This window comes from Hordeum vulgare, chromosome 6H (assembly GCF_904849725.1).
Source record: "Hordeum vulgare subsp. vulgare chromosome 6H, MorexV3_pseudomolecules_assembly, whole genome shotgun sequence".
Taxonomy (NCBI): Eukaryota; Viridiplantae; Streptophyta; class Magnoliopsida; order Poales; family Poaceae; genus Hordeum; species Hordeum vulgare.
This window is the reverse complement of record NC_058523.1, coordinates 249,101,751-249,245,929: the sequence shown is the minus strand read 5'-3', so window position 1 is coordinate 249,245,929 and position 144,179 is coordinate 249,101,751.

Here is a 144,179-nt window from a genome sequence, read left to right as displayed (position 1 = left end):
GGCTTTCTCATGAAGATCGTACCATGCTTGACACTTCTTGTACCGGTTCTTTTATGAAGAAGGATATTGACCACAAGTGGAATTTATTGGAGAGATTCAAACGTAGCTCTGAAGATTGGGAGCTGGAGGAAGGTAAGGAGTCTGGTATGAATTTCCAGTTTGATTGCGTTAAATCTTTTGTTGAGACAAACACTTCTAGAGATTTTAGTGCTAAGTATGGACTTGACTCTGAGATAGTAGCTTGTCTATGTGAATCTTTTGCTGCTCATGTTGATCTTCCCAAAGATAAGTGGTTTAAGTACCATCCTCCTGTAGAAAGCAACATAGTCAAAACCAATCTAGTTGAGGAGAAAGTCATTGCTTTTAGTGATCCTGTTGTTCCTTGTGCTTACACTGAGAAACCACCATACCCTACTAGGATAAAGGATTATTCTAAAGCTCCAACTGTGACACGTACGGGTTAGATTAGACCATTTGCACCCCCTGAGGAGATTAGAGTTGAACCTAGTGTTGCTATTAGCAAAGATCTCTTAACCGAAGACATAGACGGGCTTGTTATCAAATTCTGTGAGGACTCCGCAAGAATTGCTAAACCTCACGCGAAGGACAAATACAGACCTGTAGTTGGCCTGACCGTTGTTTCTGTCAAGATAGGAGATCACTGTTACCATGGTTTATGTGATATGCGAGCTAGTGTTAGTGGAATACCCCATTCTCTATATGATGAAATCAAATATGAGATTGCACCTGCTGAGTTAGAACCCATTGATGTCACTATTACGCTAGCTAATAGAGACACTATCTGCCCTATGGGAATAGTGAGAGACGTATAAATCCTGTGTGGTAAGACGAAGTAACCTACTGATTTCTTCGTCCTTGGTACTGCACAAGATAACTTTTGTCCCATCATATTTGGTAGATCCTTTCTCAACACTGTCAAAGCTCACATTGATTGCATTAAGCAGACTGTCACAGTTAGTTTCGAGGGTGGTCTCATGAATTTAACTTCTCCAAGTTTGGAAGACAACCCCATGAAAAAGAGTCGTCTAGTATGGATGAAATCATTTCTCTTGCCTCTATTGCCGTACCTCCTACGGATACTTTAGATCAATATCTTCTTGAGCATGAAAATGATATGCATATGGAGGAGAGAGATGAGATAGATAAAATTGTGTTAGAACAATATCCTACTCTCAAGAATAATCTACCTGTTGAACTACTTGGGGATCCTCCCCCATCAAAGGGTGATCCTGTGTTCAAGCTTAAACAATTAACTGATACTCTTAAGTATGCCTATCTTGATGAGAAGGAGATATATCATGTTATTATTAGTGCTCTCCTCTTAGAGCACGAAGAGAAGAAGTTACTAAAAACTCTGAGGAAGCACCGTGCTGCTATTGGATATACTCTTGATGATCTTAAGGGTATTAGTCCCACTCTATGTCAGCACAAGATTAAAACTGATCCTGACTTCAAATCAGTTGCTGATCATCAAAGGAGATTGAATCCTATGATGAAAGAGGTCATTAGAAAAGAAATATTAAAGCTTCTGGAAGAGGGAATCATTTATCCTGTTGCTCATTGTGATTGGGTAAGTCCAGTACATTGCGTACCTAAGAAGGGAGGTATCATTGTCGTTCCTAATGATAAGGATGAACTAATCCCACAAAGGATTATTACTGGCTATAGGATGGTGATAGACATCCGGAAACTGAACAAGGCAACCAGGAAAGTCCATTATCCTTTATCGTTTATCGACCAAATGCTAGAAATGTTATCAACACACACACACTTCTGCTTTCTAGACGGTTATTCAGGTTTCTCGCAAATACCTGTTGCACAATATGATCAGGAGAAAACCACTTTCACCTGCCCCTTCGTTACCTTTTCTTATAGACCTATGACTTTTGGCTTATGCAATGCACCTATCACCTTTCAAAGATGTATGATGGCTATATTCTCTGACTTTTGTGAAACGATTGTCGAGGTTTTCATGGATGACTTCTCCGTTTACGGGTCTTCCTTTGATGATTGCCTCAGCAACCTTGATCGAGTCTTACAGAGATGCGAAGATACCAACCTCGTCTTGAATTGGGAGAACTGCCACTTTATGGTTAATGAAGGTATCGTCTTAGGACACAAAATTTCTGAAAGAGGAATTGAAGTTGATAAGGCTAAGGTTGATGCAATTGAGAACATGCCTTGCCCCACAAATATCAGAGGTATACGAAGTTTCCTAGGTCATGCTGGTTTCTATAGAAGGTTCATTAAAGACTTCTCTAAGATTTCTAGGCCTCTTACCAACCTCTTGCAGAAGGATGTTCCTTTTGTTTTTGATGAGAATTGTGAGGAAGCTTTCGAAATACTTAAGAAGGCTTTGATAACCGCACCTATTGTTCAACCACCTGACTAGAACTTGCCCTTTCAAATCATGTGCGACGGTAGTGATTATGCTATTGGTGGCGTTCTAGGACAAAGAGTTGACAAGAAGTTGAATGTTATTCACTATGCTAGTAAAACTCTAGACAGTGCTCAAAGAAACTATGCTACTATGGAAAAGAAGTTTTTAGCAGTCGTGTTTGCATGTGAAAAGTTCAGATCTTATATAGTTGACATAAAGTCACTATTCACTCTGATCATGCTGCTATTAAGTACATTATGGAGAAGCAGGACGCTAAGCCTAGGCTAATCAGATGGGTTCTCCTACTACAGGAATTTGATTTGCACGTCGTTGACCGAAAGGGTGCTGATAACCATGTAGCAGATAACTTGTCTAGGCTAGAGAATGTCCTTCATGACTCACTACCTATTGATGACAGCTTTCCTGATGAGCAATTAAATGTCATCCGCACTTCACATTGTGCACCGTGGTATGACGATTATGCAAATTATATCGTAGCCAAATACATACCACCCAGTTTCACCTATCAGCAAAAGAAGAAATTCTTCTTTGATTTGAGACACTACTTTTGGGATGATCCTCACCTTTATAAGGAAGGAGTAGATGGTTTTATTAGACGTTGTGTGCCTGAACATGAGCAGGGCCAGATCTTGCAGAAGTGTCATTCCGAAGCCTACGGACGACACCACGCTAAAGATAGAACTGCCCATAAGGTATTGCAATCAGGTTTCTATTGGCCCACTCTCTTCAAGGATGCCCGTAATTTTGTCTTGTCTTGTGACGAATGCCAAAGAATAGGGAATATCAGTAAGCGTCAGGAAATGCCTATGAACTATTCACTTGTCATTGAACCATTCGATGTCTAGGGCTTTGATTATATGGGACCCTTCCCGAGTTCCAATGGGTACACTCACATCTTAGTTGCTGTGGATTACGTCACCAAGTGGGTAGAGGCTATTCCCACTAAAAATGTTGATCACCACACCTCTATTAAGATGCTTAAAGAAGTCATTTTCCCAAGATTTGTAGTCTCTAGATATTTCATGGCTGATGGCGGTTCACACTTCATTCATGGTGTTTTCCGCAAGATGCTTGCTGAGTATGATGTCAACCATAGAGTTGTATCTCCTTATCATCCTCAGTCTAGTGGTCAAGTGGAGTTGAGTAATAGGGAGATCAAATTGATCTTACAAAAGACCGTCAATAGATCTCGAAAGAATTGGTCTAGCAAACTTGACGATGCGTTATGGGCTTATAGGACTGGTTATTAGAATCCCATGGGCATGTCACCGTATAAGATGGTTTACGGTAAGGTCTGTCATTCACCTCTTGAGCTAGAACACAAAGATTATTGCGCAATCAAAGAGCTCAACTTTGATTTCAAACTTGCCGGTGAGAAGCGGTTGTTTGATATCAGCTCGTTAGATGAATGGAGAGCCCAGGCATATGAGAATGCCAAGTTGTTCAAGGAAAAGGTTGAGAGATGGAACGATAAAAGAATACAAAAACGAGAGTTTAATGTAGGTGACTATGTCCTACTGTTTAATTCTCGGTTGAGATTCTTCGCAGGCAAGCTTCTCTCTAAATGGGAAGGTCCTTATGTTATCGAGTAAGTATATGGTTCCGGTGCCATCAAAATCAATAACACGGAAGGAAATTTTCCTAGAGTGGTAAATGGGCAAAGAATCAAGCATTACATCTCTGGTACTCCCATAATTGTTGAGACGAATATCATCATATGACACGTAAGGGATGTTTATCAGCCTGTTTCAGACCCTGAAAACGAAGAGGTGTCTGTTTCGGTAAGAAATTGGACTCCGATGCTTTTCCAATAGGAAATTTCCTCTATTTGGAATTTTTGGAAAATTAGAAAAATAAAAAGCAGTCCGGAGAGCGCACGAGGCGGCCACAAGCTTGGAAGCCGCCACCTACCCCCCTGGTGGCGGATGGAGGGCTTGTGGGCACCTCGTGTGCCTCCCGGACTCCGTTTTCTTCTAGAGCACCCCCTGGTCCAGAAAAAATCAATATATATTCGGCCAAAGGTTTTGATCTCCATATCGCGCAGTTTTCCTCTGTTTTCGTTTTGAGCTTGTTGTGTGCCGCATATTTAGGTCAAGATGTCTTATCAAGATTCAGAGGAAGAGATCTATGTGGCCGATGATCGTGCTAACTCTAGGATTAATGGGGATCTGGAACCATATGGCTGGACCACTGACGAGGAAGAGGACTATGAGCCCAAGGGGAAGGAACAAACGAGTTCCGATGAAGAGGAAGCTCCTCTACCTCAGCCTGGACGCACTCATGTGGAGTTCAATAAGTCAACCCTCCGTGACCATACGAAGAAGCCTAAGACCTTTTTTATCCCTTCTCGTTTCTTACAGGAGAATAAGCAGGAACTTTGCCATAGAGTGTTGAAACTTGAGGAGGAAAATGACGATCTAAGGGAGCAGAACTTTTTGCTCAAGTGGAAATGAGACAAGCTCAAGACTGCTTCAACAACTCCACCACCATCACCACCAAAGGAAGACAACTAAGCATTGGTATGGCCAATCCCCTTGGCTTCTGCCAAGCTTGGGGGAGTTACCCTGGTACCGTATCACCTTTATATCTTTTGCTTTTACCTTTGTTTTAGTTCTTTCCTTTTTAGTTTTTATTTCTTCTCTTAGAGGAATAAGTCTTTAGTGTTTAGTTTGAGTCTTTTGCTTTTGTCTCTCCCCCGATGTATTGGAGCTTGCGAGCTATGTATAATAAAGAGTATCTTAGTCAAGGGCTTTGCTTTGTGCCATGATCAAAAGTATGAAAAGAACGATAGCATGAAAGATGATGAGACGATCTTATGGAATGTGATAGCTTCACATATGACACGTATGATGATTGAAACTTGTTGAGAATAAATCAACATAGACCTCAGTCATTGTTGCAATTAATAAGAAGTAATAAGGAAAGAGAGGTTCACATATAAATATATCATCTTAGACACTTTTTACAATTGTGAGCACTCACCAAACTATTACATGCTTAGGAGTAGATGTTGGACAAGGAAGACAACATAATGAATTGTGTTTGCTTGGTTCCAAACAATGTTATATGATTAGAGATCCCTTAGCATGTGACGATTGCTTCCACCTCATATTAGCCAAAACTCCCGCACCAAGTAGATATACTACTTGTGCATCCATAAACCTTCAACCCAGTTTTGCCATGAGAGTCCACCATACCTACCTATGGATTTAATAAGATCCTTCAAGTAAGTTGTCAACGGTGCAAGCAATTAAAATTGCTCTCTAATATGTATGATCTATTAGTGTGTGGAAAATAAGCTTTGTACGAACCTGTGATGAGGAAGACATAAAAGTGACAGACTGCATAATAAAGTTCTTTATCACATGAGGCAATATAAAGTGACGTTCCTTCGCACTAAGAGGACACGCATTCAAACCTCAAAAGCGCATGACAACCTCTGCTTACCTCTCTGAAGGGCCTATCTTGTACCTTTACTTTTTGCCCTTGTAAGAGTCATGGTGATCTTGACCAATTCTCTATTTTTGCCTTTGTCTTTGCTACCGTCACAAGCTTGGGAAATATCTATATTCATATATCAACTTGGAGTTGAGTATTTATGCTTTGTTATTGTTGACTTTATCCTTGAGGTAAATACGTGGGAGGCAAAACTATAAGCCCCTATCTTCCTCTGTGTCCAGCTGAAACTTTGACACCATGAGTACCACGTGAGTTGTAACAATTGTGGAAAACAATAAGAGATGATTGAGTATGCGGATTTGCCTTACAAGCTCTTACTTGAGTCTTTCTGATGTTGTGATAAATTGCAATTGCCTCAATGACTTTGGACTGTTGTTGGTTACTTCTCGGTAAGGTTTTTGCTTCATTCTTTGATTTGTGAAGGAATTGTTACTTTCCCATAAGAATCTTTATGATGTATTGCTGTCCTATGTGTGATCATGATGCCCTCATGTCCGTATTATGTTTTATCGACACCTTTGTCCCTCAACATGTGGACATGTTTATGGAACTTGGTTTTTGCTTGAGTACAAGCGAGGTCTAAGCTTGGGGGAGTTGATACGTCCATTTTGCATCATGCTTTCATGTTGATATTTATTGCTTTATGGGCTGTTATATTACTTTGTGGTACCATATTTATGCCTTTTCTCTCTTATTTTGTAAGGTTTATTTGAAGAGGGAGAAATCAGGCAGCTGGAATTCTGGACTGGAAAAAGGAGCAAATCTTAGTCCACTATTCTGCACATCTCCAAATGCCTTGAAAATTTACGTGGAATTTTTTGGGATTATATGAAAAATACTGGGCTGAAGAAGTAACAGAGGGGGGCTACCAGGGCGCCACAAGCCCTGCCACCACCACCCCCTGGTGGCGGATGGCAAGCTTGTGGGCTCCCTGACGGCCCACTGCCCCCCCTCTTTTGCTATATGAAGGGTTTCATTCCAGAAAAAAATCATTGGGGAGGTTTTTCGTGGTTTCGCCGCCGCCACGAGGCGGAACTGGAGCAGATCCAATCTAGAGCTCCGGCAGGACGGTCCTGCCGGGGAAACTTCCCTCCCGGAGGGTGAAATTGTCGCCATCGTCATCACCAACACTCCTCTCGTCGGAGGGCAGGCATCTTCATCAACATATTCATCAGCACCATCTCCTCTCCAATCCCTAGTTCATCTCTTGTAACCAATCTCCATCTCACCACTCCGATTCGTACATGTAAGGTTACTAGTAGTGTTGATTACTCTTTGTAGTTGATGCTAGTTGGATTACTTGGTGGAAGAGTTTATGTTCAGATCCTTGATGCTATTCATTACACCTCTGATCATGATTATGATTATGCTTTGTGAGTAGTTACTTTTGTTCCTGAGGACATGGGATAAGTCATGCTGATAATAGTCATGTGAATTTGATATTCGTTCGGTATTTTGATATGATGTATGTTGTTTTTCCTCTAGTAGTGTTATGTGAACGTAGACTACATAACACTTCACCATACTTGGGCCTAGAGGAAGGCATTGGGGAGTAGTAAGTAGATGATGGGTTGCTGGAGTGACAGAAGCTTAAACACCAGTATATGCGTTGCTTCGTGAGGGGTTGATTTGGATCTGCTAGTTTAATGCTATGGTTAGATGTTGTCTTAATTCTTCTTTCGTAGTTGCGGATGCTTGCGAGAGGGGTTAATCATAAGTGGGATGCTTGTACAAGTAAGGGCAGTACCCAAGCGCCGGTCCACCCACATATCAAACTATCAAAGTAACGAACGCGAATCATATGAACATGATGAAACTAGCATGACAGAAATTCCCGTGTGTGCTCGGGAGCGTTTTTCCGCCTATAGGACTTTGTTGAGGCTTGTCCCTTGCTACAAAAGGGATTGTCCCACTTGCTGCACCATTGCTACTACTTGTTACTTGTTACTTTTCAATTGCTACGTTTCACCTCACTACACCATCACTTGTTACCGCTACTTTCAGTGCTTGCAGTTATTACCTTGCTGAAAACCGTTTATTAGAGCCTTCTGTTCCTCATTGGGTTCGACACTCTTACTTATCGAAAGGACTATGATTGATCCCCTATACTTGTGGGTCATCACCTAGCAGGTGTTCTATTGTCCCCGGTAACCTTTTTTGTGGCCACTCACTAGTGTAGAAAAGCCTAGCTATGGCACGACAAAACGGCCTTGCTGGCGTAGGCACCCAACTCCACCAATATCACGCCACTCTTAAAATAGTGCTGGAATTGGACACGATGCTAGCAGTATTTGACATGTTTATGGCGTGCTGAGGAGCCAATGCCAGCACTATTATATATCAGTACTGGCATTGCATGTTAGTGCGACGCGCGCATTTTAATTTTCAGATTTGGAAAAAAATTGTACAACAGCGCGACCAAGCCAAAATGACAGCATAATCAAACTTTAGAACAATAATTAAATGGTACAATTCAAATACGAGAATCTAAGTTCAATAGTACCCATTTATTTGACATTACTCAGAAACATATATAAAGTAGGAAAATAACATAAGTACATAAGTTCAACAAAACAGGAGGTGGCAAATGTAAGCCTACTAGCTAGCTAACTCCACATTACGGCGGGCGGAGTCAGAATCATAGTCTGGAGTAAGTGGACCATCATCATCGGTGCAAGTAGGCCTATAGTAAACCATCATATCCTCACGACAGTAGTCAAGGTAGAACGTGGCTCTCTCCCTAGCTTCCATATCGTAAGAATTTGCAAGAGTTGTCCAACTAGGGCAACCAAAATAGGTGTGAGTTGGCTCATTGGTGACAAGACAATTGAATTGTTGGGCCGTCAGCATCTTCATAAGAGTGCACTGGAATATGATGGTTGCAGCAAGCGGAACTCAAAACTTCTCTAAGAAGTCATGCCTTGCCCCGCAAGGGCTGACATGAGTAAAATTCAAAAAATAACTAGTTAGACAATTTCGACCACAATCGTACCATACGAAAGTCAAACAAAAATGTTGAGCTAAATTATATATATACCGTATTAGTGATGAAGTCTTTCAGAAGGTCAATGAAGAACTTCCTATCCTTCTGGCACCTCGAAGCACCGAAGTGCTTACACGGGGCATCCATTAACTGTTGTCAATATTGTTGATGAGAGTAAGCATAGATCATTAAACTAAATAACTAACACATCAAAATAGAACATATACTAGTAATTAAATAATTCTACAAATGGTACATGGTTCCAACAGATAATAACATGAATAAAGTTAAAAACTCAATTCATAGACAAAAGAGGTACCTATATAGTGCTATTGTCATCGTCTAGAAAGCTACTGGCCATAGGGGCGGCCTCGTGGTCGTCCCTATGATGACACTATAGCGACCACACCTCCTCCTCCTCCACCTGCTCCTCCTTTGACCCAAGGTTATCCCAATCTATGGGATTCTCCTCTATGCTCTTCCTCGTGGCATACTGAAGGAGCATCATCTTGTTGGTCTCTAAGAGTTTCTCATCTCTCGCAAGCTCCTTCACCAATGGGTCGAACAACTGTTGCTTGGCATGGAGGTTCTCCTTCCCCTCAGCGCTAGTGCATATCCTTATGTTCTCCAGCACGAGGAACTGTGCGTACCCACGGCAATCAGGAAAGTTGAGAATCGCTTTTTCCTTATGATACTCAACTGCCTTTGTATCATAGGCGCGCGCCGTTCACTCTGGGGTATCCCAGTGTCCAAGCTAGAGGACGGCATTGTGCTTCGTGATGGTTGCATAGTACTTTGTCCCCTTCCGTCGCTCACCAAAATACTCTGGCCATCTGACTGTACCTGCAATGCCTATATATAGACAATGTAGACAATGTAACTACAATTACCTTAAAAACTACACTACACAACTATAATAAAATATGATACTACCATTACCCTAACAAACTATACTATACTACGACACTAAAATATGATACTACAATAACCCTAAAAAACTACACTACACAATTACACTAAATCTGAAACTACAATTACCCTAAAAAATTACACAACGTACACTAGAATCTGCACTGCGCAACTATACACTAAAATAAGAAACTACAAAACTACATTAAAATCTGCGCTATAAAACTACCTTAAAAATTTACACTACGTTCTTACACTACATACACACTTATACTAAATTCGACACAAGAATTACTCACTGGTGATGGAGATGACGGGGATAGCGGGTCCTTGATGGCGATGCTGGAGAAGATGGCGACGGAGACCATGGTGAGGGCACGGCAATGGAGACCATGGTAAGGGGACGACGATGGAGGTGACGATGGTGGTGGAGGCGAGGGGCTGATGGGTCCTGGACGCAGCGGCAGTGTTGGTGGAGACGGAGATGACGGAGAAGATAGCGGTGGAGGAGGAGACCAAGATAGTGGCGGTGTAGAGTCGGAGATGGTGATGGGGGCCGGGGCCTTGGTCATTGCCGACGACGATGGAGTTACGTGATGGGGATTGATTTGGGGGTGGTTGTGTGGGGAATAGATCGGGTGTGTATACGGGCAGTTGGATTTAACAGGCAGTGGTGTGTTTGGTAGCATTAGCCCACATGGTCTACTCCATTTGCTATGTTTTTCGTGAATATATATATATATATTTATTTATTTATATTTATATGCACTATTAAAAAAAATTACAAGTACTACTACTTGAATCAGCTTCTTTGCCATCAGTCCATTCTTTGTTGTCTGCTTGATGACGGCAAAGAAGTTGTTTGTCGCGTGCTTCCACAAAACAAACAACAAAGAATGGACTGATCGCAAAGAAGCTATTTTCCATGAGTACATTCTTTGATGTCTGCCAGCAGACAAGAAACAACCTTAAGGAAGACGACAAAGAGGATGACCTAGAATGGCTAGAAGTTGGGCTCTTTCCCGCCTCCCTTTAGGCTCTTTGTCATCTTGTGGCAAAAAACAAAGAGGATGACCTATAATGGTCATCCCTCCCACCCCCTCTCTCTCTCTTCCTACCTTCTTCCATGCCCGACCACCGCAGGCACAACCACCGCACCCACCCACCCTGCCACACCGGGCCCCCGTTGCCCTGTCGCCTCGACCCCGTGCCGCCCCGTCGCCCTGACCCCTCCTCCGCTATTTTTTTATGTGTTTTATTTGTTTTCTCTATTAATTAGGTTATTAGGTTAGTTTGATGAGTTAGGTTATAAAAAAGGAAAAAGGAAAAGAAGAAAACACGAAGGAAAATAAGAAGAAAAGAAGAAGGAAAAAAGGAAAAAGGAAAACAAGAAAAGAAGAAGAATAAGAAGAAGAAGAAGAGGAGATGAGGAGAAGAGGAGAAGAAGAAGAGGAAGAAGGAAAATAAGGAAGAAGAAGAAGAAGAAGAAGATGATGATGAAGATGAGGATAAGAAGAAAAAGAAGAAGAAAAACAAGAAGAATAAAAAGAGGAGAAGAAGAAGAGGAAAAATGAAAATAAGGAAGAAGAAGAAGACCAAGAGGAGGAGAAGAAAAGAAGAAGAAGAACAAGAAGAAGAAGAAGAAGAAGAAGAAGAATAAGAAGAAGAAGAAGAAGAAGAAGAAGAATAAAAGTAGAAGAAGAAATGAACAAGAAGAAGAAAAAGAGGAGAAGAAGAGAAGAAGAAGAAGTGAAAAAAGAAGAGGGGAAGAAGAAGAGGAGAAAAAGAGGAGAAGAAGAAGAAGAGAAGAAGAAGAAGAGAAGAAGAAGAAGAAGAAGAAGAAGAAGAAAAGGAGAAGAAGAAAAGAAGAAGAAGAAGAAGAAGAGGAGGAGAAGATGAAGTGGAGAAGAAAAGAAGAAGAAGAACAAGAAGAAGAAGAAGAAGAAGAATAAGAAGAAGAACAAGAAGAGAAGAAGAAGAAGAAGAAGAAGAAGAAGAAGAAGAAATAGAGGAGAAAAAGAATAAAATAGAAGTGGAAAAGTATTGAGACTGAATAATATTGATAAAAAATATTGAATAATATTGAATAAGATATAAGTGGAAAAGGATTGAGAAAAAGATTAATATAGTGATTTTTCTATCTGGATTGAATATTCATGTTGATCATGTGGATTTAAATGTGCAGTTGTTTCGTCATTGTGAGGGTCTGGTGTTCGATGATATCCACGCGTTCGATGAGCTCCCTCCGTTCGTGGGTGAGCACAAATGACATCTACTCCTCCCCCCCCCCTTAATTTCCTCTCTTCCGGTCTTCATTCCAATAATACTTGCTAAATATAGGTATAGTCAATCATCAGTATACTTGACAAGTATGCGTCTCCTGTTCGAAAGAGCGGTATCTATAAATATGCATGTCTTTGCATATTTCTAACCGCCATCCTTTGGAGTTGTCCATGTTATCCATGGACAGCCCGAGTATGTGTAGATTGGGTTTGTTTTCCCATGCTCTACTCTTGATACGATGCAGAATTTCTTTAGTGCCTCCCTGTTGTTCTCTGGGTACACATCCTCATTGTTTAATGTCGAGACGTGTATCAACAGAACCGCGGGGAGGTGCTGCCAAAATTCTGTGTTGGATCTGGAGCAGGGAATGGGAAACTGATCCTGATCTACACATACTCGGGTGGATTAGGACCTATCTTTACCTATTAGCGTGTAGGTTGCATGGATGTTGTCGTAGTAACAATTCCTACAATAGAAAGGGGTAGGATAAAGTAGCATGATCTATCGGTATGCAAATGGGTAACACAACGATTTTAGCGAGTTCGGGCCTCTCGCAGCGGAGACAATAGCCCTACGTCTCGTGCTCCCGAGAGGCTTTGCTTATCTGTCATGAACACGGGATTGCATTGTATACTTGAGAGAAAGAGGGTAGAACGGATCTCCATTCCTGAGCTAAGTCATGAGAGTAATGGCGAGAGAGCAACGGGAGAAAAAAAGAGCCAGTCGTGAGATGTATGGAGGGGGTGCCTTATATTGAGTGTGCCACACCCTCACCTCTTATGTTACAAGATGGGGCATTGATGCCATAATGTCAGCCCACTATGGAACCTTCTCTATGCCTTGACTGCCTTGCCAACTATTGGTCCTCGCATATCCGAGTGAGGCAAACGACCGAGTAGTTGACCGTCATTCGAGTGGATGGAATGTACTTGTCCGGGTGGTTAGTATGCCTCACTCAGATATGCAAGGCCCAATAGTCGGCAAGGCAGTCAAGGCATACAGAAGGTTCCGTAATGGGCTGACATTATGGAATCAATGCACCATCTTGTAACATAAGTGGTGAGGGGGTGGCACACTCTATATAAGCCACCCCCTCCACATAGCTGAGGGTTGGCTCTTTTCTTATCCCTTGGCTCTCTCACCATTAGTCTCAGAACTTAGCTCATGCATAGAGATCCGTTCTCCCCTCTATCTCTTAAATATAATGTAACCCCGTGTTCATGACAGATAAGAAAAGCCTCTCCGGAGCATGAGACGTAGGGCTATTATCTGCATCGCGAGAGGCTCGAACTCGCTAAAATTATTATGTCAGCCATTTGCATCTCGATACATCATGCTACTTTAGCCAATCCATTTCTATTGTTGGAAGCGTTACCACGACACTTGGCACCCACCTTGGGGCTGCGCGTCTAGCAAATCCGGCACAGAAGGAGTTTTTTTACCTTTCCCATCAACATGATGACACTCGGCGTAGAGATCATCTTTGGGTCCTTCAGCTTCATCACCGACAACTCAGCGTGGCTGCAGGATGCACCACTGGACACTGACGCCCTCCCTGCTTGAGGTACATCGCATTTTAGCGCAGTTGCACACGGAATCCTGATCTGGTAGCCATCGGCGTCGTACCACTCGGTGCCCCCACACCTCGCTGCAGTTCTTTGCAAGCGCTCTGGGCGTTCGCGGTTGTAGTGGTGGATCAAGCACGCCATGCCTCACGAGGCCGTCTTGGGGCACGTGGGTATGCTCATTTCCGGTGGGCCCACCGACAGCCTTTTTTCGTTATCGAGCAAAGAATCACTCGGTGACTCCGACAGTGAAAGAAGTGGAGACACCGATGAGGTCTTGATGGCCGGCATGACCACAGGAGGCAGCACCGATTTCGGCACAGAGAATTCACATGCGTGTGATGGTGGAGATTGTGGACACGGCGATGGCAGCCTCCATGTACCGCAGCTGCTCACAGAGCAGCAGTGGGAGGAACTTCGGCGAAGGGGCGAACATGCTCTCCGCACTCCAATCACCGGGAACACCCCGCAAGAGATCGCGCTGGAGAAAGCATGTCTGTCCAATCTGGTCGAGCGCGAGTGTTGCGAGCGAATCCAACAATCACTAGACGCTCAGGCCGCGAGGGACCAGCGAAGTTCCACCCGCAACCGTCGGCAGTTGTTTCCGAACGATCGCCCGCGGCACATCGAGGTGATGCAGACGCCTTTGTTGAACCTGGCCGCTGCAACTTGGATCGCTGATTATATTCAACCGAGTGACTCTATGACCGTGGAAGGCATTCGGTAGATCGAAGCTTTGTTGAAGACTACGATGTAGTAGAATTCCACGGTGTCGCAATCACGGCATCGCATCGAAAGCAGTTCCGTCCAGGTGGGCACACTGCAGACATCTGATAGCACGCACGTGTTGGGAAGACGAAAAAGTCTCCTCCTCTACCGAGAGGCCCGCACAGGGACCGGAGGCTGCATCATCAGGTCCGAAGCAAAACACCTCCTTCGAGGAGTGGTTAACTCGGTCGCCGACCCCATGACCGCAGGCCAAGCCCCAATCGGCATTGGGGTAATGGGGACGATAGATATCGGGCCCCTTAGTTCAGCGCAAGGTCTATAATCACGCAAAACATTGTTGACCGGTTGTGAGCTGGCCAGAGGGGTATCTGGCCTCGAATGCTTCGGCCGACACATCCGGGAGGCAGAGATCCCCTCCAATTACCGATTGGCCACGGGGACTGGCAAGTTTGATGGTGAAACCAAACTGGGGACCTGGCTGAAGGACTATCGAGTGGCCGTCCAGATAGGCGGCGGCAATGACTACATCGCAATAAAGCATCTGCCCCTTATGTTAGAGGGGTCAGTGAGGGCATGGTTCAATCAGCTTCCCTCCAGTAGCATCCATAGCTGGGGTGACCTTGCCTAGTGTTTGTCAAGACCTTCGAGGGCACTTACAAGCATCCGAGCGGCTTGATAATGCTACAACACTATGTCCAGAAGAGGAACGAGAATCTCACGGAGTACATCCAGCGGTGGACCACACTGCATAACATGGTGGAGAATGCTACCGAGCATCAGGTCGTGTGCGCTTTCAAAGCAGGCACTCGGTATCATGAGATCATCCTCAAGTTTGGTCGATCGGGGGATCTGTCCCTCAGTCGGGCCATGGAAATCCCCAAACGGTATGCGAATGGCGAAGAAGAAGAACACCTCCATAGTGGTAAAGGACGAGCCAGCGAAGCCCCCAGTCAGGCAACGCCGGGATAAAACAAAAATTAAAGGGCGACCCATCGGGCAAAGCCGAAGTAGTTGTTGTCCCAGAGCAGAGCCAAAACAAGCCCAAGAAGAACAAAAAAGCTTGGGTAGGCAAGAAGAAGGCCGAGTCCAAGAGCAACCTTTTGGACCAGTCGTGTCTGATTCACGCTAGGAAGGACGACGACGGGGAGACCATCCCCGCCAAGTACACGACTTGAGACTGTCGCTTGCTCGAGAAGGAGATGGGCGGAGAACCCTTCGGGGAGAAAGAAGATGAGGATGACCGAGAGGATGCCTCCGGGTACCCTGAACATCGAGAAGGCCCTCATGATTTTTGATGATGTCGAGGGCAAGAGCCAATTGGAAGTTATCAATCGAGATGTGAATATGGTGGCCCCGACTGTCAGGAAATATCTCAACTGGGCGAAGACGCCTGTCACATTCCACCAATCGGATCACCTGGCCAGCATTGCCACCCCTGGGAGGCAGGCATTCATGGTCGATCCAACGGTCAATGGGTTCCGACCGCAGAAAGTCCTCATGGACGGTGGCAGTGGCCTTAACATCATATACGTCGACACTATAAGCTATGGACATTCTGTTGTCTTGGTTGAGCAAGGGTAACATGCAGTTTCATGGGGTCATCCCCAGAAAGAAGGCTGAATCACTCGGCCAGATTACCCCTGAATGTCGTATTCGGTGGCGAGTAAAATTACAGGAAGGAGAGGTTGACCTACGAAGTGGTCAACTTTTGAAGCGCCTAGCACGCCATCCTGGGTAGGCCCGCCTACACACGTTTCATGGCCCGTCCATGTTACGTGTATCTTAAGCTTAAGATGTTGGGGCTGAACGGCATGATCACAGTGGCTGGCAACCGAGAGGTCGCTGAGGAGTGCCTCCAACAAGGTTCTAGCATCGCCAACAAGCAGGTCCTCGCAGCCGAGCTGGACGGGTATAAGAAGGCGGTGGATTCTGCTGACCTGCTTGGTAACCCACAAGTATAGGGGATCAATTGTAGCCTTCTCGATAAGTAAGAGTGTCGAACCCAACGAGGAGCTAAAGGTAGAACCAATATTCCCTCAAGTTCCATCGACCACCGATACAACTCTACGCACGCTTAAAGTTCGCTTTACCTAGAACAAGTATCAAACTAGATGTTCTTTGTAGGCGTGATAGAATAGGTTTGCAAGAAAATAAAGAACATGTAAATAAAAACTAGGGGCTGCTAAGGTAAACAAACAACTAAGTTGGTCTTAGTAGAGATCGTTTTGTCACACTAAGGTTATTTGTCCCTAGGCAATCGACAACTAGACCGGTAATCATTATTGCAATTTTATATGAGGGAGAGGCATAAGGTAACATACTTTATCTACTTGCATCATATGCACTTATGATTGAACTCTAGCAAGCATCCGCAACTACTTAAGATCATTAAGGTAAAACCCAACCATAGCATTATAAGGTATCAAGTCCTCTTTACTCCCATATGCAATAACCCACCTACTCGGGTTTATGCTTCTACCACTCAAGCAACCCATCATAGGCAAATCATGAACGCATTGAACACCCTGTAGTGGGGATCCCTCATCCTTGCGCGCTACGGAGAGTGCCATAGGACAGTACCAATAATAAAACATGCAACTCAAACCAATCATGATCATCAATCAATCCATAGGACAAAACGGATCTACTCAAACATCATAGGATAGCCATACATCATTGGGAAATAATATATAGTGTTGAGCACCATGTTTAAGTAGAGATTACAGCGGGGAGAAGGGGTGTTACACCGCCGCATAGAGGGGGAGAGTTGGTGATGACGACGGCGAAGTTGTTGGTGTAGATCGTCGTTACGATAATGCCATCGAGAGAGAGGGGGAGAGAGCCCCTCCGTGATTCGATCTATCTCTTTGTTTCTTTTTGTTTCCGCATTTTTCTACGTTCTAGATTCTGGTCTTTCACCGTTTCTTATATTCGCGGAGACCCGTAACTTCTATTGGGCTGAAATCTTATCATGATTTTTACCCGGATATTAGCTTTCATGCAGCAAAAGAAGGGAACTAATCGCCTTATGGGGTGGCCACAAGCCAGCCAGGCACGTGCTACTTCTCAAACAACAGCGCCAGAAATTGACACGTTGACACAGACTTGCTTGCATTGGTTTTTTCCCTTGAAGAGGAAAGGGTGATGCAGCACAGGAGCAGTAAGTATTTTCCTCAGTTTGAGAACCAAGGTATCAATCCAGTAGGACAATCTCGTCAAGTCTAGAGTACTTGCACAAACACAAAAGAGCTTGGACCCAACACTATGAAGGGGATATCAATCCCTTCAAGATTGATTGCAAAGTGAGATCTGAAGGCGGAAAGTGCAACGAAGTAAAAAGAGTAAGGCTGAAAATATGGTGTGAAGTAGACCCCGGGGCCATAGTGTTCACTAGAGGCTTCTCTTCAAATAGCAAATATTACGGTGGGTGAACAAATTACCATCGAGCAATTGATAGAACCTCGCAAAGTCATGACGATATCTAAGGCAATGATCATACATATAAGCATCACGTCCGAGACAAGTAGACCGATACTTTCTGTATCTAGTACTATTACTCCACACATCGACCGCTATCCAGCATGCATCTAGTGTATTGTGTTCATGACGAACAGAGTAACGCCTTAAGCAAGATGACATGATGTAGAGGGATAAACTCAAACCAATGATGAAAACCCCATCTTTTTACCCTTGATGGCAACAACATGATGCGTGCCTCGCTACCCCTTCTGTCACTGGGTGAGGTCACCGCACGGTATGAACCCAAAACCAAGCACTTCTCCCATTGCAAGAATCATAGATCAAGTTGGCCAAACAAAACCCACAACTCGAAGAGAATTACAAGGATATGAAATCATGCATAAGAGAGATTAGAATAAACTCAAATAAGATTCATAGATAATCTGATGATAAATCCACAATTCATCGGATCTCGACAAACACATCGCAAAGAATATTACATCGGATAGATCTCCATGAAGATCATGGAGAACTTTGTATTGAAGATCCAAGAGTGAGAAGAAGCCATTTAGCTACTAGCTATGGACCCGTAGGTCTATGGTGAACTAGTCACGCATCATTGGAGAGGTCATGGTGTTAATGAAGAAGCCCTCCGTATCCGAATCCACCCTCCGGCAGCGCACTAGAACATACCCCAGATGGGATCTTGCGTAGATAGAAGCTTGCGGCGGCGGAAAAGTATTTTCGTGGATCTCCTGATTTTTTCTGGGATTTTAGGGAATTTATAGGCGAAGGAGCTAGGGTAGGGGAGGCCCAGGGAGCCCACAAGCCTAGGTGGCGCCCCCCTGGCCGCGCCTAGGGGGCTTGTGGGGTCCCCTGATGGCCACTTCCTTGGTTCGCAAGCTTGACGCGTATCTTTTGTTCCGGAAAAAACATTTTTGGAAGTTTTATTCCGTTTGGACACCGTTTAAAATCCTCCTCTGAAAAGGGTCAAAAACACGGAAAAAACAGGAACTGGCACTTGGCACTGAGTTAATAAGTTAGTCCCAAAAAAGATATAAAAGGCATACAAAACATCCAAAGTTTGATAACATAATAGCATAAAACCATCAAAAATTATAGATACGTTGGAGACGTATCTAGCATCCCCAAGCTTAACTCCTGCTTCTCCTCGAGTAGCATCCAAAGTTTTTTAAAGACTGAATTTTTGATGTGGAATGCTACCTAGCATACTTGTCCTTTGTAACTTCTTTCATGTGACATGAATGTTCAGATCCGTAAGGTTCAAAACAATAGTTTTCTATTGACATGAAAACAATAATACTTCAAGCAAACTAGCAAGGTAATCATGAACTTTCGAAATAACAAGGCCAAAGAAAGTTACCCCTATAAAATCATATAGTCTGGCTATGCTCCATCATCCTCACACAACTAATTTGAATCATGCACAACCCCGGTATTGGCCAAGTAATTGTTTTCGCACTCTTACTTTCTCAATCATTTTTCAACTATCATGCAATGCATGAGCGTGAGCCATGGATATAGCACTATAGGTGGAATAGAGTGTGGTGGTGGTTGTGGGACAAAAAAGGAGGAGATGGTCACATTGACTCGGTGTATCAAAGGGTTATGGAGCTGCCCATTAATAGATATCAATGTGAATGAGTAGGGATTGCCATACAAAGGATGCACGAGAGCTATAAGTATGTGAAAGCTCAAAAGGAGAACTAATGGGTGTGCATCCAACTTGGTTGCTCATGAAGACCTAGGGCAATTTGAGGAAGCCCATCCTTGGAATATACAAGCCAAGTTATATAATGAAGATTCCCACTACTATATGCTGGTGACAAAGCGAGAAGCTCTCAATCATGAAGAGCATGGTGCTATTATGAAGCACAAGTGTGGAGAAAGATAGTAGCATTGTCCCTTCTCTCTTTTTCTCTCTTTTTTTATTTGGGCTCTTTGGCCTCTTTTTTCTCTCTTCTCTTTTTTTATTTGGGAAACTTTGGCCTCTTCTTTTTTTCCTCGCATGGGACAATGCTCTAATAATTATGATCATCACACTTTTATTTACTCACAGCTCAAAAGCTCAGTACGATGATGACTCTATAGGAAATGCCTCTGGCAGTGTACCAGGATGTGCAACTATCTAGCTTGGCGTATGACGTTGAAACATCTCGCTAGCTATCTTACGATCATGCATTGGCAATATGAGACTGATGGCACAAGTCGTGAGACGGAATGGTGGGAGTTGCATGGCAATATATCTCGGAATGGCTATGAAAATGCCATAGTAGGTAGGTATGGTGGCTGTTTTGAGGAAGGCATATGGTGGGTTTGTGCAACGGCGAAAGTTGCGCGGCACTAGAGAGGCTAGCAATGGTGGAAGGTGAAAGTGCATCTATACCATGGACTCACATTAGTCATGAAGAACTCACATACTTGTTGCGGAAGTTTTTATTACTAATCGAAACAAAGTGCTAAACACATACTCCTAGGGGAAGGGTTGGTAGGTGTTAACCATCGCGCGATCCCGACCTCAACACAAAGGATGACAATCAATAGATCAATTATGCTCCGACTTCCTAACATAGCGGTTCACCATACGTGCATGTTAAGGGAATCACTAACTCCAACACAAGTATTTCTAGATTCACAACACCCTACTAACATAACTCTTAATATTACCAAATCCACGTCTCAAAACTAATTGAGAGGAATCAAAACTTCTCTTTCTACTCAATGCACCTGAAGATGGAGGTTTTTGTATCCTCTTTGGGTACCTATCACCTTTGGGACTACTTTCGTATAACAAATCAACTACCAAGTTATGCACCTACGTGCTCTAAAAGATCAAAGTGAAGCACATAGAGCAAAAATTATCTAGCTCAAAAGATATAAGTGAAGCACAATGTGCATTCTAGCAAAATCACGATGAGTGCATGTCTCCCTCAAAAGGTGTGCAGCAAGGATGATTGTGACACAACAAAAAGAAAAGACTCCTATGATACAAGACGCTCCAAGCAAAACACATATCATGTGGTGAATAAAAATATAGGTCCAAGTAATGTTACCGATAGATTGAAGACGAAAGAGGGGATGCCTTCCCGGGGCATCCCCAAGCTTAGGCTTTTTGGTGTCCTTGAATTTGGCTTGGGATGCCTTGGGCATCCCCAAGCTTGACCTATTTCCACTCTTTATCCATTTGTCCATGAGAACATCACCCAAAACTTGAAAACTTCACAACACAAAACTTAAACAGAAACTCGTGATATCATTAACACAAGAAAACAAACTACCACCTCTTTATGTACTGTAGCAATATTGGTTTCTATTTATATTGGTGTTATATTACTGTATTCTCACTTTTCCATGGCTAGTACCCCCCGATACAATCCATAGTTTCATCAAAACAAGCAACCAACTCAAGAAAAACATAATCTGTCAAAAACAGACCAGTCCGTAGCAATCTCTATACTTCGTATACTTCTAGTACCTCAAAACTTCTGAAATATTACGACAGCCTTTCTCGATAAAAATGAAAAATAATCTCGTGAGCGGAAAGTTTCTGTCTTTTTCCAGCAGGATCAAACAACCATCACCAAGACTAATCATAAAGGTTTTGCTTTCCTCAAACACAAAAAGAAACACAAAAGACACTATCATAACAGAATTATGATAGTGTGGACGCAACAAAACAGAAAGAAAAAAGATAAATTCATTGGGTTGCCTCCCAACAAGTGCTATTGTTTAACGCCCTTAGCTAGGCATAATCCGATAGAATCACGTATCGTCGTCTTTGGTGCTCAAACCATACGGAGCCATCATCATAGATTCATAAGGAAATCTTGTTTTCTTTCTAGGAAAATGCTCCGTGCCCTTCTTTAAAGGAAATTGAAATATAATATTCCCTTCCTTCATATCGATGATAGCACCGATAGTCCTTAGGAAAGGTCTACCAAGAATGATAGGGCATGTAGGATTGCAATCAATGTCAAGCACAATGAAATCCACGGGTACATAGTTCCTATTTGCAGTAATAAGAACATCATTGATCCTTCCCATGGGTTTACTGATAGTAGAATCCGCAAGATGCAAATTAAGAGAACAATCCTCAATCTCATTAAAACCCAGAACAACACATAAAGACTTTGGAATCGCGGAAACACTAGCACCCAAATCACACAAAGCATTGCATTCATAGTTTTTTATTTTGGTTTTTATAGTAGGTTCCTACTCATCATAAAGCTTTCTAGGGATAGAAACTTCCAATTCATGTTTCTCTGCAAGAGATTTTATCATAGCTTTTATGATATGATCGGTAAAGGCCTTGTTTTGGCTATAAGCGTGTCGAGAGTTTAGCATGGTTTGCATCAAGGAAATGCATTCAATAAAGGAGCAACTATCGTAATTGAATTCCTTGAAATCCAAAGTAGTAATTTCATTACTACTCAAAGTTTTAATATCTTCTACTCCACTTTCAATGCTTTTAGCATCAAGATAGATGGACTCCGAATCATTGGGGCGTTTTTCAACCAAAGTGGATTCATATCCAGCCCCATCATCATTAGGTTTGACACAAGAAAACAAAAATTCAATGGGAGTCACACCAAGAACTTTAAGATCTTCGTGATTCTTATCACGAGAACACGCCCTTTTAAGACATTCACGTTTAGCACGAATTTGGGCGGTTCTTTCTTTGCTCTCACTCATGGAAATACACATAGCTTTCAAAGTTTCATCCATATTGATCTTAAGAGGAGCACATCTAACTTTCAAAGCATCAATATCACTAGACATTCTATCAACGCTCCTAGCCAAATCGTCAATTTTAAGTAGTTTTTCCTCTATGGACGCATTGAAAATCTTTTGTGAGTTGATAAACTCTTTGATATTACTCTCTAGATCAGAGGGTAATCTATTGTAATTTCCATGAGTATTGTTGTAGGAGTTACCAAAGTTATTAGAGGGGTTACTAGGAAAAGGCCTAGGAACATAGTTTCCTCTAAAAGCATTGTTGTTGCCAAAATTATTCCTACCAACAAAATTAACGTCCAAGCTAGCGTTGCTACTTTCAATCAAGGAAGACAAGGGCATATCATTAGGATCTAAAGGAGCACTTGTACTAGCAACCAAATTCATTAACACATCCATCTTAGCACTTAACGAATTAATTTCTTCTATAGCGTGTACCTTCTTACCAGTAGGTGACCTTTCAGTGTGCCACTAAGAGTAGTTCGTCATGATATTGTCTAGGAGTTTTGTAGCTTCTCCTAACGTGATTTCCATGAACGTTCCACCTGAGGCAGAGTCCAAGATATTTCTCGAAACGCAATTCAAGCCAACGTAGAAGATTTGTATAATCATCCAAAGACTCAACCCATGAGCGGGACAATTTCTAATCATCAATTTCATCCTCTCCCAAGATTGTGCAACATGTTCATGATCAAGTTGCTTAAAATTCATGATATCATTACGGAGAGAGATAATCTTAGATGGTGGAAAATACTTGGATATGTAAGCATCTTTGCACTTGTTCCAAGAATCAATACTATTTTTGGGCAAAGACGAAAACCAAGTTTTTGCTCGATCTCGCAACGAGAAACGAAAAAGCTTCAATTTAATCACATAATTATCCACATCTTTCTTCTTTTGCATATTGCAAACCTCAATGAAGGTAATAATATAGGATGCGGCATCTTCACTAGGAAGGCAGGAGAATTGCTCTTTCATAACAAGATTCAGCAAAGCAACATTGATTTCGTATGCTTCCGCACTAGTGGCGGGAGCAATCGGAGGACTAATAAAATCATTATTATTAGTATTCGAGAAGTCACAAAGTTTGGTGTTTTCAGTCATGGTGACTTCGGCAAGCAAGCAAGCACACAAGCGAACAAAAAGCAAGCGAGAGAAAAGGGCGAACGAAAAAGGCAAACGAAGAAGGCAAATAGTTTTGTAATTTTTTGTTTTTCAGAAGTGGGGGAGAGAAAAACGAGAGGCAAAAAAGGTAAATGCAAGAGATGAGTTTGCGACACTTACTTGGATGAGTTCTTGACATGATCCTCCCCGGCAACGGCGCCAGAAATAGTTCTGCTACTTCTCAAACAACAGTGCCAGAAATTGACACGTTAACGGAGACTTGCTTGCATTAGTTTTTCCCTTGAAGAGGAAAGGCTGATGCAGCACAGGAGCAGTAAATATTTCCCTCAGTTTGAGAACCAAGGTATCAATCCAGTAGGAGAATATCGTCAAGTCCAGAGTACCTGCGCAAACACAAAAGATCTTGCACCCAACATTATAAAGGGGTTGTCAATCCCTTCAAGATTGATTGCAAAGTGAGATCTGAAGGAGGAAAGTGCAATGAAGTAAAAAGAGTAAGGCTGAAAATATGGTGTGAAGTAGACCCGGGGGCCATAGTGTTCACTAGAGGCTTCTCTCAAAATAGCAATTATTACGGTGGGTGAACAAATTACTGTCGAGCAATTGATAGAACGGCGCAAAGTCATGACGATATCTAAGGCAATGATCATACATATATGCATCACGTCCGAGACAAGTAGACCTATACTTTTTTGCATCTACTACTATTACTCCACACATTGACCGCTATCCAGCATGCATCTAGTGTATTGAGTTCATGACGAACATAGTAACGCCTTAAGCAAGATGACATGATGTAGAGGGATAAACTCAAACCAATGATGAAAACCCCATCTTTTTACCCTTGATGGAAACAACACGATGCGTGCCTCGCTACCCCTTCTGTCACTGGCTGAGGTCACCGCATGGTATGAACCCAAAACCAAGCACTTCTCCCATTGCAAGAATCATAGATCAAGTTGGCCAAACAAAGCCCACAACTCGAAGAGAATTACAAGGATATGAAATCATGTATAAGAGAGATTAGAAGAAACTCAAATAAGATTCATAGATAATCTGATCATAAACCCACAATTCATCGTGTCTCGACAAACACACCGCAAAGAACATTACATCGGATAGATCTCCATGAAGATCATGGAGAACTTTGTATTGAAGGTCGAAGAGAGAGAAGAAGCCATCTAGCTACTAGTTATGGACCCGTAGGTCTATGGTGAACTACTCACGCATCATCGGAGAGGTCATGGTGTTGATGAAGAAGCCCTCCGTATCCGAATCCCCCTCCGGCTGGGCACCAGAACATGCCCCACATGGTATCTTGCGGAGACAGAAGATTGCGACGGTGGAAAAGTATTTTCGTGGATCTCCTGATTATTTATGGGATTTTAGGTAATTTATAGGCTAAGGAGCTAGGGCAGGGGAGGCCCAGGGAGCCCACAAGCCTGGTAGGCGCACCCCCTGGCCGCGCCTAGGGGGCTTGTGGGGTCCCCTGCTGGCCCCTGCCTTGGTTCTCAAGCTTGACGCGTATTTTCTGTTCTGGAAAAATGTTTTCGGAAGTTTTATTCCGTTTGGACACCGTTTAAAATCCTCCTCTGAAATGGGTCAAAAACACGTAAAAAACAGGAAATGGAACTTGGCACTGAGTTAATAAGTTAGTCCCAAAAAATATATAAAAGGTATACAAAACATCCAAAGTTTGACAAGATAATAGCATGAAACCATCAAAAATTATAGATACGTTGGAGACGTATCAGCGCGCCCTACCCCCCAGGTCGTACCCCTCTGGCTTGTGGGCCCCTCGGGCACCACCTTCTGTTGATTCCACTTCCCAAAATTCGCATACATTCCAAAAACAATCTCCGTAAGTTTTCATCCCATTTAGACTACATTTGATATGGATTTTTAGCGAAACAAAAAGCATGCAACAAACAGGAACTGACACTGGGCAGTGGATCAATATGTTAGTCCCAAAAATAGTATAAAAAGGTGCCAAAAGTATATGAAAGTTGTAGAATATTGGCATGAAACAATCAAAAGTTATAGATACGATGGAAACGTGTCACTTCTCAAGTCAAAATGGTCGGCTACTGAGTCCGCCTTTCAATCGGCCGTTGAGACAAAGCAGGTCCATGTCCATCCCACTGATCTGAATGCCTCCAGAACGAACATCTCCACTTTACCACAGAGAGAAATAGGAAGTCAAGCTCATCCAGTTCCTCCGCGAGAATTTTGATATCTTCGCATGGAAGCCGTCTTGCATGCCGGGGGTTCCCATGGAACTAGCTTAGCACCGCCTCCGAGTGAACTCAAAGGACAAGCCTGTCAAGGAAGACGTGCGCCGCTCCTCCGTGGAGAAGCGTAGGGCAATTGGCGGACAGATCGCTAAGCCCCTAGCTGCCGAGTTCATCCGTTAGGTTTACCACTCCGAGTGGTTGGCGAACGTGGTCATGGTGCCAAAGAAGAACAATTCACTCCGAATGAGTATTGACTTCCAGCATTTCAGTCGGGCCTGCTCGAAGGACCACTTCCCTCTACCTCGCATAGATCAAATCATAGGTTCGACAGCCGGATGTGAATGCCTGTCGTTCCTCGATGCGCACTTAGGGTACCACCAGATCCGAATGTATGGACCTCATGAAACAAAAATGGCCTTCATCACCCTGTTTGGGTCTTTTTGCTACATGAAAATGCCATTCGGCCTCAGGAATGTTGGGGCTACTTTCCAGCGAATGATCCAAAATTGCTTACAAGAACAGATCAGTCGGAACGTTGAAGCATACATGGACGACATCGTGGTAAAGTCCAGTAAAGGTTCCAACCTTCTGGCCGGCCTTGCCGAAACCTTCGCGAACCTCCGACGCTTCAGGATTAAGCTCAATCCAGCCAAATGCACCTTCGGTGCTTTAGCTGGAAAGCTACTCGGTTTCCTCATTTCTGAATGGGTTATCGATGCCAATCCGGACAAGATCGATGCCATTGTCCAGATGAGACGGTCGGAGCGCATCCATGATGTGCAAAGGCTTACGGCTTGCCTTGCAGCCCTGAGTCTCTTCATCTCAAGACTCAGTGAGAAGGCTGTGCCTCTTTACTAATTGATGAAGAAATCTCACATATTCGAGTGGACAAATGAGGCACAGGTCACGTTCAACCAACTCAAAGCTCTGCTTTCCATCCAGCCGTTGTTAGCTGCTCCGAGCAGCCGGGAACCCTTGCTCGTGTACATTGCTGCGACTAGCCAAGTGGTTAGCACTGTACTCACCTTACAGTGCGAGGAAGCGGGCAAAGCGCACAAGGTACAAAGGCCCGTTTACTACATCGCTGAGGTACTGACCCCCTCAAAGCAAAGGTATCCACACTACCAGAAGATGGTTTATGGGATCTACCTGACAGTAAAGAAGGTGGTTCATTATTTCCAAGATCACTCAGTCAGTGTCATCAGCAATGCCCCCATGGCGGAAATCCTCCACAATTGGTACCCTACTGGCCGAGTGGCCAAATGGGTGATTGAGCACCTCCTGCTGGAAATTAAATTTGAAGGCAAGAAGGCAATCAAGTCTCAGGCCTTCGTGGACTTCCTGGCCGAATGGATGGAGGAAGAGTAGCCATCTCCGTGCATCCTCGAGCATTGGACCATGTTCTTCGATGGATCCAAAATGCTCCATGGCTCGGGGGCTCGAGTGGTTCTCATTTCCCCAAGGGAGACTGACTAAACTATGTGCTCCAAATCCACTTTGATTCATCCAACAACGAGGTCGAGTACGAGGCCCTCCTGTACGGGCTCCGCATGGCCATCTCACTCGGCATTCGCCGTTTCATGGTCTATGGCGACTCGGATCTCGTCGTCAATCAAGTAAAGAAGGAATGGGACATTCGAAGCCTAGCAATGACAGTCTACTGTAACATAGTCAGGAAACTGGCAAAAAACTTCAAAGGGTTGGAACTGCACCACGTGCCTCAAGCCAAGAATCAAGCAGCCGATGACTTGGCAAAGATCACGTCCACTCGGAAAGTCGTTCCAAAGGGCGTGTTCCTCGAACATTTACGCTCCCCCTCAGTCAAGGAATATCCCTTCACAGAAGAGCCCCCACAAGCAGCCGCTCCTTCTAATCCAACTGAGATCCATGTCCCGGCCGAACTCGACCCCGTCCATGAGATGTTGGTCATCACGGCCGAATGGACACAACCTTATCTAGCTTACTTGGTCCGGCAAGAGCTCCCTGAAGATGAAGAGGAAGCCCACCAACTCGTTCAGTGGTCTAAAGCCTTCAATGTCCCCGAGACAAACTATACAAGAAGAGTGTTACACGAGTTAGTCAAAAGTGCATTTCCCCAGAGGAAGGACTACATATCTTGCACGAGAACCACTCAGGGACTTGTGGATATCACGCGTCCTCTCGGCCCTGGTGGCCAAGGCCTTCTCAGCAGGTTTTTATTGGCCCCGAGCCAAGGAGGCAGCAAAAGACTTGGATCGATCTCTGCGTTGGATGCTAGTTCTATAAGAATCACTCGCACAAGCCTGCATCCACACTGAAAACGATTCCACTCACTTGGCCATTCGTCGTGTGGGGCTTCGACATAGTCGGCCTTTGCACATCGGGACGAGTGGATTCACCCACCTGCAAGTTGCGGTGGATAAGTTCACCAAGTGGGTGGAAGCTAAACCCATCAAAATCCTGGACATAACGACAGCCGTCAGCTTCATTTGGCAGATCATCTTCAGATTTGGAGTCCCTCACGACATCATTACCGACAACGGATCTGACTTCGACTCGGAGGAATTCCATGAATTACAACAAGTTTCGATTGTTGGTATCCCTATACCTTGTTCAATCTCGTTCCGAGCATGTCTCTTTACTCGTTCCGTAACACATCATCTCGTGGCTAACTCCTTAGTCACATTGAGCTATATGATGATGCCTTACCGAGTGGGCCCAGAGATACCTCTCCGTCACACGGAGTGACAAATCCCTGTCTCAATTCGTACAACCCAACAGACACTTTCCGAGATACTTGTAGTGCACCTTTATAATCACCGAGTTATGTTGTGACGTTTGATACACCCAAAGCACTGTTGCGGTATCCGGGAGTTGCACAATCTCATGGTCTAAGGAAATGATACTTAACATTAGAAAATCTTTAGCAGACGAACAACACGATCTATTGCTATGCTTAGGATTGGGTCTTGTCCATCACATCATTCTCCTAATGACGTGATCCCGTTATCAATGAAATCCTATATCCATGATCCGGAAACCATGACCATCTATTGATCAACGAGTTAGCAAACTAGAGGCTCACTAGGGACATATTGTAATCTATATATTCACAAATGTATTGCGGTTTCCGGTTAATACAATTATATCATTAATAATAGAAAATTATCATGAACTAGGAAATATAATAATAACCACGTCATTATTGCCTCTAGGGCATATTTCCAGCAGTCTCCCACTTGCACTAGAGTCAATAATCTAGTTACATTGTGATGAATCGAACGCCCATAGAGTTCTGGTGTTGATCATGTTTCGCTCGTGGAAGCGGTTTAGTCAACTGATCCGCGACATTCTGTACTGATACACATGTACTTTACAAATATCTATGTCTCCATCGTGGATGTATCCACAAATGGAGTTGAAGCGGCGCTTGATGTGCTTGGTCTTCTTGTGAAACCTGGGCTGCTTGGTCACAGAACAGAGTCATCGGGCACGACGCACTAGGAATCACTCCTAGGTCATTGATGAACTCCTTCATCCAGACTCCTTCCTGTGCTGCTTCTGAAGCAGCTATGTACTCCGCTTCACATGTAGATGCCGCCACGACGCTTTGCGTGCAACTGCACCAGTTAACTGCCCCATTAATCAAAATATACATGTATTCGGTTTGTGACTTGGAGTCATCCGGATCCATGTCGAAGCTAGCATCGACGTAACCCTTTATGAGGAGCTCTTTGGCACCTCCATAAACGAGAAACATATCTTTAATCCTTTTCAGGTGCTTAAAGATGTTCTTGACCGTTGTCCAGTGATCCACTGCTGGATCACTCTGGTACCTCCCTACCAAACTTATGGCAAGGTTCACATTAGATCTGGTACACAGCATGGCATACATAATAGAGCCTATGGCTGAAGCATAGGGGACAGTACTCATCTTTTCTCTATCTTCTGCCGTGGTCGGGCGTTGAGTCGTACTCGACCTCACACCTTGCAATATAGGCAAGAACCCCTTCTTAGCCTTATCCATATTGAACTTCCTCAATATCTTGTCAAGGTATGTGCTTTGTGAAAGACCTATGAGGCATCTCGATCTATCTCTATAGATCTTGATCACCTCATCAAAGAGAATGTTCCAACTCCGAGATACTTGCACCAGCCCATAGATGGAGCGCTCGAGCTTGCTTACCTTGTTAGCATTGCTAGGATCGACAAAACCTTCTGGCTGTATCATATACAATTCTTCCTTAAGAAAGTCGTTCAGGAATGCCGTTTTGTCGTCCATTTGCCAGATTTAATAATCATAAAATGTGGCAATTTCTAACATGATTCGGACCGACTTCAGCATCGCTATGGGTGAGAAGATCTCATCATAGTCAATCCCCTGAACTTGTCGATAACCCTTAGCGACAAGTCGAGCCTTATGGATGGTCACATTATCATCCGCGTCAGTCTTCTTCTTAAAGATCCATATATTTTCCATGCCTCGCTGATCATCGGCCAAGTCCACCAAAGACCATACTTTGTTCTCATACATGGATCCTATCTCGGATTTCATGGCCTCAAGCCATTTGTTGGAATGCGGGCCCGCCATCGCTTCTTCATAGTTTGAAGGTTCACTGTTGTCCAACAACATGATTTTCATGACAGGATTGTCGTACCACTCTAGTGCGGAACGTGTCCTTGTGGACCTTCGAGGTCCAGTAGCAATTTGATCTAGCCGGTGTAGGCACCTTAGAAACATTTTCTTGTGTTGCGCTACTCTCCGGTTCGAGAGGAGGTACAATTACCTCATCAAGTTCTACTTTCCTCCCACTTACTTCTTTGGAGAGAAATTCTTTCTCTAGAAAGGATCCGTTCTTGGCAACAAAGATTTTTCCTTCGGACCTAAGATAGAAGGTGTACCCAATAGTTTCCTTAGGGTATCCTATGAAGACGCATTTTTCTGCTTTGCGTTCGAGCTTCTCAGGTTGAAGTTTCTTCACATAAGCATCGCAGCCCCAAACCTTCAGAAACGACAGCTTTGGTTTCTAGCCAAACCATCATTCATACGGTTTCGTCTCCACGGATTTAGACGCTTCCGTATTTAAAGTGAATGTGGCAGTTTCCAATGAATATCCCCAAAATGATAGCGGTAAATCAATAAGTGACATCATAGATCGTACCATATTCACTAGAGTCCGATTACGACATTTAGACACACTCTTACGCCGTGGTGTGCCAGGCGGCGTGAGTTGTGAAACAATTCCACATTTCCTTTGGTGCGTGCCAAACTCATGATTCAAATATTCTCCTCCGTGATCACATCGTAAGAACTTTATTTTCTTGTCACGTTGATTCTCCACCTCACTCCGAAATTCCTTGAACCTTTCAAAGGTTTCAGACTTGTGTTTCATTAAGTAGACATACCCATATCTAATTAGATCATCACTGAGGGTGAGAACATAACGATAGCCACCGCGAGCCTCAACGCTCATTGGACCGCATACATCGGTATGTATTATTTCCAATAAGTTGGTTGCTCGCTCCATTGTTCCGAAGAACGGAGTCTTGGTCATCTTGCCCAGGAGGCACGGTTCACATGTGTCAAATGATTCAAAATCAAGAAACTCCAAAAGTCCATCTGTATGGAGTTTCCTCATCCTCTTGACACCAATATGACCAAGGCGGCATTGCCACAAGTATGTGGGACTATCATTATCAAATTTATATCTTTTGGTACTCACACTATGAATATGTGTAACATCACGATCGAGATTCATCAAAAATAAACCATTGACGAGCGGGGCATGACCATAAAACATACCACTCGTATAAATTGAACAACCATTATTCTCAGATTTAAATGAGTAGCCATCTTGCATCAAGCGAGATCCCGATAGAATGTTCATGCTCAAAGCTGGTACTAAATAACAATTATTAAGGTTTAAAACTAATCTCGAAGGTAGATGTAGAGGTAGCGTGCCGACGGCAATCACATCAACCTTGGAACCATTCCCGATGCGCAACGTCACCTCGTCCTTTGCCAGCCTACGCTTGTTCCGCAGTTCCTGCATTGAGTTGCAAACGTGAGCAACATCACAGGTATCAAATACCCAGGAGCTACTACTAGTGCTGGTAAGGTACGCATCAATAACATGTATATCATATATACCTTTGACATTGTCGGCCTTCTTATCCGCTAAGTACTTAAGGCAATTCCACTTCATGTGACCAGTTCCCTTGCAGTAATAGCACTCAGTCTTAGGGTTGGGTCCTTTCTGTGGCTTCTTCCCGGCAACTGGTTTACCGGGCGCGGCAACTTCTTTGCCGTATTTCTTGAAGTTCTTCTTACCCTTGCCCTTCTTGAAACTGGTGGTCTTATTGACCATCAATACTTGATGTTCTTTCTTGATTTCTACCTCCGAAGATTTCAGTAATGAATACAACTCCGGAATGGTTTTCTCCATCCCTTTCAAGTTGTAGTTCATCACAAAGCCCTTGTAGCTAGGTGGAAGCGACTGGAGGATTATTTTAATGACCGCATCATCCGGAAGTTCAACTCCTAGCTGAGTCAAGCTGTTGTGCAACCCAGACATTCTGAGTATGTGCTCACTGACCGAACTATTCTCCTCCGGCTCACAGCTAAAGAACTTGTCGGAGACTTCATATCTCTTGACGCGGGCATGATCTTGAAAAACAAGTTTCGGCTCCTCGAACATCTCATATGCTCCATGTTGCTCAAAACGGCTTTGGATCCCCGGTTCCAAACTGTAAAGGATGCCGCACTGAACCAGAGAGTAGTCATCACTCAGCGACTGCCAGGCGTTCCTAACATCCTGGGTTGCCGTGGGAACGGGAGGATCACGTAGCGGTGCATTAAGGACATATGCCGTCTTGGAAGCAGTGAGGATGATATTTAAGTTACGAGCCCAATCCGCATAGTTGCTCCCATCATCTTTCATCTTGGTTTTCTCTAGGAACGCATTGAAGTTGAATGAGACATTTGCGTTGCCATTGGATCTACAGTATTTGTAAAGACAATTTTTGACTAAGTTCATGATAATTAAGTTCATCTAATCAAATTACTAATGAACTCCCACTTAGATCGACATCCCTCTAATCATCCAAGTGTTACATGATCCACGCCGACTAGACCGTGTCCGATCGTCACATGAGACGAACTAGTCATCAATGGTGAGCATCTCCATGTTGATCGTGTCACCCATATGACTCATGTTCGACCTTTCGGTCTCCCGTATTTGAGGTCATGTCTGTACATGCTAGGCTCGTCGAGTCAACCTAAGTGTTTTCCGTGTGTAAACTCGCTTACACCCATTGTATGCGGACATTAGAATCTATCACACCCGATCATCACGTGGTGCTTCGAGACAACGACCTTCGCAATGGTGCACACTTAGGGGAATACATATCTCGAAATTTTAATGAGGGATCATCTTATCTTTCTTCCGTCATTCTAAGGAATAATATGAAAAACATGATAAACATCACATGCAATCATATAGTGACATGATATGGCCAATATCATCTTGCTCCTTTGATCTCCATCTTCGGGGCACCATGATCATCATTGTCACCGACATAACACCATGATCTCCATCATTGTGTCTCCGTGAAGTCATCATGCCAACTATTGCTTCTACTACTATAGCTAACGTTTAGCAATAAAGTAAAGTAATCACACGAAGTTGCTCATACAATAAATTAAGAGGACTCCTATGGCTCCTGTCGGTTGTCATACTCATCGACATGCAAGTCATGAATCCTATTATAAGAACATGATCAATCTCATACATCACATATGTAACATCACATCCTTTTGGCCATATCACATCACATAGCATACCCTGCAAAAACAAGTTAGACATCCTCTAATTGTTGTTGCATGTTTTACGTGGCTGATTAGGGTTTCTAGCAAGAACAATTCTTACCTACGTGACAGCCACAATGTTGATATGTCAATGTTATTTACCCTCTTCATTGAATCCATCCGACTAAAGTGGCAGAGACAGACACCCGCTAGCCACCTGCATGTCGGTCGGTGGAACAAGTCTCATGTAAGAGTACGTGTAAAGTCGATCCAGGCCGCTTCATCCCACGATGCCACGGAATCAAGATAAGACTAGTAACGACAAGCAATTGAAAAATCATCGCCCACAACTTTTATGTTCTACTCGTGGATAGAATCTAGCATTGAACCTGGCTCGGATGCCACTGTTGGGAATGTAGTAATTTTAAAAAAATAGCCCACGTCACACAAGGACCTTTCTATGGAGAAACCAGCAACGAGCAAAGGGGTGGAGTATTTTCATACCTCTGAAGATCGCTAAGCGGAATCATTGCTAGAACACGGTTGATGGAGTTGTACTCGCTGCGATTCAGATTGCGGTGGATTCCAATCTATGCACCAAACAACGGCGCCTCCGCCTCAACACACGTGCTGCCCGATGACGTCTCCAACGCCTTGATCCAGCAAGGAGGGAGGAGAGGTTGAGGGAGAGCTCTGGCAACACGACGACGTGGTGACTGTGGATCTGTGTGGTATTCCGACAGGGCTTCTCCAAGCACTACGGAGGACGAGGAGGAGGATGAGTAGGGCTGCATCGTGGAGGTGGAAAACTTGTTTTCTTTGAAGCCCTAAAACCCCACATATATATAGGGGGAGGAGAAGGAGGGCCAGCCACCCCTAGGGAAACCCTAGGAGGTGCGGCGGCCAAGGTGGGGAGGAGGGGCGGCGCCCTAGGGTGGCCTTGGAGCCCAAGGCAGCCCCTCCACCCTTTTACGCACCTTGGGCCCTTAGTGGTGGCGCACCAGCCCACCTAAGGACTGGTTCCCATCCAGTTTTGGCCCATGAAGCTTCTTAGGGCTGGTGGACCCCCGGAACCCTTCTGGTGGTCCTGGTACATTACCGGTAACACAAGATATGAATCTTTACCTCTGGGCCATTCCGGAACTCCTCATGACGTCCGAGATCTCATCCGGGACTCCGAACAACCTTCGGTAACCACACATACTATTCCCACATAAACCTAGAGTCATCGAACCTTAAGTGTGTAGACCCTACGGGTTCGGGAACCATGCAGACATGACCAAGACACCTCTTCGGTCAATAACCAACAGCGGGGTCTAGATATCCATGTTGGTTCCCACATGTTCCACGATGATATCATCGGATGAACCACGATGTTGGGGATTCAACCAATCCCGTATGCAATTCCCTTTGTCTACCGGTATGATACTTGCCCGAGATTCGATCGTCGGTATCCCTATACCTTGTTCAATCTCGTTTCCGGCAAGTCTCTTTAATCATTCTATAAGACATCATCCCGTGGCTAACTCCTTAGTCACATTGAGCTCAGTATGATGATGCTTTGCCGAGTGTGCCCAGAGATACCTCTCCGTCACACGGAGTGACAAATCCCAATCTTGATTCGTACAACCCAACAGACACTTTCGGAGATACCTATAGTGCACCTTTATAATCACCCAGTTACGTTGTGACGTCTGATACACCCAAAGCACTCCTACGGTATCCGGGAGTTTCACTATCTCATCGTCTAAGGAAATGATACTTACCATTAGAAAAGCTTTAGCACACGAACAACACGATCTACTGCTATTCTTAGGATTGTGTCTTGTCAATCACATCATTCTCATAATGATGTGATCCCGTTATCAATGACATCCTATGTCCATGATCAGGAAACCATGAACATCTACTGATCAACGAGCTAGCCAACTAGAGGCTCAGTTGGGACACATTGTAATCTATATACTGACACATGTATTACGGTTTCCGATTAATACAATTATAGCATGAATAATAGACAATTATTATGAACTAGGAAATATAATAATAACCAGTTTATTATTACCTCTAGGGCATATTTCCAACATGAATATGGGAAATCAGCGTGGACCACACCTACAACACTCCAGGTTGGGTGAGTTACAAAAGACCTATCCGCCAACTTTCTCGCACACTGATAAACCTATGGAAGCCGATGATTGGCTACGTGATATTGAGAGAAAGCTCATTATTGCACAATGTGCCGACCGTGAGAAGTTGCTCTACGCACCTCACTATCTGACTGGAGCCCCAGCCTCGTGGTTGGAGAATATCGTCCGCGTACATCCTGACAAGAACAACAGCACGTGGGCTGAATTCAAAGAAAGCTTTCGTGGGGTGCACATTCCAAATAGAGTCATGAAAATCAAGAAAAGGGAGTTCGAAGACCTCAAACAAAGGAGTTCCACTGTAATGGAATACTTCGACCAATATAATCAATTTTCCCATTAGGCAAGTGAAGACTATAAGACATAAGAGAGAAGAATGGATAAGTTCCTTGATGGACTCGCTCCGACATTAAAGTGCCAGCTAGTCGTTCACGCCTTTCCATACTTCAAAACACTTGTGGACAAGGCCAACATGATCGAGGCCGAGCGTCGCAACCTGGATGACATTTGCAAGCGCCAACATAACAACTCAATAGCGAGTCGCAACACCAAGCACAAGAATGAGGACGTAAAGAATCCAACCCCTCGTGCCCCAACATCAACCAATCGAGTCAACACCCACTTTTATGCGAGAAACAAGGAATTTACTCCACGCCCCGATGTTACGTGTTTCACCTGCGGATAGGTTAGGCACTTCGCCCAACAATGTCCAAAGGTCGGGAATAGTACGACTAAAACAAACCACCCCAGCAATGACTCAGCACCAAAACGCAGCAACTTCAATCCCAACAACAATCACCAGAAGAGCCACATAAATCTTATAGCAAAGGAAGATGCTATGAACGCGCCACAGACAGTACTCGGTAAGTTCCCTGTCAACAAAATTCCTGTCATGGTTTTGTTTGATTCTGGAGCTTCCCATTCTTTCATTTTGGAAAAAATTGCCTTGAAACACAACTTTTCAACCCTCCCATTGGAAAATTTGATGACCATCAATTCCCCGGGCGTACAACAGGTTACACAGAAACATTGCAAGAAAGTTACCATTGAGATTGAGGGTTTGACATTTTGGGAAAATCTCATTGTGATCGAGGGCAATAATTTGGATGTTATTTTGGGAATGGATTGGTTAAATACAAAAAAGGGATTTATTGACTGTTTCAACCGAACGGTCACACTCACCCATCATCGGGGAAAAAGAGTAAAAGTTGCAGTCTTAGAAAGGAACAAACCAATTCAAGCTCGAGTGAATAAAATGGAGGCCTTTGAGCTGAAGGATCTTCCAATAGTCTGTGAATTTCCACATGTGTTTCCTGAAGAACTACCAGGTATGCCGCTCGACCTAGAAATAGAATTCGTTATTGAGCTTGCACCTGGTACAACCCCAATATACAAGAAACCATACCGCAAGGCACCTACTGAATTTTTCAAACTAAAGAAACAAATAAAATAATTGTTGTACAAAGATACATCAGACCCAACTCTTCGCCATGGGCATCACCAGTATTATTTGCCAAAAAGAGAGATGGGACACATAGGCTCTGTGTTGATTATCGAGCCCTCAACATGGCCACCATAAAGAACAAGTATCCTGTGCCCAGGATAAATGACTTGTTTGACCAGTTAGCACAAGGAAAAGTGTTCTCAAAAATTGATTTGCGGTCAGGATATCATCAGCTTAAGATACGTTCGGAACACATTCCCAAGACAACATTTAAATCACGATACGGACTGTATGAGTTTACTGTGATGCCTTTTGTACTAACAAATGCCCTGGCTTATTTCGTGCATTTAATGAATAAGGTATTCATGAAGTACACGTATAAGTTTGTCGTAGTCTTCATCGACGACATACTTGTCTACTACAAGAACCTCGAAGAGCATGCAGAAGACCTAAGGATTGTGTTAGGAGAACTATGTAAGCATCGGTTGTATGCAAAATTCAGCAAATGTGAGTTTTGGCTAAAACAAGTCGGATTTTTGGGCCACGTAATGACCCAAGAAGGCATAGCCATGGATCCTGAAAAGGTCAAGGCCATATGTGAATGGCCGCAACCGGCTAACGTGACAGATGTGTGAAGTTTCCTCAGAATGGCGGGATATTACCAAAGATTCATTGGAAGCTTTTCCACTATCGCCAAGCCCATGACCCAGCTACTCAAAAAAGGACAAGAAGTTTGAACGGATTGAAGCCTGCGAGAATAGCTTCCAAGAGCTGAAGAACAGACTGACCATTGCACCAGTGTTAATCGTCCCAGACCTAAACAAAGTTTCTGAAGTATACTGTGACGCCTCAAGGAAAGGCCTTGGATGCGTACTTATGCAGGAAGGGAGAGTCCTGGTTACTCCTCGAGACAATTACGACGACACGAAGAAATTACCCCACTTATGATTTGTAATTGGCCGCCTTGATGCACGCTCTCAAGGAGTGTGGGCATTTCCTACATGGAAATCGCTGTGAGATATACATAGATCATAGAGTGTCAAGTATATCTTCACGCAGCCAGATCTCAACCTACGACTACGTCGTTCGCTGGAATTAATTAAAGATTATGAGGTGGGTATTCATTACCATCCTGGTAAGGCTAGCGTGGTTGCCGATGCTCTCAGCAGGAACCCCACCTCAGACAAAGACCCTGTACCAAAGCCAAGGCCTGAATTTGCCAAAGAGTTCGCTCTGCTAAACCTTCTTCTTGTTTCAGAAGGAATTGTGGCACAACTAGAAGACAACCCACTCTAGATGAGAATATCAAGAAGGCATAGAATGAGCACCCCAACATTGAAGGAATAAAAAGAAAGGTGGGCCTTGGAAAGGACCGAGAGTTTATTATTGATGAACAAGGAATATTATGGTACGGAGACTCACTATGCGTACCAGACCAAGAGGACCTCAAAGTTCAAATTTTGGAAGAAGCTCACAACGTGCCATAATCAATCCATCCCGGAGGTACAAAAATGTACAAGGATCTACATGAAAAATATTGGTGGCATGGGATGAAAAGGAATATTGCTTCTATGATTGCCTGTTGTGATTCATGCCAACGAATCAAGGAAAAACACTAGAAGCAAGCACGACTCTTACAGCCTATGAAGGTAGGCGAGTGGAAGTGGGATGAGGTAGGCATGGAATTTGTTGTTGGACTACCCCGGTCCCGACATGGACACGATGATATATGGGTTATCACAGATCATCTCACCAAGGTAGCAGACTTCATTCTGGTAAAGACCACTTACTACACTTAGAAGATAGCCAAATTGTACCTTGCCCGCATCGTCTGCTTGCATGGGATCCCTAAAACCATTGTATCCGACCGAGGCACTCAGTTTACGTCAAAGTTTTGGGATTATTTACAACAAGCATTGGGAACCCAGTTAGTGTTCCGCATAGCATATCACCCCCAAACTGGAGGACAAACCCAGCGTGTGAATCAAATTCTCGAGGAAATGCTAAGGGCATGCTTCCTAACATATGGAAACGGTTGGGATGACAGCTTTCCCTACACCGAATTCTCGGAGAACAACAGCTCTCAAGCAAGTCTGCAAATGTCACCTTTTGAAGCCTTGTATGGACGAAGGTGTCATGTGCCCCTAAATTGGTCAGAGACCGAAGATAGTTGTATCTTTGGCCTGCAAATGCTTCAAGCGGCCGAGGACAAGGTAAGACTCATAAGAGATAGACTCAAGACAGCCCAAAGCCGTCAGAAGAGCTATTACGATCAAAAGCATTGTGTCGTTGGCTTTGATCCAGATGAATATGTGTATCTCAAGGTATCACCAATGAGAGGACTACAAAGCTTCAAGGTCAAGGGTAATATTGCTCCCTGCTTCATCAGACCATTCCGGATAATCACTCGAAGGGGCCAAGTTGCCTATCAGCTCGACCTACCTGCGGAACTGACAGATGTGCGCAATGTGTCCCCTATTTCTCAATTAAGGATGTGCGTGAGGAATCCAGATCAACACGTACCCCATGACAGTATAGAAGTGCAACCAAACCTCTCTTAGCAGAACGGAGGGCATGCCAGAAGGTCACCAAACTGTTCAGGGTACAGTGGGGCAACCATTCAGAGGATGAGGCCACTTGGGAAAGGGAAGCCTTTCTGCAGAAAGAACAACCACAACTTCTTGAGGACTAGATGCAATCTTGGGGACGAGATTATTCTTAAGCGGGTAGGTGTTGTAACACCCACAGTTTTTAATTTGGATTTCTTTGTTTATTGAGGTGTTTTAAAATGGATATAATAATTTGGCTTTGACGAAAAACTCTTGAAGTTCTTTGAAACCCTTTTTAAGAAAATCTTTTGAGCTTCCTTCCACAACATGTGTCGTTTGAAAAGGATTTTTTCCTAGCCTCTTCTCAAAATCACTTGGATTAGGAGAACCCTTTTATTTATTCTTTTAACCAACCTTTGAAATAAATTTGCATAGGTTCACTTGTCAACCTTCTTCCATATTTCTTTCTCCTCCATCTTTTCTGATTTCTAACCTATGGAACTTCTCTAGCATCTAGGCATTTATTTTAGTTTATTTATCAAAGTTTTAGAAGGGTTTAACAACCTTTTATATTTTATTTCAATCAATAATATTTTTGGTAACCAGTTTTGACCCCAAAGATTTTCAAAGGAACTCATAGATTCCTTTGGTATTTGATACCCAAAATCCTATCCTTAGAAGACCTTAGTATCCTCAGGCCATTTCACCAAAAACATTGGGGTCACTAGTTTGAAAATTTAAAATTAGGTTTGACTCAAGATTGACCAATATATTCTGTTCTTATTAAAACCTAGCTTAACCATTTTCAAAAGTTCTGAAAATTTGCACATAGTCCCACTCAATGAGAGGCCATCTCATAAATTTTCAGCTTCAAATAGTTTTTCCACGTGCCGATTTCATTTGATCAAACACCTGGTGTGCACAGTGGCCATCAATCTCTGAATCCGGTTCAGTCAAACTGCAGAGTGCAGTGTTTGTTGATTCAAAAATTCAAAGCGGCATCGTCAATCTCTGGAGTAGCAAGGGTGGCAGCTCGCCACTGTGCCCAAGCCTATTGTAACTCCCAAGATGCGATCCTATCCTTATTTTCGCGCGAGGGCCTTGACACGGATAGAAACGCATCTCGTCGTTTCGCTAGAATGGGTAACGTTACAAGTACATGTACAAAATAGATGATTATATGGAATTGTCTTACACTCGCCACAAGCTACATCACAGTCACATCAATACAACAACGTAATCAGTCATCATGAAGAAGAGCAGGGTCCGACTACGGATGAAAACAAACGTTAAAAGAACGACGTCCATCCTTGCTATCCGAGGCTGCCGGCCTGGAACCCATCCTAGATCGATGAAGAGGAAGAAGAAGAAACTCCAAATAGCACAATCAGCGCGCTCACGTCAAAGTAACTCTTTACCTGTACCTACAACTAGTGTTATAGTAATCTGTGAGCCATATGGGACTAACCAATCTCATTTCCAAAGGTATCAATCAAGTAGGAGAATCTCGTCAAGTCCAGAGTACCTGCACAAACACAAAGAGCTTGCACCAAACGCTTTAAAGGGGTCGTCAATCCCTTCAAGATTGATTGCAAAGTGGGATCTGAAGGCAGAAAGTGCAACGAAGAAAAAGTGTAAAGCTGAAAATATGGTGTGGAGTAGACCCGGGGGCCATAGTGTTCACTAGAGGCTTCTCTCAAAATAGCAAATATTACGGTGGGTGAACAAATTACTGTCGAGCAATTGATGGAACCGCGCAAAGTCATGAAAATATCTAAGGCAATGATCATACATATAGGCATCACGTCCGAGACAAGTAGACCGATACTTTCTGCATCTACTACTATTACTACACACATCGACCGCTATCCAGCATGCATATAGTGTATAGAGTTCCTGACGAACAGAGTAACGCCTTAAGCAAGATGACATGATGGAGAGGGATAATCTCAAACCAATGATGAAAACCCCAGATTTTTACCCTTGATGGCAAAAACATGATGCGTGCCTCGCTACCCCTTCTGTCACTAGGTGAGGTCACCGCACGGTATGAACCCAAAACCAAGCAGTTCTCCCATTGCAAGAATCATAGATATAGTTGGCTAAACAACTCGAAGAGAATTACGAGGATATAAAATCATGCATAAGAGAGATCAGAAGAAACTCAAATAAGATGCATAGATAATCTGATCATAAATCCACAATTCATCGGATCTCGACAAACACACCGCAAAAGAAGAGTACATCGGATAGATCTCCATGAAGATCATGGAGAACTTTGTATTGAAGATCCAAGAGAGAGAAGAAGTCATCTTGCTACTAGCTATGGGCACGTAGGTCTATGGTGAACTACTCACGCATCATCGGAGAGGTCATGGTGTTGATGAAGAAGCCATCCGTATCTGAATCCCCCCTCCGACAGGGCACCAGAATTTGCCCCTGATGGGATCTTGCGGAGACAGAAGCTTGCGGCGGTGGAAAAGTACTTTCGATGATCTCCTGATTTTTTCTGGGATTTTAGGGAATTTATAGGCAAAAGTCCTAGGGCAGAGGTGGCCGAGGGAGCCCACAAGCCAGGGAGGCACGGGCCCCCCTGGCCGCGGCTAGGGGGCTTGTGGGGTCCCTGCAGGCCCCTTGCCCTGATTCTTAGTCTCCCGATCTTTTTTTGTTTCGGAAAAAATGTTTTTGGCAGTTTCATTCCGTTTGGACTCCGTTCAAAATCCTCCTCTAAAAGGGGTCAAAAACATGGAAAAAACAGGAACTGGCACTTGGCACTGAGTTAATAAGTTAGTCCCAAAAAATATATAAAAGGCATGTAAGACATCCAAAGTTTGACAAGATAATAGCGTGAAACCATCAGAAATTATAGATACGTTGGAGACGTATCAAGCATCCCCAAGCTTAACTCCTGCTCGTCCTCGAGTAGGGAAGTGATAAAGACTGAATTTTTGATGTGGAATGCTACCTAGCATAGTTGTCCTTTGCAACTTCTTTCATGTGCCATGAATGTTCAGATCCGTAAGATTCAAAACAATATTTTGCTATTGACATGACAACAATAATACTTCACTACTAGAAAATAGTAATTTGCCATCAGCCAGGGCTTTGCCATGTGATGGCTGATGGCAAAGACCCTCTTTGCTGTCAGCTGACCTAAAGCGGACGGTAAATGGATCACTGATGGTAAAAAGAATATTTGCCATCGGCCAGGGCTTTGCCGTCCGTCAACAGAGGACTACAAACCTATCCCACCCCACCTCTCCTCTATCCCCACCCCACCCCGCCCCACCCCGCCCCTTTGCCATCAGCCTAACTAACTTTGCCGTCTGCAGCAGACGGCAAAGGGGATGGACCCTAACGTTAAGGGTCGTCCTGCCCACGCGCTCCCCCACTCTCTCTCCCCTCTCTCTCCACCGCAACCTCCACCCCCAGTGCCGCTGACGCCACCCCACCCCAGCGTCGCTGCCCCACCCCAGCACCGCCGCCCCCACCCCATCCTAGCGCCGCCGCCACACCCCACCCCAGCGCCACAACCCTACCCCAGCGTCGCCGCCGCCACGCCACCCCACGCCCTCCTTGCGCCCCTCACCCTGCGGCCCTCCTCCACGCGCCTCTCCTCCTCGCGCCCCTCCCCCCTGCGGCCCTCCTCCACACGCCCTCCTCGGGCCCCTCCCCCCTGCGGCCCTCCTCACCACGCTACCGGATCGAGGTCAGTTTTTTTAGCTTTTTTGTAATAGTTTTGTTTAATTAGTTATAGGTTTTAGGTTTGTTTTGGCTTAGGTTTAGTTTTAGCTTAGGTTCAGTTTTAGTTTAGTTAACGTTTATGTTTAGTCTTAGGTTAGTTTATTGTTTAGTAGAAGAAAATAAGAAAAAGTAGAAGAAGAAGAATAAGTAGTAGAAGAAAAAAGGAGGAGAAGAAGAAGAAGAGCTAGAGGAGGAGGAGGAGAAGAAGAAGAAAAGAAGAAGAAGGAGAAGAAGAATAATAGGAAAAAAGAAAAAAGAAAATAAGAATAAGAAGAAGAAGAAGAAGAAGAAGAAGAAGAAGAAGAAGAAAAATCCGAGAGGAAGAGAAGAATAAGAGGAAAAAATAAAAAAGAAAATAAGAAGAAGAAGAAGAAGAAGAAGAAGAAGAAGAAGAAAAATAGGAGAGGAAGAGAAGAAGAAGAAAATAACCTTGGTTAGCTCATGAATATTATATACTTAGCTTGTTTTCCTATAAAATGGGATAATTAACCCATTTAGCTCCAAAAAGACATAATTAGGTAATTTAGCTCCAACAAGAGGAGAAGAGGACAAGAAATAGGCAAAATGCAAAGAAAGAAGAAGAAGAAGAAGAAGAAGAGAAGAAGGACAACGAGGAGGAGGAGGAGGAGAAGGCCAAGGACCTTCTAGTCCTCCTCCTCCTCCTCCTCCTTCTCCTCCTTCTCCTCCTTCTTCTTGATTTCTTCTTATTCTCCTCCTCCTCCTCTTTCTTCTCCTCTTTCATATTATCCTTGCTTTAATTTCCCCAACAATGACATAATTAGCCCATTTAGCTCCAACATACCATAATAAGCTCAAAATGGCATAAGAACCTTGGTTAGCTCATGAATATTATATTCTTAGCTTGTTTTCCTCTAAAATGGGATAATTAGCCCATATAGCTCCAAAAAGACATAATTAGATAATTTAGCTCCAACAAGAGGAGAAGAGGAGAATAAATAGGAAAAATGAAAAGAAAGAAAGAAGAAGAAGAAGAAGAGAAGAAGAAGAGAAGAAAAATACCTTCTCCTCCTTCTCCTTCTTCTCCTCCTCCTCCTTCTCCTCCTTCTCCTCCTTCTTTTTGATTTCTTCTTCTTCTCCTCCTCCTCCTATTTCTTCTCCTCTTTCATATTATCCTTGCTTTAATTTCCCCAACAATGACATAATTAGCCCATTTAGCTCCAAAATGCCATAATAACCTCAAAATGGCCTAAGAACCTTGGTTAGCTCATGACTATATATACTTAGCTTCTTTTCCTCTAAAATGACATAATTGGGATATTTGTGTTAATCGGGTGGATTTACATGTGATTGTTGTCTCGTCCCTGTGAGGTCTGCTGTGCGAAGACCTGCCCGTGCGTGAGTACAAATTTCATCTCCTCCCCGCCCTTCATTTACTGTGGCTCGGTTTCCGGATGAAACTTTCTAGATTTAGGTAATTCAATTAATTTATCAGTATGCGTGACCAGTATGTGTCTCCCATTCGAAAGGGCGACATCTATAAATATGCATGTCTTTGCATATTTATAACTGCCATCCTTTCAAATTGTCCAACATTATCCATGGACAGCCCGAGTATGTGTAGATTGGGTTTGTTTTCCCGTATGCTGTGCTCTGGATCCGATGTGGAATTTCGTCAGTTCCTCCCCCGTTGTTCTCTGGATGCATATCCTCTATGTATATTACGGAGACGTGTATCAGGAGAACAGCAGGGAGGTGCTGCCGAAATTTTGCGTTGGATCCGGAGCAGAGCATGGGAAAACGAACCCAATCTACACATACTCGGGTCGGATTAGGACCTATATTTACCTATTAGCGTGTAGGTTGCCTAGACGTAATGAAAATGGCGAACCAGATTAACCGATGAATATAAATGCTAAATTATATATAAATATATTTCTACTGTCTTTAGTAGCTACGCAAGATGAGTGATCGTGCGTGGATGTATACCGGTCACCCTAGTCAGAAAGAGATGATGAAAGAATGGTTTGTAAAAACAAAGGAATTTGTGAAAGCCGCATTCACAAATGGCCAGGAAAGAAACTATTGCCCCTGTCCTGGATGCGACAACTATAAAAAGATGACAGAGGCTGTAATGATTAAACACCTGCAGAGGAGGGGTTTTAAGCCTAATTATACGGTGTGGACATTTCATGGTGAGTCTATACAACGCACAAGAGCTGAGGTGGTCCGTCGTCGCACGGACGAGCATGGTACCGGGATCGAAGACATGGTGCAAGACTTTGATGATGCTCGGGATTTGGAAGATGAGATGGAGGAATCTGCAAAGGCCTTTTATGAAATGTTGGAGTCTTCAAAACGTCCTCTCCATGAGCACACTGAGCTCTGTCAGCTGGATGCAATTGCACATGTAATGGCTCTGAAGGCTCAGTTCAACTTGGGAAGAGAATGCTACGACGCGATGATGACACTATTTGGACGTTTCCTACCCAAAGGCCATGTCATGCCTGCAAACCTGTACCAGTCGGACAAAATACTTCATGTACTTAAGATGCCCTATGAGAAGATAGATGCATGTGAGAAAGGATGTGTCTTATTTAGGAAGGAGTATGCACACTTGTACTATCATGAAGACATGTGTGATAGTGATGATGACGATGCATTTACTGATGATGATTATTAGTTTGTAAGATTCACAACTTAAATTATATATATTTGAATATTTATTATTCATGTACATATTATTATTCATGTTAGTTATTCAATTTTTTTATGTTGTACTAATTTATTTTAATCTTTATCATGGCAGGTCACCAGGTGTGGAAATATAATGGGCGCTGGTCCAGATTGCTCGACGGGTTCTTCCAAGGTGCCCCGCATGAGGGGTGGTACTTCCCTTCCACCCCTATCTCTCCGTAGAGCCTTGGCACACAGTTTGTCGACACCACCCCTGGGTTCTTCTTCGTCAGCGGCATTGCCGACTGGGAGAGGTGCTGGTCGGGTAGGGAAGAAGGGGAAGGGTACAGGGAGAGGTGGTGGCCGCGGAAGATCCAGGAGGACTGTTGAGCCATCCTCGCCACCACCACCAGCTCATTCACCCGAGCATAGGACTAGTATGGTCGACCCGTTTGCAGAGGAGACTACGGGGACTCCGTTCCAGGAGCCTGTTTTTGACGGGCATTCGTCCCATGAGACTCCGGTCCAGGAGCAGCCTCGGGTTAAGGTGCATTCGGCCCAGGAGCAGCCAGAGGAGACTACGGTTCCGGAGGCTTCACCCGACGTGGAGAGGCCCGGATGGGAGACCTGGCCGGATCGTGCCGAGTTGCCGGATTGGACCGAGGGTACGGGTGGCTCAGGGGGCGGGGATGAGCTTACGGATAGTGACGGCGATGTGCAGGTGGACGGGGCCACCGTGTACAAGCGTGGTAGTACACGTCTCCCGGTCGCCCCGGCTACCCGCGAGCAGAGGCCGGTGATTAAACCTGAAGGAGATAGGTAAGTACATTTACCCTTTTTTTAGCTTTTGCCTTCAAGTTTGTTCAAATATCTAATGCATTGACCTTATCATACTGCAGGGGATGGGTACACCCTCTTGGAGTCCATAGGCCGAACTCCGTCCTTGGTGTGCATTGCCGAACAAATTTCCCGGGGTTTTTCACGTTGCTTGGTGAGGGTCAGGTTCCTACACTAGGATTTACCTGGGAGCACTACCAGGCTGCGCAGGCCCCGCCGGAGGAGATTATAGATGGTGTCTTGTGCCACACGAGGGCCGAGATGGTGATCAAGAGCTTTTGGGTAAATTATCCTTTTACAGAATCTAAAGTTAACAATATTGCTAATTATTGTACTAATCGGTGTTTTCACATTTGATTGCAGACCTTCTATAGGTGTGAGGATGGATATGAGGAGGAGGCGGCCAGGGTTCTCGAAGCCAAATGTAGGCGGTTAATACAGAACTTGCGCCACGAGGCTCGGCCGCAGGCTATTCGAGATTACTATGCCGCCTGTGGTATTAAGAAGCAGAAGAAGGATTGCCGCAGAAAGTTTCTGAAGAAGGAGCAATACATGAAGGTAATTACCTATTCTTAAGTCCTTCTTCGTAGTTTTCTTGATTTCATTCATAGGCGTAGCGCTGAAAATTCTTTCTAATAACTTACAGGTGCCCCCGAGATGGTGTGCGGATAAGATGGATTGTTGGGAGGCGTTGGTTGATGAGTGGTGTACAGGCAGCTGGCGAGCCGTCCACGAGAATACGAAGGATCGGCGTAGCAAAATGGTTGGTTTGCCACGCCATCAAGGCAGCGCCAACTTACTTCAGTTTGGACGAAACTGGGTATGTGATTTGCTTCATGATTCATGCAATTCATTCTTGATGCTAATATTCTGTGCCTCTCTTTTAGGCGCATCACAATAAGACTGAGATGCCACACTTGTACGACCTTTATGGCATGGCCCAAACTGCCTCGTACAAGAAGGCGAAGGCATTCTCTGAGTCTAAACTGGATGATCCCAATAACTTCACCAACATATCATCCCACCAGAAGCTCGTGGCATACAGGGACGCGTGGAAGGCTACGAAAGGGGATGACTTTAACCCTAGCCAGGAACCTTTGGATCCAGAGCTGGTGATGATATTTGGTGGCGGGAGGCCCCATGGCTCGATAGCCATTGGAGATGGGATAATACGTTGTCCACTCACGCTTTCGGAGATCAAGGCGCGCCAGTCGAGCAGCTGTCCTGAGATAACGCGTCGTCCACGGCCAGTCGAACTTGCCATCGAGGTTAGTAGTACGGACTAAGAACATTTTCATCCATTTCATTATTTGTGTCACCATAGATCATTACTGTGGTAACGAGGAATGGTGTTTCAGGCTGCTCTTCAGAAAGAGAGAGCGGCAAACCAGGCTGCTCTAGAGAAAGAGAGATTGGCAAGCCAGGCTGCTCTTCAGGCTGCTCTTGATGAGAGGGACCAGACCACGGCACGATTGCTTGAGGAGGAGAGGGCCCGGAATGAGGCGGGTCAACGGGCCCTGTACGAGCTTTTTGTGGTATGTTTTTTTTCACATTACCCAAATCATGTGTGTATTGTCTGTTTCATTACTAACTAATACGACCCACTCTTCAGGGTATGTGCGAGAAGAGCGGTCAAGTCCCTCCGCCGATGCCCGTCTTCTCTTCGATTGGCACGGTGAGTTTCATTATAAACTAGTATTCATAATTGAGTGTCATCATGCTAGCTGAGACATTGCAAAATATCTTTTCTGCAGAATAACTCCCGAGCGGCATCACACGAACCATCTCCGGGGCAACCGTCTCCAAACGAAGCCGCTGCAAGCAACCGTGGTGTTTCTCCTCCTTGATGACCACTACGTTATGTTTCTCTTTTCCTCTTTCCTATTTTTCTTGCTTTAATTTCCCCAAAAAGACATAATTAGCCCATTTAGCTCCAAAATGCCATAATAACCTCAAAATGGCATAAGAACCTTGGTTAGCTCATGAATATTATATACTTAGCTTGTTTTCCTCTAAAATGAGATAATTAGCCCATTTAGCTCCAAAAAGACATAATTAGGTAATTTAGCTCCAAGAAGAGGAGAAGAGGAGAAGAAATAGGAAAAATGAAAAGAAAGAAGAAGAAGAAGAAGAAGAGAAGAAGGAGAAGGAGGAGGAGGAGGAGGAGGAGGAGAAGGAGGAGAAGGCCAAGGACCTTCTAGTCCTTCTCCTCCTCCTTCTCCTCCTTCTCCTCCTTCTTGATTTCTTCTTCTTCTCCCCCTCCTCCTCTTTCTTCTCCTCTTTCATATTATCCTTGCTTTAATTTCCCCAAAAAGACATAATTAGCCCATTTAGCTACAAAATGCCATAATAACCTCAAAATGGCATAAGAACCTTGGTTAGCTCATGAATATTATATACTTAGCTTGTTTTCCTCTAAAATGAGATAATTAGCCCATTTAGCTCCAAAAAGTCATAATTAGGTAATTTAGCTCCAAGAAGAGGAGAAGAGGAGAAGAAATAGGAAAAATGAAAAGAAAGAAGAAGAAGAAGAAGAAGAGAAGAAGGAGAAGGAGGAGGAGGAGGAGGAGGAGGAGAAGGAGGAGAAGGCCAAGGACCTTCTAGTCCTTCTCCTCCTCCTTCTCCTCCTTCTCCTCCTTCTTGATTTCTTCTTCTTCTCCCCCTCCTCCTCTTTCTTCTCCTCTTTCATATTATCCTTGCTTTAATTTCCCCAAAAAGACATAATTAGCCCATTTAGCTACAAAATGCCATAATAACCTCAAAATGGCATAAGAACCTTGGTTAACTCATGAATATTATATACTTAGCTTGTTTTCCTCTAAAATGAGATAATTAGGCCATTTAGCTCCAAGAAGACATAATTAGGTTATTTAGCTCCAAGAAGAGGAGAATAAATAGGAAAATGAATAGAAAGAAGAAGAAGAAGAAGAAGAGAAGAAGGAGAAGGAGGAGGAGGAGGAGGAGGAGGAGAAGGGCAAGGACCTTCTAGTCCTTCTCCTCCTCGTCCTTCTCCTCCTTCTCCTCCTTCTTCTTGATTTCTTATTCTTCTCCTCCTCCTCCTCTGTGACATCCTCAACTTTTGCTATAGTAAATATTGTAATTAAGCTACAGTGATCACCCGCAAATGATGCCACATCATCGAGAATTACCGTCGTTGACCCGCATGGAATTTCTATCTGGATTCAGAAATTGAAAACAAAAGATAATTACAATTATAAATTCATATTAACTATTAAAGAAAGAAAGTATTAAAAATAATAATGATAAAAGAAAGAAAAGAAATTAAAAAGAAAAAAAAGAAATTAGAAAGAAGAAATAATAGAAAAGGAAAACAAAGCAAAAAAAAAGAGGAAACCCCCCACCTCCCTGGCCGACTGGGCCAAACTGGCCCAGCCGAGCCAGCCCACCTCGCACCCCCCTCAAACCCTATGGCGAGGGAGCCCCTCCCCTACCTCGCTCCCTCCCTCCCACTTGCGCCGCCGCCAGGGGATCCCTTCCCTCGTCGCCAGCCTCACCCCTCGTGGGGCCCCCACCCCACCGACAGCCTATCTCTCCCCACCTCTCGTTCTCTCCCCACCAACCAAGAGACCCCCACGCCCCTCTCTCTCTCTCTCGGATCTCTCCCTCCCCAGTTCGACTCCCTCCCTCACAGCCCCAGGATCTCCCTCTCCCACCCCGAGCCCTCCTCTCCACCTCGCCCCCACCCCGGCCGGCGAGCCCCTCTCTTGCCTCCTCCCGCCGGCGAGCCCCTCCCCCACCGAGCCCCTCCCCTACATCCCCATCCCTCGGCCAGCCCTCCACTCAGCCGCACCAGGAAACCGCCGGCGGCCCTCTTGGATCCTCCCCGTCGGCCTCCTGCGGCGACACCGCTCCCTGGTCGACCGACCCAGGCCAGGGGCCTTCCCCCCCGTCGCGCCGCCCCTTCCTCCCGCTCGGTCCAGGAGGGACCGGGCAGGGAGACACCTCACCTCGGCCGGCCTCCTCCTTCAACGCCGCCCCCCTCCGGGAGGGTCTCTTCCTCACCGAGGCCCCTCTCGGCACGATCTCGCCGTCACGTGCTCACCGACACCACCGTCATCACCGCGCCATCACCACCGTCGCCTCCGCCTTCCCACGAACTCCGGCTTCACCGGGCCGTCTCATCAACGTTGGTCAGCCCCTCCTCGGGCTCCTCCCACCATCGTGTTCCCCTCACCGTCCTGGTTACGTTCCGGCAAACGGGGCTCCGATCCGTCGACGTTTGACTCCGGTAGGAGGAGATGAAGTTGGCTCTCTTCTGTTGTATTCTCTGCTGTCTGTTAAGAGAGAGAGATGAGAGTGTTAAGAGTTAAAAGAAAATAAAACCAAAGATGTATTAGATGCCGTATGTATGTATGTATGTATGTATGAGATGCGATGTATGTATTTGCGTATATAGATATTTGGAGAAATACAATATATACATGATTATGTATCTGTGAATAAAATCGAGTATTTGGACTAAGGTCACTTACCGGTGGGGCCAACACACCCGCTGTCTATGACACGGAGGCCCCACGCGATAGTTAAAATAAAAATAAAAATAATGTTAATGTTTTTTTATAAAATAAATAATTAGATATATTAGTTAAATTAATTAATTGGATAATTAGAATAATGAGAGAATGACACGTGGGTCCCCCCACTAAATTAATCTAATTAATTAATATTTAATCTTAATTAAAACTTGTGCCTATGACGTTCGGGGCCCGTTGGTTAGTTGACCATTCAACTGTTGATGTCAGCATGACATCATGCTGATGTCATAATAGCTGTTTATTAAATTATTTAAATCCGTTTTTAACTCCTAATTATTGAATAAAACTTTAAAAACTAATATTAAATAATCCGTAAGTCACATCAAAATATTTTCAACATGAAAGTTGATTAGCAGAACGAGACGAACCCGGATACACGGTCCTTTCGTGTGTCACCCGTCCCTAGCATAGCAAACATGGAACTTTCCATCGTTTCCAGTATGACCGGTAGTAGCCCAAGACCCGGAAAATATCATCAGATATTCTTCCGACCCGTCTATGACAGATGTTGCTGCGTTAGCTCATGTCTAGCCTGCATTTTGCCATGTCATGCTTTGTGTTGCACCGTTGCTATTATTTATTGTTTGTTCCCCCTCTTCTTACCGGTAGACCCCAAGACTGACGCTGCTGCCGGGTACATCTAGGACCCTGCTGATCAGTCCTTTGCCGCAGAGCAGCAAGGCAAGCAATCCCCCTTGATCATTCCTATATCGCCTATGTCTTTCTTCCTGCTGCTTGCATTAGTATTTTGCTACTGTTGTAATTAGCTCCCATATCTGATGCATAGCCTATTTTTGGTGAACTGCTACTTTCAGTCATGTACCTTTAATATGCATAGTATAGGTGGAGCAGTCATCCCCTATGACCCCGTAGTTCAGTTGCCCCGCTTGTTTTCAAATCTCGATCCCTGATCGACGAGCTAGACCCGACACATCACATACACCGCCCTTAGTTGTACGAGCTACAGAGATACTATCGGGTACCGAGGGTGACACCTTGCTAAGTACTCCTGATGATATCTTTGTAGTATAGCTAGTCGGTCGTGGTCATCGAGGGTGATTCCTCTTTCACCATTCCCGACGATGCCCCTGTCGTGCAACCCCTCAAGTGTGGGACCCCCGAGGGTGATTCCTCTAAGCCCACCTTGAAGGATACATCGTTCGGAATCCAACGAGGGTGATACCTCGGATTCCCCCGATGTTATACCCACACAGTTACTCGACCATGTTACTCGGATCTTTGGTGATTAGTTGTAAGACGGGTAGATTCTCGTGAGACTGTGTTGTTGGCCTAATTAAAATGTTAATGGATTTGGGTATTTGATCTGGGTTGGTCGGAGACCTTTTCGCACTAACCGGCTACGCGGAAAGAATTATGGGTACTCGGCGCCGGGTTTTAAGCCGAAGCTTTTCATATGTCAGCAATCGAAGTGGCGCGCGCTCGAGTTGTCCCGAGATGCATTGTGCTTGTGATTAAGGGATGCTAGGACTGACGTCGGCCGCCCTCGCATCGTGCAGGAGTGCGGGGGGAACTGGGCCCATGAATCCTTTGCGCTTAGGATTTGAACCGGCGGGTTGACCACTCTGATTAGTCTTAGGTGGGGCTGCGACGTGTCGATATTCTGAGGCCGGGAAGGACCCAAAAAAGTATGGCCGGCCAGGGTGTTATCGAGCGTGACGGCGCATGTGGTGCACCCCTGCAGGGATGAAAATTAACTATTCGGATAGCCGTGTCCACGGTTACAGGACGACTTGGAGTTGTGCCCCGATCTTATACAACTACAATTGTTACTTAACTCGATTTAGTTTGCCTCGGGATTGCTTCCTCGCAGGGAGTCGAGGGAGGATCTTTGGGCATGACCTCACATTAATATTGCTGCAACAATATGACTATTAATGTTTTACCCCCTGTTCTATTCTCGTCTATTGCTGCAAGACCCTGAAGATGCTTGTCTTCGGCAGGACTAGGCCTTCTCTCTCTATTCTCGCATTGCTGCAGTCAGTCCACATATAAAACCCCTTCTTTGATACTGGTGCATATTTAGCATAGTTCTGATGTAAGACTTGCGAGTACTTTGGATGAGTACTCACCGTATCTTTGCTCCCCCCTTGTTCCCTTGATCCGTTGCTGCGACCAAATGATGGAGCCCAGGAGTGGAGTTTCCTGCCGATGTCTGTCATCCCGATGGTGTCATCTTTGTGGAGGCCGCTGAAGATAGGAGTAGTTAGGAGGTTCCCAGGCAGGAGGCCTCGCCTTGTTCGATCGTTGTATCTTTTGTGCTAGCCTTCTCTAAGGCACCCCATGTTTTATGTTTGTACTCAGATATTGTTGCTTCCACTGACTCGTGTGTTTATCGAGCTTCTGTATTCTTGCCCTCGAGGCCCATGGCTTGTAATATGAAGCTGATATTGTTTTATTTGTTTCTAGAGTTGTGTTGTGATATCTTCCCGTGAGTCCTTGGGTTTGATCGTCCGCATTTGCGTGTATGATTAGCCTACGATTAAACCGAGGGCGTCACATCCTCTTTCTTCTCCTCTTTCATATTATCCTTGCTTTAATTTCTCCAACAATGACATAATTAGCCCATTTAGCTCCAAAATACCATAATAAGCTCAAAATGGCATAAGAACCTTGGTTACCTCATGAATATTATATACTTAGCTTGTTTTACTCTAAAATGAAATAATTATTACATTTAGCTCCAAGAAGACATAATTAGGTAATTTAGCTCCAACAAGAGCCTAAGAAATAGGAAAAATGAAAAGAAAGAAGAAGAAGAAGAAGAGAAGAAGGAGAAGGACGAGGAGGACGAGGAGGAGGAGGAGAAGGAGAAGGCCAAGGACCTTCTAGTCCTTCTCCTCCTTCTCCTCCTTCTTCTTGATTTCTTCTTCTTCTCCACCTCCTCATCTTTCTTCTCCTCTTTCGTATTATCCTTGCTTTACTTTCCACAACAATGACATAATTAGCCCATTTAGCTCCAAAATACCATAATAAGCTCAAAATGGCATAAGAACCTTGGTTAGCTCATGAATATTATATACTTAGCTTGTTTTCCTCTAACATGAGATAATTAGCCCATTTAGCTCCAAGAAGACATAATTAGGTAATTTAGCTCCAACAAGGGGAGAAGAAATAGGAAAAATGAAAAGAAAGAAGAAGAAGAAGAAGAAGAGAAGAAGGAGAAGGAGGAGGAGGAGGAGGAGGAGAAGGAGGAGAAGGCCAATGACCTTCAAGTCATTCTCCTCCTCCTCCTTCTCCTCCTTCTCCTCCTTCTTCTTGATTTCTTCTTCTTCTCCTCGTCCTCCTCTTTCATATTATCATTGCTTTAATTGCCCCAACAATGACATAATTAGCCCATTTAGCTCCAAAATACCATAATAAGCTCAAAATGGCATCAGAACCTTGGTTTGCTCAGGAATATTATATACTTAGCTTGTTTTCCTCTAAAAAGAGATAATTAGCCCATTTAGCTCCAAGAAGGCATAATTAGGTAATTTAGCTCCAACAAGAGCCTAAGAAATAGGAAAAATGAAAATAAAGAAGAAGAAGAAGAAGAAGAGAAGAAGAAGAAGGAGGAGAAGGAGGAGGAGGAGGAGGAGGAGGAGGAGAAGGCCAAGGACCTTCTAGTCCTCCTCCTTCTCCTCCTTCTCCTCCTTCTTCTTGATTTCTTCTTCTTCTCCACCTCCTCCTCTTTCTTCTCCTCTTTCATATTGTCCTTGCTTTACTTTCCACAACAATGACATAATTAGCCCATTTAGCTCCAAAATACCATAATAAGCTCAAAATGGCATAAGAACCTTGGTTAGCTCATGAATATTATATACTTAGCTTGTTTTCCTCTAACATGAGATAATTAGCCCATTTAGATCCAAGAAGACATAATTAGGTAATTTAGCTCCAACAAGGGGAGAAGAAATAGGAAAAATGAAAAGAAAGAATAAGAAGAAGAAGAAGAGAAGAAGGAGAAGGAGGAGGAGGAGGAGGAGGAGAAGGAGGAGAAGGCCAAGGACCTTCTAGTCATTCTCCTCCTCATCCTTCTCCTCCTTCTCCTCCTTCTTCTTGATTTCTTCTTCTTCTCCTCGTCCTCCTCTTTCATATTATCATTGCTTTAATTTCCCCAACAATGACATAATTAGCCCATTTAGCTCCAAAATACCATAATAAGCTCAAAATGGCATCAGAACCTTGGTTTGCTCAGGAATATTATATACTTAACTTGTTTTCCTCTAAAAAGAGATAATTAGCCCATTTAGCTCCAAGAAGGCATAATTAGGTAATTTAGCTCCAACAAGAGCCTAAGAAATAGGAAAAATGAAAAGAAAGAAGAAGAAGAAGAAGAGAAGAAGGAGAAGGAGGAGGAGGAGGAGGAGGAGAAGGAGAAGGCCAAGGACCTTCTAGTCCTTCTCCTCCTTCTCCTCCTTCTTCTTGATTTCTTCTTCTTCTTCTCCTCCTCCTCTTTATTCTCCTCTTTCATATTATCCTTGCTTTAATTTCCCCAACAATGACATAATTAGCCCAATTAGCTCCAAAATACCATAATAAGTTCAAAATGGCATAAGAACCTTGGTTAGCTCATGAATTTTATATACTTAGCTTGTTTTCCTCTAACATGAGATAATTAGCCCATTTAGCTCCAAGAAGACATAATTAGGTAATTTAGCTCCAACAAGGGGAGAAGATATAGGAAAAATGAAAAGAAAGAAGAAGAAGAAGAAGAAGAGAAGAAGGAGAAGGAGGAGGAGGAGGAGGAGGAGAAGGAGGAGAAGGCCAAGGACCTTCTAGTCATTCTCCTCCTCCTCCTTCTCCTCCTTCTCCTCCTTCTTCTTGATTTCTTCTTCTTCTCCTCGTCCTCCTCTTTCATATTATCATTGCTTTAATTGCCCCAACAATGACATAATTAGCCCATTTAGCTCCAAAATACCATAATAAGCTCAAAATGGCATCAGAACCTTGGTTTGCTCAGGAATATTATATACTTAGCTTGTTTTCCTCTAAAAAGAGATAATTAGCCCATTTAGCTCCAAGAAGGCATAATTAGGTAATTTAGCTCCAACAAGAGCCTAAGAAATAGGAAAAATGAAAAGAAAGAAGAAGAAGAAGAAGAGAAGAAGAAGAAGGAGGAGAAGGAGGAGGAGGAGGAGGAGAAGGAGGAGAAGGCCAAGGACCTTCTAGTCCTTCTCCTCCTCCTCCTTCTCCTCCTTCTTATTGATTTATTCTTATTCTCCTCCTCCTCCTCTTTCTTATCCTCTTTAATATTATCCTTGCTTTAGTTTCCCCAACAATGACATAATTAGCCCATTTACCTCCAAAATACCGTAATAAGCTCAAAATGGCATAAGAACCTTGGTTAGCTCATGAATATTATAAACATAGCTTGTTTTCCTCTAAAATGAGATAATTAGCCCATTTAGCTCCAAGAAGACATAATTAGGTAATTTAGCTCCAACAAGAGGAGAAGAAATAGGAAAAATGAAAAGAAAGAAGAAGAAGAAGAAGAGAAGAAGGAGAAGGAGCAGAAGGAGGAGGAGGAGGAGGAGGAGGAGAAGGCCAAGGACCTTCTAGTCCTCCTCCTTCTCCTCCTTCTCCTCCTTCTTCTTGATTTCTTCTTCTTCTCCCCCTCCTCCTCTTTCTTCTCCTCTTTCATATTATCCTTGCTTTACTTTCCACAAAAATGACATAATTAGCCCATTTAGCTCCAAAATACCATAATAAGCTCAAAATGGCATAAGAACCTTGGTTAGCTCATGAATATTATATACTTAGCTTGTTTTCCTCTAACATGAGATAATTAGCCCATTTAGATCCAAGAAGACATAATTAGGTAATTTAGATCCAACAAGGGGAGAAGAAATAGGAAAAATGAAAAGAAAGAATAAGAAGAAGAAGAAGAGAAGAAGGAGAAGGAGGAGGAGGAGGAGGAGGAGAAGGAGGAGAAGGCCAAGGACCTTCTAGTCATTCTCCACCTCATCCTTCTCCTTCTTCTCCTCCTTCTTCTTGATTTCTTCTTCTTCTCCTCGTCCTCCTCATTCATATTATCATTGCTTTAATTTCCCCAACAATGACATAATTAGCCCATTTAGCTCCAAAATACCATAATAAGCTCAAAATGGCATCAGAACCTTGGTTTGCTCAGGAATATTATATCCTTAGATTGTTTTCCTCTAAAAAGAGATAATAAGCCCATTTAGCTCCAAGAAGGCATAATTAGGTAATTTAGCTCCAACAAGAGCCTAAGAAATAGGAAAAATGAAAAGAAAGAAGAAGAAGAACAAGAGAAGAAGAAGAAGGAGGAGAAGGAGGAGGAGGAGGAGGAGAAGGAGGAGAAGGCCAAGGACCTTCTAGTCCTTCTCCTCCTCCTCCTTCTCCTCCTTCTCCTCCTTCTTATTGATTTATTCTTATTCTCCTCCTCCTCCTCTTTCTTATCCTCTTTAATATTATCCTTGCTTTAGTTTCCCCAACAATGACATAATTAGCCCATTTACCTCCAAAATACCGTAATAAGCTCAAAATGGCATAAGAACCTTGGTTAGCTCATGAATATTATAAACTTAGCTTGTTTTCCTCTAAAATGAGATAATTAGCCCATTTAGCTCCAAGAAGACACAATTAGGTAATTTAGCTCCAACAAGAGGAAAAGAAATAGGAAAAATGAAAAGAAAGAAGAAGAAGAAGAAGAGAAGAAGGAGAAGGAGGAGAAGGAGGAGGAGGAGGAGGAGGAGGAGGAGGAGAAGGCCAAGGACCTTCTAGTCCTCCTCCTTATCCTCCTTCTCCTCCTTCTTCTTGATTTCTTCTTCTTCTCCCCCTCCTCCTATTTCTTCTCCTCTTTCATATTATCCTTGCTTTACTTTCCCCAACAATGACATAATTAGCCCATTTAGCTCCAAAATACCATAATAAGCTCAAAATGGCATAAGAACCTTGGTTAGCTGATGAATATTATATACTTAGCTTGTTTTCCTCTAACATGGGATAATTAGCCCATTGAGCTCCAAGAAGACATAATTAGGTAATTTAGCTCCAACAAGAGGAGAAGAGGAGAAGAAATAGCCAAAATGAAAAGAAAGAATAAGAAGAAGAAGAAGAAGAAGAGAAGAAGGAGAAGGAGGAGGAGGAGAAGGAGAAGGCCAAGGACCTTCTTGTCCTTCTCCTCCTCCTCCTTCTTCTTGATTTCTTATTCTTGTCATCCTCCTCCTCTTTATTCTCCTCTTTCATATTATCCTTGCTTTAATTTCCCCAACAATGACATAATTAGCCTATTTAGCTCCAAAATACCATAATAAGCTCAAAATGGCATAAGAACCTTAGTTAGCTCATGAATATTATATACTTAGCTTGTTTTCCTCTAAAATGGGATAATTAACCCATTTAGCTCCAAAAAGACATAATTAGGTAACTTAGCTCCAACAAGAGGAGAAGAGGAGAAGAAATAGGCAAAATGAAAAGAAAGAAGAAGAAGAAGAAGAAGAAGAAGAGAAGAAGGAGAAGGAAGTGGAGGAGGAGGAGGAGGAGAAGGCCAAGGACCTTCTAGTCCTTCTCCTCCTTCTTCTCCTTCTTCTTGATTTCTTCTTCTTCTCCTCCTCCTCCTCTTTCTTCTCCTATTTCATATTATCCTTGCTTTAATTAACCCATTTAGCTCCAAAATTCCATAATAAGCTAAAAATGGCATAAGAACCTTGGTTAGCTCATGAATATTATATTCTTAGCTTGTTTTCCGCTAAAAATGACATAATTAGCTGAAAACATCATATTTTCTTCTTCTTCTGACTTTCTTATTCACATTTTTGCAGATTGGATATACTACATGCATGGAAGCTGGCATTCATGGAGTTGAACAATGTCGATGGATGAACTTTATATGTATATCATCTAGATTTCATTTGAGTTGATGAACAATGTCGAACTATATGAATATCTATATATGGATAAACAGTGCAATACTTTGTATGTTGGTTCTTTCGATATATGGGGATGTACATTGATTTATATGTATATCATATATGTGTGGTGAATTATATATATGTGTTGGCAAGTATATGTGTGATGAACTATATATCATATATGTGTGGTGAATTATATAAATGTGCTGTCAAATATATATATATATATATATATATATATATATATATATGTGATGTGAAATAATATAAAACAAAAAAACAGGTACTATATGGGCTCTTTGCCATTTGCCAGGTGATGGCAAAGACCTGTGCCATCAGCTCGCAAATGGCAAAGGTGCCACATGGCACCCAGCTGTGCATCCTGGGGTGTCTATACAGGCTCTTTGCCGTCTTCCTCCAGGGTGGGCAGACGACAAAGAAGAGGGCACAAAGGAGGGGGGAGGAGGAGGCAGACGAGAAAGAGTGGAGGGGAGGAAGGAGGAGGACGCAGACGACAAAGATGAAGGGGGAGGCAGACGGCAAAGAGTGGGGGGAGGAGGAGGAGGCAGACGACAAAGATAAAGGGGGAGGCAGACGGCAAAGATTAAGGGGGAGGCAGACGGCAAAGCCTCCGTTAACCCCTAACGGAGGCAACGCCTGTCGGTTGCCGTCTCGAGCACTTTGTCGACTGCTCGTAAGGAAAGCTGACGGCAAAGAGCTTTGCCGTCCGCTTTGGGGGAGCAGACGGCAAAGAAGGTCGTATGCCGTCGTAGGCTGACTCAGAAATTTTGCCGGCCGTGAGATTCTTTGTCGTCGGCTGTTTTGTCTTTGCCGTCCGGGATTTAGTCTTTGCCGTCTATGATGGCAGACGGCAAAGAAGCTGATTCCCGTAGTGACTTCAAGCAAACTAGCAAGGTAATCATGAACTTTCAAAATAACAAGGCCAAGGAAAGTTATCCCTACAAAATCATATAGTCTGGCTATGCTCCATCATCCTCACACAACTAATGTAAATCATGCACAAGCCCGGTATTGGCCAAGTAATTGTTTTCGCCCTCTTACTTTCCCAAACTTTTTTCAACTATCACACAATACATGAGTGTGAGCCATGGATATAGCACTATAGGTGGAATAGAGTGTGGTGGTGGTTGTGAGACAAAAAGGAGAAGATGGTCACATTGACTCGGCGTATCAAATGGCTATGGAGATGCCAATTAATAGATATCAATGTGAATGAGTAGGGATTTCCATACAAGGGATGCACTAGAGCTATAAGTATGTGAAAGCTCAAAAGGAGAAATAGTGGGTGTGCATCAAACTTGCTTGCTCACGAAGACCTAGGGCAATTTGAGGAAGCCCATCATTGGAATATACAAGCCAAGTTATGTAATGAAGATTCGCACTAGCATATGGTAGTGACAAAGCAAGAAGCTCTCAATCATGAAGATCATGGTGCTATTATGAAGCAGAAGTGTGGAAAAGATAGTAGCATTGTCCCTTCTCTCTTTTTTTATTTTTTTATTTGGGCACTTGGGCCTCTCTTTTTTATTTTCTTTTCTTTTTTATTTGGGCTCTTTGGACTCTCTTTTTTCCTCATAAGGGACAATGCTCTAATAATGATGATCATCACACTTTTATTTACTCACAGCTCAAAGCTCAGAATGATGATGATTCTATAGGAAATGCCCCCGGCAGTGTACCGGGATGTGCAACGATCTAGCTTGGCGTATGACGTTGGAACATCTCGCTAGCTATCTTACGATCATGCAATGGCAAGATGAGAGTGACGGCACAAGTCATCAGACGGAACGATGGGAATTGCATGGCAATATATCTCGGAATGGCTATGAAAATGCCATAGTAGGTAGGTATGGTGGCTGTTTTGAGGAAGGCATATGGTGGGTTTGTGTACCGGCGAGAATTGCGCGGCACTAGAGAGGCTAGCAATGGTGGAAGGTGAAAGTGCATCTATACCATGGACTCACATTAGTCATGAAGAACTCACATACTTGTTGCGAAAGTTTTTATTAGTAATGGAAACAAAGTGCTAAACGCATACTCCTAGGGGAAGGGTTGGTAGATGTTAACCATCGCGCGATCCCGACCTCAACACAAAGGATGACAATCAATAGATCAATTATGCCCTGACTTCCTAACATAGCGTTCACCATACGTGCATGCTACGGGAATCACTAACTTCAACACAAGTATTTCTAGATTCACAACACCCTACTAACATAACTCTTAATATTACCAAATCCATGTCTCAAAACTAATTGAGAGGAATCAAGACTTCTCTTTCTACTCAATGCACATGAAGATGGTGGTTTTTGTATCCTCTTTGGGTACCTATCACCTTTGGAACTACTTTCATAACATAAGCCAACTACCAAGTCACGCACCGCCGTTCTCTAAAAGATCTAAGTGAAGCACATAGAGCAAAATTATCTAGCTCAAAAGATATAAGTTAAGCACTATGGGCATTCTAGCAAAATCATGATGAGTGCATGTCTATCTCTAAAGGTGTGCATCAAGGATGATTGTGACACAACAAAAAGAAAAAGACTCCTACGATACAAGACGCTCCAAGCAAAACACATATCATGTGGTGAATAAAAATATAGCTCCAAGTAATGTTACCGATGGATTGAAGACGAAAGAGGGGATGCCTTCCCAGGGAATCCCAAAGCTTAGGCTTTTTCGTGTCCTTGAATTTGGCTTGGGATGCCTTGGGCATCCCCAAGCTTGAGCTGTTTCCACTCTTATCTCTTTGTCCATGAGAACATCACCCAAAACTTGAAAACTTCACAACACAAAACTTAAACAGAAACTTGTGATAACATTAGCACAAGAAAACAAACTACCACCTCTTTAGGTACTGTAGCAATCTTGATTTCTATTTGTATTGGTGTTGGGCTACTGTAGTCTCACTTTTCCATGGCTTGTACCCCCCCCCCCCCCGCGATACTATCCATAGTTTCATCAAAACGAGCAACCAACTCAACAAAAACAGAATCTGCCAAAAACAAACCAGTTTGTAGCAATCTGTATACTTCATATACTTCTGGTACCTCAAAAATTCTGAACAATTAGGACTGCCTGGGAAAAAGGCATATCAACCAGCAGCAAAAATAATCAACGCAAAATCTCTTTCTTACTAAAAATGAAAAATCATATCGTGAGCTAAAAGTTTCTGTCTTTTTCTAGCAGGATAAAACAACCATCACCAAGACTAGTCATAAAGGTTTTGCTTGGCTCAAACACAAAAAGAAACTCAAAAAACACAATCACAACAAAATTATGATGCCGTGGACGCAAAAAAACAGAAAGAAAACGATAATTTCATTGGGTTGCCTCCCAACAAGCTCTATTGTTTAACGCCCTTAGGTAGGCATACAAGCGATAGAATCACATATCATCATCTTTGGTGCTCAAACCATAAGTGGCCCTCATCATGGATTCATAAGGCAATTTTATTTTCTTTCTAGGGAAGTGCTCCATGCCCTTCTCTAAAGTAAATTGAAATCTAATATTCCCTTCTTTCATATCGATGATAGCGCCGATAGTCCTTAGGAAAGGTCTACCAAGAATAATAGGGCATGTAGGATTGCAGTCAATGTCAAGCACAATGAAATCCACGGGTACATAGTTCCTATTTGCAATAATAAGAATATCATTGATCCTTCCCATGGGTTTCTTGTCAGTAGAATCCGCAAGATGCAAATTAAGAGAACACTCTTCAATCTCATGAAAACACTAGCACCCAAGTCACACAAAGCATTTCATTCATAGTTTTTGATTTTGATTTTGATAGTAGGTTCCCACTCATCATGAAGATTTCTAGGGATAGAGAGTTCCAATTCAAGTTTCTCTTCAAGAGTTTTTATCATGGCTTCGACGATATGATCGGTAAAGGCCTCGTTTTGGCTATAAGCGTGTGGAGAGTTTAACATGGATTGCATCAAGGAAATGCATTCAATCAAGGAGCAACTATCATAATTGAATTCCTTGAAATCCATGGTAGTAATTTCATTACTACTCAAAGCTTTAATATCTTCTACCGCACTTTCACTGCTTTTAGCATCAAGATAGATGGACTCCGAATCATTGTGGCACTTCTCAACCAATGTGGATTCATATCCAGCCTCATCATCATTAGTTTTGACACAAGAAAACAAAGATTCAATGGGAGTCACAACAAGCACTTATCACGAGAACATGCCTTTTTAGGCCATTCATGTCTAACATGAATTTGGGCGGTTCTTTCTTTGCTCGCAATCATAGAAACACACATAGCTTTCAAAGTTTCATCCATATTCATATTGGGAGGAGCACATATAACTTTCAAAGCATCAACATCACTAGACATTCTATCAATGCTCTTAGCCAAATCGTCAATTTTGAGTAGCTTTTCCTCTATGGACGCATTGAAAATCTTTTGCGAGTTGATAAGCTCTTTGATATTACTCTCTAGATCAGAGGGTAATCTATTGTAATTTCCATGAGTATTGTTGTAGGAGTTGCCAAAGTTATTAGAGGAGTTACTAGGAAAAGGCCTAGGAATATAGTTTCCTCTAAAAGAATTATTCTTGCCAAAGTTATTCCTAGCAACAAAATTAACGTCCAAGCTAGCGTTGCTACGCTCAATCAAGGAATACAAGGGCATATCATTACGATCTAAAGGAGCACTTCTACTCGCAACGAAATTCATTAACTCATCCATCTTAGCACTCAACGAGTTAATTTCTTCTATAGCGTGTACCTTCTTACTAGTAGGTGACGTTTCAGTGTGCCACTGAGAGTAGTTCGTCATGATATTGTCTAGGAGCTTTGTGGATTCCCCTAACGTGATTTCCATGAACGTTCCACCTCAGGCGGAGTCCAAGATATTTCTAGAAGCTAAATTCAAGCCAGCGTAGAAGATCTGTATAATCATCCAAAGACTCAATCCATGAGCGGGACAATTTCTAATCATCAATTTCATTCTCTCCCAAGATTGTGCAACATGTTCATGATCAAGTTGCTTAAAATTCATGATATCATTACGGAGAAAGATAATCTTAGCCGGCGGAAAATACTTTGATATATAAGCATCTTTGCACTTATCCCAAGAATCGACACTATTTTTGGGCAAAGAGGAAAACCAAGTTTTTGCTCGATCTCGCAACGAGAAAGGAAAAAGCTTCAATTTAATCACATCATTATCCACATCTTTCTTATTTTGCATATCGCAAAGCTCAATGAATGTATTGAGATGGGATGCAGCATCTTCACTAGGAAGGCCGGAGAATTGCTCTTTCATAACAAGATTCAGCAAAGTGGCATTGATTTCGTATGACTCCGCACTAGTGGCGGGAGCAATAGGAGTACTAATAAAATCATTATTATTAGTATTCGAGAAGTCACAAAGTTTGGTGTTTTCAGTCATGGTGACTTCGGCAAGCAAGAAAGCACACAAGCGAACAAAGAGCAAGCGAGGAAAAAGGGCGAACGAAAAGGCGAACGAAAAAGGAAAATTGGAGAAGTGGGGGAGAGGAAAACGAGAGGCAACTCGCAAACAAAGTAAATGCAAGAGATGAGTTTGCGACACTGACTTGGATGAGTTCTTGACTTGATCCTCCCCAACAACGGCGCCAGAAATTCTTCTGCTACGGCAACAAAAGTCCTTCCCCGGCAACGGCACCAGAAATTCTTCTTACTACTTCTCAAACAACAGCGCCAAAAATTGACACGTTGACGGAGACTTGCTTGTGTCGGTTTTCCCTTGAAGAGGAAAGGGTGATGCAGCGTAGGAGCAGTAAGTATTTCCCTCAGTTTGAGAACCAAGGTATCAATCCAGTAGGAGAATCTCGTCAAGTCCAGAGTACCTGCACAAACACAAAGAGCTTGCACCCAACGCTTTAAAGGGGTTGTCAATCCCTTGAAGATTGATTGCAAAGGCAGAAAGTGCAACGAAGAAAAAGTGTAAAGCTGAAAATATGGTGTGGAGTTCACTAGAGGCTTCTCCCAAAATAGCAAATATTACGGTGGGTGAACAAATTACTGTCGAGCAATTGATAGAACCGCGCAAAGTCATGACGATATCTAAGGCAATGGCCATACATATAGGCATCACGTCCGAGACAAGTAGACCGATACTTTCTGCATCTACTACTATTACTCCACACATCGACCTCTATCCAGCATGCATCTAGTGTATTGAGTTCATGACGAACAGAGTAATGCCTTAAGAAAGATGACATGATGTAGAGGGATAATCTCAAACCAATGATGAAACCCCCATCATTTTACCCTTGATGGCAACAACACGATGCATGCCTCGCTACCCCTTCTGTCGTTGGATGAGGTCACCGCACGGTATGAACCCAAAACCAAGCACTCATCCCATTGCAAGAATCATAGATCTAGTTGGCCAAACAAAACCCACAACTCAAAGATAATTACAAGGATATGAAATCATGCATAAGAGAGATCAGAAGAAACTCAAATAAGATTCATAGAAAATTTGATCATAAATCCACAATTCATTGGATCTCGACAAACACACCGCAAAAGAAGATTACATCGGATAGATCTCCGTGAAGATCATGGAGAACTTTATATTGAAGATCCAAGAGAGAGAAGAAGCCATCTAGCTACTAGCTATGGACCCGTAGGTCTATGGTGAACTACTCACACATCATCGGAGAGGTCATGGTGTTGATGAAGAAGCCCTACATATCTGAATCCCCCTTCGGCAGGGCACCAGAACGTGCCCAGATGGGAACTTGCAGAGAGAGAAGCTTGCGGCGACGGAAAAGTACTTTCGATGATCTCCTGATTTTTTCTAGTATTTTAGGGAATTTATAGGCGAAAGTCCTAGGGAAGAGGTGGCCCAGGGAGACCACAAGCCAGGGAGGCGCGGGCCCCCCGGGCCGTGGCTAGGGGGCTTGTGGGGTCCCTGCAGGCCCCCTGCCCTGATTCTCAGGCTTCCCGATCTTTTTCTGTTTCAGAAAAAATCTTTTTGGCAGTTTCATTCCGTTTGGACTCCGTTCAATATCCTCCTCTGAAAGGGGTCAAAAACATGGAAAAAATAGGAGCTGGCAGTTGGCACTGAGTTAATAAGTTATTCCCAAAAAATATATGAAAGGCATGCAAAACATCCAAAGTTTGACAAGATAATAGCATGAAACCATAAAAAATTATAGATACGTTGGAGACGTATCACAGCCTTCAGGGAGAGACGACGGAGCGCTCAGCGGACCTAGTCCGAGTGACGCTCCAGACGAGGTGGTCTCCTGCACCATGGGAGTCTTGGCCTTGACAATCACTTGGTTGGGAGTCGTAGCCTGCTTCGATGGTTCTCCAATTGCAGAAGGGACGTCGAGGTCGAGTTCAATCACATTTTGCGGGTGTGCACTTGTTCACAACACATTCGAAAGGCCACTCATGTATCTAAACCCCGAATCATGAATGAATAATCGGAAAGGCTCAAGGGTCACATTTGGATGAAGCGACATCAGCATCGACCTTCCCTTTGTCACAGGTCTTGGGTTCCAACAAAGGAGTCGAGGCATCAGCCCTGTAGTAGAAACAACAAAAAACCCAATCATCACTCGATAGACCTTGCTCAAGTTGAGATGGATCACTCGATGGGAATACTTACGCTGAAGCCATGGACACGTCAACCTTGATGCGCGGCAGAATGACCTTCCGAGGTTGGAACTCGTGATGTTAGGCTGCTTGGTGACCTTCTCCAGCGGTGTCTCAGGTTGCTCCGACCCCGTTTGGAACTACGAGTCGGCAACACCGACGCACACGGATTCACCACCGTCGGAGTCCTCAAGGTGCGAGCACAGACTCTAGGGTCCTGGCGCTCCTTGGAAAGGGTCTCGGGCGGAACCTCGTTGGACGGATAAGACTCTGCCTCGTCCCCGTGTTCGTCATTGCTCTCCTCCGTCTACTCGTCATCGCCGTCGTCATCGTCGTCATCCTATGAACCCTCCGGGTGCTTAGTGTCCCTCTCCACATCGATGGGTGCGCGGTCAACCATCAGAACAAAACTGACCAGCCCTGTAAAAGCCTGTCGAATGAAGGAAACAAAATTACAAATAGGGACTGAAGCAACGGAAAAGTTCACTTGGCCCAGATACTCGATGGCTTACCTCATTCGATGGAAGCTCCATAGAGAAAGTAGGCCCCAACCTGGTGCCCCTAAGATTGTCCCTAACCAGCGTGATGGCCTTGAGTTTATTTTCCAACGGCTCCGACCCGATCTCGTCAGGGTGAACGCGGGTTGGGTCACTCGGCCCCTCATACATCCATATTGGATGGGCTCTAGCCTATAGAGGCTGAATCCTTCGCTGAAAGAAGACTTCCAGGAGGTCTATTCCATTCACTCCCTTCCGCAAGACAACAACCAACGCTATGACCAAGATATCTACATCAGTCTTCTCCTCCCTAGACACGGTCAAGGAAGGAGTCGATTGGATTCTATCAACCGTATAGGGCGGAAGGCTCGAATGACCCTCGCCGACTGGGATATGTTGGCAGTAGAACCAATAATCCCGCTAGTTCTTCACCAAATCTGGAAAGTTCATCTGGGGAAAGCTACTTTTGCACCTAAGCTGATGCCTAAATCTCCACAGAGCTGCACTACATTTGTCTTCCCCCTGATGGAGAGGATTTCTTCACAGCCATCACCCGACACGTGAACAAGTGCTTGAACACCCCCCCAGTGCGGGTAACACCCAAGGAAGTTCTCGCACAGAGATACAAATGCAGCTAAGTATGAGACAACGTTGGAGGGAAGGTGGTGAAGTTGTGCACCAAAAAAGTCAAGAAATGCTTGGAAAAACGGGTGCGGAGGCAAAGAAAAACCTCTCTATATGGGGGTAACGAGAAGCACTCACTCGTCGTCCCGGGGCGCGGGCTCTAGTATGCCGTCATCGGGCAGCCGCCAGCTCCCCAGAGCAAACAAGCCTGCCCTCTCCAGCTCCCGCAAGCGCCCCTCGTAGACCCGGGACGACATCCAGTCGCCCTTGATCCAACCTTGAGGGAGCACTCCAACGGTCAAAGAGGACCCACGTCAGCACTTCTTGGCCAATTCATCCTTCGTCGTCGCTCCCTTCACCATATCGCGCGACGGAGAGGTTGGGGCAGGGAGTCATCGGAGATGATGGGTGACCCTCAATTTTGGTGGCGACAAGTGGAGGTATGGATGGAAATGGCTCGGATCAGAAGCATGATGTCCTCTTCTATCTACCTCGCCCTTTAAATAACCAACAGGAAGATGCCGCATCAAATACTTCACTTGCATGAGGAAGATCCATTGAATCCCGAGGATGGCACGCACTATAGCGCGACACCAACATCACATGCACGGAAATTAAGGCGCCTCTCCACTACCTCCACTACCCACGTCATCGTTGTGTCTGTCCCCCGCGCGTGCTGTGTCAATTCAAAAAGCGGCAGAAAAATTGCTCCCCCTCATATCCCGAATGGATTATGTATCCATGGCATGTGACGAGATGAGCCGAACGTTCTCCTCGCTTGTCCCTCCACGGGACCCCTATCACTCATGTTACATAAGAAAGCGACCAGATCTCCCTTACCTCGGTGCACTTGGGATCTGTCACATCTCACCGATTGGACATTCGAAGCTCTGGGCTCACGATTGTCCGATTCGTTGAATCTATCTTCCCGAAATATAGTCGATCGGTATCGATTGCAAACATATCAGTATGTTCGAACATTCAGAATTCATTGCTCTTGAATATGTACTGGTTTGTTGACAGGCCGAATGACGCAGCGTCGAGCTACAGCCTTAGCATCCCCGAGATGCCAAGGACACCTAAGGGGGTCAATCACTCGGTGTGCGATATCCCAACCGATTTGGGGGCTACTGACGGGGTTGTACACTAGGGCTAGGCCTACGAGCCTGTTTCCCAAGGCCCACCTAAGGCCCCTCACGGACATTAGTGTCCTACAAGTCACCTTTGTAGTCGTGACCTCACTTGGGACAACGTGCCCTCACTCAGATTACATAAGGTCACACGGATCGCCTTATGTCAATCGTACGCGTCCTGACACTCGGACTACAACAAGGCGATAGAACCAAAGAGGCTGCAACGGTTAATGACTTAAACCATCACTTGAAGTAGAGTGAAGACCCGAATTACGAGTAACGCAATAGTTATAGCTGCCATTTCTAGTAACCCCCATAGTTATTAGCATTAACTCTCCTTGTACTGAAGCTCGGCCGGTCGTGGCTCACTCTATAAAAGCCACCCCGAGCTCATGCTCAAGTGTTCAGCATTCTATAATATCATATACACAATAACAAAACATCAGCCTCAGGGCTTGAGACATAGGGTTGTTTCCACCCCCGAGTAAGGCCCAAACTCGTACATCCGAGTGTATCCACTACGCTTAGTTAGGCTTCGCCACTCCGTTCGTACCCCTCGTACTATTGTTAGGGTCATTCCCCCGACAGACGTAATAAAATTGACAAACTTGATTAACTAATGAATATATATGCTGAATTATATATATATATTTCTTGTGTTTTTAGTAGCTAGGAAAGATGAGTGATCGTGCGTGGATGTACACTGGTCACACTAGTTAGAAAGAGATGACGAAAGAATGGTTAACAAAAACCAACGGGTTTGTGAAAGCCGCATTTGCAAATGGTTAGATAAAAACCTGGTGCCCCTGTCGATGGTGTGACAACTTTAAACTGATGACAGAGGATGAAATGGGTATATACCTGTAGAAGAGGGGGTTTACGTCTGATTCTACGGTGTGGACATTTCATGGCGAGTCTGCCCAACGTACCAGAGATGAGGTGTTTCGTCATTGCACCGACGAGCATGCTACCGGGATCGAAGACATGGTGCTAGATTTTGATGATGCTCGGGATTTGGATGATGAGATGGAGGAATCTACAAAGGCCTTCTATGAAATGTTGGAGTCTTCAAAATGTCGTTTCGACGAGCACACTAAGCTTTGTTAGTTGGATGTCATTGCATAAGTAATGGCTCTAAAGGTTGAATTCAACTTCGGCAGAGAATGCTACGAGACGATGATGACTCCATTTGGACACTATCCACCGAAAGGCCATGTCATGCCTGCAAACCTGTACCAGTCGGATAAAATACTTCGTGTACTTAAGATGCCCTATGAGAAGATAGATGCATATGAGAAAGGATGTGCCTTATTTAGGCTTGCGTATGCGGGGTTGAACTATTGTCCCATTTGCAAGTCTTCCAGGTATGTTGTGGTAGACAATAGTAAGGGTGAGAAGAGGCAGACCAAAATCCTCGTTAATATTCTTTGGTATATGCCAATCATACCAAGACTTCAAAGTTTTCTCATGGTCGAAGAGACGGCCAATCAAATGAATAAGATGTTGGTACACCCAACGGATGCTCTTGCGTGGAAGCACTCCGATGCATTACATCCGGATAAAGCGGCAGATCCAAGGCATCCTCGAGTCAGCATCGCCAAGGATGGGTTCAATCCCTTTGGTATGACGGCAACCCAATACAATAGTTGGCATGTATTTGTCATTCCGCTCAATCCCCCCCCGGTCAGATTATGCAAAGAAAGAACATCCTACTGACGTTTATAATTCCAGGGCCTAACTATCCAAGGAAGAATATGAATGTGTACATGCAGCCGCTTAAGTATGAATTGCAAGAAGCTTGGAATAATGGGTTCAAGACATATGATGCTGCTAGAAAAAACTTCAAAATGCATGTATGGTACATGTACTCGATGCATGACTTGCCGGTGTATGCTCTATTCGCTGGTTGGTGTGTTCATGGAAGTTTCCCATGCCCCACATGCAAGGCATCTCTTCAGTTTCATTGGTTGCAGGGGGTTCATAGGTATTCGTGCTTCAACTTGCATAGACAGTTCCTGGATCCTCGCGATGAGTTAAAAAACACAAGAATAACTTTATCAAAGGTACATTTGTCAATAACTCGGCACAACTTGCGTTGACACGCCAATAGATCCTGGATCAGTTAAATGCTCTCGAGCCTGATCCACAGCATCCAGGCTATTTCAAGAGGTATAATTTGGAACAAAGCCTGGACTAACATGACATGCTTGGGGGATCTGCATTACTTCAAAAACATCCTTCTTCCACACAACATCGACATGATGCACACTGAAAAGAATATGGGAGAGGCCATTTTTGGTGCACTGTTTGACATAGAGGGAAAGTCAAAGGATAATCCTAAGGATAGAGTCGATCAACAGACTCTATGTCATAGACCGTTACAAAAAATGTGACAATCGAAAGGAAAACAGAACTGGTCGAAGCCAAAGGCCTGGTTCAATCTAAAAAGTTGAGCTATGAGGAAAATACTCTTGTGGGTCAAAATGAAGTTGATGTTCCACGATGGCTATGCAGCGAATCTAAAGAGGGGAGCGAGTCTTGAAAAAATGAAAATATTTGGTCTCAAGAGTCATGATTGACACATATGACTTGAGCAGGTAATGTCGGTGATGTTGTGTGGCTTTATTCTCTAGGATTAATGGCTAGTTTTAGCAGAGCTGAGCTATTTCTTCCATCTTCTATCTGCGAAAGAACTATCGCTTGACGTGGTATATGACATGGGGGAGTTTGCGCCAGAGTTGCTCTACAAGTTAGAGAAGATCTTCAACCAAACTTCTTTAATCCAATGCAACATTTGATTTTACATCTCCCGACCGAGGCAAGATTGGGGGGTGGTATGCAAAATCGTTGGTGATTTGCAACTAGGAGTATGTAGAAGATGCTTCGAGTAAAATATAAAAATAAACGTAGAATTGAAGCATCGATGGCCGAGGCTTTCATTACTAAGGAGGTGGCAAACTTCATGACAACACACTATGAAGCCATAAAATCGTCATTTGCATAATCCAAAGCCTCGATGTAATGCTGGCGAACCTATAAAGGTGGATCCAACCTTAGCCCTTTCAAAGGGAAGCTCGCACCAGTTGGTACTTCGAATCCAATAGTGTTGGACATTGAAGAATGGTGGACCATTTCGTTGTATATCTTTAGCAACCTAATAGAAGTGCGACCGTACATTGAGTAAGTTCTCGATACATTTTTCCGCAACTTCTAATTCCTTTGAACTGCTCTGATCCCCAGATAATTGATACAGTTGATACATCACCAAATTCTCGGATGGAGAAGTGATCCAAAAGGATTCCGTCGTAGAGTATGAGCTTGTAGTAAAGCATGGAGGTGCCTATCTGGGATTCATCTCTTGGTTCAAACAAAAAATAATTTTCATTAATGGACAATTTCATTTCTTGGTCTAATTTGCGGCTAATGCAACAATCCTTTTGTATTAAACTTGGAGGCTAAGTTCGAGTATATGGATGCAAAATTGAGACAAGCCGATAATGGTTTTGGCTATAAGATCCGTTCATTTGAGAAATACAACATGAACAGGTATCACTTTCATACCTTTGGCAAGGATCTATCTATGGCTAACTGAAAATCTACAAATTGTGGTGTCTCTGCTATCGTCGAAGGAGGTACCGAGTATTATGGAAGAGTTGACGGAATTTATGAAATCAATTCTATGGTGAAAACCCATTGAATGTTGTAGTCTTCAAATGTTATTGGTTCCAGTCAAAGGAGACTAGAAGGACTCATGAACAAATATGGCTAGTCAAAATCAAACAAAGCACACATTTAGTTGTTCGCGATGTCTATATTATGACTCAATAGATGACTGAAGTTTTCTATCTACCGTGTGTGTGCCAAACTGATAAGAATCTGAATGGTTGGGATGTTATTTATGAAGTGCCACCACGTGCTAGACCACCTCGCCCCAATGAAGAGGATTATGAACCTCACATTAACCCAGACACATATGAAAGAGAATTCTACCAAGAATCACGTCTTTCCAAGAAATGTTTCAAGAACTGCTCTACTGCACCCCGGAACATGGAAGTAGACAGCAAAAGTGAATCCGACTTCACTTCTGAGCCAGAACAAGCACAGCCGGAACTAGAAGAAGTTCCTACTGCGAATGACATGTCAATGCTTGACCGATTATAGAATGGCTTTCCACATGTTGATGTCGCTGAACCCTATGAGCACGTCATTCATGACGACACGCGTGATAGTGATGATGATAAGGCATTTATTGATCCCGGAGCATAAACAGACGATCCAGACTATTATTAGTTTGTATGCATACCAACTTAAATTATGTACATATTATTATTCATGTCAGGTGTTCAATTTTTATATGTGGTACTAATTTCTTTTACACTTTGTCTTGGAAGGTGTTAAAAGATGGTTGGCGCGGGTCTAGAGTGCTTTGAGGGTACTGCTTCGTCAGCGGCCCATGGGAGGGGTACTTCCATTCCACCCCTATCTCTCCGGAGAGCATTGATAGACAGTATTGGGACACCCGCGGCTACTTCTTTGTCAGCGTCGTTGCCCACCAAGACATGAGATCGGGGAGGGAAGAAGTAGAGAGGTACAAGACGTGGCCATGGGAGAGGTAGGCAGACTGCTATGCCTTCCTCGCCGCCACCCCCAACTCATTCACCCGAGCATAGGACTACTAGTGTGGACCCGTTTGAGGTAAGGCTACGGGGACTCCGGACCATGAGCCTCGGGCCGATGGGCCTTTGGCCCATGAGACTCTGTTCCCGGAGTCTTCGACGCACGAGACTCCGTTCCAAGGGGCTACGTCCCAGGAGACACCGGTCCTAGAGGCTTGGGCCCACGAGAGTCGGGATCTAGGGGTATGTCCGAGGAGAAGCCCGGATGGGGTACCTGGCCGGATTCGGCCAAGGGGCGGGTGGCCATGCTGATGATGGTGGGGATGAGTCTACTGATAGTGATGGCGAGTACCAGCCTGGTGGTGCACGGCTCACGCTCGTGGCAGCGTCCCATAAGCAAAGGCCGATGAGTACGCCTGGTGAGGAGAAGTAAGTGCATTTACTCTTTTTGTACCTTCTGCCTTTATGCTTCTTCAAATATCTAATGTGTTGACCTTGTCATACTGCAGGGGTTGGCATCACCCCCGTGGAGTCTGCAAGACAAACACCATCCTCGGTGTGATTTGCCGGCTAAATTTCCTAGGGTTTTTTTCACGTTGCCCGTTCATGGTGAGCTTCCTCAACTAGGATTGAGTTGTGAGCACGACAAGGCTGCCGAAGCCCCGTCGGAGGAGATGATCGATGGTGTCTTGTGCCACACGGGGGTCGAGATCATGATCAACAGCTTTTGGGTAATTTCTCCATTACACAATCTAAATTTATCAATAGCTAGTTATTTTACCAATCAGTGTTGTCTCATTTGATTGCAGACCTTATACAGGTGTGAGGAGCGATACAAGGAGGTGGAGGCCAAGGTTATCGATACCGAGTGCAAGTGCCTATTACATAACTTACACCAAGAGGCTCAGGCGTAGGCTGTTCAAGACTACTACGCCACACATCGTATTAAGAAGGACAAGTCGTCATGCCACAAAAAGTTTTTGAGGAAGGAGCAACACATGAAGGTAATTACCTATTCTTAAGGCCTTGTACTTAGTTTCCTTGATTCGATTCGTAGGCGTTGCACTCAACTTTCTATAGGTGCCCCCAAGATTGTATGCGGATAAGAAGGATTGTTGGTAGGCATTGGTGGATGAGTGGTGCACACGCCAATGGCGACCCGTCCATGACAATTCGAAGGACCGGTGTGCTCAAATGGTTGGTGTGCCATACCATGAAGGCAGCGCCAACGTATTTCAATTTGGGCAGAGCAAGGTATGTGGTTTTCTTCATGATTCATGCAATTCATTCTTAATGCTAGCTTGAGCCCATTACTAATACTTTGTTCCTCTCTTTTAGGTGCATCACAATCACAACAGGAGTCAGAGGTGTACAACCTCTATGCCATGGCCCATACTCGCTCGTACGAGAAGGCCAAGGCATTCTCTGAGTCTAACCTCGATCATTCAGAGAAGTTCACCAACCTCTCCTCCCACCAGAAGCTCCTGAGGTACAACAAGGAGGGCAAGATGAGGAAAGGGGAGGACTTTAACCCGAGGCAGCAACCTTTGGATCCAGAGTTGGTGATGATATCTGGTGGAAGGAGGCCCCATGACTCGATAACCATTGGAGATGGGGTGATACGTTGTCCACTCAATCTCTCGAAGATTAAGGCATGCCAAATGAGCTCCTGTCCTAAGATAAGGAATCGTCCACGACCAGTCGATCTCGCCATCGAGGTTAGTTATACGAACTTAGATAAATTTCCTCCATTACATTGTGTGTGCGGCAATCAAGGATTAGAATGCTAACGAGGAGTGGTGTTTCAGGCTGCTCTTCAGAGAGAGAGAGAGACAAAACAGGCGCTTCTACAGGAGAGGGACCGGGTGGCGGCAGAGAAGGAACGGGTCGCGGAGGAGAAGACAAGACGGTTGTTGGAGGAGGAGAGGTCATGAAATAAGGCGGCTCACCAGGCCATGAATGAGCTCCTTGTGGTAAGTTTCTTCTTAATATTAGGCAAATCATGCATGTAATGACCGTTTCATTACTAACTAATATGACTAACTCGTCAAAACCAAATGTGCAGTCTATGTGCGAGAATACCGGTCAGACCCCTCCGCCGATGCCAATCATTTCTTCGGTCGAACGATCAGTTTCATTTGAATGCTCATTAGTTACTAGTCTTAACATTTGAGTTCCATCATGCTAACAAGACGTTGGAAATGATCTTTGGTGCAGAATAACTGCTGAGCCGCATCGCACAACCCTTCTCCACGTGAAACCGGCCCGAGCAACCCCAATGCTTCACATCCGTGATGATGACGACGGTAAGTTTTCTCTAGTGTTCTGCTTAACAAATGCATACTTAACTTTGTACATACTAGTTAGTCCTATTATGCCACATACTTAGTTTATATTCCCCAAGGAAGACATGCTTAGCTAATAATCCTCCAAAATGACATAATTAGCTTATTTAGTTCATTTATGACATAATTAGCTTAGTTAGGTCAGAAATTGCATAATAACGTTGGTTAGCTCATAAATGTCACATACTTAGCTTGTTTTCCTCTAAAATGAAATAATTAGCTTAGTTAGGTTAAAATGGCATAATAACCTTGCTTAGTTCATAAATGGCATATACTTAGCTCATTTTCCTCCAAAATGACATAATAAGCTAAAAATGACATAAAAAGAAAAATAAAGAATAGAAGAGGAAAGAGAAGAAAAAGAAAGAATAAAGAATGAGCTTCTTCTTTATTTTTTTCTTATTATTTTCCTTCTTTATATTCTTCTTTTTCTTGTTCTTCTACTAATACTTATAGTCTCCTTCTTCTTCTTCTAGTCTGCTTCTTCTTCTTCTTCTTCTTCTTCTTCGTCTTCTACTTCTTCTTCATATTCTTCATCATCATCATCATATTTTTCTTCTTCTTATTCTTATTATTACTATTAGCTAATTATTCTCTAAAATTACATAATTAGCTTATTTAGTTCATTTATGACATAATTAGCTTAGTTAGGTGAGAAATGGCATAATAACCTTGGTTAACTCATAAATGTTATATAGTTAGCTTGTTTTCCTCTAAAATGACATAATTAGCTTACTTAGGTCAAAAATGGCATAATAACATTGGTTATATCATAAATTTCATGTACTTAGCTTACTTTCCTCCAAAATGACATAATTAACTTAGTTAGGTCAAAAATGGCATAATAACCTTGGTTTGCTCATAAATGTCATATACTTAGCTTGTTTTTCTCTAAAATGAAATAATTAGCTTAGTTAGGTCAAAAATGGAATAATACCCTTGGTTAGCTCATAAATGTCATAAACTTAGCTTATTTGCCTCCAAAATGGCATAATAAGCTAAAATGGCATAAACAGAAAAAGAAAGAATAGAAGAGGAAAGAGAACAAAAAGAAAGAGTAAAAGAAGAAGAATGAGCTTCTTCTTTCTTTATTCTTATTATTTTCCTTCTCTTTCTTCTATTTCTTCTATTTCTTATTCTTTTCTTCTAGCCTTCTTCTTCTTGTAGTCTTCTTCTTCTTCTTCTTCTTCTTCTTCTTCTTCTTCTTATACTACTACTACTACTACTTCTTCTTCATCATCATCTTCTTTTTCTAATTCTTCTTTTTCTTAGCCAATTATCCTAAAAATTTATATAATTAGCTTATTTAGTTAATTTATAACATAATTAGCTTAGTTAGGTCAGAAATGACATAATAACCTTGGTTAGCTCATAGATGTTACATACTTGGCTCGTTTTCCGCTAAAATGACATAATTAGCTTAATTAGGTCAAAAATAGCATAGTAAACTTGGTTAGCTCATAATTGCATATACTTATCTTATTTTACTCCAAAATGACATAATTAACTTAGTTAGGTTAAAATGCCATAATAACCTTGGTTAGTTCATAAATGCCATATACATAGCTTATGTTCCTCCAAAATGAAACAATAAGCTCAAAAATGTCATATAGTGTTCTTCTTTTTCTTCTTCTCCTTCTGCTAAATTTGTTATTTCTATTTTGCAGATTTGACTGAATACATGGAAGCTGGCATTGATGGAATGGTTTCAATTTTGTTTTGATTTGTGTTAGTGAACATTGCGGCACTACATCTATGTATATATGGATGAACAATGTTAACTTTGTATGTACTGGTTCTTTTAATATGTATTGGTCTATTGATCTGGCCTAGCTCACTATATATCATATATGTGCTATGAACTCTGTATATTATATATGTACTATGGAAATATAGGGAAGTAAGAGAAAAAATAAAACATGGCTAATATAGGCACTTTAGCGTCTGCCAGCTGATGACAAAGGCCTTTGTCGTGCGCTAGTTGATTGCAAAGGTGACACGTGGCAGCATCCTATGAAACCTGGGAGCACCAAGTTTGACCCATTTGGTCATTTTGTCGTCTGATGGCCGCAGGAAGACGACAAAGAGCAGGGTTGGCAGACGAGAAAGACCAGGGCTGTTACATGGCAAAGCGTAGGGGCTGGCGGTAGCATGCCCACTTATAGACAGCAAAGGCCAGGGTTGGCACACAACAAAGGCAGACACATGGAAACAAACGGCAAAGGCTTCCATGAGCCACCTAACGGGGCTGATAGTCATGCTTTGCTGTCTAGCCCCATTGTCTTTTGCTTCTCTACGAAGACTGACGACAAAGATCTTTGTCGTCCGCTACGCCCTCAGAGACGACAAAGAATGTCATTACCGTGACTTTCCTAATTATAATTACATAAGGATACACTACAAGAAATATGTCAAACTGTGACCTTCTCTCAGTGACCAAAGCTGAATTGGTCGTAAATCCACGCCCATTTCGCTAGGAAGGGCTCAAACCCTGAAATTTCCTTACACCAAATGGTCATAAAGCGGACAACAGTGGTCAACGACCTTACTTCTACCTGATTACGACCAATATAAATGGTCATGAGGTTGTGAACATGGATGCATTAGTACTTAAGGCCACCTTCTTTTCAAATGTATTGTGAAGGAAGTAACATTTTTATTTACCCAAATGTTATGAGATTTTTACAACGCCTTCATATGCCCAAATTATCATCTATGTGACCCCAAGATTAATTTCTATTTTTTTTCCACATTGGCACATTGCAAATCAAGTGCTATCTAGACCCCTCCTATTTCCCTCTGACTTTTCGGGCTCTCTTACATGTTCAAATCATTTCTACATGCCAATATTCAGCTCCATTTGCCGAGTATAGCTTCGTCAGCAAATTTCCAAAGTTTGTATCCAAAAACAAGCTCTGTGAAGGAAGTACTTGATAGGATTATCCAAATGATGTGATATTTTTCCAAATGTTTCATATGCTCAAATAGTCACTCTCCGCAAAATTTTCGATTTATCTAGCAATCCATGTGAGCTCGCCCAATCTTTTATTCTGGTCATATTTTTAGTTTGCGAGGCAACTATATTTTATAATGCTAAATTATTTATCAAACTTTACCAGGGAATGTTGATACCTATATAACTTATCTCCACCAAATTTTAGCTCATTTCATTTAGCCAATTTATATCAATGATTTTCTCAAGTTTCTATCCATACAAGTGCATTGTGAAGGAAGTACCACTTTGGCATGTCCAAATGATATCACATTTGTATAGTACCCACCCATGCCCAAATTACCATCCTCCGTCAAATTTCAGCTAAATCCATCCATTCATTTGAGCCCAGCTTCAAAATTCATATTTTTGTCCAGTTTGGTACTTTGCAAAGCAAGTGCCACCTATGATATTCCATTTGAGCTGAAAATTTGCCAAGAGAGTCTCTTAGTTGATGATCATCCTCAGCCAAAACTCAGGCGATTGGCCACGCTCATTTCCCCCACCGCTAATCAAACACTTGGCTGCTTATTCATGTTTGAGATTAGTTATGTCTCCTTGTAACATTCTTATCTTGTATTCTTATTCCTAAAGCCAACCGGGGGAGTGTCCAACACATCAGACATGCCTAGGCCACGCAAAACACGTGGCTATGCCAAGGTCATGCGGTGACCACATGAGACATGTTTGCGCGCTTTGGACTTGGGGCCCTCGAACACCATCCAAACCTCGACGTCTTGACACCACACAATGTATCTCTGATTAAATGGATACTTATGTACCTACAAATATTTTTTGGGAAAATAGAGAGCAAACTATAATACAGTTGTAGTTCAAATTTGACCCACTTCCAATTGAATCGGTAGAAATTTGTCTTTTCCACTAGAGGTGGATCAAAGCTTTTGAGACCCAACCATTTGGTCAATTGTACATTAAATATGACCTAGTATTTTAGAAAAATGATTTGGTCCAATTTTTCAACAAATATTGTTGGGGAACGTTGCATGGAAAGAAAAAATTTCCTACGCACACGAAGATCTATCATGGTGAGTTCATCTACGTGAGGGAGATTGGATCCACATACCCTTGTAGATCACTAAGTGGGAAGCATTAAGAAACGCGGCTGATTTAGTGGTACAACTTCGTGATTCAAATCACCGTCGTCCCATGATCCGTCCCACGATACGTTCCGATCTAGCGCCGAACAGACGGCACCTCCGCGTTCAGCACACGTACAACTTGATGACGATCTCCGCCTTCTTGATCCAGCAAGAGAGACGGGGAAGTAGATGAGTTCTTCGGCAGCGTGACGGCGCGCTTGTGTTGGTGATGATCTACTCCTGCAGGGCTCCGCCCGAGCTCCGCAGAAATCTGATCTAGAGGAAGAACTACATGGTATAGGTTTGAGTTGCACGTGGCAAAGTTGTGTCTCAAAAGCCCTAAAACCACCAATATATATAGGAGGAGGGGAGTGGCTAGCCTTGGGGCTCAAGGGAGACCCAAGGGCGCCGGCTGATTGGGAGGAGGTGGACTCCCACCCCAATTCGGTTTGGGGGAAGGAGTCCACTCCTTCCTTCCCACCTCCCTCTTTCCTTGTGTTTTTCTTTTCCTTTGGTATTTTCTCCTTGTGGCGCCATAGCCCTCTTGGTCTAGCCTCACGAGACCACTAACGGCTGGTGTGCCACCCTAAAGTTACTGGTCTCACTCCTGGGTGGGTGGGCCCCTCCCGGTGAATACCCAGAACCCATTCGTCACTCCCGGTACACTGCCGGTAATGCCCGAAATCTTTCCCGTGACCAAATGAAACCATCCTATATATTAATCTTTGTTTCCGGACAACTCCGGAAACCCTCGTGATGTCCGTGGTCTCATCCGGGACTCCAAACAACCTTCGGTCACCAACACATATAACTCAACTATACTAAAACGTCACCGAACCTAAAGTGTGTAGACCCTGCGGGTTCGAGAACTATGCAGACATGATCCGAGACAACCCTCGGTCAATATCCAATGCGGGGGACCTGGATGTCCATATTGGATCCTACATATTGTACGAAGATCGTATCGGTTGAATCTATGTGCCAAGGATTCATATAATCACGTATAACATTCCCTTTGTCCTTCGGTATGTTACTTGCCCTATACCTATTTCAATCTCGTTACCGACAAGTCTCTTCACTCGTCCCGTAATACAATATCCCGTGACTTACACTTGAGTCACATTGCTTGCAAGGCTTGTATGTGATGTTGTATTACCGAGTCGGCCCCAAGATACCTCTCCGTCACACGGGGTGACAAATCCCAGTCTTGATCGATGCTAATGTTTTGATGTTTGATACACACAAGGTATTACTCTCGTGCTAGTGAGTTACATGATCTCATGGTCATAGGAATGAATACTTGACACGCACAAAACAATAGCAACAAAATGACACGATCACATGCTACATTCATAGTTTGGGTCTAGTCCATCACATGATTCTCCTAATGATGTGATCGAGTTATCAAGTGACAACACTTGCATATGGTCAGAAAACCTTAGCCATCCTTGATCAACTGGCTAGCCAACTAGAGGCTTGCTAGGGACATTGTTTTATCTATATATCCACCCATGTATCTATACTTTCATTCAATACAATTATAGCATGGATAATAAACGATTATCGTGAAACAGGAAATATAGTACTAACTATTTTATCATTGCCTCTAGGGCATATTTCCAACAAATATATGGTAGGTCCTACACAAAATAACTCATTTTGGGCACTTGAAAAATGGAAAATGGATTGTTCATCCAAGGAAAATGAAAACTTCATTAAGGAACATTGTTTGCCATTCTAATATGCACCCTTTTGCACAATATTACACCATTTGGACAAACTATGACATGAATGTATCCATAAGATTGATCATTTGGCTTAAAAGCGATGAACCTTCACACATGATAGCTCATGTTTTAGAACAATTTTTTAAATAATTGCCGTTACAAGTTTATTATTTTTCCTAGTAACTTGGCCACATATAATGCCACAATTCGAAGGTTTTTCAATTTTTTCAACTTTTTTAATTTTTCATGCCCATTTCAAGATGCGGTCAAAACGGCGGACGTGCCCGGTCCTAGCTAGTGGTTGAATCATGGAAACATTTTGGTGTTTCTACGATTAAATAGATACTTTTGTACCTAGAAATGATTTTTGCAAAAATAAAAAGTAATCTATGAGGCAGCTTCAGTTCAAATTTGACCCGCTTTGAGCTGAATCGACGAAAATTTGTCTTTTTCGTGAGAGGTGGGTCAAAGCTTTTGACACCCAACCATCTGGTCCATAGTACATTAAATATGGTCTATTATTTCATAAAAATAATTTGGTAAAATTTTACAACAATTATACGGTAGGTCCTTCACAAAAAAACTCATTTTAGGCACTTAAAAAATGGAAAATGAATTTTCCGCCTAAAGAAAATAAAAACTTCCTTAGACAACATTGCTTTTCATTCCAATATGCACTCTTGTGCACAATATGAGATCATTTGAGCAGACTATGGCATGAATGTGGCCATAAGATTATGAGATCATTTGAGCATACTATGGCATGAATGTGGCCATAAGATTATGAGATCATTTGAGCAGACTATGAGATCATTTTGGCTTGAAAGCCGTGAATCTTCACACATGATAGCTCATTTTTCAGAACATCTTCTAAAACTAATTTCCGTATTACAAGTTTATTATTTTTCCTGGCAACTTGGTCACGTATAATGACACATTTGGAAATTTGTTCAGTGTTTTTTTAATTTTCCATGCCCATTTCAAAATGCGGTCAAATCGACGGGCATGACCGTTCCTAGCTAGTGGTTGAATTTTGAATTTTTTTGGTGTTTCTTTGATTAAATAGATACTTATACATCTATAAATGATTTTCTCAGAAAAATCAAGAGCAAACTATGAGGCAGCTATAGTTCAAACTTTACCCCCTTCGAGCTCAATCGATGAAAATTTGTCTTTTTCACGAGAGGTGGATCAAAGCTTTTGACACCAAACCATTTGGTCAATTGTACATTAAATATGGCCTAATATTTTACTAAAATAATTTGGTCCAATTTTGCAACAAACATATGATAGGTTCTTCACAAAAAAAAATTAATTTTAGGCACTCAAAAAATAGAAAATGATTTTTTCGTCCAAAAAAAGATAACCTCCTTAGACAGCATTGTTTGCCACTCAAAATGTGGTCCAGTAATTCTGAAAAATGGTGTAGTCCAATTTTACATCAACTATTTGATATTTTCTGTAATTTTGTTTAGAGATTTGGGTTAGAAAATGAGTTTTGAGTCCGTCAATGAGAGGCGAGAATCTGCTTTCACGTGGATCTCCTAGTTGGACGTGATCTGAGCCATCCATCAACATCCATCCAACGATGGAGCCTCTTCTCGAAAAAAAACCCCACTCACCCCACGTAGCCTTTCTTATTCTTTTTTGATTGAAAGGGGTTGCCCCTTGCCCCATTTTATTCAAATGAAGCAGAACCGTCCATCCATACGACCTCCAGACTCGAATAAACAAGCTAAGAAAATGAAAAAAGTCCTCAATGAAGGCAGAACCAAAAGGAACTGTCTTGGAAAGAGGCATCTGACTACCCATTACATAACTGATTCCGCTCTAAAGATCTCCAAATAAGACGCAAAAAGCAGCCCGAGTCTAGGTTATTAGAGAACCAAAATGATCAAATCAGAGTCATGCTATCCTCAGCAGCTCCCCGTGACGCTTGTCCAACAGAAGGACGAATTGCTTCAGCTCGCCGAGACCACTCCATGTACGTCCGTGGAAACAAAACTCATTCTCAATTTCGACGTACTCCACAAGGAGGCAGCTATCACCATATTAAGAACATGTTTCTTTTTATTTAACTTCCAAAAGGAAGAGACATCATTAATGCAAGTAATTCTACAAACTTTAAAAAATTCAGAGATGACAAACCAAATGAGGTTAGAGTTCACACAATCAAAGAACAAATGTTGAACAGAACTTCATTGCAAAATAAGCATGTATTATCATCTAGAGTCTTTATCCTAGCCACGCAGGTAGCGTTTCTCTGCTCGTCCGGGCCGACAGATACGCTGCCACAACCCTTCCTCCCACAATCCGCTCGCTCACTCCTCCCCCAGCCCAGGCGGCGCCGCCGTGGCGACCCCAGCGAGCCCTGCCTCCCCCTTGCCGCCCTCCCACACTCCGAGGCACCCACGGACACCAGGCCCGTGCGATACAGCCGCGGTGGATCTCGTCCCGTCTCGCCGCGTCGAAAGACCATGCCGGCAGATTAGCTCTTCCAGCCGATTCGCCGCGTCTTGAAGACTTTCACTTCTTGGCTGATGAAGAAGACGCATGAGGATTCTTGGCGGGCTTCTTCCTTAGGCCGGTGGCAATGTCTTCTTGATCTTCATCAGACTCTGTAGTGTGGAATGAAGAAAAGGAGTTGTCCTCAAGGTCTGGAACTGGGATTGGCTTGAATTTTCTCTTGGGAGGCCACAACCAGTCGAAGTCCTGAGTAAATTCCAATTCATCAAGTTCTTCTTGATTCTTCAGATGAGCCAAAGTGGCCGAGGTGCGATCAAAAACCTCATGAAGATAGTAGTGATTTTTATTCACTGCATTCTGGGTCTCATTGAGGGTTTTCACACTCGCACTGAATTGACGTTTTACCCATTTGTGATTCCGATCGACCTTCTGATGAAGACTGAGGAGTAGTTCCCGGTTAGTCATCACCCTTGGTGCAAGTGGGCTTGGTGGCTCCTGAGTTTCAGTATCATCCCATGAAGAATATGCATCTGGTTCACGAAACTGGCGATCAAGGGGCCGACTACCTTCATCGATGACTAATTTGCCTTTTCCATCAACAGGCTCAAAAGTCTTCTAGTTGACTCTGATAGGACGCAGATATCCAATGTGATTGTTGAAATCAGCATGATAGTTGATGCCCGACCTGCCTCTGATGAATCTCATGATCCATGGAGCGTAAATCTTTAGGTCGAAGGGTGACATAGCATTGTCAGCCATAGTGCTCAGGAACAAGTCGTGACGGTTTATAGGGATGCCATGGATGATGTTGAAGAGGATATTCTTCATGATGCCTACAACATCTTCTTCATCATCATGGCCCTTGTTTGGAGCAATGACACTGCACAGAATCCTGTAGACAGTCCTGGGTTCATACTTCAAGTCTTGAACCAGAAAAGTCGTTCTCGGTGGCTGATCCTTGGGCAAAGGTTTCATGAGGACTTCCATCAGCTTATTGGGCAACTCCGGTTCATCATACATCATCACAGCATGTTCTGAGGGAATTGACACCGGAAGCCCTCGCAGCAGCTTAGTACCAGGGGCCTTGTAATGTGTGTGCCGTGTCATCCAGTCCAGCACCCAAGTGTTGATATCCTTCGGGTCTCTAGAGATGTGCAAAGTTGCATAGAATTGAAGAATGATATCGTTGTTCCAATCACAGATATCAGTGCAAAGAGGCAGCAGTCCGGCTTCATGAAAAACGTTGAGGACTGGGTCCAAGCAAGGAAGTTCTTCCAACTCAACATGAGGAATATGACTGTGCTGAAATATTGTGTTTCTTCCATAGAGCACAGATGCATAATAGTTGAGCTGAGTCCTTGTCCAAAACTTCCAGTGCCTGATGCGAAGCTTGTCATAAGGATTGTCGCCGATGAAATACATACGTTCTTCATAGAGCACTTCCTTCTGAAACTTTGGCCTCTTTGAAAAAGGCTGATTTTGCATAGGCTGAAGATTATGATGCTTCTCTTGAGGAGATACTATCATTGCAGTCTTAGTGTTGGCTACCACAATAGCAGTTTCAATATTGGGTGCAGGAGCATTTTCCTCAGCCTGTACCTCAGGTTGAGGATTTTCTTCGGCCTCAACCTCAGGTTGAGGGTATTACTCAGGATGAGGATTTTCCACGGGATGAGGATTTTCTTCTGGGTTTTCCTTAGCTTGGAGGAGGAGGCATAATCTTCAGTTGTTGCAGCTGATCCTTGTGCAGTTTCATGAGGCATCTTGTGAGGAACGAAGGACACATGAATGTCATCAATTTCAATTTCCTCATCCATGGTTTTGTCAGAATCAATGTCCTTCATTTCCTCACCAACTGGGATCTCCTCATCTTCTTCAGGAATGGCATAGTCAATTTCGAAAGGCACCATAGTATATGATGGAGCTATCTTCAAAGGCACACCATCCAGTGGAGCAGTTTCATCAAGATTCTTTTGACGCTTGGCCTATGATGATTCGGGAGTTAAAGAAGCTTTTCTTTTCTTTGCTTCTTTTCGGCAACCTTGGTTTTCTCCACGTCTGATGTAGATAGAACCATTTTCTTCACCTTTGAGGACTGAGGTGAAGGAATTTTCTCTTCAAGAGCTGGTGCAGTATCAGACCTAGCAGTTTCCTCAGTTGAAGCAGTTTCTTCAGCTGGAGCAGATTCATCAGCTAGAATGTCCTTAGCTATTTCCTCAATAACTGGTGCATCAGCACGGCTTTCTTGAGGCATTTCCTCAGCAGGGGTTGCTACTTCTTCATCTTCCTCTATGAGCTGAACAGAATAGCTGGGCTCAGAATGCTCAGGCTGCTTTGATTCTATTGGAGGAGCAGCCTTCTTGTTGTATTCATCAACTGCATTGGTTGCAAACTTGGTGAAATTGGTCTTGATACTTTGACGATCAGATAGTTTGGTATTGAAAGTGCGTTATATCGACTAGAGGGGGGTGAATAGGAGATTTTTAGAATTTCATCACTAAGGACATTCCTTTTGAGGAAATTCCTCACTGATGACTAACTTATAGTGGAAACAGTAAAGGATCAGGAGTGCAAATTTTCACAACAGTAGTTTTTCAGTGTGAAGAATGTGAAAATAGATTTCCCAGTGAGGAGGCACGCAGAAAAACAGATGAGGATTAAACTAGTGTGAAGAATTTGGGGTTGAGGAATTTCAGAGAAAGTCTTCAGCAAATTCTTCAAAGAGTGACAGTGAAAGTCATCAACACATAATTTGAGGAATGTAAAGAGTTGAGGAATTAGAACCCGTTTCACAGCAAAGACAGTAGTTGATGACCCAGTTCCAACTGATGTGACAGTTGTACATCTGGTTTGGAGCGGCTTGGTATTGAAACCAAAAGACACACAGTCCCTACCGTACTCTCCTTGGGCTAAGAACACACAGTCCTCGCCCAACACTCGTGGTAAGTCTTCAGGGAAGACTTCCAAACCCTAACAAACTTGGTCACCCGGCGATCCACAATTGACTGCTGGATTTCTCTAGACCATGAGGCCTAACCGTCTCGAGGATGCACAGTCCTCAAAGGTAAAAGGCTTCAGTCCCACACATGAACAACTTCTTCAGTGATGCTCAATCACTTGGTTCTAGGTTTGTGGTTTGGTGTTTGGGGTATTTCCTCACTGATGAATTACTCTCGAAGACTCTGAGGAATTGGGTTGCTCTTATGACAAGTGTCAGTTTCTAATGGAGCAGCCAACCCGCTAATGGTTGGGGGGCGGCTATTTATAGCCTGGGAGCATCCCGACATGATTTGACACTAATGCCCTTAAATAATATGACCGTTGGTGTGGATAAGACCAATGATGTGGCGTGGCTATCAAAACGATCGGAACCCTCTGTGAGAGTCCTCGTGTCACTCGTATTCCTATTACTCAAGTGTGAAGAAAACAAAACAGAAAGAGTAAATCTTCATGCCTCAAAGTCTTCAGAATGATTTTTCTTCCGGACACACCGAATTCCTCAAATTCAATATCTTCATGAGGAATATCAATTTCATCGCAGATTCTCCACGATTCAATTCTTCAGCTTCAGACCAATTTCTTCAACCAAAGATATACATTTTTAGGGGTCAATATTCCTCAAACATCTCACACTCGTCAGTGACTTATAGATCATGTGTACACTCATGAGCACATTAGATACTTAACCTATAAGTCTTCAAACCACCAAAATCACTAAGGGGCACTAGATGCACTTACATGTATACTTGTCTATCAAAGTCTTCAGTTCCGCCTTGGTTGACACAAGAGCATCACGCGTCAGGTTTAGGAGATTATGTTTGAGGAATTTCTCCTTCTTCAGCTTTGCAGCCTTTGCTTGCTTGGCTTGCATCTCCTTACATTTGGCCACATTAATGAATGTGGCGACCATATGGCTGATACCAGGGGGAAGCTTCAAGTCATCAATGGGTGTGTTAGGGTCATCATACCAGACATTGATGTAGTCCAGCAGGACCTTTGGGTCCTTGGCAAGAGGAATAGCGCTGCCTGAAGCTTGTGGGACGCGTTCCTGCTTGTTTGGATGATGGCTTGACTAGTTTCATCATCATATTCATCTCTTCCTTCTAATGCAGAAGGGACTTTGATGACTTTGCTTGGGCTCGGTCTGATTCCTCTTCGAGCAGTCATTTTAGTTTTTGAAGGTGTTGGTGAATACTTTGTCTCCGAGCTCGTGGCAGATGGAACAGAGGAGCTGGAGTGAGTAGGTTGTTGCTTGACAATCTTGCTTGTGTTCAGGCTTTGAATCCTATTTGGCTATTGATGGTTTTGGTGCAGGCGCAACCTTCTGAAGCAATTGATCTTTAGGCTTTGAAGCCTTTGGTTTCTGTGGCACATACTTCATTTGAGGAATAGCTGTGCCTAAAGTTTCAGCAGCACATGAGGTGGTTGCAGTAGCAGCAGCAGATTCCTCATTGAATTTCCTCACTGCAGCTTCTGCTTTCTTCCGAAGCTTTCACAAGTGTATGTCTTTCTCCTCAGGAGAATCATCAACAGGATAGAAGGATGTGCAACCTGATGATCCTCGAGAGGAGGCCTTTTGCCAGGTGACTTAAGGGCGAATTTCTTCGCGTACTTTGGAGTGACGAAGCGGTATTCCTTCCACTCCTTAGCCCACCTGCATTCTATCTTTTGGAGCCTGATTTTCCTCTTAGGCATTGGTTCTTGCTCATCTCGCATGCAATAGTCAAGGTATATATCCTCAAGGATATCAATTGCAGTGTTTTGTTAGAGTTTGTTGCCACCCTTTTGCTTTCTGTCATCTTCCATTTTCTTCAACTGAGGCTTTTGCTGAGGAATTTGAACTCTTGAGGATTATAATGACACTGGCAGATTTTCTTCGAGAAACGCTGCAAACGAGTTAAATTGATGAAAACCTAGAGATTCATCAGCTGACATTTTTGTACCTCTGAACAGAGTATAGGTGCGAGGAATTTGGAGAGGTCATATGCGTTCTCAGATTTGAATAAATTGAATTTTTTCAAAGTTGAGGAATTTGACCAGTGGGTTGAGGAATTTGTCTAAGCACCCTAATCTTGGGTTCCAGAGTTGTGCAGATTCGAAAATTTGCACAATTGAGGAATCACGTGAAGAATTTTAGTGGCTTAGTGAAATTCATCATGTGTTTGAGGAATAGAGTGTGTGAGGCTGATAGACACTGAGGAAAAATAGATTTCACGAATCTAAGGTAAAATAGAAGATCAAAACGGACAGTAAAAATAGGATGCTCTTCATAGCAAGCACGAAGAACAGAGGTAACAACAGTAGATTCTCTTCGGTGCGAGTCCACTACGCCCTAACTTGGCAGCTGAAGATGGCTACGGCAGCGGTGGACGAAGATGTTCCGCTTCCAGCATGAGCTCGGCGACCGAGAGTTCGAGGTAGTGAAGATTTTCCTCGCCGGTGACGAGATTTCTAGCACTGGCGCTAGGTTTTGCTTGTGGCGGAGAGAAGGTCGAGAGAGAACGAAGAGTTTGGACAGAAGGGGTAAGGGCATATTTATAGCTCAGGTGAAAACTGTCCTGCCGATTCTTTCAGACCTAACTGCCCTCGCCTATTCGTCTCTGCACGACACGTGTAGCCAGAGTTTAAAGTGGTGGAGATCATGCTTATGTGATCATGGGAAGTGGGGTTCAGTTACTGTGCAACATTATAAAAATCATTTTTTAAGGATCTGAGGATTTTGTTGCAAAATCATTAGCTGACAAGGACGCAGTGAGGATTTTGAACAAACTTTCAAGTAGAATGCATATGAAGAATTGAATAAACTGGGTGAGTAAAGCATGGGGGGGAAGTAGGGTCCGATCACATTCACTTGGATGAAATATCAAATTCAAGAAATAGCTATAAGTGAATGTTGTTGAGGACTTTGAAATCACAGTCTATATATATATATATATATCTTGGCAAATGAAAACCATCAAGTGTTTTGAAGATTTTGAGTAACTTGAGGATTTTGTGACAAAGCGTCAGGTTGATAAATTTTAGCTATGTAGAAAAACAAGTTTGAAGAAAATCAACTTTGAAGAAAATCAACTTGAGGAAAAAAGAACTTTGAAGAATATCAACTTGAGGAATTTCAAAGTTGGGTGGTAGCGTGACCCACCGTATAAGAATGATGATTTCACGCGCCGCGTACAATTGTCGTAGGGCCATGAGAACCAAATTCTTCATTAATTTCCTCACACTAAGAGTGATGTTCTTCATTTGATGAAGAAAATATGTTCTTCGTGTGTTGCACATCTAAGTCGTCAATTTTGCATAAGTGTTAGGATGTGTGCATATTTTTACAAAACATTTGAAGATTCTAAGATATTTAGCTCACACCGCAACTTGCAAAACCTTTTCTCATCCAAGGGCTTGGTGAAGATATCAGCTAGTTGATCGCCAGTATTCACATGGTCGATGATGATATTGCCCTTGAGGACATGGTCCCGAAGAAAATGATGATGAATCTAGATGTGCTTAGTCTTCGAATGTTGTACTGGGTTGTATGCAATCTTGATTGCACTCTCATTGTCACAGTAGAGAGGCACATTCTTCATGTTGATGCCGTAGTCCTTGAGGGTTTGCTTCATCCATAGCAATTGAGCACAACATGATCCAGCAGCAATGTACTCAGCTTCGGCAATGTAGAGATAAACACAATTCTTCTTATTTGAGGACTAGCAGACTAATGATGTTCCGAGGAAATGACAAGTGCCACAAGTTGACTTGCGATCCACACGATCACCAGCATAGTCAGAATCAAAATATCCCACAAGATGAAGATTTGAGCCCTTGGGGTACCATAATCCTAGTGTTGGTGTGTGAGCTAAGTATCGAAGAATATGCTTCACAGCCTTATGGTGTGATTCCTTCCGTTTTGCTTGAAAACGTGCACACATGCAAACACTAAGCATTATATCTGGCCTAGATGCACATAAATACAGTAAGGATCCAATCATTGAGCGATATACGTGTTGATCGAATTCTTTACCATTTTCGTCAGTGCACAGGTGGCTATTGGTAGGCATGGGAGTCTTGGCGCCTTTGCATTCATCCATGTCACATTTCCTCAGAACATCCTTGAGGTATATCTCCTGTGATATGAAGATGCCATTGCGTTGTTGATGAATTTGAAGACCTAAGAAGAATTTCAGCTCCCCCATCATAGACATATGATATTCTTCACTCATCGTGTAAGAAAATTCATCACTGTAACGTTTGTCAGTACACCCAAATATGATGTCATCAACATATATTTGGCAAACAAATAATTCATTATCATAAATTTTTATGAAAAGAGTTGGATCGAGTGAACCATGTGTGAAGCATTTCTTCATGAGGAATTCCTTCAATGTATCGTACCACGCACGAGGGGCTTGCTTGAGACCATAAAGCGCCTTTTTGAGTCTGAAGACTTTGTCTGGATTCTTCGGATCCTCAAAACCTGGGGGCTGAGCAACATATACTTCTTCCTCAAGCTTGCCATTAAGGAATGCACTTTTCACATCCATTTGATATAAGGTAATGTTCGAGTAGCTTCAAGTCTAGCAACAGGTGCAAAAGTTTCATCGAAATCAATTGCTTCAACATGTGTGTAGCCTTGGGCTAGAAGTCGTGCCTTATTCCTCACCACTTGACCATCCTCATCTTGCTTGTTTCATAAAATCTACTTGGTGCCGATGATATTATGCTTGTGAGGATCTAGTCGTTTGACAAGCTCCCATACATCATCCAACTTAAATTGAAGAAGTTCGTCTTGCATGGATTGAATCCACTCAGGTTCCATGAAAGCCTCAATAACTTTTGAAGGTTCTGTGATAGACACAAACGAAGAATGCCCACAAAAGTTAACTAAGTGTGAAGGTTTTGAGCGAGTGAGAGGACCTGGCACGTTGATGTCATCGAGGATTTTGTCAAGTTCTACTTCATTTTCAATCCTCGGATGAGATGGTTGAGGATTTCGTCTGGGCTGAGGAATTTGTTCTGGAGAAATTTCCTCAGGAGCATCTTCTTGATTTTCATGAGTATTGGGAGTGATTTCTTTAGCGATTTCCTCATTAGGAACAATGTCTTCAGTAGCTTTGAGCTTTATTGCTTCCTCAGGAGACAACTTGTTGTGATAGGTGTTGAAGACTCTATAGGTGTGTGAGTCCTTTCCATAACCAAGCATAAAACCCTCATGTGCCTTAGCTGCAAACTTTGAGCTATGGTGAGGATCTCGAATCCAACATTTTGCACCGAAGACTATGAAATAACTTACATTGGGTTTCTTGTCAGTGAGGAGTTCATATGAGGTTTTCTTAAGGAATTTGTGAAGATATGCCCTGTTGATGATATGGAAAGCAGTGTTGATTGCTTCAGGCCAGAAACGACGAGGATTCCGATATTCTTCAATCATGGTCCGTGCCATTTCGACCAGAGTCTTGTTCTTTCTTTTGACGACGCCATTCTATTGAGGAGTATGAGGAGCAGACAATTCGTGAGTAATACCAAGTTTATCAAGATAAGCATGAAGACTAGTGTTTTTTAATTATGTCCCATTATCACTCCTGATGTGTTTGATCTTGACGCCGAAGTTCGTCGAGGCCCTTGAGGAATATCGTTTGAAAACTTCCTGCACTTCAGTTTTTTACAGAATGTTGTGCACCCAAGTTTATCTAAAATAATCATCAACTATGACAAAGCCATATAAAGACGCATCATTTGTTAGAGTGGCATAATGAGTAGATCCAAATATATCCATGTGAAGCAATTCAAATGGACGAGTAGTGGTCACGATAGCCTTCGAGAGGTGTTTGGATCTGGTCATTTTTTCAGACTCACAAGCACCGCAGAGATGGTCCTTGAGGAATTTGACTGCATGACCAAGTTTTTGATGCCATAGCCCTTCTGAGGTTTTTCTAGTAAGCATGTGGCTGGTTGAGGACCTATAGAGAAATCAACAATATACAAATCCCCTCTTCTAACACCTTCGAAGACTTTGGATCTGTCAGATTCCATGATGACAACACATCTATATTTTACAAAGATAACAACCATATCAAGATCACAAAGCATTGACACTGACATGAGGTTAAACCTAAGGGATTCAACACGCATCACTTTGTCCATGTGCCTGTCCTTGGAAATAGCCACTTTCCCAAGTCCCAATACCTTGCTTTTACCTTTGTCAGCATAAGTGATTTGCTTCAGGGTGATGGAGTAAGTGGCATATTCATCAGCAAGCTTTTGTCACCAGTCATGTGATGTGTGCAACCACTATCAAGAACCCACTCAGTACTCTTGGGTTTGTCATCCTGCAGATGAATTAGTACAGCTTACCATCTCATATGCTTCAGACTTGAAGAATATCAATTTCATCAGATAGGAATTTCATCATAACAGTAATTATGAGGACGTGTGAAATGTTTTTCATTTCATCAATGTTAGCTTGCGTCCAATCAAGCATTTTCCTCACGTCTCCAGCAAATTCTTTAGATGATGATTTTCATATGGAGACCTGTCCTGCAGAAGTGATTAGTTCAATTTCTTCACCACCCACATCTGAAGGGGTGGTAAAGAGTTCATCATCCTGCGAGCACCATATGAGAAAGGGGGCATTGAAGCTAATGCACTTGTCTTCACAGTAGGGGGGTTAGAGTACTAAAATGAATAGGCAGAGAAATACTTTGAGGATTTATGAACATAATGATTTGAAGAGTAATATTCATATTCATGTCCCTGGTAATTTCCCTGCATATTTGAAGCATTAGCACGGGTACGAGCATAGTTTTGACCAGTTGAGGATTTTGATCCTCTTGAAGACTTTGGTCCTTCTGAGGAATTTGATCTGGGGTTCAGATTCTTCATAGGTGGTGTCATGAGGATATTCACTTGAAGATTTTCAAGGCAACTTTTGGGGACCCAGATTTTCCTCAGTGGTGGTCCATTCCTGTAGTTAGTTCGAACATATCGAGCAAATACTTCACCAGATTGATTTTTGAACAGTTTAGAGTTGGAGTCAAATGACCCATCTGAGGAATAAGACAATTCACATGCAAAGCCTGTTAGATTGGATGGATCAACATGAGTCCCTTTAGCAGCAACCCATGAGGTTTTGGGATACTTCTCAGGTTTAGTATGATCCATCAACATTCAATTTCCTCTCAAAGGCAATTCCTTCTTTCCTCGGGTTCCTGTTCAAAATCTTATTTTTGAGCACATCGCAAAGGGTTTGGTTCCCTTTGAGACTTTTGTAGATGCCTGTCACATACAATTCCTTCATCCCTGCATTTTCATCAGTGAAATTTGTGGTTTCCTCAAGTGAGGAATTTGATACCACAGGAGCAATTGAAGAATTTGTAGCAATAGAAGCATTTGATGATTCTGGTGAAGAATTAGTAGTTTCACGTTTAATGCATTTAAGACATGGAGGAATGAATTCAACCTGAGCGGTACTGACATGTTGAGCGAGTAATGAATCATTTTCCATATGAAGATCATCATGAGAAATCCTCAGCTTCTCAAGATTGAGTTTCCTTTGAGGAAATTCATAGGAAAGTTTCTCATGATCAGCGAGGAGTGTGCCATGACGATCTTGAAGATTATCAGTTCTGGACTGAAGACTTTTCACATCTTCAGTGAGGATTTGCGTAAGATTCATTTCATCATTCTATAGGTTTGACTATCTAGCAGTTTCTGAAGCTTTTCGAGGGCAGTTTGTTGTTTAGTTGCAATGATAGCAAGTTTACTCTAACTATTTTTTTTATAATCAGCAAGTTCACAGTCACTTGAATCAGAGGAGGAAGCATCATTCGGTGCCTTTGAACCTTTTGCCATGAAGCAATAGGTTGGAGTGAAGTCATGAGTATAGTCATAAGTGTGGATGGTGTTGTTATTTCTTCAAGGTTGAATATTGACTTGCTGACTTATGTGGTTGCTAGTGCAAGACTAGCCTGTCCAGATTCCGAGTCTTCTTCAGAACCCTCCTCTTCATCACATTCCTCAGATTCTGCCTCAGAATCCATTTCCTTGCCAATAAGTGCCTGAACCTTTCTGAAACTAGTCTTCTTGTGCGATGAGGACTTTGAGGATGAGGATTTTGAATATTTCTTCTTTTTCTTCTAGTCATCAGAACTTTCATCCTTGTATTTCTTCTTCTTTGATTCCTTCACCCAACGAGGACAGTCAGCAATATAGTGACCTGATTTCTTGCATTTGTGGCAGGTCCTTTTCTTCTAGTCCTGAGATGAAGATTCTGATTTCCTCATATCTCTTCTTAAAGACTTATCAAACTGGCCACGTCTTGTAAACTTCTGGAATTTCCTCACGAGCATTGCTAGCTCCTGTCCAAGTTCTTCAGGATCACGAATGCTGCAATCCAAGTCTTCTTCTTCAGATGAGGAAATTTCTTTGGCCTTCAGTGCACGAGGTCTAGAGTAGCTTGGTCCATATAGATCTTTCTTTTCTTCCTATTGAAATTCATGAGTATTAAGTCTTTCGAGTATATCAGCAGGATCAAGCATCTTGTAGTCTGGTCTTTCTTGTATCACCAGAACCAAAGTATCAAATGATGAATCCAAAGATCTTAGCAGTTTCTTCACAACTTCATGGTCACTAATGTCTTGAGATCCAAGTGCTTGCAGTTCATTTGATATGTCAGTGAGGCGATGAAAGGTATCTTGGCAGCTTTCATTGTCAAGCTTCTTGAAGCGATTGCGAAGAACATCAACACGAGAGTCACGCTGGGTTGATACTCCTTCATTTACTTTGGACAGCCTTTCCCAGATTAGTTTTGCTCAGCCCAAAGCACTCAGTCTGCCATACTGACCTTTGCTCAGATGGCCACAAATTGCTTGAGAATCAAGTTGCTTGAATTTCTTCACATCAGCGGCAGAGACAGTAGCAGTGATGATAGGAACACCATGTTCCACAATATACCAGAGATCATTGTCAAAAGCTTCACTACAGGAAAACAGTTTTTTGCCATCTGCCTAGTCGTTGCCATCTGCTAGCTGATGGCAAAGCGTGTCTTTGCCATCAGCTTGAGCAAAATAGACGACAAAGAACTGGCTGATGGTAAAGAAGGTCTTTGCCAGCAGTCAACTCTTTGTCGTCTGCCGTAGACGGCAAAGAAGGGGCCAGCAGACGGCAAAGAAGCTCATCTGGCCGGGGGAACCTTAGGTCAAACTACTCCCTTCTTTGCCGTCTGCGGGCTAACGGCAAAGATGCCAGAGGCAGACGACAAAGAGTATAGACCCCTTTGTTGTCCGCCAGCAGACGACAAAGAAGCTGAATCTAGTAACGGTTGTCCCGCCCCCACCCCGACCCTCTCTCTCTCTCAAACGGCCACTCTCTCTCTCCTCCCCCGACGCCCAACGCTGCCACCACCATCGCCCGGCCACCCCCGGCGCCGCCCCGGTGCACCTGGTGCCACCCCTGAAGCCCCACAACCTCCCGGTGCCCCTGCTGCCGCCCCCGAAGCCCCACCGCCGGCGCCGGTGGTGCCCCTGGTGCCGCCCCCGCTGCCCCACCCCCGGGGCCCCTGGTGCCGCCCCCGCAGCCCCACCGCCGGTGCCGCCGACCCAGCCACAGCCCCGCATGCCCCGGCGCCGCTCACGTAGCCCCAACTCTGCCGGTAAGCCCATCCACCCCCACCCCCTTGTTATTTAGTTATTTGGAGGAATAAGAAGAAGAGGAGGAGGAGGAGAAGAGGAGAAGAAGAAGAGGAGCAGGAGGTGGAGGAGTAGAAGAAAAAGAAGGGGGAGAAGAAGAAGAGGAGGAGAAGAAAAAGTAAGAAGGAGAAGAAGAAGAAGAAGAAGAGAAGAAAAAAGTAAGAAGGAGAAGAAGTAAAGAAGAAGAGAAGAAGAGAATAAGAAAAAAATAAGAAGGAGAAGAAGAGAAGGAGAAGAAGTAGTTTAATTAGTTGGTAGATTTAGTTAGTTAATTAGTAGATTTAGTAGGTAGTTTAGTAGTAGACTTTGTTTTGTTAATTAGTGGTAGCTAGAATCTTTTTTAGTTACTTAGTGGTAGGTTCTGTTTTTGTTATTTTTTTGTTGTTTAGTGCTATCTAGGTTTAGCCATAGGTTTAGTTAGCTTGGTTAGTTAGGTCAGTTAGTTAGTTAGTTAGCTTAATAGAAAGAATAGTAAGAAGAAGAAGAGGAGGAGGAGGAGGAGAGGAGAAGAGGAGGAGGAGGAGGAGAAGAAGAAGAAGAAGAGGAGGAGGAGGAGAAGACAAAAATAAGAAGGAGAAGAAGAGAAGAAGAAGAATACCTTCTCCTCCTCCTTCTTCTCCTCCTTCTTCTTCTCCTCCTTCTCCTTCTTCTTGATTTCTTCTTCTTCTTCTCCTCCTCCTCTTTCTTCTCCTCTATCTTATTCTCCTGACCTTATTTTCCCCAACAATGAGATAATTAGCCCATTTAGCTACAAAATGGCATAAAAACCTTGGTTAGCTCATGAATATTATATTCTTAACTTGTTTTCCTCTAAAATGACATAATTAGAATATTTGTGTTGATCGGGTGGATTTACATGTGATAGTTGTCTCGTCGCTGTGAGGTCTGCTGTGCGAAGACCTGCCCGTGCGTTATACAAGCTCTGCCCCTACATTCGTGGGTTTGTACGAATTTCATCTCCTCCCCGCCCCTTCATTTACTGTGGCTCGGTTTTCGGATGAAAGTTTCTAGATTCAGGTAATTACATTAATTTATCAGTATGCGTGAGCAGTATGCGTCTCCCGTTCGAAAGGGTGACATCTATAAATATGCATGTCTTTGCATATTTATAACCGCCATCCTTTCGAATTGTCCAACATTATCCATGGACAGCCCGAGTATGTGTAGATTGGGTTCGTTTTCCCGTATGCTGTGCTCTGGATCCGATGCGGAATTCCCTCAGCGCCTCCCTATTGTTCTCCGGATGCACATCCTGTCTGTTTATTGCGGAGACATGTATCAGGTGAACAGCGGGGAGGTGCTGCCGAAATTTTGCGTTGGATCCGGAGGAGAGCATGGGAAAACGAACCCAATCTACACATACTCGGGTGGGATTAGGACCTATCTTTACCTATTAGCGTGTAGGTTGCCTGGACGTAATAAAAATGGCGAACCTGATTAACCGATGAATATAGATGCTAAATTATATATAAATATATTTCTACTGTCTTTAGTAGCTAGGCAAGATGAGTGATCCTGCGTGGATGTATACCGGTCACCCTAGTCAGAAAGAGATGACGAAATAATGGTTTGTAAAAACAAAGGAATTTGTGAAAGCCGCATTCGCAAATGGCCAGGAAAGAAACTATTGCCCGTGTCTTGGATGCGACAACTATAAAACAACGACAAAGGCTGTAATGATTAAACACCTGCAGAGGAGGGGTTTTAAGCCTACTTATACGGTGTGGACATTTCATGGTGAATCTATACAACGCACAAGAGATGAGGTGGTCCGTCGTCGCACGGACGAGCATGGTATCGGGATCGAAGACAAGGTGCAAGACTTTGATGATGCTCGGGATTCGGAAGATGAGATGGAGGAATCTGCAAAGGCCTTTCATGAAATGTTGGAGTCATCAAAACATCCTCTCCATGAGCACACTGAGCTCTGTCAGCTGGATGCAATTGCACAAGTAATGGCTCTGAAGGCTCAGTTCAACTTGGGAAGGGAATGCTACGACGCGATGATGACACTATTTGGACGCTTCCTACCCAAAGGCCATGTCATGCCTGCAAACCTGTACTAGTCGGACAAAATACTTTGTGTACGTAAGATGCCCTATGAGAAGATAGATGCATGTGAGAAAGGATGTGTCTTATTTAGGAAGGAGTATGCACACTTGGACTATTTACCCAATTGCGAGTCTTGTAGGTATCTTGTGGTAGAGAGCGGTATGGGTGAGAAGAGGCAGACCAAAATCGCAGTTAGTGTTCTTCGGTATATGCCAATCGTACCAAGACTTCAACGTCTTTTCATGGTCGAAGAGACAGCCAGACAAATGACATGGCACAAATTGGGCAAAAGAACCGAACTAGATGCGGATGGGAATAAGATGGTGGTACACACATCGGCTGGGGAAGCATGGAAACATTTCGATGGATTGCATCAGGATAAAGCGGCAGATCCAAGGAATCCTCGAGTCTGCGCCGCCACTGATGGTTTTAATCCCTTCGGCATGACGGCAACCCAATACAGTTGTTGGCCTGTATTTGTCATTCCACTCAATATCCCCCCCGGGCAGATTATGCAAAGAAAGAACATATTTCTGACATTGATAATTCCAGGGCCCAATTATCCGGGGAATAATATGAATGTGTACCTGCAACCGCTTAAGCATGAATTGGAAGAAGCTTGGGATAATGGGGTCAAGACATACGATGCCGCTAGAAAAGAAAACTTCAAAATGCATGTGTGGTACAGGTACTCTATGCATGACTTGCCAGCACATGTGCTATTCTCTGGATGGTGTGTGCATGGAAGGTTCCCGTGTCCCCAATGCAAGGCAGCTCTTCAGTTTCATTGGTTGCAGGAGGGTCGGAAGTATTCTTGCTTTGACTTGCATAGACAGTTCCTGGATCCAGACCATCAGTTCAGAAAAGGTAAAGTTGTCAAAAATTTGGCACCACCTGCGTTCACAGGCCAATAGATCCTGGATCAGTTAAACGCCGTCGAGCCTGATCCAGAGCATCGAGGGTATTTCAAGGGGTATAATTCAAAACACGCCTGGACTCACAAGCCATGCTTCTGGGATCTGCCTTACTTCAAAGACCTCCTTCTTCCACGCAATATCGACATGATGCACACTGAAAAGAATATTGGAGATGCTATTTTCGGTACATTGTTCGACATAGATGGGAAGACAAAGGATAATATTAAGGCTAGAGTCGATCAAGAGACACTATTTCATAGACCGTTACAAAATATGCGAGAAGGCAAAGGAAAGCAGAAGTGGTCGAAGCCAAAGGCCTGCTTCAATCTTGGAAGGCCAGCTATGAGGGAAATTATCGTGTGGGTCAAAATGCACTTGATGTTCCCCGATGGGTATGGAGCGAATCTAAAGAGGGGAGAGAGTCTTGAAAAATTAAAAATCTTTGGTCTCAAGAATCATGATTGGCACATTTGGCTAGAGCGGATAATGTCGGTGATGTTACGTGGCTTTATTCCTAAGGATGAATGGCTAGTACTGGCGGAGCTGAGCTATTTCTTCTGTTTTCTTTGCGCGAAAGAATTGTCGCCTGGCGTGGTAGAAGACATGGAGGAGTTTGCACCGGATTTGTTGTGCAAGTAAGAGACGATCTTTCCACTGGCTTCTTTAATCCAATGCAGCATTTGATTTTACATATACCGACCGATGCAAGATTGGGTGTGCCCGTGCAAGATCATTGGTGCTATGCAACTGAGAGGATGCAGCAGACCCTTCGAGCTAAATGTAGAAATAAGCATAGAATTGAAGCATCGATGGCTGAGGCATTCATTACTGAGGAGGTGGCAAACTTTGGGACAGCACACTACGAAGCCAAAAATCATCTTTGCATAATCCGAAGCCTCGGCACAATGATGCAGACCCTAAAAAAGGTGGGTCCAACCTCAGCCTATTCAAAGGGAATCTCGCACCAGTCGGTGCTTCGAAACCAATAACATTGGATGTCAAAGAATGGCGGAACATTTTCGTTGTATATCTTCAACAACCTAACAGAAGTGCGGCCGTACATCGAGTGAGTTCTCGGCACATTTTCCCGTAACTTCTAATTCATTTGAACTCCTCTTATTCCCGGATATTTCAAACAGCCATTACGTCGCCAAATTCTCGGATGGAGCGATGATCGAAAATGATTCCGTCGAAGAGTATGAGCTTCTGTCAAAGACAGGAGGCGGCTATCCCGGTTTCATATCTTGGTTCAAACAAACGGTAATTATCTATAATGGACCATTTCATTTCTTGGTCTAACTTGCGGCTAATGCAACAATCGTTTCGTATTAAATTTGTACGCTAATTTAGAGTCTATGGACGCCGAATTGAGACAAGTCGCTAATGGTTTTGACTATAAGTTCCGTTCATTTGAGAAATACAATATCAATGGGTATCTCTTTTGTACCTTTGGCAAAGAGCTATCTATGCCCGACCGGAAATCTACAAATTGTGGTGTCTCTGCTATCGGCGAAGGTGTTATCGAGTATTATGGAAGAGTTGAAGCAATTTATGAACTTCAATTCTATGGTGAAAGCCCACCGAACGTCGTAGTCTTCAAATGTTATTGGTTCCAGCCGAAGAAGACTAGAAGGACTCATGAACATATAGGACTAGTTGAAATCAATCCAAACACCCATTTAGATGTTCCCGATGTCTATATTACGGCTCAACAGGCGACCCAAGTTTTCTATCTACCGTGAGCATGCCAAACGGATAGGAATTTGGAAGGTTGGTATGTTGTTTATGATGTGCCGCCACATGTCAGACCACCTATTCCAAATGAACAGGATTATGAACCTCACATTAACCCATACGCATATGATGGAGAATTCTTCCAAGAAACATGTCTTTCCAAGAAACTTTTCAAGACCCGCCGTGCTTCACCCAAGAACATGGAAGTAGACACCGACAATGAATTCGACTCCAGCCCTGAGCCGGAACCAGAAAACCTGGAAATCGTAGAGGTTACTGATGTGGATGACCTGTCAATGCTTCAACGATTAAAGGAAGGCCTTTCACAACTTCACGCCGTTGAACCCGACGAGCACGTCATTCATGAAGACATGCGTGATAGTGATGATGATGATGCATTTATTGATGATGATTATTAGTTTGTAAGATTCACAACTTAAATTATATATATTTTAATCTCTATTATTCATGTACATATTATTATTCACTAGCAAAAGGGCCCATGCATTGCAACGGGAGAAAGAAATACCACACGCTCTTATTTTATAAAAAATGGTCTATAATCTGAGAATTTGTAGTTACGACACAAATAAAGATGATCTTATCCTACAAAAATGCAGTTCAAAATTTCACAGGTCTTCTATTTTAACACGGCTTGCATGTAGATTTAATACGTACAAAGAATCAGTCAAGTGACCTTCAGTTTCGTCTCTAATCCTGATTTTGTTGACGTGTTCATCCCCAACCCGGATGAGTACCGGTATGAAAGAAAGACGAATAATGACTTATTTATTAAGATTGCACCCTAGATGGTATTTTTTATTAAACGTTTAACAGATAAAATAATATCATATTTAAATCCTACATATTTTACTAATCAAATTCCATATATAATATGTTAAATTTGGAGTTACGGTTTAAAAGATATGAGTATTTTAAAAAACATTTAATATATACTACGAGTTTAATGTCATAAACAGTAAGGTCTTTTTTGTAAAATCACCTCGGTGGGTTTTCCGACGGAAGCGATACCCTCTTTATTATTAGGTAAAGATGTCAATTATTCAATTTTTTGATGTTGTACTAATTTCTTTCAATCTTTATCATGGTAGGTCACCAAGTGTTGAAAGATGGTGGGCGCTGGTCCAGATCGCTCGACGGGTTCTTCCCAGGCGCCCCGCACGAGGGGTGGTACTTCCCTTCCACCCCTATCTCTACGTAGAGCCTTGGCAGACAGTCTGTCAACACCACCGGTGTGTTCTTCTTCGTGGGCGGCATTGCCCACTGGAAGAGGTGCTGGTCGGGTAGGGAAGAAGGGGAAGGGTACAGGGAGAGATGGTGGCCGCGGAAGATCCAGGAGGACTGTTGAGTCGTCCTCGCCACCACCACCAGCTCATTCACCTGAGCATAGGACTACTATGGTCGACCCGTTTGCGGAGGAGGCTACGGGGACTCTGTTCCAGGAGCCTGGTGTTGACGGGCATTCGTCCCATGGGACTCCAGTCCAGGAGCAGCCTCGGGTCGAGGTGCATTCGGCCCACGAGACTACGGTTCTGGAGGCTTCACCCGATGTGGAGAGGCCCGGATGGGAGACCTGGCCGGATTGTACCGAGTTTCCGGATTGGACCGAGGGTTTGGGTGGCTCAGGGGGCGGGGATGGCGGGGATGAGCTTACGGATAGTGAGGGCGATGTGCAGGTGGACGGGGCCACCGTGTACAAGCGTGGTAGTACACCTCTCCCGGTCACGTCGGCTACCCGCGAGCAAAGGCCGGTGACTAAACCTGAAGAAGATAGGTAAGTACATTTACTCTTTTTTTAGCTTTTGCCTTCAAGTTTGTTCAAATATCTAATGCGTTGACCTTATCTACTGCAGGGGATGGGTACACCATCTTGGAGTCCGCAGGCCGAGCTCCGTCCTTGGTGTGCTTTGCCGGACAAATTTCCCGGGGTTTGTCACGTTGCCTCGTGAGGGTCAGGTTCCTACACTAGGATTTTCCTGGGAGCACTACCAGGTTGCGCAGGCCCCGCCGGAGGAGATTATAGATGGTGTCTTGTGCCACACGAGGGCCGAGATGGTGATCAAGAGCTTTTGGGTAAATTATCCTTTTACAGAATCTAAAATTAACAAGATAGCTAATTATTGTACTAATCGGTGTTTCCACGTTTGATTGCAGACCTTCTATAGGTGTGAGGATGGATATGAGGAGGAGGCGGACAGGGTTCTGGAGGCCGAGTGTAGGCAGTTACTACAGAACTTGCGCCACGAGGCTCGACCGTAGGCTATGTGAAATTACTACGCCACGCGTGGTACTAAGAAGCAGAAGGAGGATTGCCGCGGAAAGTTTGTGAAGAAGGAGCAATACATGAAGGTAATTACCTATTCTTAAGTCCTCCGACGTAGTTTTCATGATTTCATTCATAGGCGTAGCGCTGAAAATTCTTTCTAATAACTTACAGGTGCCCCCGAGATGGTGTGCGGATAAGATGGATTGTTGGGAGGTGTTGGTTGATGAGTGGTGCACAGGAAGCTCGCGAGCCGTCCACGAGAATGTGAAGGATCGGCGTAGCCAAATGGTTGGTGTGCCACACCATCAAGGCAGCGCAAACTTACTTCAGTTCAGACAAAACTGGGTATGTGATTTGCTTCATGATTCATGCAATTCATTCTTCATGCTAATATTTTGTTCCTCTCTTTTAGGCGCATCACAATAAGACAGAGATGCCACACTTGTACTACCTTTATGGCATGGCCCATACTGCCTCATACAAGAAGGCGAAGGCATTCTCTGAGTCTGACCTGGATGAGCCCAATAACTTCACCAACATATCATCCCACCAGAAGCTTGTGCCATACAGGGACGCGGGGAAGGCCACGAAAGGGGATGACTTTAACCCTAGCCAGGAACCTTTGGATCCAGAGCTGGTGATGATATCTGGTGGCGGGAGGCCCCATGGCTCGATAGACATTGGAGATGGGATAATACGTTGTCCACTCACTCTCCTGGAGATCAAGGCGCGCTAGTCGAGTAGCTGTCCTGAGATAATGCATCGTCCACGGGCAGTCGATCTTGCCATCGATGTTAGTTGTACGGACTAAGAACACTTTCATCCATTTCATTATGTGTGTCACCATAGATCATTACTGTGGTAAGGAGGAATGGTGTTTCAGGCTGCTCTCCAGAAAGAGAGATTGGCAAGCCAGGCTGCTCTTGAGAAAGAGAGATTGGCAAGCCAGGCTGCTCTTGAGAAAGAGAGATTGGCAAGTCAGGCTGCTCTTTATGAGAGGGACGAGACCACGGGACTATTGATTGAGGAGGAGAGGTCCCGGAATGAGGCGGGTCAACAGGCCATGTACGAGCTTATTGTGGTAAGTTTTTTTTCACATTAGCCAAATCATGTGTGTAATGTCTGTTTCATTACTAACTAATACGACCCACTCTTCAGGGTCTGTGCGAGAAGAGCGGTCAAGTCCCTCCGTCAATGCCCGTCTTCTCTTTGATTGGCACAGTGAGTTTCATTATAAACTAGTATTAATAATTGAGTGTCATCATGCTAACTGAGACATTGCAAAATATCTATTCTGCAGAATAACTCCGAGCTGCATTGCGCGACCCTTCTCCAGGTGTTTCTCCTCCTTGATGACCACTACGGTAAGTTTCTCTTCTCCTCTTTCATATTCTCCTTGCCTTAATTTCTCCAACAATGACATAATTAGCCCATTTAACTCCAAAAAGAAAAAGTTAGCAAATTTAGCTCCAAGAAGAGGAGAAGAGGACCAAGAAATAGGAAAAATGAAAAGAAAGAAGAAGAAGAAGAAGAGAATAAGTAGTAGTTGTAGTAGTAGTAGGAGGAGGAGGAGCAGAAGGAGGAGAAGTCCAAGGACCTTCTAGTCCTTCTCCTCCTCCTCCTCCTTCTCCTCCTTCTTTATTTCTTCTTATTATCCTCCTCCTCCTCTTTCTTCTCCTCTTTCATATTCTCCTCGCCTTAATTTCCCCAACAATGATATAATTAGCCCATTTAGCTCCAAAATGCCATAATAAGCTCCAAATGGCATAAGAACCTTGGTTAGCTCTTTAATATTATATACTTAGCTTGTTTTCCTCTAAAATGGGATAATTAGCCGATTTAGCTCCAAAAATACATAGTTAGCTAATTTAGCTCCAAGAAGAGGAGAAGAGGAGAAGAAATAGGAAAAATGAAAAGAAAGAAGAAGAAGAAGAGTAGTACTAGTAGTAGTAGTAGGAGGAGGAGGAGAAGGAGGAGAAGGCCAAGGACCTTCTAGTCCTTCTCCTCCTCCTCCTCCTCCTCCTCCTTCTTTATTTATTATTTTTCTCCTCCTCCTCCTCTTTATTCTCCTCTTTCATATTCTCCTTGCCTTAGTTTCAACAATAATGACATAATTATCCCATTTAGCTCCAAAATGCCATAATAACCTCAAAATAGCAAAAGAACCTTGGTTAGCTCATTAATATTATATACTTAGCTTGTTTTCCTCTAAAATGGGATAATTAGCCCATTTAGCTCCAAAAAGACATAGTTAGCTAATTTAATTAGCTCCAAGAAGAGGAGAAGATGAGAAGAAATAGGAAAAATGAAAAGAAAGAACAAGAAGAAGAAGAGAAGAAGGAGGAGGAGGAGGAGGAGAAGGAGGACGAGAAGGAGGAGGAGAAGGAGGAGAAGGCCAAGGACCTCCTAGTCCTTATCCTCCTCCTCCTCCTTCTTCTTTATTTCTTCTTCTTCTTCTCCTCCTCCTCCTATTGCTTCTCCTCTTTCATATTCTCCTTGCCTTAATTTCCCCAACAATGACATAATTAGCCCATTTATCTCCAAAATGCCATAATAACCTCAAAATGTCATAAGAACCTTGGTTAGATCATTAATTTTATATACTTTGCTTGTTTTCCTCTAAAATGGGATAATTAGCCCATTTAGCTCCAAAAAGACATAGTTAGCTAATTTAATCAGCTCCAAGAAGTGGAGAAGATGAGAAGAAATAGGAAAAATGAAAAGAAAGAACAAGAAGAAGAAGAGAAGGAGGAGGAGGAGGAGGAGGAGAAGGAGGAGGAGAAGGAGGAGAAGGCCAAGGACCTCCTAGTCCTTCTCCTCCTCCTCCTCCTTCTCCTCCTTCTTCTTTATTTCTTCTTCTTCTTCTCCTCCTCCTCCTATTGCTTCTCCTCTTTCATATTCTCCTTGCCTTAATTTCCCCAACAATGACATAATTAGCCCATTTAGCTCCAAAATGCCATAATAACCTCAAAATGTCATAAGAACCTTGGTTAGCTCATTAATATTATATACTTAGCTTGTTTTCCTCTAAAATGGGATAATTAGCCCATTTAGCTCCAAAAAGACATAGTTAGCTAATTTAGCTCCAAGAAGAGGAGAAGAGGAGAAGAGGAGAAGAAATAGGAAAAATGAAAAGAAAGAAGAAGAAGAAGAAGAAGAAGAAGAAGAAGAAGAAGAAGAGAAGGAGGAGGAGGAGGAGGAGGAGAAGGAGGAGAAGGCCAAGGACCTTCTAGTCCTTCTCCTCCTCCTCCTCCTTCTCCTCCTCCTTCTCCACCTTCTTCTTTATTTCTTCTTATTCTCCTCCTCCTCCTCTTTCTTCTCCTCTTTCATATTCTCCTTGCCTTAATTTCCCCAACAATGACATAATTAGCCAATTTAGCTCCTAAAAGACATTATAAGCTCAAAATGGCATAAGTACCTTGGTTAGCTCATGAATATTATATACTTAGCTTGTTTTCCTCTGTAATGACATAATTAGCCCATTTAGCTCCAAAAAGACATAGTTAGCTAATTTACCTCCAAGAAGAGGAGAAGAGGAGAAATGAAAAGAAGGAAGAAGAAGAAGAAGAAGAGAAGAAGAAGAGAAGGAGAAGGAGAAGGACAAGAAGAAGGAGGAGGAGGAGAAGAAGAGAAGGAGAAGGAGAAGGAGGACAAGAAGGAGAAGGATCCCTCCTTCTCCTTCTTCCTCTCTCCTCCTTCTTCTCCTCCTTCTTCTCCTTCTTCTTCTCTTCTTTTTTCTTCTTCTCCTTCTCCTTCTCCTTCACCTTCCCCTTCCCCTCCTCCTCCTCCTCCTCCTTCTTGTTTTTCTTCTCCTTGTTCTCTTCTTTCTTCTTCTCTTTCTTCTTCAATTTAGCTTATTTGTCATATATATGTTGTTGTTCTTCTTCTTCTGACTTTCTTACTCCCATTTTGCAGATTGGATGTACTACATGCATGGAAGCTGGCATTGGAGTGCTTTAGTTTCCGTTTTTATTTAAGTTGATGAACAATGTGGAACTATATGTATATGTATATATGGATGAACAATATATGTTCAACTATATGTATGTATATATGGATGAAACTTTGTATGTGTTGGTTCTTTTGATATATGGGATGTACGTTGATGAACAAATGGCATTGATGATCTTTATATGTATATCATATATGTGTTGTGACCTATTTATCATATATGTGCTATGAATTATATGTATATGTGCTGTGAAATAGAAAAAATAAACAAAAATGTGACAATATAGGCTCTTTGCCGTCTGCCAGTTGATGGCAAAGGCCTTTGCCGTCAGCTGACCGATGGCAAAGGTGCCACGTGGCGCCCAGCTCTGCAACCTGGGCAGTAGCAGCTGGCCATATAGTATCTTTGTCGTCTGCTTCTAGGGGGGCAGATGGCAAAGAAGAGGGCACAGAGGAGGGGGGAGGGGTAGGCAGATGGCAAAGCGTGGAGGGAGGCATACGACAAAGAAGGGGGGAGGCAGACGACAAAGAATGGAGGGAGGGAGACGGCAAAGCCTCCGTTAGCCCCTAACGGAGGCAACGCCTGTCGGCTGCCGTCTCGACCACTTTGCCGACTGCTCCTATGAAAAGCTGACGGCAAAGCTCTTTGTCGTCCGCTTTGGGGAGACATACGGCAAAGAAGCTACAATACCATCCTAGGCTGACGTAGAAATTTTGCCGGGCGTGAGATTCTTTGCCGTCTGTGGTATTCTCTTTGCTTTCCGGGATTGACTCTTTGCCGTCTGTGATGGCGGACGTCAAAGAAGCTAATTTCTGTAGTGCTTGTAGATGCATGTGCATCTTGGTCTTCCAGAACGGAAGTCCTTTACTTCGAAAGTAGGACATCCTGCAGTAACCTTGATCATGCCTGCAGTCGACATAACTAAAACTCCAGGTGGTTAAACGAAAATCATAAAGAACAAGGGAGTACCTTGCTCTGATACCAATGGGAAGTGCGTTATATCGACTAGAGGGGGGTGAATAGGAGATTTTTAGAATTTCATCACTGAGGAAATTCCTTTCGACGTAATTCCTCACTGATGACTAACTTGTAGCGGAAACAACAAAGAATTAGGGGTGCAAAGTATCACTACAACAGTTTTCAAGATGAGGAATATGAAAAACAGTTTGCACAGTACGCAGGCACAGAGACAGCAGGTGAGGACTAACTTGCCTGAAGAATTTGAGGTTGACGAATTTCAGAGAAAGTCTTCAGCAAATTCTTCAAACAGTGACAATGAAAATCTTGAACATACAATATTGAGGAATTGAAAGAGTTGAAGAAATAGAACCCGTATCATAGTGAAGACATAGGTTGATGACCCAGTTCCAACTGTTGTGACACTTGTACGTCCGGTTTGGAGCTGCTTGGTATTGAAACCAAAAGACACACAGTCCCGGGACACACAATCCCTACCGTATTTTCGTTGAGCTAAGGACACACAGTCCTCGCCCAACACTCGTGGTAAGTCTTCAGGGCAGACTACCAAACCCTCACAAACTTGGTCACCCGGCGATCCACAATTGACTGTTGGATTGCTCTAGACCATGACGCCTAACCGTCTGGAGGATGGACAGTCCTCAAAGGTAAAAGGCTTCAGTCCCACACAGGAACAAATTCTTCAGTGATGCTCAATCACTTGGTTTTTCGTTTGTGGTTTGGTGTTTGGGGTATTTCCTCACTGATGATTTACTCTCGAAGACTCTGAGAAATTTGGGTTGCTCTGAATGACAAGTGTGAGTTTCTCACGGAGTAGCTGATGGGGTCATAGTCCTAGGGTAGGGTCATAGACCTGCCATACAGGTCCTACCCAAGGACTACCCCACACAAAGGACAGGGCCCTAAGTCTGCCCCGACTGAATTAAGGAGTCCCCATCATCCAGTCGGTAACAGGTCCTCAATCATCCAGTCGGAGACTAGCATTCGGAGGATACCAAGCTAACCGACTGGCTACACTCGGTACATCGTAACCTCTCTAGAGGGAAATGGCCGTACGTTTCCGGGTGCATTTATTAGCATTTAGAGCATACGTTACCTGTAACGTACGCATTCAATCCCCACTACTCCACCCCTGTACCGGAACCGTTGTGGAGGGCAGCGCACTCTATATATGCCGCCCTCCCCCACTGGTAGAGGGGTTAGCAAATCATTGTATTCCATATTACACTCGACAACAAGCTCCGAGAGCACTGAGACGTAGGGCTGTTACCTCCACCGCAGAGGGGCCTGAACTCATACAACCTCGCCGTAGCTAAGACTCTGCCCATCTCATTCGTACCCTACACATCTACTGTCAGGCTTATACCCACGACAGTTGGCGCCCACCGTGGGGCAGGCGTCTAAGCGACTTCCGGCGAGTTTGCGACTACTTCCTTTCTGCATGTCGTCCGGTGGAGATTCAAGCATGGGTCACCACATCCTCTTCGGCGCTCTCTCCTTCTTCGTCGACAATTCGGCGTGGCTTCGGGATGCGCCCCTTGACGTCGAGGCGCTTCCCCGTCACGGGTCTACGCACTTCCGTGTCGACGCTCGCGGCGTCCTTCTTCTTCAACAGTCGACTCCGGTGTCGACCTGCACCGCTGCCACGCGCCGCAGCAAGCGGTCCCGCCGTCCGCGGCTCCAGCGTTGGGTGCAACATGCCCAGGCGTGCTAGAACGCGTCTTCACAAGTGGCAGTTCTTGAGTCCGTTGTGGTTGCCCCGCCGTCCCAGCATTCGGACTCGGTTCCGACTGAGTTCCCTTTCGAGTATGCGGGTCCCGGGCCCGCAGCAGAAGTACACATGGCCAACTCCCATGAAGATCCCCGTCAGGCTGGCCGGAACGAGCACGAGATCGGCGAAGCGTCCGGCGCACGTCATCCACCTCGCCGTTCCGCTAGTCGGCACACTCGGCGGAGCAACGTGGAGCTGTTCCGCACACTCCTCCTCAACTTGGTGAAGCTGCCAAAATAGCCGATTCCCTCCAGCCGACTGATTCAGAGGCTGGGAGAGGGATCGAGCAGATCCGAGCCCTGTTGCACACGGCGTAGCAGCAGAATTCGGAAGTCTCCCAGTCGCACAACCGGATCTATAACAGTTCCGTCCACGCGAATACGCATCGATTAGTTCACAGCCCTAGTTCCCATCAGCGCCACAGGGGAGGCAGCCGTTCCGTGATTCACGATGATCGTCGCCGCTCACGCACCCCTCCGCGGGGTGGGCCCTATGGGTCCCGACATCATGATGATCGGCGTTCAGTCGGCGACACATACGACCCAAGACCCGACGCAAGAGGACGTATCGCCCAGCGAAGAGTCGACAGAGGTCGAGCCCACCGCGATGGTCGCAATATCAACCGTCCGAGTGGAAGCAGGGCCACCGTGTCTGGTCCCGAGTGTTTCAGTCGAGCCATCCGTTCGGCTGACATCCCTCCCAACTTCCGATTGGCGACGGGAATTAGCAAGTTCACAGGAGAGTGGAAGCCAGAAACGTGGCTGCATGACTACCGAGTGGCAGTCCAGATCGGAGGAGGGGACGACCATGTCGCCATGAAGCACCTCCCTCTGATGCTCGACGGCTCGGCACGAGCGTGGCTGAACCAATTGGCCCCCTCAACCATCTACAGTTGGGCAAATCTGGCCCGAGTGTTCATCAAGACCTTCGAAGGGACATGCAAGCGCCCTGCTGGCCTTGTGGAGCTCCAGCACTGCGTCCAGAAGCAGAATGAGCCCCTGCGTGACTTCATCCAGCGCTGGACAACTCTCTATCACATGGTGGAGAACGTCATCGAGCATCAAGCAGTCTGCGCCTTCAAGGCAGGCGTGCGGTACAGGGATCTGTACCTGAAGTTCGGCCGAACAGGCGACATCTCCATGAGAAAGATGATGGAGATAGCAACGCGCTACGCAAATGGTGAAGAAGAGGACCGCATCCGAAGCGGCAAGCACAAAACAGTCGCTGATGGCAATGGGGGTAACACTCGGAAGCAGAAGCAGAAACCTCCGGCCGCTCCGCAAGCAGAAGTTGCAGCCGTAACCAATGCCAAGTTCAAGGGCAAAGGGAAGGCTCAATTCACCCCCAAGAAGAAGCAGTTCAATAATCCCATCCTGGACCAGCCCTGTTCGTTCACACGAAGATGGACGAAGAAGGCAAACCCATATATGCGAAGCATACCACTCGACAGTGTCGCCTCCTGATCCAGGGGTTCAGCAAAGGGCAACCGAGTGAGAAGGACCATGAACAGGAGGAGGAGGATAAGGAGGATACGTTCCCCGAAGTCCATGCAACCGTGATGATCTTTGCTGACGTCGAGAGCAAGAGCCGACTGAAGCTAGTGAACAGAGAGGTGAACATGGCCACCCCTTCCAACCCCAAGTTTCTCAAATGGTCCCAGACTGCGATCACCTTCGACCAGTCGGATCTTCCGGCACATGTACCCACCCCGGGAAGGCAGGCCTTGGTCGTCGACCCGGTGGTAGAAGGAGTCCGACTGCGCAAAGTCCTCATGGATGGCGGCAGCGGCTTGAACATCATGTATGCCGACACCCTCAAGGGGATGGGCATCTCGATGTCCATACTCAGCGAGAGCAGCATGCAGTTCCACGGAGTCGTCCCTAGACGGAAGGCCAAATCACTCGGCCAGATCGCGTTGGACGTAGTTCTCGGCTCTGACAAGAACTTCCGCAAGGAGAAGCTGACGTTCGAAGTGGTTGACTTCCAGAGCGCTTATCACGCAATTCTGGTTCGCCCAGCGTATGCGCACTTCATGGCCCGTCCATGTTACGTGTACCTGAAGTTGAAGATGCCGGGCCCGAAAGGTGTGATCACCATCACAGGAATCGGCAGCGGGCTGAAGAGTGCGTGCAGCAGGGATCAAGGATCGCCGACCAGCAGATGGCCGTCCTCGAGCTGGACGAGTACAAGAAAACAGTCGACCCCGCCGACTTGATGCGCTCGAAGAAGCCAGCTTCAGAGTCTGCATTTCAGTCGGCGGGAGAGGCGAAGAAGGTCAGCATCCACCGGACGGACGCCACTGCTTCCCCGACGAACATCTCCACCACCCTCGATCCTAAATAGGAAGCCGAGCTCACCCAATTCCTCCGTGAGAACTGGGACATCTTCGCATGGAAACCCTCTGACATGCCAGGTGTACCCAGGGAGTTGGCTGAGCACCGACTACACGTGGATTCCACGGCTCGGCCTGTCCAAGAGCGCCTGCGCCGGTCTGCCGCGCACAAGAGGAAGGCAATCGGGGAAGAGGTGGCCAAGCTGCTGGCAGCCAACTTCATTCGCGAGGTTCACCACTCCGAGTGGCTCGCCAATGTTGTCATGGTGCCCAAGAAGGACAAGTCGCTCCGAATGTGCATCGACTTCAAGCATCTCAATAAGGTCTGTCCGAAAAACCATTTTCCGGTCCCCCGCATAGATCAAATTGTCAATTCGACTGCGGGCTGCGAGCGTCTGTCATTTCTCGATGCCTACTCGGGCTATCATCAGATCCGTCTGTATGGTCCCGTTGAATTAAAAACAGCCTTCATCACCCCATTCGGGTGCTTCTGCTACATCACTATGCCATTCGGTCTGAAGAATGCAGGAGCTACCTTTATGCGCATGATCCAAAAATGTCTCGTCGATCAGATCGGTCGGAATGTGGAGGCATATATGGATGATATCGTAGTCAAGTCACGCAAAGGTTCCGACCTGCTGACTGACTTGGCAGAAACATTCGCCAACCTTCGTAGGTACGATATCAAGCTCAACCCCGCCAAATGTTCGTTCGGCGTTCCGAGCGGAAAGTTACTCGGTTTCTTCGTTTCCGAACGAGGGATCGATGTCAACCCCGAAAAGATAGGGACCATCGTCCGAATGGAGAGGCCGGTCAGAATACACGATGTTCAACGGCTCACAGGTTGCCTAGCGGCTTTGAGCAGGTTCATCAGTCGACTCAGCGAAAAAGCACTTCCTCTGTACCGACTCACGAAGAAATCAGATACTTTCGAGTGGACAGATGAAGCCCAAGTCGCATTCGATGACCTCAAAGTCCTACTTTCCACCCAGCGGGTTCTTACTGCTCCGCTCAGTAAAGAGCCCCGTCTTCTGTATATCGCGGCTACAAATCAAGTCGTCGGTACTGTTCTTACAGTCGAACGAAAAGAAGAAGGCAAAGCATACAAAGTTCAGCGGCCAGTGTACTACGTCTATGAAGTCCTGACTCCTTCCAAGCAGAGGTATCCCCACTATCAAAAACTTATCTACGGGATTTACATGACTCCGAAGAAGGTGGCTCACTATTTCCAAGACCACTCGGTGTCTGTCGTTTCTGATGCTCCGTTGTCGGAAATTCTCCACAATCGAGATGCGTCAGGCCGAGTGGCGAAGTGGGCGATGGAGATGCTGTACTGTGACATCAAGTTCGAGGCCAAGAAAGCTATTAAGTCTCAAGCTCTGGCTAACTTCATAGCAGAATGGGTAGAACAACAGCAACCGACCCACATCTGCTCGTCCCATTGGACAATGTTCTTCGATGGGTCCAAGATGTTGAATGGCTCCGGCGCTGGCGTTGTGATCATATCACCAAAGGGCGACAAGCTCAAGTACACGCTATAGATACACTTCAATTCCTCCAACAATGAGGCGGAGTATGAAGCTCTCCTCTACGGGTTGCGTATGGCCATCTCACTCGGCGTCCGTCGCCTGATGGTCTACGGCGATTCAGATCTGGTGGTCAATCAAGTGATGAAAGAGTGGGACGTCAGAAACCCCACCATGACTACATACTGCAATGCAGTGAGGAAGCTTGAGAAGAAGTTTGAAGGTCTAGAACTTTACCAGGTTCCAAGACTGAAGAACCAAGCGGCTGACGAGTTAGCGAAATTCAGATCCACTTGGAGACCAGTCCCGAGTGACGTCTGCCTCGATCACCTCCACCTCCCCTCAGTCAAAGAAGATCCTTTCAGAGAGGAACCAGTACAACCCAAGAGGACAACAAATCTGACTGAAGTCGATGTACCTGCTGTGGTTGATCTGGTCATGGTGATTTTGGCTGTCATTCCCGATTGAACTGTGCCGATCATGGCATATATCTTGAGGCAAGAACTTCCAGAAGACGAAGTACAAGCCAGGCAGATAGTCCGCAGGTCGACGTCATTCACTGTCATTGATGGCCAATTGTACAAGGAAAGTATCTCAGGCGGTCTTCAACGATGCATCTCCCCAGAGGAGGGGCAGCTGATTCTGGAGGATATTCACTCGGGGACCTGCGGTCATCACGCTTCTTCGAGAGCAATCGTCGCCGTGGCATTCAGGGCTGGCTTCTTTTGGCTGCAGGCTAACGAGATGGCTAAGGATATGGTTGATCGATGTGAGGGCTGCCAGTTCTACTCCAACAAGTCCCACAAGCCAACATCTGCGTTAAAGACGATCCCTCTGGTGTGGCCGTTTGCAGTGTGGGGATTAGATATAGTCGGCCCATTCAAGACAGGCCAAGGTGGATACACACATCTGTTGGTGGCAGTCGACAAGTTCACGAAATGGATCGAAGCGAAGCCCATCAAGTAGCTCGACGCTTCGACAGCCGTCAAGTTTGTCAGGGACATCATCTTCAGATTCGGTGTACCTCACACCATAATTACGGACAACGAGACAAACTTTGACTCGGACAGATTCAAAGGTTTCTGTACAAGCCAAGGCATTCGAGTGGATTTTGCTTCCGTAGCACATCCTTAGTCCAATGGACAAGCAGAGCGGGCAAACGGGCTTATTTTGCAAGGATTGAAGCCCCGACTCCTGCGAGAGATAGGACATGCTGCTGGCGCTTGGGTTACCAAGCTACCTTCAGTGCTTTGGGGACTTCGCACAACCCCGAACAGATCTACAGGGCGATCACTGTTCTTCCTCGTTTATGGAGCAGAAGCGGTCCTTCCGAGTGACTTGCTTCACAATGCGCCAAAAGTCGAACTCTTCTCCGAAGCCGAAGCAGAACAAGCAAGGCAAGACGGAGTGGATCTTCTGGAAGAGGAGCGCGAGATGGCATTAACTCGCTGGACCATTTATCAACGAAATCTGCGGCGTTTTCATGCACGCCACGTCAGAAGTCGGACGTTCCAAGCAGGCGACCTGGTGCTCCGAGTGGATCAACAAAGACCTCACAAGTTGGCTCCGGCCTGGGAAGGACCCTTCATCATCTCCAAGGTGCTGAACAACGGGGCATACAGACTCTACAACATTGAGAGGGAGACAGACGAGCCGCGCGCATGGAACGGAGATCTCCTGAAGAGCTTCAACACGTGACCGTGGACTGAAGCGATATAAAGAACAAGTATTGGCGAAATAATATAAAACATATTGAGTTTTTTGCAGGTTCAAAGTTGTTCTGCGGTCGCAGACACCGGTCTCAAAAAAAAATCCTTAGCTGCGATCCAGAATCGTCTAAGTATTAACTTTCTTCGAGTGCGCACTTAACGTCACCCTCGGGGGCTTAGCTACGATCCAGCATCGCCTAAGTATTAACTTTCTTCGAGTGTGCACTTAACGTCACACTCGGGGGCTTAGCTGCGATCCAGCATCGCCTAAGTGTTAATTTTCTTCGAGTGTGCAGTTCACGTCACACTCTGGGGCTTAGCTGCGATCCAGCATCGCCTAAGTATTAACTTTCTTCGAGTGTGCACTTAACGTCACACTCGGGGGCTTAGCTGCGATCGAGCATCGCCTAAGTATTAACTTACTCCGAGTGTGCACTTAACATCACACTCGGGGGCTTAGCTGCGATCCACCATCGCCTAAGTATTAACTTTCTCCGAGTGTGCACTTGACGTCACACTCGGGGGCTTAGCTGCGATCCAGCATCGCATAAGTATTAACTTTCTTCGAGTGTGCACTTAACGTCACACTCGGGGGCTTAGCTGCGATCCAGCATCGCCTAAGTGTTAACTTTCTTCGAATGTGCACTTCATGTCACACTCGGGAGCTTAGCTGCGATCCAGCATCGTCTAAGTATTAAACTTCTCCGAGTGTGCACTTAACGTCACACTCGGAGGCTTAGCTGCGATCCAGCATCGCCTAAGTATTAACTTTCTTCCAGTGTGCAATTAACGTCACACGCGGGGGCTTAGCTGCGATCCAGCATCGCCTAAGTGTGAACTTTCTTCGAGTGTGCACTTCACGTCACACTCGGGGGCTTAGGTGCAATCCAGCATCGCCTAAGTATTAACTTTCTCCGAGTGTGCACTTAACGTCACACTCGGGGGCTTAGCTGCGATCCAGCATCGCCTAACTATTAACATTCTTCGAGTGTGCACTTAACGTCACACTCGGGGGCTTAGCTGCGATCCAGCATCGCCTAAGTGTTAACTTTCTCTGAGTGTGCACTTAACGTCACACTCGGGGGCTTAGCTGCGATCCAGCATCGCCTAAGTATTAACTTTCTCCGAGTGTGCACCTAACGTCACACTCGGGGGCTTAGCTGCGATCCAGCATCGCCTAACTATTAACTTTCTCCGAGTGTGCACTTAACGTCACACTCGGGGGCTTAGCTGCGATCCAGCATCGCCTAAGTATTAACTTTCTTCGAGTGTGCACTTAACATCACACTCGGGGGCTTAGCTGCGATCCAGCATCGCCTAGGTGTTAACCTTCTCCGAGTGTGCACTACACGTCACACTCGGGGGCTTAGCTGCGATCCAGCATCGCCTAAGTATTAACCTTCTCCGAGTGTGCACTTGACGTCACACTCGGGGGCTTAGCCGCGATCCAGCACCGACTGTTTGCCTTTGGCTTCACCAAGAAACGCCAAACAAAAACTCAAATCAACATTGCAACAGAAGAGAAAAAAAAACGGATTCCAAAATTCTCGCCAAGATAGCTAACTCGGTGCGGATCAAGCTTACCCGCACCGATTTAAAAGTGTGACAGCCAACAGAAGTGGCCAAAGTACCTTACAGATAAAACACTCGGCATACCGAGGATAAAGTTTTCTTACGCGTTAGCAGGGTCAGCGCCAGGACTAGAGGGCTCAACGAAGGTGTCCAAGTCGATTCCATCGGCGATGCGGGTAGCACTCTCAAGGAACGTCTCCATGAAGTCTTCGAATCAAAGCTTGTTCGTGTTGGCGACCTTCAGTGTCTTCAGCTTTTCCTCACGCACCTCCTTGCAATGGACTCGGACCAAGGACAGAGCAACATCTGCACCGCAACGAGCTGCAGATTTCTTCCACGACTGCACTCTGTTGGGAATCTCCTCCAGTCGGGTCATCAGGTTCTCCATCTCCTGCCGCGACTCATCTTCTGGCCAAAGCTCCTTGTCGATTCGGCCGACGACTTCTCTCAGTCGACCGATGAAAGGACCAACTTTGCCCACGCGGATGTGCGCATGAAGAAGATCCCGATTGGCGTCGTCGCTGAGTGGAACGTTCTCAAGAATCGAACGCTCCACGTCAGCTGCTTCAACTTCGGCGTCAAAGCAATAATCTGCGACAATAGGACAAACGGACAACAAGCGCCAAGTGTTACGCGCATAGCACAACCACTCTGAAAAAGCAGGACTTATGAGCCAGACGCGTCATCATCTGCCGAGCCCAGTCGCTGAGATATTTCTCTTGCGCCCTGCATCGTTTGTTCAGCACATCCATCTGACTCATCAGCGCAGTCCTCTGTTTCCCCATCTTTTCCACTTCCTTAGTCAACACCTTGTTCACTTCACGCGCCTGCTCCACTGACTTCTCCCGTTCCGCCAGAGCATCCTTCATGCCGACCATTGCAAGCATGGCCGCATCAAGTTCACCAGCGAACTGATTCCTCTCCGCCTTGAGAGTCTCATAGGCTGATCCCATTTCACAGGTTTTCTGCCACCAAACACCAAGAGACAATCAGAAAGTTCAATAGTTAAAGGCTAAGTTCTTCAGACCCCTGCCGACGCAAGCAGTTGATAGCGGTCTCGGGGACTACACCCAGTGGGTTCACTGAGAGTGACCCCACTGGAATGCAGCTCAAGCAGGCCTACCCAATTGAGATGCATGTTATCACCTACGCCTACGAGGCAATTGTTACCCGACCTGAGTACAACTTACTCTCGGAGACTCTTAAAGTAAGTGCACTCCGAGTGCCACAACTGCTAGCAGTCGATTATATTATTTCCAGACACGACCAAAGCAAAGACAATATGTATAAAGACAACTGTCGGTGCAAGCACTCGACAGAAGTCTCGTGGACTACACCCCCTGGGTTCACTAAGAGTGAACCCATTGCAAACAACAACTGCTTTTCAAGAACACCCAGTGGGTTACAGGAGAAAAGTAAATACTTACTAGACCACTTATTCGGATATCATCGCGCAGCTCCAAGCTCCGCTGGTACAAGGCCGCAACGGAGTCGTAGGCCCTCTTGGCTTCTCCAGCCATCAACTCCGCCTGCACCATAGCCCCCTTGGCCGCTCCCACCTGCTCCTCCGGAAGACGCTGGATGCTGAATTCAGCATTCGACGAACATGGAATCGTCGAAGGTTCCTGAGGCATCCCAAGGTCCGCCCAGTCGGCTCCTCACCCACCAGCACTGGTTCAGTCTGTGGCAGCGCCTCAGTCGGCAGCACGTCGGCGGCGAGAGCGGCAGCAGGAGGAGCAGCCTCGAGAACAGGCTCCACAGCTGGGTCGGCTCTCCCCTGGTCGCCCTCACCCAGACAAATCGCCCCTGAGAGACCGAATGACACGAGGTCTCAGAAAAAGAAAGAAGCACCTGACTGGGACATGATAGTATAAAACATTCGACGTCCCTACAACGCACCTGGCTGGGATGGGACGACGTTGTCCGTGTCCATGGGGTCGTCCTCCTGACGCGCCGGAGAGATGGCAGAAGTAGCGACCCTGTCGAGTGAGACCCATTCGGCCAGTAAACAGAAGTTCACTCGGATATCCGAAAGAATTGAAAACTATGTACACTTACGTAGAAGTGACGGGGACAACAACCCTCATTCGCGGCAGAGCCTTCCGAGGCTTAGGACCACACGGCTTGGCCACCTTAGAAGACTGACCCGCAGGCTCAGCGGCGGCATCCCTGGTCCTCTTAGTGCTTCGAACACTCGGGACCGCCGGAGCAGCAGGCGGAGCACTCGAAGACGCGGGAGGAGCCGAGGGGACGGCGGGCTCGTGTCGGCGCTTGGTCCGATGCTCTGGGTTCGGAGGTGGCGAGTCTTGCTCTTCGTCTTCTTCCTCCTCCTCGCTGCTCTCCTCCTCCGATTCCCCGCTGTCGGAGACGTATTCGGCGCTCTCCATGCTGCCCTCTTGGCTGCCTTCCTCCTCTTCCTTCGCCGGATTCCCGTTCGAGACGGGGGAGAACCAGTTGGTCCACTCCTGCATAAATTTCAGTCAGCAATATTAGACATCACACAGAGATATAGACAAACGACAAGAATTGGGACAGTTCAGTGCACTCGGCAATGTCACTCACCTGATTCGATGGAGGATGATCCGTGCTGTAAGGCCTCACTCGCCGAGATACTTTGGGATTCTCGCACGGGCCCGTGATTTGGAGCACCCACGAGGTCACCCTTTCCTCAGTCACGGCCACCACGTTGGTCCGAGTGGAGTCCTCGGGGCCTGTGTAATGCCACATGGCATGGTCGCGAGCCTGCAGAGGCTAGATCCGTCGACCAAGAAAGACCTCCAGCAAGTCTATGCCGGTGACCCCCCCCCTCCTGACGACGTCCACGAGTGCCTCAACCAAGGGCTGGACGTCGTTCTTCTCCCCCCTTGTGAGCGCGAGTTGCTTAGGTGGGGCAGGCCAATCGAGACTGAAGGGAGGCAGCCCTGTCGAAGCATTCGGACAGGCGATATCCTAGCAGTAGAACCACGTCGACTGCCAGTTCCTGACCGACTCACATAACTGGAGAGCAGGATAACAGCTCCGACTCTTTTTCTGGAAACCTAGACCCCCACAGAGCTGGAGAAGATGTGTTTTATCATCCGACTGGCTAAGTCGTTTCATGGTCTGGGATCTAGCAAAAAATATGTGCTTGAACAGCCCCCAATGGGGGGACAGCCAATGAAACACTCGCACAAGACTATAAAGGCAGAAAGGTGGGCGATGGCATTTAGAGGGAAATGGTGAAGTTGGGCCCTGAAGTGATTCATGATACCCTTGAAGAAAGGATGCGGGGGTAAAGAAAAACCTTGATGGACGTGGCTGAGAAGCAAGACGCGCTCCCCCTCCCGGGGCGCCGGCTCGACCTCGTTCTCCGCTGGAAGCCTCCAGGACTTATGCACGATCATTCCTTGCTCCACCAGCTGCAGCAGATCTCCCTCCGTCACCGTGGAGGGGAGGAAGTATCCTTGGATCCACCCCGCCGGCAGCGGCCGCTGCCACCGCTGAGCAGGAGCCGCCGCCTTGCCCTTCTTCTTCCTCGGCTCCATCTTGCTGGTCTGACCCTTGGTCATGGAGGCGACGGCGAACCCTCGAGAGGAAGGAGAAGGAAGGAGTGTAGGAGCGCTGGAGGTGGCGAGGAAGACGGAGCAGGAGAGAGCGAAAGATTCGGCGAGCGTAACGAAGAAGCCTCGCCGCCCAGATTTAAATAGGGTTCCGACTGGGTCACTGACAGGTGGCCCCGAAACCTTATCCGCCCGACCAGCCACGGCGATATCAGTGGAGGAGTTGAAGGCGCGAGAATCGAGGCGTCAGGCGCTACTCGAGTGCGCTCGCGTCATCCCCGCTGAGCGCGCGGAACCCGAAATTTGAGATCCCGGAAAATCCGCCGCTGTCAGTTGACCGGTCGCGTCAGAAGATGCCGCAGAAACACTTGGCTCCCGACAGTCTGTTTCGCAAGCGCTTCCACTTGGATTGTTGGTCAGAAAAGATAAAATGGATAGAGGCAAGCAACGCCCAAGCCGAATCCAATCCAGTCGGATCCGAACTTCAAGCACCGCTTCGTCGTTTCAACCCCAATCCATTCGGGGACAAATGATGGGGTCATAGTCCTAGGGTAGGATCATAGGCCTGCCATACAGGTCCTACCCAAGGACTACCCCACACAAAGGACAGGGCCCTAAGTCTGCCCCGACTGAATTAAGGAGTCCCCATTATCCAGTCAGTAACAGGTCCTCAATTATCCAGTCGGAGACTAGCATTCGGAGGATACCAAGCTAACCGACTGGCTACACTCGGTACATCGTAACCTCTCTGGAGGGAAACGGCCGTACGTTTCTGGGTGCATTTATTAGCATATAGAGCATACATTACCTGTAACGTACGCATTCAATACCCACTACTCCACCCCTGTACCGGAACCGTTGTGGAGGGCAGCGCACTCTATATAAGCCGCCCTCCCCCACTTGTAGAGGGGTTAGCAATTCATTGTATTCCATATTACACTCGACAACAAGATCCGAGAGCACTGAGACGTAGGTCTATTACCTCCACCGCAGAGGGGCCTGAACTCATACAACCTCGCCGCAGCTAAGACTCTGCCCATACCATTCGTACCCTACACATCTACTGTCAGGCTTATACCCACGACAGCAGCCAACCAGCTAATGGTTGTGGGGGCGGCTATTAATAGCATGGGAGCATCCCAACATGATTGGACATTAATGCCCATTAATAATATGACCGTTGGTGAGGATAAGATCAGTGATGTGGCGTGAATTGCGGCAACGGTCGGGACCGTCAACTGTGAGAGTCCTCATGTCTCTCATATTCCTCACTTGAGGCTTTTGGTAGGATTAGGCTTGGGTTGAGAATCATGAGGACATTCATTACGAAGTGTTATCTCGACCCCCTTTAACAGTATGATGTTCGTATGACTCAAGAGTGAAGAAAATGAAATAGAAAGAATAGATCTTCACGCTTCAAAGTCTTCAGATCTTTTTCTTCAGGACACACTGAATTCCTCATCTTCAATATCTTCATGAGGAATATCAATTTCATCGCAATTTCTTCGCGATCAAAGTCTTCAGCAGAAGACCAATTTCTTCAGCTGAAGATATGCATTTTTAGGGGTCGATATTCATCGTATATTTCGAACTCCTCAGCAACCTGTAGATCGTGTGTACACTCATGAACACATTCGATACATAACCTATAAGTCTTCAAACCACCAAAATCACTAAGGGGCACTACATGCACTTACACGGGCCTCGGGGCGACCTCGCATGCCCGACCGGAGATGCCACACAGCCAGCGCACGCTTGCCATGGCTACCGAGCTGCTCCGCTACCGGCCCGCCCCTGACCGCCGCCACGACTAGCTCCAGCACATCGAGGAGCTCGTTGTCGCCACCGGCGACTTCGCATCGCTCTCCTATTCGTTTCAGCCCCAACCGTCCCAAGCAAACGACGAGTCAGAAGATGCACCGGCCCCACCACCGCGGCGAGACGTGCATCCTGAGACGAGACTGGAAGCACGTCCCCGCGCCCAACCTCACGAGCCTAGGGCGAGGCCAAGCGACAAAGCAATCTGTCAGGTGGTTCCTCGACCGCGTGTCGCACCGACGCGCGAGAGCTCCCGGCGCTGCAAGTCTTGGACCGCGAGCGCGCTCCGCCCGAAGCATACCCGTTGGAGCAACAGGGTCCGGTCGCCCCCGCATGCGCTACGCCCGTCGGACCGGTGGGATGCCTCGCCATTGCTGGCGGATTTCGGGCTCCGCAAAACCCAAAAGATTCGAACTCGGGGGCGTGTGTGAAGGTCTCTCACCGGTTCGCCTCACCCAACTTGCTACTCGCTTCGGATGGTAGGAAACTCACTTGATGGTGAAGGAAACACATGACAGAACAGTTTACCCAGGTTCGGGCCACTGCGAGGCGTAAAACCCTACTCCTTCTTTGGTGGATTGCCTCTCGTGAAGGTTGGTGGATGAACTAGTACAATGCTTGGGCGCCTCCGGAGGCTAGGTGACCTTGCGTGGTGCTAGTGGGTGAATGAATGGTCCGGGGGTCTGACCCCCCTCTACGAAGCAGTCTATCCTCTATTTATAGTGGCGAACCTGGTTCTCTTCCCTTATCATTTTGGTGGAAGGGATCCCACAACGGCCAATTTTAAAGGGGGACATGGGAACATGCTCCCCTGCCGAAAGGTGGTATTTGTGTGCAAAGTGGCTGCCCGGGCTGCAGGGGTGAGGTCTGCCCTGCTGGCGGGCGGCGGTGGCTTGGTTACTCCGAAGTGGAAACCTTTGGAAGATGACTTCGAGTCCCACATGCATCCTTGCCCCCTTTGCATTAAAGGGGAAACTGCACGGCCCTACCATCTACGGTTCGACTGTCCTTCTTGTGCGTCATCCTTGACTCCGGAGGCCACAACTTGCCTCAGAATGTCTGCAGCTTCGGAGGGGTCCTGAGGAGGCCCTCTGCGGGTCCTGATGTTGTTCCTCCTCGTGAGGCTTGGCCCCTCATGAGGGCCTTACCTTGAGTGACTTCGAGCCTGCTGGTGCTCGGTTGACGAAGTGGGCCAGGCCTGGGCCACAGGTAGGCCGGTAGGGTACTCCCATTCCTAGAACGCCGACAGTAGCCCCCGGGCCCAAGGTGCGCCCGAGTTGGCCTCTTGGAGAAGCCTTGAGGGCGGCCTGAAGCGTCGCGGTCCCTAAACGCCTGCGGGCCGGGCTTTCAAATGGCGGACCCGTATTCTTTGCGCACGAACTCCTGACCCGCACGTGCATGCCGCCTGCTCCTCTTGTCGATTCCGCCGCCGGTTCTTCCTCTCGTGCCCTGCGCGCCACGTAGCCCTATCCTCATTCTTCTCGCCATGTCTCCGAAAGGTGCGCCGCGGCCCGCGTTGGGCCAGTCAACAATGGTGTACTTCGAGGGGTTGGAGAAGGTCTGAGTGGTGGTCACGGTCGGCTCCAATGAATGGGGGGCCACCCGGATCTAGCCAGGTTAGTGGCCTCAGGGCGAGATGGTGTCCCTCGTGGTTCATCTTCATATCAATGCCCTCCTGTCTGGTGTACTGCCGCCGTTCTCGAGGTTCCTCGGTGCAGTGCTTTCACATTACCAGATCCACCCGGTCCATCTTGAGCCCAACTCTTTGGTTCTCCTTTCAGCCTTCGCGTTCTTGTGCGAAGCCTTTGTGGGTGTCGCCCCTTCCGTGGCATTGCTCAGCCAATTCTTATACCTCAAATCGATATCTGGGGAGCAGTGCTCTGGAAGCGTGTACTTCAAAGCGGCCGACGCACCGGTCCGGGGGGCCCTTGGTGCCGAGCTCCTCCCCGAAGAAGAGGGGTTCGGGCGATAGTGGGTGCAGGTTGAGACTGTCGAGACCGGGTCCCTGTTCCCGCTCCAATCGGTCCCCGCAATGCCAAACTGGTGGTGGTTGCGCGAGCAGCTCGATGACCCCCGACTCACGTTCGTCCTGACCCGGCTGGAGAGACTCAAGCGGGCGGGGGTGACGATTGCGATGGTTGTGCGGGAGTTTATCTGTCGGCGGATTGCTCCTCTCCAGCACCACTCCCATCCAATGTGGACCTATCCAGGACCCCAGGAGCCAATGAGCATCCAGATCATGCCTCTTTCCTCCAACGTCTTGTGTGTGCTGACTGGTGGCAACCCCGACGAGCTTCCCAAGAATGGCCTCCCGTTGTACAACTTCAAGGCCATGGAAGCTCTCTTCACGGAGATGCCGCTCTTCCATGAGTGGGGGTTCCTCCCTAGGAAGGAGGTGGCCCCCGGGGGGGTTTTTGCGCTTGGGGTTTAGGCCCACGGGAATTCTGGTCGTGTTGCTACTCCTGCAATCAGAGCGGGAGATGCATTGCCGCCTGTACCCCCGACCCTTGCTCTGGGTCGAGCCGGGGTCGGCGGTGGCGACCGGTCCAAGGTGGAGATTTTCTCCCTACCCTCGGTCATCGGACGAGGGCCAACGAGCCCCCTTACTAGGCCTCCCATGCCGGCCGAAAAAGGAGGGCGCCCGGGGGCGGCCGCCCCAAACTCGGCAGGATCCGTTGAAGAAGAAATAGATCACCATAGATGAGTAAGCGTCTGTATCCTCCTTCGTCCTTTCCTTCTGCGTCTTCCTTCCGAGCCTTTGTTCTGCAGGCTTCCCACCAGAAACGGAGGAGGCGGGTCGGTGCTTCGTGCCCCTGAGATCATCGAGCATCCTGCGGTCTCTTCCCTTGCATCCCAAGGGGTTCCACCTTCAGGGTCTCTCGTGTGTGAGCCTCCTGCTGTCTTCCTTGCCCCCGGCCTCCGGCTCTCTGAGGGAGTGACACTCCCCTCGCCCGTGGCCCCTCCTAGGGTCGTGTTGCGCCTCCCCTCTGGACCCCTCTGCTTGGCGATGCGGGGCCTCAAGGGGCCCTTACTTCCCGCAAACGTATGCGCGTGAGGACTCTTGTTGGCCGCTGGAGCTTGTCGTGGGTTCACACGCCGCGACGTGGTGCTTGCTCTGTACCGCGGTGGGTGTGCTTCACCGCCTCGGGGCAGGGCTCGTCTGTCACAAAGCCCGTCGGGAAAGTGAGCGCCAACACTTGGAGTCAGGGTGGCGGCAACTTGAAGTCGCCGTGAACCTTGTCCGTCCGCAGCGGGAGCGCCCCCGCGCAGAGACAGAGGCATCCCTTCCTAGAGCGGTAGAAGCCCACGAGCGCGCTCTCTTCGAGGCTCAGGAGGCGGATAGTTTACACAGGGCCTCCGAAGATCGCCACCGAGAGCTTTGCGTCCTCATCGCCGATCTTGAAGAGCAAGCCCCGCCAAGTGCCACCCAGGGGGTTCGTCGGCAGAGTCCTTCCTCACCGGCGCAGGTTCTTGAGCGTCCGTCGATTCGCTGACGCTTGAAGAGGTGGAGCATAGCCCGGAGGAGGAGCGTCTGGAGATGAGGGAGCGCCAGGTGTCACTTGCTGAGGAATCCCTTTCCTCTCATGAAACGAAGCTCCAGGAGGTGATAGATAGAGGGGTGGCGGAGGCTTAGCGCTCCCTTCTCCTCGACTACCGTGCAAAGTTGAGGATCCAGGAGTCCCGCTTCCTCGAGCGCCGCGGTCACCTACGAAACAAGGTCAATGCCCTCCGAAGGAGGTTGGATAATGAGGTGAAACATCGACAAGTCGCACTGGACGCCCATGCCAGTGTCGAGGGTAAATTGTCTCATGTTTGCAAACAGGTGTAAGGCGCGGCTTCCCTAGTTGGAGAGGCTTCCGAAGAGATGGCCCGTGCTTGCGGCCTCCAACTTGAATGCTCCCAGATGTTCTAGTCCCTCGAGAGGAGAGCCTCCCGCGCCTTGCATGACATCTATGGTGAGAGTGCCTCCGGCCCCTTGGTCCCTGATGATGCTGGGTACTTGGGCTTCTTCCTCCGCGTTATGGAGCACCTTGAGGCGGGCTCCGCGAAGGCCCTCGTGCTCACGGAGGAAAAGAGACATGACCTCCTGAGTCAAGCGGCCTCAGACGTCTTCAGCCACCTCCTTCACCTCGACCTAGGCTTCGACTTTGCTGAAGTGTTGGATCCAGTGCCGGAGATGGTACGCGCCGTGCTGGCCGAATGGGTCGAGGTTCACATGGAAGACCTGGTAGCAAGGCTTGCTCCCGAAGGCCACGGCATGGACTCTGGAGATGATGCGTCCCCTTGAACCGCCACTTTGTTCTCCTGATGGGGTTATGTATTAAGTTTAACAACAACATTGATGTATTTTGTGGGTACCTTTAAACGTGTTTCCTGAAGACGAGGTGCACACGATACTTCCCTCCTGGTCCTAGCCGCCGCCAGCCGATGTTGTTGCAACGCTGACGGTCTATCCCACGAGCATGGCTTCGTTCATGGTGCCTCCTCCCTGCTTGTGGGGTGGTTTGAGGACTCTTTCGGCACTCTGTGTGTGCAGGTCCCGGTCCCGCACATTACCCTACTGCCGTGAGGCACAACCCATTACCAAGGTTGTCCCCCATGGGGCAAAGCCCCGACTCCCTGGGCGCCAACATGGGTGGTCGGGTGGCCTTGCGACTAGTAAGGCTCCGGACGTGTGTTGCTCAGGAGCCCCCCTTCACACTCAAACCGCTTAGCATCGCAAGGTCCCAGTCCCACACATTTCCCCACCGCCACTAGGTTCGACGCACTTTGCGAGGCGGGGCCTCGCCGCTCCTAGCGTCGACCTAACCCCAGGACAACACTAGGGGCGGCGGTCGGCCTTACAACCGGTAAGACTCCTGAGACTCGATGCTCAGGAGCCCCCTTTGATGCCGGAGCGATTCCCCACTCCTCTCCATTTTTTCGGTTACCTCGGGGGGCCCGGGGGTCTCCCGAGGTTTCCGCGAAACACCAATCAGAACAAAGGGGGAAAGAGAACGCAAGTTTCCTAAAACATGAAAACACACAGACGAAATTCCTGCCCTTCTTCTGTTTTCAAAACATTAAGCGAAGAAGCCTTCGAGCCTTCGATAGCTCAAAATACAAAAAGGGGGAGTCCTTGGTGGGACAAAACTTAAAATGCAAGGAAAGAAAGAGAAAACAACCGCGTCCGGCACCCTAGCTATTCACCGCCTCCATCTCCCCCCCGGCGTGGGGTGGACCCCTTCCGCATCCACGGGGGGCCATAGACGTATAGAGCCTCGGCTCGTTATTATGTGAGAGTGTCACGGTGGGGTGTATCTAGGAGGTCACGGGGATGCTTTGGCCTCGCGAGTGTCCCTACACCCGAGGCATTGGGGCCTGAGCTTCAGGAGTCATTGGTGGACTGTGTTGATGCAGGTCCCTAGGACGCTTCGGGAGCCCCATGCCTGAAAGGCGCGTGCCCCGCTCGTAGTCCCCGGGCTCATAGCGGCGTGGCATGGTCCATCCTCAGCGAGCCTTCGAGTACAAGAGGAGCCTCCAGCGCTCGTTGGCCGGAAGGCTCGCCAGGACAATAGATCTTGAGTCCCTGGGCGCTGCCCCAACGCGCCTCGCCGGGGCTTCCCAGGTTCCCATGCTGGTACCCTGGGCCATGCCCCCAGACCGGACTAGCCCAGCCTAAGGGCAACGGCGGGTACCCGAACACCTCGTGGTAACCGAAAGAAGCCTGCACCGATGACATGGGCGTGTGTTCCACCTTCAGTCCCCAGGCGGGCGTCGCCAGCCCTGGGGGCATGGCCGGATACACCACCCCAGCCCCAAGGATGGGATCATCTCTCCCGGGAATATGGGTGTATGTTCCACCATCAGTCCCGAGGCTAGGGCCCTTGACCTGGACATGAGGGTGCGTCCACCCTATCCAAGGCGAGAAGTCCCCGGTCCCCAGACCCAGACATATGCCCGAAGCAGCTTCCGACCAGCACGTGTACCCCACGAGAACACCCTGGTTGGGTGTCCCGGCGAAGCTAGCCCCGCGGACCGCCCCCACAGTACTGTTCATACCTGTCCGCACAGGGGTTTCCCGCGAGGTCGCGCGTGTGCCTCCTGCGATAGTGACGGTGTATGTGGCTTCCTCCGTAGCACAAAGGTGTGTCGATGCGGCTGTCGTTGGACCGTGCACGCCTCCAGGGGTTGATGTAGTCGGGCCTCCAGTACTCCCTCCTTGCTCTGTGAAGCGCGCCGGGGAATGCTGGATGACGTCTTCCCAGCGAGGTCAAACCCCGTACCTCCATCAACTCCCGTCGAATCTCCGGTAAGGGCGGGCCTGAGTGGATGTTCGGGGCACCCCCGCGCGGTCCTCCCATTGCAACCCCTAGCGGTGCGGGCTGACGAGTGAGGCTCGGATGGGGGCACGCTTGGGTTTCACCGGCGGCATCGCACCCGAGATGGCACCCGCGGCCCCCGATGCGGTTGCGGGGGCGGTGCGCTGGCGCCTGAGCTCATGCGCCACCAGCAGCGACGTGCTTGTGCGTCGGGTGCTGACACACTCAGATGGGGGAAGGAGCTGCCTGGACGTGTGGAGGGGCCGAGGTGACGAGATGCTATAATGCCCAAATGCGAGCCTATCCTTATTTTGGCACAAGGGCCTCGACAGGGATAGAAGCGCATCTCGTCGTTTCGCAAGAATGGATATCATTACAAGTACATGTACTGAAAAGATGAGTATATGGAATTGGCTTACACTCGCCACAAGCTACATCAGAGTCACATCAGTACAATCCATAAACATCACGAAGAACAGCAGGGTCCGAATACGGACGAAAACAAACAAGAAAAAAGAACGACGTCCATCCTTGCTATCCGAGGATGCCAGCCTGGAACCCATCCTAGATCGATGAAGAAGAAGGAAACTCCAAATGAACAATCATCGTGCTTACGTCTTAATCACCTTACCTATACCTGCAACTGGTGTTGTAGTAATTTGTGAGCCACAGGGGACTCAACAATCTCATTTCCAAAGGTATCAAGACTAGCAAAGCTTAATAGGCGAGGTATGATTAAGTGGTGAGGTTTCAGCAAGCGACTAAGAATTTATTTAGTGGCTAACTAACGAGTACAATAATAAATAGGGGGATGATCTACGCATAGCGGACGTGATCTACTGATGATCAAATGAATGATCCTGAACACCTACTTACGTCAGGCATAACCCCACCGTGTCCTCGATCGGAGAAGGAGATCACGAAACAGACAGTCACTGTTACGCACTCAGTTGGCATATCTTAATTAAGTTAAATTCAAGTTATCTTGAACCAGTGTTAAACAAAGTTTCCACGTTGCCACATAACCATGGGCACGGCTTTCCGAAAGATTTAACCCTGCAAGGGTGTTCCAACTAGTCCATCACAAACTACCACACGCTGCGACGGAATGACCTCGATCAAGGGAACTCGTGATCTCCTCGGATCCCTATTGGAAAACCTCAACCTCGAGTTAGCTCAAAGCATCCTCGGAATCCCTCGCACTAGACGCTCGGTAAAGGTAAAACAAGTTCAGCAAGGCCGCCCGGCGTGTCGACGATCCCGATAGGAGCCGCATATCGCGTTCTTAGGACACGACGGATAAGAGAAGCGTATGGTGGCATGATAGACATCACCCGAGTTTCCCCAGGTTGCCCCCGCACGGTGCTCTGTTTTGGACCAGCACCATCAGCACTGACCCTCCCTGTATTATGTAGAATTACTCCTCGGGTTCATGACACCCTATGCTTTTCAGTATTAACAAAATTATTTTGTTGGGCAAATATAGTAGCAATGTTGGGCCTTGCCAGACGAGCTTTATTCTAAAACGAGAATCTATGGGGTCCCCATAACAACCCCAAGCATGTTGGGAGCGCTCATTTATGGAACATATCACCGGTAGCCGAAACTAAGGGGGCAAAGATGGAACAAAACACCAGGCTAGAAAGGCCGAGCCTTCCACCTTTTACCAAGTATATAGGTGCATTAAATTATTTAACAATAATAAGATAATATAAAAAGGAGCCCATGTCATCACATGGAAGCAACTGCACCTGCAACTAGCAACACTAACACATGGTTAAGCAAGCGGTAACATAGCCAATCAGTGGTTGGCTAGGTTGTGAACAGGTTGAAGGTTTTCATGGCAATGTTGAGAGGCTGATATTTAACAGCTGGTATGCAGCGAGACATAACAATACAAACGGTAAAACGAGCATGGCAATGATAGTAATGGTAACTGGGGAAATGGTCATCTTGCCTGAGGTCCCGCTTGGAATAGAATGACTCCGTGAAGCAGACGAATCCGACGTAGTCGAACGGGTCCTCCCATTCCGACACGCTTGCGGAACTCTATGGAGACGAAGCAAACCGGAAACAAGCATCAACACAAATATTCACCACAGCACATCCATGACATGATGCACACCCTAATATGATGCATGATCAGTTTTAAATATGCAAGACATGGCAATTCACGTCACGCAAACTCTACACCTTAAGTGTTGCATATTGACGAAACTCCGCGCTAATTACTTAGATCACTCCCGTTTATTAACACGGCAAAATTAAAATGTTGTTAGCATGGCAAGGGGTGAAGCACAAATTAATCTACCTATCTTGGCATTTTAAATGGGGCCGGAAACGACATATAGCGTCTCCGAAATGACCCAATGTGTTAAATTGTAAATCTGTCCAGATCTGTCCTAATCACATTTTATGTTTGTTAAATGGCAAACAAAGTGGTTCACGTAATTCTACTCATTGTTCTGATCCATTTACATATATGGCTCATCTACGGTTAAATAATTGCGAGCTACGGTTCAATAATTACGACCTAAACCGTTTTAGCATGGCATCTATGCAAAACGATGCAACCGGTGGGGCTAATTACTTTTATAATGCATGAAAGCAGCATTTCGCTAAACTACACCAAATTATACATATTTTACATGTATAATTTATTTCAATCTGACGCATGTTTTAAAAGTTACGAGAGTTTTAAAATAATGCTTTTTTCTGAAATATGCACCTGCTCAAAAAATGCCCAAAAATCTACCCATCCGAAAAAATAGGCATGGGCCCGAAGCATCATAGTGCAGCGACCCACGGGTAGATCAGGCCCAAGTGGACAGGAGTGTGGTGTGCAAAAAAATACAGAACATGGCAAAATATTAGTGGCTTGGCTGGGATTTGAACTAGGTACCTCCTGGTTGCCAGAACTGTGGGCTGACCAGCTCGTCTACTGCCTGTTTGTGTACAAAAACTAGTGCTAACCTTATCTTGTCTATGCATGACAGAATGGATCTAGGATAACATGTTGAAGTTCAAAACGGGGCTCACAGCGGTGGACTTCCATGGCGCTGCTCGTTGCTCCTGTTCGACGGAGGTGCTCGGTCAGGGCCGAGGTGAGACTGGGAGGAGAAGAAAAGAAGGGAAGGAAGGAAAGAGGAGCAGGAAAGGGCAGGGACATGACCTGGGTGGTCGACGGAGGTGCTCGGTCAGGGACGAGGTGCTGCAGGCTGGCTCGATGGGCACAACAAGGAGGAGACCAGGTGGGGTGCGAGGGAATCGGTGGTGTCCTGGGTCGGGCAGGGGCGGCGCTGGTTGTCTATGAGGGGATCAGGACGAGATCCCGAGGTGGGAGAGGCTGGCGGCGGCGGGTCGATGGGACTAGGGATGGATGGGTGGAACGGATTTCTAGGCTAGGGTTGGACTAATATATACCGCTTTCGGATTAGTCTAGGGCTATCTCATCCCTTCGATTCAAATCGAAAGGTCAAAATTATTAGGTTAGGGAGACCAATGAACAAACCGATGACGGTTTAGGGTATAAGTGGGTTGATCCGGACCCAACGGTTACGACATTGTGTTTCGGGTACAGGGAGGTTTTCGGACTAGCTGCACGTAGGGTCGATGCACTGTGCAGCGGGGCTAGGAGGAGATGAGAAGGAAATAGTGTGCCCGACAACGTGATTTAAAACACCGAAACACATCTGACGAATAACCGAAGACGGTGCCGCTAGGGTCGACCGTTCGGGTATGGAACGGACTCCGATTGCGACGAAAATTGGCAGGCAGCCTACCTATATCTCAATAAGACCGCACGCCAAGTTTCGACTCAATCCAAGAATACTTTTAACACAATTTTAAAAACAAGGTTTTGGTGATGCCGCGTTCGTGTGCATGTGTGGCCGGGCTCAAAACAGACAACAACGAGAACGGAGAGCACCGACAACTAATAACGGATGCAACTTTTGAAAACTGGCGGCAACGGAGTGCCGATGCAATGCGGATGATGCGATGATGCATGCAACAAACAAATAATAACCACGACAACCACGGAATAAAAGGAGAATCTTCTGGAGCGTCGGTCTCGGGCTATCGTATATGCCATGTGGTCGGTGAAGGCATCCCCGAGCGATAGTTGGAAGCCTGTCGAGCATGGATGCCGGCCGTCGGGGTGGCTGGGCATCGCTGGGCGTCTTGGCTTGCCTGCGCCGTCCGCCCCACGCGGGCGGCTCGCCTTTCCGCGCGAATTCGATGTTTCCCCGCCATGGGTGTGACCAGCCCTAACGAGTCGAGCCCTGGGAGAGATGTCGACACGCCCCCTACCTGGCGCGCCAAATGGCAGATTTTGGGCTGCGCAAAACCCTAAAAATTCGAACACGGGGGCGTGTGCAAAGGTCTCTCACCGGTTCGCCTCACCTAACTTGCTACTCGCTTCGGATGGTAGGAAATTCACTCAATGGTGAAGGAAACACAAGACACAACAGTTTACCCAGGTTCGGGCCGCTGCGAGGCGTAAAACGCTACTCGTGCTTTGGTGGATTGCCTCATGCCAGGTACTTTCGTTTCTTGGGAATACTTCTAATGTTCATGAACACATGATGTTGCCTAAATTAGATACTTTTGTTGTGCGCTTAACTGGCTTAATCTTATCGTTTGCTTGAATCTCTGTGTGACGGCTGATGTCGCCGACTGAATTTTATGCAGAAGTGGACCAACTGGTTTTCTCCCGTCTCGAACGGGAACCCGGCCGAGGAGGAGGAGGAAGGCAGCCAGGAAGGCAGCGTGGAGAGCGCTGATATGTCTCCGACAGCGGGGAGTCGGAGGAAGAGACTAGTGAGGAAGAGGAGGAAGACGAAGAGCAGGACTCGCCGCCTCCGCAATTAGAGCATCGGACCAAGCGCCGACATGAGCCTGCCGTTCCCTCGGTCCCTCCGGCATCTTCGAGTGCTCCGCCCACTGCCCCAGTGGTCCCGAGTGCTCGGAGCACCAAGAGGGCCAGGGATGCTGCCGCTGAGCCTGCGGGTCAGTCTTCCAGGGCGGCCAAACCGAGTGGGCCCAAACCTCGGAAGGCTCTGCCGCGGATGAGGGTTTCTGTCCCCATCACCTCCACGTAAGTGTATCGATCTTCTAATTTCTTCTGATATCCGAGTGAACTCCTGCTTATTGGTCGAATGGATTTCACTCGACAGAGTCGCTACTTCTGCCACCTCTCCGGCGCGCCAGGAGGATGACCCCATGGACACGGACAACGTCGTCTCGTCCCAGCCAGGTGCGTTGTAGTGACACCGAGTGTTTTATACTATTGCATCTCGAATTCTATCATAGGTTCTGCCTCTTTCTTTTTCTGAGATCTCGCGTCGTTTGGTCTATCAGGGGCGATTTGCGTGGACGAGGGTGATCAGGGGAGAGCTGAACAAGCTGCGGACCCTGTTCTTGAGGCTGCTCCGCCTGTTGCTTCTCTCGCTGTCGACGTGCTGCCGACTAAGGCGCTCTCGCCGACTGAACCGGCGCTGGTGGTTGAAGAGCCGACTAGAGCGGACCTTGGGATGCCTCAGGAACTTCCGACGATGCCAGGCTCGTCGAATGTCGAGTTCAACATCCAGCATCTCCCGGAGGAGCAGGTGGGAGCGGCAAAGGCAGCCATGGTGCAGGCGGAGCTGATGGCTGGGGAAGCCAAGAGGGCCTACGACTCCGTCGCATCCTTGTACCAGCGGAGCTTGGAGCTGCGGGATGATATCCGAGTAAGTGGGCTAGTAAGTATTTACTTTTCTCTTGTAACCCGCTGGGTGTTCTTGGATAACATCTGTTGTTTGCAATGGGTTCACTCTCAGTGAACCCAGTGGGTGTAGTCCCCTAGACTTCCGTCGAGTGCTTGCACCGACAGTTGTCTTTATACATATTGTCTTTGCTTTGGTCGGGTCTGTAAATAATATGACCGACTGCGAGCAGTTGTGGCACTCGGAGTGCACGTACTCTAAGAGTCCCCGAGAGTAATTTGTAGTCAGGTCGGGTAGTATTCGCCTCGTAGGCGTAGGTGGTAACATGCATCTCAATAGGGCGGGCCTGCTTGAGTTGCATGCCAGTGGGGTCACTGACGGGGAACGTCGCATGGGAAACAAAAAAATTTCTACGCGCACGAAGACCTATCATGGTGATGTCCATCTACGAGAGGGGATGTGTGATCTACGTACCCTTGTAGGCCGTACAGCAGAAGCGTTAGTGAATGCGGTTGATGTAGTGGAACGTCTTCACGTCCCTCGATCTGCCCCGCGAAGTATCCCGTGAACAGTCCCACGATCTAGTGCCGAACGGACGGCACCTCCGCGTTCAGCACACGTACAGCTCGACGATGATCTCGGCCTTCTTGATCAAGCAAGAGAGACGGAGAGGTAGAAGAGTTCTCCGGCAGCGTGACGGTGCTCCGGAGGTTGGTGATGATCTTGTCTCAGCAGGGCTCCGCCCGAGCTCCGCAGAAACGTGATCTAGAGGTGAAACCCTGAAGATATGTGGTCGGGCTGCCGTGGCAAAGTTGTCTCAAATCAGCCCTAAAACCCCACTATATATAGGAGGAGGAGGGGGGAGACTTGCCTTGGGGACCAAGGACTCCCAAGGGAGTCGGCCGAGCCAAGGGGGAAGGTCTCCCCCTCCCAAACCGAAATCTACTTGGTTTGGAAGGTGGAGTCCTTCTTCCCTTTCCCACCTCCTTCTTTTTTTCCTTTCCTCTTTGATTTTCTTTCCTATGCGCATAGGCTTCTCTTGGGCTGTCTCACCAGCCCACTAAGGGCTGGTGCGGCACCCCAAACACCCATGGGCTTCTCCGGGGTGGGTGGGCCCCCCGGTGAACTCCCGGAACCCATCCGTCATTCCCGGCACATTCCCGGTAACTCCGAAAACCTTCCCGTAATCAAATGAGGTCATCCTATATATCAAGCTTCGTTTCCGGACCATTCCGGAAACACTCGTCACGTCCGTGATCTCATACGGGACTCCGAACAACATTCCGTAACCAACCATATAACTCAAATACGCATAAAACAACGTCGAACCTTAAGTGTGCAGACGCGGGTTCGAGAACTATGTAGACATGACCCGAGAGACTCCTCGGTCAATATCCAATAGCGGGACCTGGATGCCCATATTGGATCCTACATATTCTACGGAGATCTTATTGTTTGAACCTCAGTGCCAAGGGTTCATATAATCCCGTATGTCATTCCCTTTGTCCTTCGGTATGTTACTTGCCCGAGATTCGATCGTCAATATCCGCATACCTATTTCAATCTCGTTTACAGGCAAGTCTCTTTACTCGTTCCGTAATACAAGATCCCGCAACTTACACTAAGTCACATTGCTTGCACGGAGTGACAAATCCCAGTCTTGATCCATACTAACTCAACGAACACCTTCGGAGATACCTGTAGAGCATCTTTATAGTCACCCAGTTACGTTGCGACGTTTGATACACACAAAGTATTCCTCCGGTGTTAGTGAGTTATAAGATCTCATGGTCATAGGAACAAATACTTGACACGCAGAAAACAGTAGCAACAAAATGACACGATCAACATGCTACGTCTATTACTTTGGGTCTAGTCCATCACGTGATTCTCCTAATGACGTGATCCAGTTATCAAGCAACAACACCTTGTTCATAATCAGAAGACACTGACTATCTTTGATCAACTGGCTAGCCAACTAGAGGCTTGCTAGGGACAGTGTTTTGTCTATGTATCCACACATGTAAATGAGTCTTCATTCAATACAATTATAGCATGGATAATAAACGATTATCTTGATACAGGAATTATAATAATAACTATATTTATTATTGCCTCTAGGGCATAATTCCAACAGTCACTCTTGGGGTCCCCGAGTCCCCGAGTCGACTGCTTGCGTCGGCAGGGGTCTGAAGAACTTAGACTTTTATTGTTGATTTTTCTAATTGTCCCTTGGTGTTTGCTGGTAGAAAACTTGTGAAAAGGGAACAACCTATGAGACTCTCAGGGCGGAGAAGAATCAGTTAGCTAGTGAGCTTGATGTGGCGCTCCTTGCAATGGCTGGCATGAAGGATGTTCTGGTGGGACGAGAGAAGTCATTGGAGCAGGATCGTGAAGTGAACAAGGTGCTCACTGAGGAAGTTGAGAAGATGGGGAAACAGAGGACTGCTCTGATGGGGCAGATGGACGTGCTGAACAAACGGTGCAGAGCGCAGGAGAAATACGTCAGTGACTGGGCTCAGCAGATGATGACGCGTCTGGCTGGTAAGTCCTGCTTTTTGCCGAGTGCTTGTCGTATGTACGTCACACTCGGCACTTATTGTTTGCTTGCCCTTGTGTTGTAGATTTTTGCATTGATGCTGTAGTTGAAGCAGCTGACGTGGAGCGGTCGATTCGCGATAACGTGCCACTCGGCGAGAATGCCAATCGGGATCTGCTCCGGGCGCACATCCGCGTGGGCAAAGTTGGCCCTTTCATCGGTCGCCTGAGAGAAGTCGTCGGCCGAATCGACAAGGAGCTTTGGCCAGAAGATGAGTCGCGGCAGGAGATGGAGAACCTGATGGCTCGACTGGAGGAGATTCCGAACCGAGTGCGGTCGTGGAAGAAATCTGCAGCTCGTTGTGGTGCAGATGTTGCTCTGTCCCTGGTCCGAGTCCATTGCAAGGAGGTCCGCGAGGAGAAGCTGAAGACATTGAAGGTGGCCAACACGAAGAAACTTTGATTCGAAGACTTCATGGAAACTTTCCTTGAGAGTGCTACCCGAATCGCCGACGGTATTGATCTGGACACGTTCGTAGAGCCCTCCAGTCCTGGCGTTAATCCAGATGATGCGTAAGAACACCTTTATCCTCGGTATGCCGAGTGTTGATCTGTAAGGAACTTTGGCCACTGCTGTTGGCTGTCACATTCTTGTTTCGGTGTGGGTAAGCTTGACCCACACCGAGCCACTATCTTTGGTTGAACTTTGAATCGAATCTTTTGCTCTTGTGTTGCAATTTTGACTCGAGTTTTTTGTTTGGCGTTTCTTGGTGAAGCCAAAGGCAAACATTCGGAACATGTCAGTTGTCTTGACATCTGCATGAGCCTCATTGATGGTCCAAGGAATTTCCGATTGGATCTGTATTGTCACGGAGTGGATCGGTAGTATCGCCGAGTGGGTCGGTAGGGCGTACTCGGAGGTTGAAGAGTACTTGGGCGATGCGGGATCGCAGCTAGGTTGTCGAGTGTGACTATCAGCTCTCACTCGGGGCGAGTTGGTACTGATGTAGTTGTCAGTTGTTCTGACATCCACATGAGTCTCAATAAGGGTCTGCAACTCATGTAGTCGTTAGTTGTTTTGACATCCACATGAACCTCAATGAGGGTCTGCAACTCATGTAGATGTCAGTTGTTATGACCTCCATATGAGCCTCAATGAGGGTCCGCAACTCATGTAGTTGTCAGCTGTTTTGACATCCACATGAGCCTCAATGAGGGTCTGCAACTCATGTAGTTGTCAGTTGTTTTGTCATTCACATGAGCCTCAATGAGGGTCTGCAACTCACGTAGTTGTCAGTTGATTACCCGAGTGTACGTGTAGGATACAGTCGAAGTCATGTGGGTGCTTAGACGATTCTGCATCGCATCTAAGTCCCCGAGTGTGGCGATAAGTGCACACTCGACGAAAGTTAAAACTTAGGCAATTCGTGATCGCAGCTAAGTCCCCGAGTGTGACGTTAAGTGCGCACTCGAAGAAAGTTCATACTTAGGCAATTCTGGATCGCAGCTAAGTTCCCGAGTGTTATGCTAAGTGCACACTCGGAGGAAGTTCATACTTAGACGATTCTGGATCACAGCTAAGTCCCCGAGTGTGACGTTAAGTGCACACTCGGAGAAAGTTCATACTTAGGCGATTCTGGATCGCAGTTAAGTCCCCGAGTGTGACGTTAAGTGCACACTCGGAGAAAGTTCAGACTTAGGCGATTCTGGATTGCAGCTAAGTCCCCGAGTGTGACATTTTGTGCAAACTCGGAGAAAGTTCATACTTAGGCGATTCTGGATCGCAGCTAAGTTTATTTTTTATTTTTTGAGACTAGTGTCTGCGACCGCGGAAGAACTTTGAACCTGCAAAAAACTAAATCTGCTTTATATTATTTCACTAATACTTGTTCTTTACATTGCTTCAGTCGACGGTCACGTGTAGAAGCGCTTCAGGAGATCTCCGTTCCATGCTCGCGGCTCCTCTATTTCCCTGTCGACGTTGTAGAGTATGTATGCTCCATTGTTCAGCACCTTTGAGATGATGAAGGGTCCTTCCCAGGCAGGAGCCAACTTGTGAGGTCTTTGCTGATCCACTCGGAGCACCAAGTCGCCTGCTTGGAACGTACGACTCCTGACGTGTCGCGCGTGAAAACGCCGCAGATCTTGTTGATAAATGGTTGAGCGAGTCAGTGCCATCTCGCGCTCCTCCTCTAGAAGGTCCACTCCATCTTGCCTTGCTTGTTCTGCTTCAGCTTCGGGGAAGAGTTCGACTCGTGGAGCGTTGTGAAGTAAGTCACTCGGAAGGACTGCTTCTGCTCCGTAGACGAGGAAGAACGGTGATCGCCCTATAGATCTGTTCGGGGTTGTGTGAAGACCTCAAAGCACTGAAGGTAACTCGGCGACCCATGCGCCAGCGGCATGTCCCTCCTCTCGCAGGAGTCGAGCTTCAAACCTTGAAGAATAAGCCCATTCGCCCGCTCTGCTTGTCCATTGGATTGAGGATGTGCTACGCAAGCAAAATCCACTCGGATACCTTGGCTTGCGCAGAAACCTTTGAATCTGTCCGAGTCAAAGTTTGTCCCGTTGTCCGTGATTATGCTGTGAGGTACACCGAATCTGGAGATGATGTCCCTGATAAACTTGACGGCTGTTGAGGCGTCAAGTTTCTTGATGGGCTTGGCTTCGATACATTTCGTGAACTTGTCGACTGCCACCAACAGATGTGTGTATCCCCCTTGGCCTGTCTTGAATGGTCCGACTGTATCTAATCCCCAAACTGCAAACGGCCACACAAGAGGGATTGTCTTCAACGTAGATGTCGGCTTGTGGGACTTGTTGGAGTAGAACTGACAACCCTCACATCGGTCGACCATATCTTTAGCCATCTCGTTTGCCTGCAGCCAGAAAAAACCAGCCCTAAATGCCTTGGCGACGATTGCTCTCGAAGAGGCGTGATGACCACAGGTCCCCGAGTGAATATCTTCCAGGATCAGCTGCCGCTCCTCTGGGGAGATGCATCGTTGGAGAACGCCTGAAACGCTCTCCCTATACAATTGGCCATCAATGACAGTGAATGACTTCGACTTGCGGACTATCTGCCTGGCCTGGACTTCGTCTTCTGGTAGTTCCTGTCTCAGGATATATGCAATGATCGGCACAGTCCAATCGGGGATGACAGTAAGAATCTCGATGACCAGATCAACCACAGTAGGTACATCGACTTCAGCCGGATCTGTTGAACTCTTTGGTTGTACTGGTTCCTCTGTAAAAGGATCTTCGTTGACTGAGGGAAGGTGGAGGTGCTCGAGGCAGACGTCACTCGGGACTGGTCTCCGAGTGGATCCGAGTTTTTCCAACTCATCCGCTGCTTGGTTCTTCAGTCTCGGAACATGGTGAAGCTGTAGACCTTCAAACTTCTTCTCAAGCTTCCTCACTTCATTGCAGTATGTGGTCATGGTGGGGTTCCTGACGTCCCACTCTTTCATAACTTGATTGACCACCAAATCCGAATCGCCGTAGACCATCAGGCGACGGACGCCGAGTGAGATGGCCATACGCAACCCGTAGAGGAGAGCTTCATACTCTGCCTCGTTGTTGGAGGAATCGAAGTGTATCTGTAACACGTACTTGAGCTTGTCGTCCTTTGGCGATATGATCACAACGCCAGCACCGGAGCCATTCAACATCTTGGACCCATCGAAGAACATTCTCCAATGGGCCGAGTAGATGTGGGTCGGTTGCTGTTGTTCTACCCATTCTGCTATGAAGTCAGCCAGAGCTTGAGACTTAATAGCTTTCTTGGCCTCGAACATGATATCACAGTACAGCATCTCCAGTGCCCACTTCGCCACTCGGCCTGACGCGTCCCGATTGTGGAGAATTTCTGACAACGGAGCATCAGAAACGACAGACACCGAATGGTCTTGGAAATAATGAGCCACCTTCTTCGCAGTCATGTAAATCCCGTAGATAAGTTTTTGATAGTGGGGATACCTCAGCTTGGAAGGAGTCAGAACCTCGGAGACGTAGTACACTGGCCACTGAACTTTGTATGCTTTGCCTTCTTCTTCTCGTTCGACTGTAAGAACAGTACTGACGACTTGATTTGTTGCCGCGATATACAGAAGAAGGGGCTCTTTACTGAGCGGAGAAGTAAGAACCGGCTGGGTGGAAAGTAGGACTTTGAGGTCGTCGAATGCGACTTGGGCTTCGTCTGTCCACTCGAAAGTATCTGATTTCTTCATGAGTCGGTACAGAGGAAGTGCTTTCTCGCCGAGTCGACTGATGAACCTGCTCAAAGCAACTAGGCAACCTGTGAGCCGTTGAACATCGTGTATTCTGATCGGCCTCTCCATTCGGACGATGGTCCCGATCTTTTCGGGGTTGACATCGATCCCTCGTTCGGAAACGAAGAAACCGAGTAACTTTCCGCTGGGAACGCCGAATGAACATTTGGCGGGGTTGAGCTTGATATCGTACCTACGAAGATTGGCGAATGTTTCTGCCTAGTCAGTCAGCAGGTCGGAACCTTTGCGTGACTTGACTACGATATCATCCATATACGCCTCCACATTCCGACCGATCTGGTCGAGGAGACATTTTTGGATCATGCGCATAAAGGTAGCTCCTGCATTCTTCAAACCGAATGGCATAGTGATGTAGTAGAAGCACCCGAATGGGGTGATGAAGGCTGTTTTTAACTCATCGGGGACCATACTGATGATAGCCCGAATAGGCATCAAGAAATGAAAGACGCTCGCAACCCGCAGTCGAATCGACAATTTGATCTATGCGGGGGAGCGGAAAATGGTCTTTCGGGCAGACCTTATTGAGATGCTTGAAGTCGATGCACATTCGGAGCGACTTGTCCTTCTTGGGCACCATGACAGCATTGGCGAGCCACTCGGAGTGGTGAACCTCGCGAATGAAGTTGGCTGCCAACAGCTTGGCCACCTCCTCCCCGATTGCTTTCCTCTTGTGCGCGGCGGACCGGCGCAAGTGCTCTCGGACGGGCCGAGCGACGGGGTCCACATGCAGTCGGTGCTCAGCTAACTCCCTGGGTACACCTGGCATGTGAGAGGGTTTCCATGCGAAGATGTCCCAGTTCTCACAGAGGAATTGGGTGCGCTCGGCTTCCTATTTGGGATCGAGGGTGGTGGAGATGTTCGTCGGGGCAGCAGTGTCGTTCGTCGGGTGAATGCTGACCTTCTTCGTCTCTCCCGCCGACTGGAATGCGGATTCTGAAGATGGCTTCTTTGAGCGCATCAGGTCGGCGGGGTCGACTGTTTTCTTGTATTCGTCGAGCTCGAGGACGGCCATCTGCTGGTCGGCGATTCTTGATCCCTGCTGCAGACACTCTTCGGCTCGCTGCCGATTGCCTGTGATGGTGATCACACCCTTCGGGCCTGGCATCTTCAGCTTCAGGTATACGTAACATGGACGGGCCATGAAACGTGCATACGCTGGGCGGCCCAGAATTGCGTGATAAGCGCTCTGGAAGTCGACCACTTCGAACGTCAGCTTTTCCTTGCGGAAGTTCTTGTCGGAGCCGAAAACGACGTCCAACGTGATCTGACCGAGTGACTTGGCCTTCCGTCCAGGGACGACTCCGTGGAACTGCATGCTGCTCTTGGTGAGTTTGGACATCGGGATGCCCATCCCCTTGAGAGTGTCGGCGTACATGATGGTCAAGCCACTGCCGCCGTCCATGAGGACTTTGCGCAGTCGAACTCCTTCCACCACCGGGTCGACGACCAGAGCCTGTCTTCCTGGGGTGGGTACATGTGCCGGATGATCCGACTGGTCGAAGGTGATCGCAGTCTGAGACCATTTGAGGAACTTGGGGTTGGTGGGGGTGGCCATGTTCACCTCTCTGTTCACCAGCTTCAGTCGACTCTTGCTCTCAACGTTAGCAAAAATCATGAGAGTTGCATGGACTTGGGGGAGCGGATCCTCCTTGTCTTCCTCATCCTGTTCGTTGTCCTTTTCACTCGGTTGCCCTTCACTGAACCCCTGGATTAGGAGGCGACACTGTCGAGTGGTATGCTTCGCATATATGGGGTTGTCCTCTTCATCCATCTTTGTATGAACCGGACATGGCTGGTCCAGGATGGGGTTATTGAACTGCTTCTTCTTGGGGGTGAACTGAGCCTTCCCTTT